Below are 144179 nucleotides of genomic sequence, written 5' to 3' on the forward strand. Positions count from 1 at the left end.
ACTTAGATTGAACCCAAACCACAATCTTTCAATGCCATAAATAAAACTGCTCTTCTTTCATAATTCATAATTGAGGAAACAAACCTCGGTGTCATGTGTGACAGTTGTGGGCTTTGTTCACCCACCATGCAGCTCAACCACCCGGTGACTCTGTTGCTGTTAACTTCATTCATTATAAACTGTACCTCTGACTGTAATCCATTCAGGCAATGTCACTGCCATCACAACATAACTGGCAAAACAGTTTGGAAGAGTATTAAGGAGTATTTGAACGTGCTATAAAGAGATAGAGATTCAAGTGTGTTTTCTTGCTGCCCCTTAAGTAACAAAGACTTATTCAAACTACTAAATTAAATAGATTTAATGCAGACATTTTTTAGACATCTTACATCGCATTATATGTAAGAAAATAGGCATGTAGGCAGAATGCAGGAACACAGAGCTCAGTGTTTCGACAGGATAAGTCCTTGCTCTGCTTGGCACTTGACAGACCCCTCTGTGGGGTTTTGCAGACGAAGCCACTGCGGTGTGCGAGCATGTCAAGTGGTATTAATGTCTGACTGGGGGAGGGGGAGAAGGAAGACCACAGCTGCAGGCTGTGGAAGAGGTGCGAGCGATGAAGAGGTTATTACACCAAACATCAGGGGAGAGAGCAGCCTGCCCTGCTCGCCACGAGAATCTGTCAGCCCTGACCCAGCCGAGAGGATCCACTCCCCTGCTCGAGTCAATATTCAGCTCAGTGTAACGAAGGATTCTGGGAGCAACTGGCTCCTCCTCTCTAATTTAATGCAGTCTGTTTTCACATAATTGGAACCAAAGTGTTGATTAGGTTTGCTTCAGAGGTTATGTGTGGTCACTACCTACTGTTTGGTTGCATTGACCTTGAACTTGCTGTGCACATTCATACTCCGCTGTTTGACTTTAGTGACCTCACGACCTCGTCCTTTGTTCGAACTAAAAGGAGACATTCACTTCATGTAATTGATATTATGAGTATTTTTATTTTAGGGCAACTTAACAGCATCTGAAAACCTTGGTTTCATTTATTACCATGCTGCAGTGATGACAGGGTGCACTTCACAGTTTGTCAGTTTACTATGACATCACAGTTATGTTTATTTCTATCTATGCCAATATGTGCACCCCTGTCTGTCTGTTTGCTTGTTGTTTTATGCTTGATTTTTTTGTCTTTAAGCAACATTGTGCAAAAACAGGACAGATTACTTTAAAATGTATTGGAATGATGAAGTGTGTCAGGGAAGAACCCATTGAAATTTAGTGCAAATGCAAATCAGGGGGCTTTCTTTAACATTGCAAGATTTTTCAGAATTCATGGATCTTGATAAAAAAAAAGTGGTATGTTGGGAGGACTGATATTCACCACATAAAAATCTGCATCTATCAATTTAAATTTGTTTGATGAGGAGACTGTTGGGTCTTCGCTCTACTGAGTGCCATTCTAGTTTATTCTCTAGTTTTTGTAACAGGGATCCTGTACATATACTCATTTAAACAGAAAAGTGGTGCCCTTGATTTAGCTGTAGTCCGTTTGGTGTTGTTATGGAGCGCACTTCTGAAACACACTCAAAACTACTTTTGAATCTTGTGTTAAGTTGTAATTAACAGAATAGTTCTACATTTGGGGGAATATGGTAAATAGCTTGTTTTCCAGGGCTGAGAAGAGAGAATTAATTTCAATATCATTACTTTGACAGGATTTAAACCGGCAAGCGATGCAACGTGTACCAAACACGAGAGTAGAGTGCAATAACAAACCCAGATATCAAACCAATGTGCAAAAGGGCAATAGTGCAGGGGAATACAGAGTCCAGGAGAACGGGCAAAGAGTCCAGTGGGGGGAAATGAAGGAGGGTAGGTCAGGGTGATTGTACAGTGGAATCCAGGAGACTCAGCTGGCTCAGAGTGACTGAACCAGGTGATCTTGAGGCAGGGTGAGACAAGGCAGCGTTAGGGCACGAGCAGGCAGGTACAACAATAATATGTAGGCAAAACAACATCACTACAAGGTACAGAGAGGTTCTGGTGAAGAAAAGGTGGTCACACCCAGATCTAGGTGATGGTCTAGATGATTTGTGGACTAGTTTACAGGGAGAAGCAGGAACCGGAGGTCACGGTCAGCCAACAGACTGTCAGAGGAGGAGGCAAAGCTGGGAACGGGAAACACACACAAACCACCGTTACAGCAGAATGAGAACCAGAAAATGAGCCAGAAATTCCATAATCCCAAAAGACTTGTGTGTAAAGAACAGAGCTGGTGTCATGGACATGGTTAGCATAGCTTATCGTTTTTAAAGGTTTCGTTAAATGCAAACTGTCTTCTCTCTTCTGGACGGGCAATTATAATGTACATCTGGTCTCCAAAGATAAGAGTTAACGCTGGCACCTATCTAGTGTATTTCTCGTTTCTTTTTTCTTTGCATATTCAAATGTCACCCAGAGATTCAGCTGCATGTCTGTGAAGTGTTAATGAACTATAAATAATACAGAGCGTGTTCCTCATTCTTTCATATTGAAAGGATGAACATGAGAGACTCACCAGAGGGACGAGATGAGAGGGTCAGAGGCTGAGATGGTTGGATAATTATGCCCTCCTCACATTTGCTGTGTGAAGACTTTCACACCTTTATCAATGGTGAAGGTTTAGCCCTGGTGTAGCACATACAGCACATGTGTGAGCCTTCACTCCAGATGGGTTTCATAGTTCCATCCCATTAGATGCCACCATTCCATAAGCCGCATCTTTGGTGTATATTCAATTCAATTTGTATAGCACCAAATCACAATATACATTATCTCAAGGCACTTTACATAGAAGGTCAAGACCTTAAAATCGTATTTAATATAGATAAACCCGACAGTTCCCACAATGAGCAGCACTTTGGAGACTGTGGAGAGGATAGACTCCCTCTCTTGGGTGGCCAAGAGCTGCAGGGAGTTAGTGACATTGGTTTTCCACTTGGACTGACTTGACATCAGGTCAACATGAACAGCATGTGAGTATAAAACGTTTCCGTCCTGTTGTGTCAGTGAGCTCACAACGATGGCTTTTATAACTTCTGTATTTATGTCACCCTTAATTTATCTGACTTTGTTTGAGTTATTACTTCCACTAAAACATGTTGTTCAGGCCAGAAGATTACATCAGTGTTTTGACCCACATGAAATGAAATGTAAGAAATGTTTGATGAAAACATGGAGGACAATGAGTGTATAGGGATTAAGTCACACATAAAATATCTGCTAGAGCAACATCTTTAGAGAGATCACGGTTTTCATTTCTTTGTTGATTTAGGGACCGTAGACCTGAGAATAAAACCAAGGGTCATCATAATCCAAGCAAAGCAAGAAGAAATGAAACCTGACATTAAAAACATGATCTATGAAGCCGTTAAACCTCGCTCCCGTGAGGTTCTAATGTCATGTGACAAGGTGATGTTCTGCAGCACCGCTTAACCCTTTAACCACCGGCGCAACCATTCATGTTTTGAGTCACTATCCCTTATTGAAAGAAGTCTTGAAATGAACTCAACCTGATTGAGCCATCTTTACTTCTCAGCTAAACTACGCTGTGCTGCCCCTCCAACCAGGGGAGTCAGAAAAAAGAAAATGACTGCAGACGCTGTTTGGTGAAATTTTATATCATATCATACTGTCAGAGCCTTCACTCGAGGAATTATGTAACCTAATGCAACAAAATATGTCTAATAAAGGTTTTTTTTTATAAAATTGGTCAACCAATTTGTTGATTTGTCCCTTCATGGTAAAGGTATAGCGAAATCAAGCTGCAATCAAAAGCATTCAGAGAGATTAATTTACAGTTTTTCACAATTGTTACACATTCTCAGAATTCTAATCACAAAACTCTTTTCTCAAACTACATTCACAAAACTTCAGATTCTTTTTGCAAAACCATACCATCGCCTCAAAATAGTTTCACATGTGCTCAAAACCAAACAATGTTGTCAGATCTTGCACGAATCGGTCAAAATAGAAAATCTGCTGAGCTGTCATTACGTAAACACTACACCAAAAAATTGCAAACACAGTGGTCAAGGCATGTTGCTCATGGAGAAATGTTTATTGGTCACAATAAAGTACTTTACACAGTTGATCATTGAGCTTCATTGAGCGTCATCCAGTCTTTGGGCTGGGTCAGGCCACAGACCTTCATCCACATCACACGCTATATTTGCCCTAGTGTGCCGTATCTAGCCCTGACACATCTCCTCACCAATGTGGAGAAAAACTCCTCTATTGCTTATATTGCTTTTACACGCACTCGTCCTCTGTGTCTCTGATCCACTGTTGTCATGAGCATGCAGGACCAAACTGCTTGCACTCTGAAATATTGGTTGTCATGTTGTCATGACATGATGAGAAACAAGTGTGATAAATTTTGAATCGTTGTGTTCAATGGATGACACACGTGTTTCATTTGTGTTCATATTTTGCCACTTGTTGTTACCATTATGCATCACAGTGACAACTGGGTTTTATTGCATGAGGATGAGTTTAGAGTTTTGCAAAAGGAAGGACTGAGATCTGCAAATAGTGCTTTACTAGGTAAAGATAGTTTATAGTTTTGTCCAAATGATGCTCAATTCAGTGAATGAGTTTAGACAACTGAGCAATTGATTCAAACAAGAATTTGAGCAATTCAGAAAAACTGTAAGCATTCAAGCAGAATTTCTAACCAGCGTGCTGTTTTGAAGTAAGAGCTGTGCATATCTGCCTGCACAAAATAAAAAAACTGGAGGAAACTCAAGATGGAATGAGGAACAGTCATTATCTCTGCAAGAGCATGTGAACATGTGCTCAGCTCATTTCTGAAAGGTCATGAAGTGGCCATACTGTAGTGCTCTTTACCGAGTCAATTTCACACATTACATTTTCATGACAGTGGAGCATTAGGGCCATCTGAAGAAGTACGGGGGGTACCTGAAATGAGAAAAGAGCTGAGTAGGAATAAATAAAACATGAGAGAGAAAAGAAAACATGACCTCAGCTATCTTGGAGGTCATGTGCTTCAAAACATTTGGAACCATCCTCTAGGGAGCCTCAGTATCCCTTTAAATTGAGATGGATATCTGGCAGTGAACAGTGATGATATCGTGCTCTGGACCAAATAATTCAATAGAGAGATGAATGGACCTACTGAACTGATCAATAGATAGATAGATACTGTAGATGGTAATTGGGCTGGTCCCAGCTTAATATAATCCATCTAGCAATAAAGATAAACTCATTAAGAAGTTTCTGCTGCTTTTATTTTCCTTGAACAAAGACATGAACTCCAGGCTCCATCTGTGTTCCACTGTCAAACACTCCACCATTCCTCTGCATATAATGACCACTGAGTATCTCCTGACCCGCGGCATCGCAGGCCGACCTTTCCATGAAAGCATCAGAGATCAATCAAGCTTTACTTGATTTTTATGCTCAAAGCAGCAGCGAGGTGTCACTGTATGGTCCATAATGATTCATGAATGATTCATGAGTGGCTGATGCTCTCGGTGGGGAGAAAAGGAAATCCACTCAAAAGTGGCTCCTGTCAGGTTCCTGTGTGTGTAAGATTATATTTGGCCTGAAATTGTAAATGAAAACATCCAGTTGTGTCATGTGACTTCTGAACAGGAAGCGTTTACGCTTCTCACTAGGTGAATGGTATAAAGAGCTTTGCATTGAGCAGATAACAACCTCCTATGCATTTATCATCCCTTTCCTTCCTCGAACTCCATATACAGCTTATAATTATCGCCACGATACGGGAAGACTCACCACTTAGCAAAGACTAGAATAAATCTTGTTTCCTGTAACTTACACTGTCCCTAAACATGTCAGAGACTTTAAGAGGCTTGGCAGTGTAGTGGATACGGGTGTTGGCCCTCACACTCCAGGATAATGACTCATCTTGTGCTAATGAACCTTCTGGACACGTACTGTCATAATAAATGAGCAGTTCAAGCTGAGCCGAGTCGGATTCTCGTGACAGTGGAGTTGCCAGGGAATTTAAAAGACAAGCAAGTGTCGATATAACCAGCCTGCATTGTCTCTCCTCTCCTCTTTGTAATGAAGTGGCAGCCACAGTGATCATCATCAGGATCTCAGCTGCAATCACAATGAGAACAAGTGCAATAATTATTAGCTGCAAAACGCTTTCACTGTGTGTGTGTGTGTGTGTGCGTGTGTGTGTGATGTCTGTAGAAAGATAATGTCACAGTAGTGTCTCAACCAAGGTACAAGGTAAACTCAAGACCTACCTTCGTATTTTGGCTTAAAATATGATTAAATTAACTTTTTGTCCATGTTCATATTTATATTTTAGTTTTACTATTCGGAATATTCTTTTAAAACTTAATTTTATTATTTTCCATATTACACATTATATTTTATTCTTGATTCTACTCCCTTTTAATCTATTATATTTCATTGCATTATCCAATTTTTATGTCTCTTTCTATTTATCTGTATTCTTTTATATTTCATTTCTTATTTTTCTATTTTGAATTTTAGTCTTTTCATTTTTTTTTAATTCGGATTCCAGTTTTTCCACATCGCAAATTGATGTGTGTTGTGGGTTTCATAATGCGCCACACATTCTCTGTTGTGGCCAAGTCAGGACAGCAAACTTTCTTTGTACTTTTTAGCATTAATGGTGCCATCACAGAAGTGTAAGTTACCTTTGCTAAACGCACTGAGACAACCCCAAATGCATCTTTTTTTACCAAATCATGGTTATAATTTCCTGTTGACAGCACCTGATTCAAATCTCATCCTTATTTAACCATTCTACCTCATTAGAAGTTGAACGGACAAAACATAAAACATAATACCCCCAAAACCAAAATGAAATGTCATGACTGGTAGGCAGGTGGATTGGAGGGAGCGAACTGGATACTAATGTGCAGACTCCAAATCACAACACCAGCACAAGATGGCAGCGCCTGTCCATCTTTACATACACTCACTGGTTGTTTACAGGTTCTTCACCTGAAATCAGAAATGTTCTACACAGTCATGAGATTGGTAAATAGGTTTTCCTCAACGATCTCATGATCTCAACAGAGTGATCGACAGTATTGACTGGTTAGATGGTAGCATTAGCATTCGGACAGACGTCTGACACCAGAGGTATGACAGCAGAAAAAATGTACAAAATAAGAGCAGGAAAGAGGAAGTGATTAATGTGTTGATTTGATATCAGAACTAAAGACCAACATGAAAACAGATATGACCATTACTCTAGATGCTTGCTTCACCCTGCTTGGTTTGACGGAGTGTGAAGAATGATTGGTAGGACTGTGCACTGCTGTGATCCGGTTCTCTCTGGGTTGACATGACCTGCTGAAACACAAGGACAATTTCATGAGCACACAATCACAGAACACGTATTTCAACAGTAATATAAAAGCATGGTTTCATATTGGGCTGTAAGAATAAAGGTAAGATGTTGCATTCTGTTACAGTAGATACAGTGTAGCTATACTGATTCTACATGTACCTCAAATATTGATAATATAATAAAACAATTCTCATCAAAGTAATGATGAATGAGTACTTTGGAAATTAATCAGCGCGCACACACACACACACATATACACACGCACATACACATACACACAGACACACACACTATTATCTGTGTGTCAAATCATGAGTTCTCATTCATTTCATCTGCTGTCTACATGGGGAACAACATAGCTGCATCAAGCTACTGTATTAGGCCACAACAGTGCCAGGAAAACAGGTGAGTCGGCCTTCAAATTAAAAGCGGGCTATTGTTGTAGGATGGTTCACAAAGACGGGCAGGTGCAGTGAAGAAGATTCAGTTTAAATGTACTGGCTGAGACTGTGGTATTCTAGGCAGGAACACAAAAGAAAAACCACAGGAAAAATAGAAGAGCACAAAACAAGGCTGGGAAGACAAACAAACGAACAGACAAAGCTCACTGAGACTAAATACAGAAATGGAGGCAGGGATGATTGGATGGAGATGAAACACATTGGGGCGGGACAGACAATCACAAAGAAGGGACATCTGACAAACACAGAAAGTAGAATACATGGGCAAACAAGGATTCATTTTATGAGAAACATTTACTGTAAAATCTTCATTGCAGATAAACCAGGTCGGATGAACACAAAGTTTTCTAACTTCACTCTGCAACATAGATTGTTTATAAAAAAAAACCTCTGCACACAATGTCCAACACACAAACATAAAAAAAAGTCACATTATATTGTAGGATTGTTTAAGGAGGACTCACTAATGACAAGTAATAATTCAGAAGTAGTTCCAGAGCATTAACACTTCAAGCAGCAGTCCATTCTTAACAGGAGGGTGTAGAACAGGCACTGCATCAGTTACATTAAAATATAATATTTTTTAATGGTAATGCTAAGATGTATGTGAATGAAAAACAATAGGCCATATATAAAGATGGACGACCCATCCCCTCATCCTCCTACTATCCAGATACTAGGCTAAAATACCCCAGATGTGAACGCTGCCATCTTAGTATTAGAAGCCAGATCCTGTCGATACATGTTCTTGTCAGTCTCAGCAGTCAATCATGACATTTCACTCTGTTAATTGAAACAAACTCACCAGAAATGATGAGCACTTAAACATACAGCAGTATGATACGAACAAGAAATCCAAGGCAGAGTGCAGGTAATAGGTAGGATCTCTAATGGCAATGTGTGCACGTACGCACACACACACACAACCACACACACCTATAATCAATTGATTTGAAATAACCTTTGCAGTAAACATTCAACAATGAAAAGTATTAGAGTGGCGGTGCTTACCCTGTGTACCCCAATCAGGCAAATGCTAACTTTTAAATGTTGCAATAATGTATTATCATTATTATCATTGTTATTATTGTTATAGAAGTGGTAGAGGGAGAAAGTAGGACACTAGGTAAGGACAGGAGGAGAAATAGAGGGATGATGAATGATCGGTTAATCTAAATAAACTGAACAGTGTGTGTGTCAAATGTTATTGGTTATAAAAGTTAATGCATTACTAAACTATATGACAAAATATAAGGATTCTTCTTTAGCTTCTTCATAACGTCACTGATCATGATCAGTATCAGAGGGTCTTTTTATTACTAGCAGAAATATTTGGAAAAATATGTTTTTTTAGACCATATATTTATCTACCGATTAATTCCAAGATGTATCATAGATCAATGGCCAGTGCACTGGATTGGAACTATTTTCTCTTTGGGGAAAGAAGAAGAGGAGGTGTAGACAGAGCAGGGACAGATGGAGGGATGTTAAGGCAACATGAATTCACTGAATTCACCGTTAATTACACTCAGGAATTTGTATCTTAAATGCCACAGCTTAACCAACCAGTGGAATAATTGATCCTCACACAGGTCGTCATTCAGGGAATAGACAGACCAGCGATTACTAATGGAGGAAAAAGAATCGTGTTCTAGAGGGATGACAGAGCCACAGCTCAGGAGCTTGTTAACTCAACAATGAACTAATGAACTGAATGTAACAAGCGGCTCCTCTTCTCACCGTGTCCTACATTTCCTCTAGTTTCATCACTTACAGTTTGCAGTGTGTCAGTGCTTCTCTCTTCTCTGCGACAGTCTTTCTTCCTCTTAAAAATGCCTGTCTATTATTCAACCCACCCACACAGAGGTAACGGGAGCTGTCGCAGAAGCCCTTTTAAAAAAATTCAAGGATGTTGAAGTTATTTTATTTCAGTGTGAAACTGTCATTTACGGTGTGTTTGTGTTTGCGAGCAAAATAGCTAAACAAGCATGGATAGATTTCAACAAACTTGGGGTATCTCCAGATCATTATGTTTTGGACCAATTTTATGCTAAATCCTGCGTGCCTGTCAAAGACGGTAAAAACCTAATGGATGTTTTAATGACCTGTGCGAGTAGGATTTCTCAAAGTGTTGCTGAAGGTCAGTCTGACTATGGCACACAGTCTGTGCATTTGTGTGGGTGAGAGAAGGAGAGCAAGACAATGAGAGCTGTCCTCCTGCTCTTTTCGAGGCCATTCAACTTTTAAAAACAAACTTTGGATCCAATGATTTGCTTTAACTACTGTTCTACTGCACTGATGTGCATCCCATTCCCCCCTTTGTGTTAGTGTCCTGTCTTTAACTCCGCTCTCATTATTGCGGAAAATACAAATACCAACAGTAAATAAATGGAAAGAAATAAGTAAAAACAGAAATGAAAGGACCAGGAGTTGTAAGTGGGGTTGACGATTACACACCCTACCTGCATGTCCAATTGTGCCATATCTCTGGTGCCCTTCGGGTCCTCACTATAGAGCCAATGTTTGGTTTATCTGTTCTGGTTCCGTTTTTCCCAAGCGAACCTACAAAAAACAGTAACAACAGGAAGCATTGCAATATGTATCTCTACTGTCTTTGAATAGGCTTTTATTTATTCACAGCATGTTGCCAAAAAGGAGGCTTTTATTTGATTGCATTGATTGTGCTACTTTACACTAAATGTCACACAAATCAATCAGATATGTAATGCCTCTGTTATTCCCAGCAATATGAAGTTGTTTTTTTAATTAAAATAATAAAGACAGAGAAAACCTCAGGCCTTTTAGTTAGCATAAGAGCACTGCTGGGTTTCTGGATGCATATTGATATCATGAGAACTGTATTACACACAATGAGATGGGTCCAACACGGCGTCAGCATTTAATATTTTCTCTCAGGCCTCATAAAAGGTTTAATCTGGTTCTGCGTGTGGGCGCGAGCTGAACAATGCACATATGAAGTCCTTACCTTGAACCAGTCAAGTTTTTTTCCTCAATGTGTCCAGTTGGTTTTCAGGGCCTCACCATATCCATCCAGATGGTTTTGACCATTTCAAAGGAAAAAAAGGAGGAGGGGAAACATTAATGTGCATGGCCTGGCCCCTGCACGTATGACAGAACTGCTGAGCCCCTACTCTGGGGGTCTGCCACTCCGATCATCTGATCAAGGCCTTTTGTCTGTGCCCCGTACTCATTTTACATCCAGAGGTGACCGGACGTTTTTAGTTCTAGCTCCCAAACTTTGGAATGCATCAGATCTACTGAACATGTTGTTAGCTTTAAGCAGCTGCTGAAATGAATGATCTCTATTTCCTTTCTTGTATGGTTGTCTGCATGTTTGTTTGTAGTATGTATGCATGCACTTATATAAGGATGGATGGATATAATCATTTGTGTATGAAATAATAATGGTTGGGAACTAGAGAATAGCTCATGCACTGTTCACTGACTCTTATTGATGCTCCAGTGCGGTGGAAGGGTTTGCAGGTACTGGTCAATAAAATGTCCAGAGCGTGACAAACTGGTGACAGGATGTGCCTGATGCATGTGGAAACAGGGAGAGATCGAGATGTAGAGGGTGAGTTAGCATTGGGATGAGTAGACGTAGTTTCATACTATTTTTTACCCCTAGATTTATCCTACGTAGTTAAGGAGGCGCAGTCAGGAAAACATGCACAGAATTTTAACAGAATTAAATGGATGGAATGTGAATTGCAAATTCCTGTTCAAAAAAGGATAATATTTATATAAAATGAAATCTAACACACAGTAAAGTGAAGTGGTCTGAATTCTTCATGAGGCCACAGAATATCCACTTAACCTGTCTGGGGGAAATATGTTAATGTCTTTTTAAAGATGCAGTAATTGATTTTTCACATGGCCTCTTGAGGTGACTCAGAACCGGCTGTGAACACAACATTTGCAGATTGACTTTATAAAGTTGTTGCTGCAAATGTATTAACAAACAGTGGACAGTTATGTTTATCCATCTGACTGACACAGAGCAACATTAGCGTTCGGTCTCATCTCAATGTGCTATTTTCAGTCACTTGGGTCGTGTGGTGGAGTCTCATTAGGAACATATCTGGCTCCTTAGCAGCTAAATGCTCCACTGTGTTCACCAGCACATCGTACACTTTGGTGTCTGATGGTGGGGAGGTGTTGTCAGGGAAAAGGAATTTGAGTCCTTTGAAATGGGTTAGGGTTATTCCGAAATGTCTGGCGGTCGGTCGGGAGCAATAAATCGGTGATCCTCAACACTGCGCAGCGAGAAACTGAAAAGAGTCAGACATCCGGGCTGAAAAACTGGCTTATATTCAATTCAACTTTATTTGTATGCAGGCTACATTCTCTCAAGGCACTTTACATAGAAGTTCATGACCTTCAAATCTGAAATCCTACAATGTCATCCCCAGCTTTACTAACAGGAGCACACCATCATTCCACCTGGGATGTCTGATGTGTAGGATGTAGGACCAAAACCATTTACCTACGTGGGACATTTGCTCCTATGTGTCCATCTTTACAATTACTCATCTGTTGCTGTGGCACCAGCCTCCATTTTACTCTGAAAGCTCGGAAGGGAAATGGTGCTGCCTCGGTTTCCCGGTGACTTGACTCCACGAACCCCTCCCTCCCTCCCTCCCTCCCTCACCATCCACTCCTGTGCGGTGTTTTACACCGGGAGCCAAAGATGCGAGTTCACACTGCGACTTGTGCGTCAGTGAGCGGATCCCGGAGCAGACAGGCTGGGTCCTCTCCTCCATGTGACATGAGCCGTGCGGCTGCAGCTGTTCACTCTGACCGCTGGTGAGCTCACCGTGTGTCGCCTGTTGCTCCTGTGTGTGTGTGTGTGTGTGTGTCTGTGTGTGTCTGTGTGTGTGTGTCTGTTCTCTGCCACTGTCTCTGCCGTCATTCTTGTTGTTTGCATGGAGGAATTCTTGTAGAGATCTGCGCTGTGTGGTTTTCCCACATGAGGGGATTGTGCATGACTTCTGTGAGTCGTTGTGCATTCGATCATTTCTGACCATCGCGCAGCATAAAAGCTTCGGTCTGGTGCTGGCACCTCAGGTAGGCTGGTGCGTGATGTTTTCACAGGCGACGTTCAGCCAGGCGCCATTATTAAATACACCATTTCACGATTCTTTTGGCAATAATCGAAATTGGACAGTATGTCAAATATAAAAAAAATTACATTTTGACTAATCAAACCCCTTACAATAATTCGGCGTACAATCAACCCAGAATTCATTGTTAATTTCTTGCAATTTCCAACTTTATTCCTGCTTCGCCTGCAGTTTCTTCCGATCTTTTCCACATTAAATGCACCGCGGAGGGCGGCAGCAAGCAGTGCGAATCATTTATTAAAGTAAAGATATCATAGTCATATCTAAACCGAGCTTCTGTAATTTGTTGCCGAATTACAACGCCACTCCTCTAGAATACGCATATGTGTCTAAATGTGCAATCGCTCTGACCGTTGTGCGCCAGTAAAGATGAATATATAAAATTATAAAATAATTGAATGAAGTTTTGCATGACGTTGACGTTCTCTCTCCATTCATAACGTGTGACGGGGCCACAGATCAGTAAACGTTAGGTTTATTCGGACTGAAAAAGCTGGTGACGTTACGTCTGTGTGTGGAGATCGTTGTTGTGCTGTGTTTACTGAGCCACGTCTTGAAATGGATCGAATGCATTCAGCAGGAAAATAGTTGTTTTACACGGTGATCCAGCTGTTGCCTGTTGTGAGGCAACAGCTGGATCTTCCAGAGATTCTGGGTACCCCCCCCCCCCCCCCCCCCCTGCAGGTGAGGATGAACCGTGTTGATTCAGATCATCTCATGCAGCCATTCACAATGACAGCGACCAGACTGCCGAGGGGAAGCCCCCAACAGTTATGGAGTCTGGTCTCATATGAATGGAGATGGTGGGGGGATACCACCTCCATTGTAAACAGTTGTGTTGATAGGCAGGGTGTCTACAGACCCTGACTCTCAGTGACTTATAGAAATACCTGCCTTGTTGGAACAGTTGGAATAACAGGGAAACCAATTCTGAAAGCCAAAATCAAATTGCAGAGTCAGTGACTTACTTCAGTTCTTCATATAATATATATAATTAAGATTAAACATCCTTAGATGTTACAAAGCACATTTACCGATTTGTAAAGTACATCACATCTCTGATACAGTTAGTAGTAGTAGAATCACATTTTCACAGTAAAGAACACAACTAACTAATTGTCTCTTTATCATTTTTTCTTTGTTTAACCAATCGTTCGTTTCATTTATACAATGTGAGAAAAGTGAACGATGCCAAAATCAGTTCCCAGAGCAAAGGGACTCATTTGGTTTTTCTAATAAAAGGTTCAAAGGAATGAAAAGCAATTAATCTTCACAGTTAAACTCGAATTTGTGAGTGATGATCACGAAAAGGGATTGATTTCATTCATCCATTATTATTGTTTTATAAGTGACTGCAGGCAAGGAGACTTGCAGCAGCACAAGGATCTATATTAATCTCCCCAGTAATCTTGTTGATTATTACCTCCGCCAAGGAGCTGGTCTTTTCACCCCTATTTGTTTGTTGGTTTCTATCTTTGTTTGTTTACAAGCAAAATAACAGAAATAACTATAATAGATTTCCCTGAAATTTGGAGGGGCCTTGGTGGAGGTATGTACTCTACTGAGTAGCATTGTACATAAATCCATTAATATTGAAGAAGAGGGTAGGTGTCAGACCTCAACACATTTATTTTTGCTGGGCAAAAAGTTTTTGTAGCATTATAATAAGTGTATTTGGTTATTGAGTAGTGTTTGGTCAAATTCTGAGCCTCTCTTGATGTGCTGTTTCTGTGTTGGAATCCTAAGACTATAATTTATTAGGAGAAGCCTCTCATTTAACACTAATGCACTGAGTAATTTGATGTGTTTTTAAATGACAAAAATGGTCCACACATGTTTATATTCCCTCGTAAAGCATTGAATTGGGAATGATACTGGCACCCAACTCAGTAAACCTGCTCCACAGTGCTTGTGACCTGACACGGGGGGGGGCAGTTCACCTTTCAGTGCAATACTGACAGGAAGCGTACAGCCCAGACATGGCTGGGGTGGCTTCAGGAGAAGTTTCTGTCCGTCCTTGAAGGATATATCTTTTTTTTTTTCGACCCAGTCCACGCCCACTTCTCTACGACCGAAGCCCTAACACTAACCAACACAGAAGTCTCGTAGAACATCTGACAGACCTGACGATGAGTTCCGACATTTCCCATTTAGTCTGATGGAGTTTGAGAGGTTCTGCCAGGAGGAAGGAGATAAAGCTTTAGAGACTTACCCAACAAGACTGGAAGCTATGATTGCTTCAAAAAGGGTGTCTCAATCTTTTTGTATTTCAGGTTTTTTTTTATTTTTAAAGAATTATAAAAATATAATAATATTTATTTCAAATGAAATCTACCACACAGTAAAGTGAAGTGGTCTGAATACTTTATGAAGCCTCAGAATATCCACTTAATCTGTCTGGGGGAAATTTTCACATGGCCTCTTGAGGTGACTCAGAACCGGCTGTGAACACAACATTTGCAGTCTGACTTTATAAAGTTGTTGCTGCAAATGCATTAACAAACAGTGGACAGTTATGTTTATCCATCTGACTGACACAGAGCAACATTAGCCTTCGGTCTCATCTCATTGTTCTACTTTCATTCACTTGGGTCGTGTGGTGGAGTCTCATTAGGAACATATCTGGCTCCTTAGCAGCTAAATGCTCCACTGTGTTCACCAGCACATCGCACACTTTGGTGTCTGATGGTGGCGAGGTGTTGTACAGCGAGTGAATCAGTGCTTTTAGTGCCGCAAACAGCCTCCTGCTGTGACTGGAAGTGACAGTGGTGATGAGCAGTGAGACTGAACCAACACATTGCAACAGCTGATCCTAAAACAATAAGCTTAAAGATGCTTAAAACACTGGAGAAATGTTTTCAGTGGATTCGGCACTGTGAGCTACCCCTTTCACATTATACATGATCACTGATGATATATATAATGAACAATAATAATTAGTGTAGCTTTAAAAAAGAAATAAACCTCAAATGAAAATCTTAAGGATTAATCACTAAAACTAATATACTTGCTTTAGCCACACATACACATTAGCTGCGTCGTGACTGTTCTTATACTTACTGTTACTGGAGGATTCCAGCAGAGTGAGTGTACACCACAGAACTCACAGTAAAGATTGAAGAACGCTCTGCTCTATAATCTTTAACTTGAATTGATCTTTTTGCCTTTTTTAGATTCATAAATGACGAGTTAATGTTAATAATAATAATTCCAGAAGTGGCCAACCACCATTTCTGTCGCTGATGACGTGCCCACGGACCCTGTCGAGGACTCGCTACTGCCCCGACCTTTATGTGGGTATTTCATATTGCATATGCGTCGTGTTAATGTCGGAGGATGTGCACAACCTACCCAACCAAAGGACACAGGATCTGGCTTAACTGTAATCTCATCAGTCTTTTCCCCAGTGTCTATATGCATCCCCTGTTCTGCATAGAAGCAGTGTTGTCCATCGATATTTTAGCCTGTTATCTGATGGACAGCATGTAATCCCTCCTTCTTACAGACGAGTTGAGGATCCAACCGGTAACAGCAGTGAAGGAGCTTTGCTGTGAGGTTTCGCAGGTTGCAGTGTATCACAGCTGCTAGTCCGGCCTTGTAATGCATTCTGCTTTGTAAAAAATAAAACTGTGGCGAGCAGGTACAGTGAATGCCTCTCACCGACATGCTAATGATGATAATGATTCTGAAAACACATGCATAGTGATTGCAGGCAATTTAGATGCAGATAGAAACAACCCTATTTCTCTTTACATTTAAAGTGTTGCTAGTTCCTTTTAAGGCTTGTTGTGTAAATGTCATATTGACAATTTGATGCAATAATCCTAATTCTGATGAGCCCTGTTTACTGCTCCAATATGGGCGGCTTTGACTGAAGTGGTAGAGCAGGCGTCCTCCAACCAGAAGGTCAGCAGTTCAATTCCAGTCTTCCTTGTCTGCATGCCGAAGTGTCCTTGGGCAAGAGGCTGAACCCCAAATTTCCCCTCATAGAAAAAAAATAGATGCACTGTATGTATGAATGTCAAACTGTACTGTAAAGCACTTGAGTGCTCATCGGGTTTATAAAAAGAGCTATATAAATACAAACCATTTAATATAATGTAGTTTATATTATGATTACAACACATTACAATAATGTGGAGCTTTATTTCTTGAGGCTACATTAATAGATTTTTTTTTCTCTACAGCAGCAGAACAAGCTGTAAACACTTAATATTATCGCCCTATGAATTTTTTTGGGCTAATGCATTTTATGTGGAGGACCACAAGAGCCACTGAAATAGTAATAAAGCAGTTCATTAATTGTTAACTCATTCTACATTAAAACACTCACTAATAAATGTGATTACAATTCATTTATTGATATTTTAATGGATGATAAAACATTGAATTAAAAAATAAAAAGTAAAATATGAAATGCGTCGTCAATAAGTACATTAATATATTAATTAAAAAATAATGGAATATATGCATTTGTAAATACAGAGAAAATTATAAAATTAAAGATTTTAATCAGGCATTTAAAAGCACAGTTAATAACTACATGTCCAGGTGTAGTTAAGACCTGCTTCATACTGAAGCATAAGATATGTGTCAACTCAGGGGCCACATCCTTTCCATTCCTGAGAAGCGAAGGCTCCAATGGGTAGATCCCTCCTGGCCCAACCTATCCCAGGATCAACTCAGCCTAACGCCTAAAGGCAACAGGACATACATTAAAAAAAAAAACGGGGGGCATTTAAACTTTCTCGGTGTGTCCAACTTCAGCTCTGTTGCTAGGCAACTGCAATAAGTGCAGGACGAGCTTGTGACGCAGATCACAGAAATCCTCTGTAGACCACACTGTCTCATTTTGGTTCAGCCATCGTGGTCTACATGGCCCTCAAAGGAGGCCGTCCCTGAATTGAGACACAGCTAATGTCATGCCAAGGCCTCGGCGTGGTAACGATCCCTCCACCTTACACAGTGGTCGGCATTTCTAATTTTAAATTAAGTTGGATTTTTTGTACTTTTGTATACTTATCGCCCAAATATGACCAAACCAGGGCTGATTATGATCATATGTTTTCCCTTGCTATGCTGCCAAAAAGTCATAGATTCAAATAATTTCCCAGAATGCATGTATCAGAGTCCTGGTTAATGTTTCAAACCTCAAACAATCTGTAGCATCTTTAAGTCAGGTCTATCTGGTATTGATAGGATCAAGTAAAACTATTGTTTTTTTCCAGTTTTAAATTGAGTGAATCTAATTCTGACGTCCCTTGGCAAGTGTCCTAGTCTCTTTCCCCTTTATTGACTGGTACATAATCAATAAGTGGGAGGTGTTGATGGATTGCCTCTGACTTGACACATGAGTTCTCTCAGTTGCAAACAGTGATAGAAAACATCTGGAGAAATACTTTCCTACCTTCTAAAAGTCTGAGTTGGTGGAGTATTATACAAAGCCCCATGTGTGAGGAATCCACTGGTAACCCTCCTGTGTTCAGTTTGGGGCTTAACAATGCTACACAGAGGATTTCAGATACTGAACTCTGGATTAGTTTCAAATACAGCTGAGGTTTAAGCCTGTAGATCAGATAGAGTGGGGTCTGTATAGTTCAGAAGAATATTTGCAAAGATGCCTCATGGGAAGAAAAACAAGAGAATACACCATTCTGTGTGTGAAATCAACGAGTGCCTCACTTAACCGGCACAGCACAGTGCAGCTTTTTAAAGCCTAACATCAACTGCACAGTGTTGGAACAGAGGTAACAGGTTGTAGAGGTCACACCCTTGAAGTTTTGCCCAGCTGTGTTCGTCCTGTTCCACAGCAAGTTGACAGGAGATTTTTTTTATGTACATACATGAATTCTACAGGAAAACTTTTATAATATAAGTAATATGAATATGTCAGAAAATGATAAAGCTTACAGGATAGAAAAATAACTCATGGTGATCTGGTAGGAATGATGTTTCCGTATGTCATAGTCTAGTGACGCAGAAACTTTTGTTACCAATAAAATGCACGATCTACAGCTTATTTAGATCAACCCATCATCTGTCATCATATGCCTTACAGGATGTGATGACTTTTACGATAACATTGACTTGTTGGGGCATAAACAGGGTTTGTCTCAACCCCTCAACTATAGATTTCATTATTTGCCGAGGTCAGTAAATTAAAGGTCCAGTGTGTACGATTTAGATGAAGGGATCTATTGGCACAAATTGGATATAAAATAATCCTCATGATGTTTTCACTGGTGTATTTCAACAAAATATTATGAATTGTTGTTTTCTTTATCCTCGAACAGGACCTTTATATTTAAATACTCAGTGGCGTCATCCATGATTTTTACATTAGTCCAGACTGGACAAACTAAACACCTTTTGAGTTTTTATGCCAGCTGAAGTTACCACAGGTTTATTTCATGTTTGGAAGGAGAGGGTGAGGTGAGGGGTGTTCAGCTGCAACATGCAACTTCACCACTAGATATCATTAAATTCTACACACTGAACCTTTAACCTGAATGCGCTTTTAAAAATCATTTTATTAGTCATTCATTCATTCTGAAAAAATTGACACTCTCAAATTCTCCTCTAATTTATTTCAGATCTGAGGTTAACAGAATTATAAAGTCGGCACTATTTATTGTCATCTCATTTTGTTTTCTTTTATTTATATCCATTACATATAGTGCATATAGCCAGTGGACGTTAATAATGCACCAGCACACCATCTATAACATGACTGAACTGACCTCAATAAAAATCCTTTATTTGTGATGTTAACTATTCAAGTATTTTTTTCAACAATTTGTGATTGGGCATCTCCCAGGTTACATATTGACCTTTTGGAGTCCACCTACCTGCTACAGTGTGTGCATTTTGAATATATAACACCTCCCAAGTTCCCATTAATACATTCTGCACATTAGACTATAAATTACATCTTTATTATTAGCCCAGAGACCAATCAGCGCTCCTATGCTTGAATACTGCCTGTCTGGCCTAGACGTTTTTCTTTTCAGTTAGTTTTACTTTGTTATAAAATGCTGACAACACAACTATGGCAATTACATGCACCATGTTAGAACTATGCAAAAGGTTATTAAAGCCTCAGAGTCCATCTACAAGAAAGGTCAAGATCACTACATACACAGAGACTAGTAGATACTAGATATAGTTTCTGTTATTTACAATAACATCCCATGAAAATAAAAAATATAAGAGGAGTTTGTCTTTTTATAACTAACCTCTTTCCATCCCTGTGGCTCGCAGCTTCTAACTCTTTGATTCTGACAGACGCCATAAATCTTTAAACAGTGGCTCACAAATATGTAATTAGAGTTTCAGAAAAAGACTCCACATGTGGGGCTCCAGAGATGTGTAACTGAGTCAAAAACCGAGAGCATCTGGTCATATTGAACAACCTCAGTACTATGGTGTGGTGTATTTTAGTGGTTTTTGGACAATTGCAACTGAGGACTAACTAAAGATTAGACTCTGGAAACACAATACATTTTAGTAGTATACATAAGTTGTTGGATCTATATGCATCAGGGGAGCCCGATGTATTTTATGTGAATTTAAGGCTTAAGGTCTTAAAACTTAAATATAGATCTACATGCCTCGAGAGTTTGGGGCCTTATTCTAAGACATGGCCTTTGGTGAAAGCGATGTAAAGACTTCAAACAGTAGCATATTCATATAATCTTAAAGGCCCTTCAAGCTAAAGGCTCCGAAATCCATTTGACAGCACTTTTATTTTGTTAGTCACGGTGGCTGTGAGGCTCCAAGGGATGTGCATCACTTTGGTTCAGACTGAAATGATTCAAACCACAGGACGGAAAGCCAACAGCCAGTGTAATAACATAAGAAGTCTGTCCGAACACATATACACTTGTTTAATGTCAAATGTAGTTTGAATGTTCTTTCATACACATATCACCCAAACCAGGGCTTACACATGACAGGTCTTTATTATGACCGTACGTTTTCTTTCTATGGTCATGGATTTGCTGCCAAACCTTATAGATTCAAGTAATTTCCTAGACTGCATGTATCGGAGTCCCTGTTGAAGTGTTTCGCATCTTTAACTGAGGTCTATCTAGTATTGATAGAATCGAGTAAAAAAACATGTTATTTCTTTCCAGTTTTAAATTGAGTCTTGTTCAAATGTCCCTTGGCAGCTTTCCTGATTACTCTCCTCCACTTGAATTGACTGGTACATAATCAATACATAAGTGGCAGGCGTTGCTGGAGTACCTCTGACTTGAGGCAGTTTGTGTCAGTGCAACAGTTCTGTCTGAAATGTTTCAAACTACTGGATGGAATGCCAAGTGCTCTAACAAAAAAGGTTGCTGTGCCAAGAACATAGTTAGCCTCTAAATTGATTATGGGTGTGTTTTGGGGCGTAATGTAAAATTAACCATCAGAATCCCATCTTAATTGTGTGTCCTATTTTTATATTTATGCTTGCACAAACACACCACAGCAAATTCCTTGTATTTGTAAACCTGCTTAGCAATAAACCCTGTTTCTGTTTCTGGTGGGTTGTTATTATAATAGTGGATTTGCAAGGTAGTAAGAGAAGCAGTTTGACCTTCTGCTCAGGCAGACCATCTGTGTGTAACATGCAGTGTGCATATAAACTATCTTGACAATCAGCCTGAGACTTAAAGTTAAATACTGCACCACTGACCTCAGACCAGTATTTTTCTTTTTTTTTTTATCAAAGCCCAATCGCTTTTCAATGCCTCCAGATAGCAATGTACTGACAATGCATCTGACCACGACTCATAAGATAACCATGATGCTGATGGGCATGTGCTATTTAAACAATGTGGGCATTTTGGGTGTGAAAATAGCAAAGAACCTTGCATTGTGCTTGGCACTGCTTTGTACCAGGCGTAAGATAGGACCCATAATGGTCCCTGTTGGATCATTTTTAACCTGCCTTCACTTTTCATCTACTGCTGTGTTTTGGTTGCTATATTAATACAGACATTTATTTACCATTTAATGTTTTTTGCTTATACAAATGTGAGTTTAAATGAAGATGGTATGTACTCTAAATATTATCCATAACACTGTTGTCGGGGTATTTTAGCAAGCTGGAATTTATATTTAGCTCATTATTATTCTCATTCTTATGATGTCATGTTTGATTTGGCTGTAAGTCAATCAAGGCTGCGCAGAGAGACCATGTTTTTTCATACATAGTCATGGAGTCGGAAGAGAGGAAGAGGAGGCTACTCCCCACATCCACCCATTCAGTCCTCCTAAGCTCAATCTGTCCCCAAAACATGTCAAATCAAGCATTTTAAATAAACAGGACTTTGATAGGAAAAACATATTCTAAAGCACAACCTTGATTATACAGTGCAGCTCGCTTTTTCTTGCATTCAAATCCATTTGAAAGACGGTGGAGTTGCCATCTTTTTTTAATGATTCCCTCCACTGCAAGAGTGCACCTTATAGAAATGTTGCTTCTTTTTAATATGTGGCTCTTCAGTTGGATTTGATGCACCTTTTACAAAAAAGAAATGAAATTGTTTGATTGAACTTGACTACACCCGACAACGAAGATGATTTTATCTTTGTCTTTTAATCTTAGAATTGCCCTCCGGGCACAAATAAAGTTGTTTTGAATTTAAGCACGAGGTGAAAATGATATATGTATATACAGATAACTGTAAAATCAAATCATGAGGAAAAACTCAAACAGCACAGTAATAAGACTGTGCAGGTGTTAAAGGATGTCATAAAATGTGTCCGGATAATTTAAGTTTATCTTTCAGGCATATTGCATAATTTTAAGGTTTATGCAATGCTGTAGTGTACTTATACTTTATATAATATATGTTTTAACACTGTAACCATTTCTCCATGTTGCAATTCTACTGCTACTTCAGTCTACTCTTTCACAATTGTTTTTGTGTGTGTTTAATTTTCTAAAGATGAGAAAGGGCATGTATTGCATGTTCTATTGATAGTTAATTATGTCAAGTTTGTGAATCCTATGAATTACAGATGATAAAGAACACAATGACACAGGATGATCAATAGATATATCCATTACGCAAGTTATGCAAAAAAAATTCTGGAGCTGGAGTCACTGTGATCAGATTAGTTTAAAAACTGAAACAGCAAGCTTTGCTTCATTCAAAAATTCAAAATACAACCACCACCATCTTTACCTATCATCAGTTAACAGTTACCACACTTACTGTGCCCTGATTTGGATCTTCATGTTAAGTAAGGCTAACAATGGATGTACAGAAACATTGCTGCTTGCTCCCAGCTCTGCTTACATGTTACTGATAATCCACTGAAAATACTAATAAGCAGAAGAAGAATTCACAGAAGATGGCAGTGCTGCGAACCACCACACTGTACTCGAAGTGTACATGGACTGTGTTGTAACAACAACAATTTACCATGTACCGCATGCTGACACTGGAATTATCTGACACTGCTAATTAACACCAACAAGACTGCAATGAGTGGGGCTCGGGGGGGGTAAAGCAGGTCGTCCTCTAACCAGAAGGTTGCCCCTGTAAGCTGTGCTGTTCTCATAGAAAAAGTGCTGCCCATATAGATGCACTGTTTGAGTGTGTGTGAATGGGTGACTGGCAATAACTTGCACTGGTTGGCACTGTCACCTTCTGGGTTCTAACCCGACGGCAGACCAGGGCCTTTCTGTGCTGAGGCATGTTACCTCTGGCTTCCTTCATGCAGACTAGACTAGATTCTAGGAGTGGATGTGAGTGGTTGAGTGATGAATGTTGGAATGGTTGTTTATCTCTGTATGTTTGCTTCCCGCTTCTCGCCTAATGTCCACTGGTATTGGCTCCTGCCCCATTGATCCTTAAAAGATCTATAGATAAGCATGGAAGACTGCAAAGAAGGAGGCAGCGCTCAGCGTCAGATAACAAGTAGAGTAGATAGTCATCTGTTGCAGTCTCTCGGGGCAAAGCCTAGGAGTAAACCATTTACCTGGAATATGGCAGCACAAATAACAGGAAGTACCCAAGACCATTAGATTTGTTATGCAACAGACTGACGTGCCTTTTCATCCTCTTCAACTCCTGTGCAGAGCAGGACACAGCTATGGGCAGCTGTGAAAAACCAAACCTCCCAAAAGTGAGCATCTAGAGAACAATATTTGCACTACTACTGCAGGACCCTGGATCCCCATCTGAGGACCTGTATAACCTCTCATTCTCTGACTAAATCACCTATAGCGCATGTACCCCCTATTCAGTGTCCCTTCTTCACAATTCAACAGTTTTTCCCCTTTCTGCATCACCCACATCTTCCCTCTGTCAAGGACAAGAGGAATCAAAACAGGAAGATATAACACAACACAACAGAAACACTTAAGGTCAACCATCTCAGCCCCCCCCCCCCTAGGAAATCCCTTTTAAATTCACTGCTTTTATTATCAAACCCAACCTTGATTTTACAGTGCAGCTCTGCTTATCGAGTCAGCGCCTCCCAACTCCATCTTATGGAAATGTTACTTCTCTTGAATATGTAGCTCTTCATTTGAATAACTCTATTTAAGGTTGTCTTAAATATCTGCAGGCTTCATAAATACTGAACATTTTCTAATGTCCTTACTGAAGCATCGTCTCCTTACTGAAGTTCTTGTTGGTAATTTTAACATCCATGTTAAGCTGAGGATTTTTCTTAATCCTTTTCTTGTGTCTCAACCAATGAGCTAGTAGCTCATTCTAGTTTTAACATTACAGATGTTATTGATGCCATTGCCCCAACAAAGGTGATGTTGAGCTTTGGTAAGAAAATATTCACACTAAGAAAAGCCACAGGCAATTGGTCTTTTTCTCTGACATTATTCTGGAAAACAATGCCTCTCAGCTCACATTGTCAAAATCATAGCAGAGTAACATTCAGTTGTAATGCTCCACATACATTCCACAAGATTTTGATATGTTTGTTGTTGAATGTGTTCGACAAATACGTTTGTAGTTTCCATTGTTTACAACCTGATAGCTTTTATGTCTTCGGACAACTTCAGATGGTTGGTCATGTACGTCGAAACAATACTGTGAATTGACAATACTTGTGCAGTAGTATTGTGAATTGGGTCATTTTCAAAATAATGTTTAATACCTCCATTCTATGATACTTTAGAATAAATTAGAACAAGAATAAGAGCAGGTTACGAGCATTCCATAACCTCAATGGCTCAACTTGTCTTTCTGTTTGATTTTGTTTCAGGCCTGAAACCAGTATGATCACATCAGTTCACACTCCAGTATCTCCAGTGGGCAGACAGTGAGGACCAGTCGCCACCATGCAATGTGTGTAAGGGACCAGTGGTGGTGTTGTGGGCCCAGGCGGGATGCTGCTGACGGCCAGTCAGTATGACTTTGCTGGACTTGTGGCTGTCGCGCTCCATCCCCATGTGCCTGCTCCTTCAGAGCCTTGTCCTCATGGCCCTGTGCTTCCCCTCGGCCAGCATGTGCCCAAAGGGCTGCATCTGCCAACGCGACCCCCACCTCCATGGCCTCAACGTTACCTGCAGTCAGTCCCGCCTCAAAGAGATCCCCCCCAGCCTCCCGGTTGATACAGTCCTGCTAAGGCTGGACCACAACCAAATAGGAGCTGTGCCTGATCAAACCTTCCATGGACTTAGGCTTTTGAGGGAGCTCAATCTGTCATACAACGCAGTGGAGACTTTAGGCGAAGCAGCCTTCAGTGGCATAGAGGCGACCTTACAGGTGCTGGACCTCTCCCACAACCGTATAACTAGCGTACACAAGGATGCCTTTGCCCGGCTCAAGGCCCGCGTCATTGTGGACGATAACCCCTGGCATTGTGACTGCGCCCTCCAGCAGGCCATCAGTGGAATGGCCCACAACCACGAGGCTGCAGCTAGGGTTCTCTGCAGGAGCTCAGAGCTTCTTGACCATGAGGGAAGACCTTTCATGGCAGTGGATACTGACCTCTGTAACCTGGCCAAAAGGACCACAGACTATGCTATGCTGGTGACCATGTTTGGTTGGTTTGCCATGGTCATTTCATATGTGGTGTATTATGTTCGACAGAACCAGGAGGACGCCCGGCGCCACCTGGAGTACCTCAAGTCTCTTCCTAGCAAACCCAAGAAACCTGACGAGGCTGACGACATTAGCACTGTTGTTTGATAGCTGTCACAGTGACTGTGTCCATCACAAACCTAATGAACACCAAAATGTTTATGTAACAGGACCCACTTTTAAAGTGTTTACTATTTGTAATACTAGTGATGTGAGCATCAAATTGCTGATAAATCTTTGTATTTTGGAAATTTTGTTGTATGTCCTTATCCAGGGTTTGCTCATGATTGAAATGAGATAAGATGAGAAGGGAGGCCACAGACTAACAGTCCAATACCAACATTATCTTTTCTACAGAAATTAATTATGGAGTTTTGAATATTTGAATCTCAGGTTTAAATATTAATATGAAAATGGCTCTTTTTAAATGAAATTTGGAATATATGATAAAAAGAATATATTTTTAAGATAAAACATTGTCTATTTCCCAGAGCCCTCATTTTGACCACAGTAAGATGTATACTGCGTTTTTTAAACACACGCTAAATCAAGTGCATCTTCAATTCCCAGAGAAATCAAACGTAAATTACAATATTTACAAATCGAAGATATTACAAAAATGCAGAGATTTCTGCACTTGAACCTCTATATTTGAAAGGAGACTAATGGTCTTTACATTGTGTTTATTTTAGACTCTCAAAGCGGGGTGTGGGGTGTGTAAATATTGGGTATAAAGTATTCCAGCCGTCATGTAATGACCTCCTTTTGATGTAGAGAAATCACACTTCATCACAATAGAGTCAGACAAGGTGGATTTCACTGAAACATTCAGTGAATGACTTCACTAAGTGGCTACAGAAAATACTGGATTCAGTGGAAGCCAATTTTTGCCAAGAAAGAAACAAATGTAGCCTAAAGAAAGATTAAAATTCTCACTTCAAATCCTGATACAAACTTTTAGTCTTTGGATGAAACATATGGAATTTTAAATTGAGTTTCACAGCCATCCCAAATATAAAATAATCAAGAATTGAATTTTGAAATGGTATTTGGTTGGCCTGGAGTGAACAAACCAAGAAACACAAGAAACATGAAATAGGTCAAAATCCATAGTGTATAATTCAAGATGTTTATTGATATATTTAGAGAGTATCATTTATACATTATGTATAGTACGTGATCACAAAGGAAAAACATTATGATATCATGAAATTAGCAAGTCATAACATGAAAGGGTTTGCATTCAAATGTGAATTTCCGTCATAATGACAAACAGACCTTTTTTCTCATGGTGACATCAATAAATTACCATACCAAAAGACAACATGTCAGACAGTGAGTCCTTGTAATTATTATCACCCACAAGAAGTCATTTGCTACAGTAAAATAAGACTATAAATGCCTTTAAACTTTAGAAAGTTGATCCTGGCAAACAGCATGTAGCAAATGTGACATTTACAAGTCAGAAATATTTTAGTCGAAATAATTATGTACATTACACCCAAGAAAAGTTTAGATGTATATTAAAATTTGTTCTGAATGACAGAACCTCTTGTATTTGCTGGGCAATTGGACTTTAGCTGATGGAGACTCTCAATGTTAAGAGATGTGAGTAAGCATCAATAGCATTTTAAGGTGTCCCAAAAATCTGTTCCTGGAGGAAACGGTAAGAAAGCTCCAACAAAATAGTGTAAGTAAAATAAGAATAACTCAAGGCCCAATCACAAACGTGTTGTCAAGTTTTCTTCACATGACCGAATGTAAGTTTGAAAGGATGACAAAATTGGTCATATAACATTATTAAGCACATTTTTGTGTACACTTTAAATGGGTCAAAGTCATCAACCAATTATCAGTAGATAGCTGGAGAAGTATCAAGGATGCCTCCCACATTAGAGAACATATTTGAACCATCCCAGTGCCCTAGAAATCACATTCAAATTGGCTGATTCTGCACCTCACACTTTGGCTAATGCCAGCGTTCAGGGCCGGTACAGGAAGTTGAAAAGTAAAGGTGTGGAGGTTGGTGTGATTGATTGGTGTGTGGCATGTTTTTCCTGGGAATTTGAGTCTTTCAATAATTATTAGCCTTGGCTTTAAAAAAAACAAAACAACAACCATGACCTAACCCTAACCTTGACCAATAATTTTAGTCGCCTCATTCGAATTCCGTTTTAACCACAAGCTTTCTGTAACCTTAACCAACCCAACTTGTCTCATACAGATAGTAGAGAGACTCTTGGGATAGAAAGTAAAAAAAAAAAATCACTGTTAGATATTGTAGATTTGTCCTATATTGGATTTTCTTCTGGCAATATGGTTGTGTCTATGTACAGGGACTTTTTATAATGAGACTGAATCTCATGTCATGATGACATTCCATGACAATAGAGCAAACAATCTGCAAATTAAGACTGAGATGAAACTGAATGCTCTGAAATAGGAGCACACAAATGTTGAAGGGTCCAATAGTCTGAAAGGTTCCGTTCTGACCATGAGTTTTCTGTGATAATACATCAGTTTCCAATAATGTTCGATTTCACAATAGCCAAGATCAAGTGCTTCTTGAGATATAAGGGTTCTATGAAAAGGGAAATGGGGATTCAAAAACAAAACATCCTGTGTTCTAAGAGGGCGAAGTTGGGATTCTGCAGCTTATGTGCACACGACTCGTGTGTTTTCGTCAGCTATTGCGATCAATGTCTTCTTTCAAAAATCTCTCAAGCTATTGTAATCTTGTCTGAGATCAGTTGTTTTTGTTTGTGGAGCCTTGCAGCTACACGAACACAGTCAGGGACAGAAACACTTTGTGGTTTGAGCACAGCAACTGTGAGATTTTCAAAGTCTTGTAGTGTGCACTTGTCCAAAGCAGGCCTTGAGTTGAGATTATTATGTCAAAAAACAAAGTGTGTCTTATATAATGTTCTAGAAAGTAAGGGTTTTGGTAATGGTAAAAGAATACCTTTAGAGAGGCTGTTGCTGTGTTGTACTGAACATTTCCTCCTACAGTTTGTGAAGTCTATGTTTGTTCCTGTTGTCAGTGTCTATCTTACATGTATGTCTGCGATGATCAGTAGAAAGCACAAGACTAAATGTCAGATTCCCTCTACTCTTCTTGTTGGTGGTTTGTATTTGAGTCGGTCCTTGAGAGTCACGGCACTTTGCTTTCCCATGACACAATGTTTTTCTTACCAGACGCTTTTCAAGGGGAGGACAGATTTGTCAAATATGGAGATTGCAGACTACAATATGCAATCATCTCAGTCATCACATCCCTGTTTCAAGTCAAGCTGCCAATTCATGCATCATTTCCCTTTAATAACACTGTGGATAGTGATGTTCTGGGCGGCGCAGGAAGAGGAAACCCATTTCTGTCACTGAAGCCCACTAACACATATACTTTAGGATCAGGGAAAGACAATGAAAGTCAGATGAAAGATATGACTTACATGTAAAAGTACAAGAGATAAGATTTTCACCAAAAAACGACTTTTAAATAGTATAGTATTTCTAACTATTACCCACTCTAAATACTAACCTAAAGAAATCCTGCACGACATGTTGGATAATGGCTGTTGGTGGTATCTTGTGAAATTTCTTTTCAGTTAATGTTTTAATTGTTTGTCACAGATTTGTAAAGTAATGGTTGTTAAAATGTCGTCTTAGGGGGTATGCAATGAGAATACGTAGTTAGAGAACGCTCGGATCACATGTAAATAGGAACGTTCATGTTGTGTAAAATACTTGAAATCCCTTTAATTAGTTGTTCTTGAATGTGCTACACCCCTTACCGAGGTCTTGTAGAGGCAACTTCATACTCAAGACAAGATTCGAATAGTCTATAAAATGCATGTACAATGTAATGAAGCACAGTGTAGCCAAGGACCCGAAAGTATTTCTAAGTGCCTGAATACTTATCTGACCATTTTATTTTTTTATTTTGATATTTTATTATTTTTCCACCTCTGGTTTTTGTTGTGAACACTATTAGTCAAGGATTCTCACTGTTACATGTATCTTTTAATTTTGGTTTATTTTGCAAGTTAGAAAAAAGAAACTATCAACTATGTTGATGCAACATGTTTAACTGAATTATAATGTACCATACTGCAGTTTTCTGTGCACAGACAGAGCGGTGCGTGTGATAGCCTGAATCACAGTTGAGAATGAAAACGTTAGCCCTGACTATAATGGATCTGTTGTAACGACACGGCATACAGAAAATGAAATAAAGGCATTGGTTCGTGGTATGTTTTGTTCGTCTTTTGCTGTAAAAACACACAGCTGGAATTACCAGATGTGTCGGTGTCTACACAGGTACACTAGCGACCTGTCCAGGGTGTAGCATTCCTCTCACCCCAATGTTGACTGGGATAGGCTTCCCGGCCCCCACGACCCTTGAAGGATGAGTGGTATTCAACGATGAATGGATTATTTCCACTCACTGGACATGTGCAGAGAACAGGTGGATGGTAATGCACCTATGTAGAGGTTTGTTTATAGCTGGTATTCATTTTGCAGAGTAACTGATGTATTTATTAAATGTTGACAGGGATGCTCTAAAGGTCCATGCGTGTAAGATTTAGGTGAAAGGAAACTGGCAGAAATTGATTGTAGAATAATCCTCATGATGTTTTCACTTGTTCATTTCATCTAAATTGTATGAATTGTAGTTTTCTTTACCCCAGAAAAGGCCCTTTATATTTAAATACTTTATATTTACATTGAGGGGACCCTCTCTATGGAGGCGGCCATGTTTTTTACATTAGTCCAGACTGAACAAACTAAACACCTTTTGAGTTTTTATGACAACTGAACCTGCCACAGGTTCTTTTTCATGTTTGGAAGGAGAGGGTGAGGTGAGGGGTGTTCAGCTGCAACATGCAACTTCAACACTAGATATCACACATTTAACTAGAGCTGCTATCATTTATCATTTAAATGGCCAATAAAAAAATTAATTAAAGATATTTGGCTCATGAACTTTAATTGTGTTTGCAATTTTCCAGCATATTGGAACAAATCCTCCATCTACCACTAAACCATAATATAGATGATTTATACATGACTGAAAGCTCCAATCTTCCCCTCTCACAGGAAGCATTTACAGGGTAAAGCAATAGTGTACCTATTAACCTCAACGATAGCTCTCTTTTAAACTTTGAGCACCACTTCTTGAATTCTAATATTTAATTGTTTACCCTCCAGTGAAGCAAATATCAATGAGAAGTAATTATTTTCTGCAACTGGAAACATAATAGGCATAATGTGAGCTGAAATTACTTCTTATTTATCTCTGAAAGCACGTCTGTTGACCACAGTAAAATTGTGCATAATGAACATTACATTCCATGGAAATATTTGAGCTGTATACGTCGTACAGTTTATATAACAACCTGCCTTATAATTAAAATGTCCATCACGAGGGAGAAAGCCGAGCATTTTCATACAATGTCTAATTTCTCATCAGGAAACAGTGTTTCCCTGTCGTCTTTTACAGAGACACTGCATCAGAATGAAATTAAATGGAAGGGAATGTGCTCTCAAATTCTCTCCATCATAAATATATATTCAAAGTGAACAAAGGGTATCCAGTCTGCAGGCGCTGTGATTGTGAGAAGGTAGAACTCGTGACCTTTAGAGCCATGAAAATGTTGGAACTTTGAATAGAGTAAAGAGGTTTACAATTAGGTAAATACTCTATTCACTGTTCCCAGACTGTAGTCCATAGTTCACCTCTAATTTCCTCTTAAATGAAGCACAGACAAGCCAACAAGATAAGGGCCTGCTTTCACCTCTCGGGAGAAATGTCACTCCTAGTGTTTTAATTTTCTTTTGCCTCATCACAGGAAACACGATTGGCTCTGCTATCATCTCGTAATTGCACTTATAAATATAAGTTCATATGAATCCTGGGCAGTAACGTCCACTGGGACCTGTTTACCTTTGTGTCAACCCTAACCTGGACTTTAAAGGTTTGAAAGTCTAGATGGAAAGTGGGAAATGTGCACACACACACACACACACACACACACACACACACACACACACACACACACACACACACACACACACACACACACACACACACAAACATACACACACACACACACATACATATCCACTGACAACAAGCAGCATTTATGACTCCATTTACACCTGCATGTAATATGTTTCGTATCTACGTTGTATCCCCTGCCTGAAAATAGATTACATCAAATTTATCGAAGGGCTATTTAAACTGCAAGCGAACCACAATGAGTCCAACAATGACCACTATTTAATTTTGTAAACAAATATATATGAAATTAAATAGAAGATGGAAGGTATGAGAGGAGGAAATCAGTTGTGTGAGAACATGTATGTAAATGCTGAAGGTTAAAGCTTACAAGAAGATGAGGTTTGGTGCAGGGAGTGGAGACAGGGACAGTAAACCTGTGTTATATAATCCAGACTATACTGACCACGTGTTCCTAGTTACACCTGAATCATTCTTCAAATGTGCAGAACAGACAGAGACACACAGCATCGAAGCAGGAGGCACGGGGCCGTCATGGAGGTCAGCAGTCATCTGAACTCAATGTTGGTGCCAGTCATGACCAGCATAAAATATAAAACACATGGTACAGCAGAGGGACTCAAATCACTTTCTATAAGTCTTCGAGAAATTGACTCTACTTCTCACTTTATCTACAACGTCAGTAAACATTCTCATAAGGAGTGTATGGTCTCTCTAGTTTCAGGTGTTAATAATATAATAATAATAACCTCATTTACATCGCACTTATCTAAACAAGGTCACAAAATGTGTCACACAAAAAGATCCATTGCAATATGATGAATAAAAGGTATTTAATTCAGTTTAATTTTAAAAGCTAGGTCATAACATAAAAGGTTAAGACCTTACATTTATAGAGAGACCCAGCCGTGTTCTTCACTATAGCAAGATATTCATTTTGTACATTATTGTCCCATTTAGAGTCAAATAGATGATAAATCACAGTTTGCATTCAGGCATGGACATCGAGTGAGCAATGGGTGCAGGTGGTAGGTGGGTGTGTAGTGTCCTCGAGTTCTCAGTCAGGCTCCACCCTTCACTCAAATACGGTTACTTCTGGTGTTAAGATAAGAGAAAATAATCTATAAGCAGTCACAAATAGACATCAGTAATGTCATAACAAGTAGCATGCAATACTACTTGTACTTGACATATAAAAAATATATAAATGGAATAAAACCAATATATACAATTGTAAACAGAATGTGTACTGTGTAAACATTGTTGATGCAAACAGCCCTACGGGGCTGAGGGGGGCGATGTCACATTTATTCCCACTGGTAAATAAGGAACAGTAATGGAAAGGTGAGTGTTTCGACTCTGCAGAGTTTCTGAGAAATGCGCTGTTGTGGGTTTGTCATCACAAGCAACAGCTTTCACACTACATGCTCATTTGATCCTTGGTTGCTACAAAAACTTAAATTAGTGCTACACTCAACGCACCATAGGTCACTTTCACGTGGTTGTATGCTTTTATCTTGTGAATGGACCCAAGGTTCGTTATTTGAATAACAATGATCACATGTAGAATCCTGAAATCGAGCATAACAGGCTTTTCTCACACATCTCTCACAGTGGGGGGTCTGATTAGTGTTGGCATCATGTAAAACCAGAATTTGTCATGCTGGAAGAATCCCACCAGACTCCTGAGTGATTCAGTGCACTGAAAGTGCTTTTTATTCCCTGCACAAAGTACGGTACACGTTTCAAGCTGTTCTTTTACAGTTGGTGTCAACATTAGACTGCGGGTGTTGTTCGCCCCTTGGAAACATCTGTGTTGAGTCCAAGACGCCGAGGCCACGGCGACTCCCACGATGCTCCTGTTTTTACCTCTGCTGCTACTGTAGTTGTTTTTAACACTACTAACAGCTCCCTCCCGCGTATGAGGTCACAGCTCCTGTTCTTGCATGCTGTACAGTATGTGGGTTGACCTGGAGGAGCCTGCGCGCAGCACGCTCGTGAAACACAATCTGTTTTTAGTCACTTTTCACACCTCATGACTGTCGACGCTTACTTTTTTCTCTCACTCCTTTAACAGTTATTTCCTCAAACCCCCACGGGGCTCCGGCGGAACTGGGAGGTGCGAAACCTCATTAAGTAAATAAAAAAATGAACAAGTGAATAAATAAACAGGAAAACACAGACTGGCTGTTCTATTAACTCGCTGTTCTTTGAATAAATGCACAATGACATGTGGCAGAGGGCGCCAAGTTGTTTCCACTGTTTTTCTAACTGACTGTATTATTGTATTAATGATGATGTGCAGTCATGGAGGTCACCAATCTGGGAATGATTAACATCCTGAATCTTGAGGAATCAAACTTGTGAGTGTGCTTTTGTGTGTGCAGTCTGAAGAGATGAGTCAGAAGAATAAACACACGCTCGCTCCTTTAATGTTTCCACAAAAGCAATCCAGCACTGAAATATGATCACACTTGTCCCACTTACATTTCTGAAAAACTCAGCTCATGGAGGCATGAAAAGAATGGACATTTTAAAGTAACAACATTTCAAAATCTGGATGAAGACCTGTAAGATGAGTAAATATCCCCCTGATTCATGGATGGAATGACTAAATCTTATTTCCACTGGAAGCCACTTTGTTTAGCTTGTATTTTTCCTCATAATAATATGAAATTCACACTTTTTGCTACAATCTCTATAAAGAAAAAAAGAAACTACCATGCAGCCTCCTCTTGTGTAGGACTGAGGAGGTGGTTTCAAAGACATCTCACTCCTCAGTCCTGAGCTCAGGTTGTTATTCTATAGTTTCGAGAGTTCAGGGAGTCATGGGAAAAATGCCAATGTTTCAGAAAATCGGATAAAATGCATAAAAACACGCAGGGATCAGTGAGAGACCGGGTTTTGACAGTTGCTCTGATTGTTGCTGAGTAGAAGTTGTACTGTGTTAGTCATCCGCTGCACCAGATACCTCAGACTGTAGACGTGAACAGAGGAACACAGAGAGTTACTTCTGCTGCAACAGGGCATCATTCATTCTTTGTCTGATTTGAATGTTCACTCACCGACCTGGCCACTGCCTCCTGTCCTGCACCAACCCCAGCCCTAACCGCCTTTCCAGGCATCCAATTCCCCCAACACTCATTTATAGGCCTGTCCCTCATTAACTCCATTCTATATATACCGGTACATTTCCACTTGCATGCTGCCAAATGGTCTATTATGCAACCCCAGCTGTAGTGTTGAAACTAGCCTTTGCCACTGTCTTTCACCGTTTTGCTTTGTTGCTGCCTTCAAATGGAACTTGTGCGCTCATTACGATGTGGTACACGATGTGCAAAGCGTTCAAGACGCGAGAACACACCAACATGGACACAAATATTAATATTACTGTCGCGTCTAGAGGACACAGAAGATAACAAGATAGAAGTCAGGTAATGTCAATGCAGAAAATACAAAAGCATAAAAGATGATGCTATGGGGAATGTAAACAGTATTGAGAAAACAATATTATAATATGTTAACTTATCAAAATGTATTCATCCAAAAATGCACCTCCTTCGCCTTTATTTCTTAAAACATCATCAAACATATCACAACTTGTGAAATCTGAGCTATCAGAATATTCAGAGGTTGTGGATATGAACTCCTCTTGTGAGTACAACCTCATTTGAAGGCAGCATTTGTTCTTGACCTGCCCTTGTTTGTACAACCATTAAATCAGGGGTGGGGAATCTTTTTCAATGTCACTTCCATTTGTTTTCAATCATCCCTTAAGGGTCACCTGAAAGTACTGAATACACACGTCACACTAACCTCTCGATAGGATGACTGCTTCTCTTTGTTGAGGCAGCTGATGTCAGATGGCAGTGGCGATGATGATTCGGCTGGTTTTCCACGTTTTGGTCAGTTAGTCTTGATGCTGCTCACACCAGCAAGTTGTCCTAAACCATTTTTGTGCATTTCATCTCACAATCGGAAAAAATTCTCAGGACAAACATCGGCTTACAGAGCTTCGGCAGAGGGAGGAAGCTTTTCTAAGCTTTGAGCTTGTCATCGCTTTGCAGTTCAATGATTTCGTGCAGTTGGTTGTCAGGCCCATCAGCTGGTTCCACATTAAAAGGCTTAGGGAATATCTTCGGCTTCTTTTGTTTACTTTCCATCCCCTGAAACCTCTCATCAAGTGCCTGAAACTATTTTGGAAAACTCAACATCTTATTCAGATGTAATTGTAAGCTTCTTACCACAGCCAAGCACAACCAGAGCCAGGGTACAACCTTACACATTTAGACAAACATCCATGCTCACATTCACACCTGTGGGCAGAGTATCCTCTTGACCTACTGTAATCTTTGGACTGGGGACGTAGCTGGAGCACTCACTGTTTTGAATATTTGGTCTTTTTTTTGGGCCGAAGAGAAGAAGAAGAAGAAACATTTTTAACTTGAGCCTCTCTCTCCTAGATTTGGGTCCACCTGCTCACCACCCAGTGACATTTGACACTAAAAGGGCTTATAAAAATGTGTATGTCAATATATTTACACAAAACCAATATAGACTCATATGTCCAGCATCAAGAATTATTCCTGCTCCAGACGTGTAATGATATAATGATATGATATAATACAAACTCTTAGATTAAAAAACAGTACATGTGTTGATATGGTGTGTTCTAATGTAATAATGATGACTTGTCTGATATATGTGGATATGTACTGTGTGGGCTCCATGTGCATGGCTGAATTCTGCTCACATTACTGTAGGGAACACACCATGTGGCAACAGATGGGGTAATTCTGAGCTCTGCATATATGAAGAAATAGGAGAAAAGATGTATGCACACACACACACACACACACACGCACACTGACGCAAATACAGACCACATACCTACCATCTGTTCTACTCTTTGTTCATATGCGTCTCTTCAGCTCTTTGTAGAAGCTGATAAATGAAGACGTCGCTCTTTTGCTCTTGTCTTGATAGTAATGTTTGGAGAGAGAACTCTAATTCCAACCTCGGGGCCGAACATTTTCACTTTTCAGTAATTGGCCTGCCCACACTGACGCACATCAGCCTGGAGATAAAGGTAAAGAGGAAGAAAAGACTCTAAATCTCCCTAAAGAATGGAGGAACTTCAGGGAAGACCATTTGTGTGTGTGTGTGTGTGTGTGTCTGTGTGTCTGTGTGTTTTTCATATATGCTTTGCTCTGCAGAGGTTTTGATGTCAACTCAATCTCCAGTTGATGAGAGAAGGTTGTATCTGCAATGGCAGCACAGCCTATGGATTTGTACTCCCGCGAAGGGAAGATGATACAGAAACCCACTTTGAGACGGAAATAAATGATGTCAATGTCTTGAATGTCAAAGTCACTGGAACATCAGACAGTGTCATGCTAATGGAATGTTCCACCCAGGAGGACCAAGCTGTGCTAACAAATGCATCCACACATACTGAAAGAAATATATATGTGTTGAGGAATTTTTGACCATCCTGTATACATTACTGTATATGCCACTGTGTATTATATAGATAGCGAACATTATATCTGTTCAGGAGAAGAGTGCCTGACTAATTCCACAGATACTCCCTTCTCTCTCTAAGCAGTACCCAAGGTCAGGTTATAGATAAAGGACCAACCAACATTCCCTTGTTGTGTCCACGCTTAGAGACTTTCATATCTAACTCAGATGCTCCAGACAGAGAGGCACCAACTTCAACTCTCACCAACTTCAACTCTTTTGCATATTTCACCAGTGACAAGACGTGAGGACACTACGTGATTTTAGGAATGCATATTTAGACTTAACTACACCTCATGTAACATAGAGAGTGACAGCAATTCTAGCCATTCATTGATGTGCTGTAAGAATGTGTGACACAAGTAGAGGAAGATATATGAGGACGCTGTGGAAGACATCTTTAGTCTTGGGGGTGACAATGGCTCATGTTACTCTGTTAGCGTTTGCATATTGTTCCACCTTCTGGTCTCTTTGATGCATCAAGTCTACATTCAAATCTTCTGCATAAGACATCAGCTTTGTGTGTACAACCCTGCCTGGTACCCTCAGTAAAGGGAACTAGAGGTACTCGAGATTGGAGCCTGGACGATTACACTGCAGATTGGTCATGTGTGCATTTCTCAAATTTGGCATGAAGACGTCATCTTCATCGTTGGGCTTAACTCAGGTGGCTTTTTCGATAACATGAAGCTGGTTCAGCTGGATTTCCATGGTAACAGATATTGCTTTGGAGCAGGTTAACTTCAGAGGATCAGATTAAAACAGCCGACAGCTTCATTACTGACCAAGCACATCACTCAAAAAATCATTTGTGATTCCTACAGGACAATGAGTTTACAATAAAGTAATAAAGAGAGTATAGTGTATACTAAATTGTTTATTAAGGAGCACCAAAACCAATGTTCTCCCAAACAATACATGAAAGACCTCCTGGAGTCCCCATGTTGGCATCATTTATCACTGGTGTTGATTGGTGGGGAAACACTGTATTGCTTTAATATACTGCACTGCAGTATTGGTCTCTATAATGCAGTAGTAATGCTCCTGACAAAACACATGAGACACAAATCACAAAACCATTAGCTTTCTATGCTGCATATTTTCATTTTCTAAATATATTATAGTGATTTCCCCTTGATCAGTGCTTTCCATTATTTAACGTCCTTGACTTTTGTGTTCATCAAAATAAACAAAAGGAATCAAATTAATTCCATCAAAGACTCACAATAAAGGCTCCTATTCAATAGTTTTTCTCTGGCATGATAAAAGAAAAGCTACCCTTAGTCTGTGTGGCCCCTAAACAAAAGAAAAACAGAAATGAATGGAATATGAATGTCCTATTGGCTTTCTCTTGAGGTTGCGTGTATTAAATGTTGTGCTCCAACAGGCATCATCTTCCCTTGGTCTGCTCTGGGAGGAGGAGCCCGCTCTTTTCTCCTTCTCAATGAGCTGCTGCAGGAGACAGCTCCTCCACAAAGCTCCAATCATTATTGTCACATACGCCCCGACTACACTGCGGGCCCATGTAGCTCATGCATGAGCGCAAATGTGCACCTGATCCCCTGGCACACTGCAGCAAAGGTACGGTAAATAGATACAGTGCATGAAATGAGCACAGAGCAAACACACTCTGAATTGACAAAGGGACAATTGCTTGCTGCCGAGCAGAGACAACACAGTGTTGATAAAAAACAGAAGCTGCTATTTGCAATGAGAAGCAACATTTATTCACTGCAGAATATTAGACCAAGAGACATTTGCATATGTTGGGTCATCTGCCAATATATTAGCATATGAGGAAGGTGCTGTGTATGATGCCTTTCCATCTCACATAACGAGATCCCTAACATCTGAGAAGGGAAATTACTTGCCTGATGATCAAACTATAATTGTGTGATAATTTCACCTCCTCAGTTATACAATCCATTCAGGAAAACATTCTTTGGATCCCAGATGGCTTCTTTATGTGCCATCATTTCATCTCAGTGCAGCTATTAAATCTCATGCTGCTTCATCAGGGCTGTTGCTGCGTGCCCTGAACATCTCCATCCATCGTTACGGTCAGAATTACAGAGTATGAAGTCAGTGTTTTCATAAGCAACTACGTCATTATTCACAAAGTAAATCAGGCCTGTGGGCTTGGTGTATTATATTACCCACACTGACACCTTGTGTGTGCTGTGTGCTATAACCTAGGCACAGACTGAGCAGCAGGGATCCGTTTATGTGTAGAACCATGGTGTTTCACCAGCCCACAAACAACATGGTATGTTATTATAACTGTTTACATCTTATATGATGGATGAATTCTGAATACATTCACAGGCAGACAGGGAAACAGTATATCTATAAATACTAACATCCATCCATCCATTGGATGTGATGAGGACTGCAGGGGGTTATAGAGACAGGCAACCATTCAAATTCACATTCTCACCTTTTGGGAAATTTCAGGTTACAAGTTATCTCAGACTACATGACTTTCATAAAAGGAAAGTTAAGCACATGGAGGAAATCCATGCAGACACTGGGAGAACATCCAGATAACAATCCACATGCATGCACTGCTAACTCTTACTACATGAATTTAGAAACTGAAGAAAAAAGAAATAATTCTTGAATGTGTTGAGTTGGTATTTGAGGTCAGCTTGGATTCTGTCTGTACTTGATTTTGGAGATTTTCTTTCTTGCCGATTGCTTCACTCTCCAAGATATTTTCAGGCTGCACACACAGCGTGTGTAAGATCTTCCCACAGTTTTCTAGGGAGGATCAATTCAAAGAGCTGTGAGCGTGTGCTTCAAGCAGTTCAGTGTGGATTCTGAGTTCTGTTTTGGATCGTTGCGCAGTTATAGAAGTCAGCCTATTTCAGTTTCACTCTCTTGACTGGCTGCAGGACATTCACATCCAGAATCTTTCAGTGCAATGTTCTTCCTGTGTAGAGTTGAGATATTTTACAGTCAAACAGTTGTTCTGATCTGCTTTTCTAACATCATACTCCATAGCAGAGATGTCAAACTCAAGGCCTACGGGCCACTTCCGGCCAGTGGTACAATTATATCCGGCCCTCGATAAAATATTTATTTATCTCTCTATCTCTCTGTCTATCTATCTAACAGGAAGACATCTAACAACACCATCATTGAGGTTAACCTCAATAAAGTTCTACTTTGTTACCAACAACTGAGATACCGCTGCTCATAACAGACCAATATCAAGGGTCAGGAGCCGCTGGGTGGTAAAGTTTGTGGTGTTCATGGGACTCTTCGTTCATGGCGAGAGCCACATATAGGACACCTCAGGAGGACCATCACATGCAACTAAGTGTAAATGTTGATAATTATCTGTAGGTAACACTGTCACTAAGAACTTTCAACACTGTTGTTTGCAACAACTTGTATAAATTGTAAATTTTGAATTGTGTGTTATATTATATGTTTCAAGATCTAAGATTGTTTCACGTGTTTTTTGTCTATACTTAATACAACTGTGATCATTCCTCTACTGCGGTCACGTTTTTACTGCTATACGATCAAGGTCTGACACCTGCTGCTGATATATGAGTTGAATTTGGGGTCAAACCAACTATATTGTTGTTTAAAATCAAGTCTAAGTTGGTAGTGGCAGTGATAATACCAACCGTGGTAATTTGATGAAACAAATATATCAGTTTATGCAGCTGTAGAGCATTGGTCCCCCTTCCAGCCCATGTAAAATGCTTGTGTGGGCACCCACCTTCAGAGAGACCAGCCCACACAGACTGTTCTCATTTCCAGAACTTCCCCATAATTAGCTTTCAAACTGTCTGCCATCACTTATCCTAAAGCCACATGTAGTAAAAACCCAGGTTTGACTCCCCAAATCCCTTTTAATACATTTAGCCTGGTTAGTCTCTCTGAAGGCAGGGATTTTTTCCCCTAAGGAGATCTGTCCTAAAGAAGAAGTAAATGAAAAGAAAGAGAAAAAAATGTAAAATATCAAAATCACATAAAACAAGAAGCAATATAAAATTTTGTTTATGAAACAAGTATTAACCAAAAGGTATACAAAGTTGAACTCACTCATGAAAAAGCACAAAGCCAGAGTGGAGACTCAAGCCTTCAGTGAAACTTGGAAATGTATTCTTAGTTGTATCCAAATGCAAATGACCTCTAGATGGCAATATTGACTTTCTCATTTCAAATTTGTTGGGCTGTCCGAGCACAACCCTTACATTCCTGTTTTTCATGCATTTCTCAGACTGATTCTGAGAGGAGATAGAGAGACTGTGGACACTGTGCTGACGGATGACCTCAGGATGACCTGATGTTTCCCAGCCACAACATGTGAACATAGCTGTTGGTTCCAGTTCCACTTATATAATATATCAGTGGTGAAAGATGTCCATACTAAGGTCCAGTATACCTACAATTTGTGTAATTAAGAACACTTAATAGAATTAAAATTATTATCTTATTTTAAAATGTGATCAGGACTGTAAAGTGTTTTAAAATGTTTGTATTTGTCATAGAACAGTAGAATAGAGCCTGATTGATTACTAAAAGCCATTGTGCTATTGGACTACTGGCCTATACCGATTGTGTTCAGAAAGGCTACTCGTGATTCTGCTTTCAAATGATGTCTTAATGTTCTTTTAAAAGAAAGAAGCAGAAAAAGGCATTCATCTCTGGGGGAATTTCTGTTTATTTTTATGTATTGTTAACTTCACTGTTGTTTTATTATTGTTTTATTGCTGTATCATCTTTATGTAAGGCCCTTTGGCAAGAAATGGGCTATACAAATAAAGGATATTATTATGATATTACTACTACATCTGTTACTGCCTTTAAACTGCTTCTTAAAATGTTCAATTTTCTTCAATTTAATTTCATTGTCGAAAATAAACATGGAATAGAACATAATGTAGTCAGTGGAATTCTTATCTGGAACAAGTTAAAAGCTTGTGTATCATTATTATTAATGTTGTTATTATTAATAATAATTAGTATTATTAATAACCCCCCCTCAGAAACTCAGCTTACACATCATTTCATTTGTAGTTGTCACTCTACCATCTCTCTCCAAAAAGAATCGCATGTCTCTGAGCCCTGTGTGTGTGTGGGGGGGATTGTGGGTTAAACTGCATGTATAAAATGAAAAATGAGTGTAAAAAGAATTTCCCCTTGTGGGATCAACAAAAGGAAGTTTAAGTTTAAGTCTGTAGTGCATCCATGCCTTGTTGTAAGTCCCTCACGAGTTATTAGATAACTGTTTAAAGCAGTTTAGTTCGCTGGGTATCATCCTAATGAATTAAATAAGTGAAATCAGCATTAAGTGCTTGTAGGTTGTTATTGAAAGTGGCAGTTGGTTCAAAAACAAATCTCGCGATACGTCGCGGCCCGGTATTCTCTAAGGGGAACGTACGCACTTTGGCGCTGCGTTGAATAATGTGCGTATCCCTGTGCTCCCGCTCCACAGAGTGAGAGCTGAGTGCAAGAGGATGTCAGGCGGAGGTGAGACAGACTGGAACGGAGGCATAATGGGTGAGTTTATCCACTGGTTCGTGACAACATGTCTTCCTCTGCTCAGGGCGGAACCTTCACCCGAGGGTCGCGTCGACTCCCGGCTCGGCTGGTCGTTGTTCGACGGAGCAGTTTCCGCCGTAGAGAAACTAAATCAAGTGGGATCCCCCGCTCGGTGCTGGACGTTAGCTTAGCTCCGGGGTAACAGAAACACCATCGGATCTAATGGCTCGCTGCTGTTTCTGTTAGCGGAGCTACACGCCTCGGTAACTAGCGTGCTCTTCCGGTAAAGTTCGCCGTTTAACCGCGGCAACTTGTTCAGAGCTGATGTGAACCCAGTTCCCCTCGGGCGGCTGCCGCCCACCATGCTGTGTTATGGTGTAAAGTTACTCTGAGGTTGTCGTCAACATCATGGAGATTGAAAAGTTGCGGCTCCTGCTTGTATTTGTCTCTCCGCGTTTTTGACACACGCCGAATTGAAACGTGGCTTTTCGTGAGTGCAGCAGTTACTTTGATTACTCAGTCGAGGTGTGGCAGCCAAGTTAAAAGCTTTAATATAGTGCCGATGTTAGTTTTGTGAATGGGGTTTGGCTGGGAGGTCTCCAAATAACACCGCGTATTCGGTGATTGGTTCGCACGCTCGCCTTGGCATTTCCTGTGTTTGTGTTGAGTGAGTAGCAGTGGAGTCCGCTCGCCACAGGGGAAGCGCGGGGGGCCTTGTGTCGCTGCTCGGAGGGAGGAAGAGTGAGCCACATACCTCCGGCTGTCCTGCTGCCAGGTGGTGGAACAGGTCAGCCGGCAGCCCTGAAAGCTCAGGAGCTGTCAGCCTCCTGCACGCCTCACCCAGGCGCCACCCATCGCCCCACGCAAACCAGCCTCCTGTCGTGTGGCAGGGATGAAGTCCCACTGTACAGCTGCAGGAGTGTGCACCAGAGGAGAGGAACAACTCTATGGGGTTATCTGCAGGGATAGGTACTGGTGTGCCTCCACGTAATGGAGCAATCAACACCAGAGGCTTTCTTTGGAGTAGAATTTGTATAGTGCAGCCGGAGCCAAGTGACATATTGTCTGTGCTGTTTGCATAGTGGCAGTGACACAGCGCAGATGGGCAGGTCAGGCATTCAGCCGGACTGACCCACAGTGTCAGATGGCACGGCAGTCAAAATACCAAAGCTGGGATGACCGCAGCGCGTGTTAGTGTCCTCTCAGTTTGTTCAGGTGTTTCGCTGTAGTAGAGTTAAGGCTGGGACTCCTCATGTTGTCCTTCATTGGAGAGACACATTTTTTGTCCTCTGTCTACATGCAGTAAAAGACTTCAACAGCCGTAGCACAGCCTATTTTAGGCTTGTAAGTCTGCAATCACACCACAAGCCTAAATTAAACTATTGTTATCTTGACAGTGATGTTAAAAAGACACGTACAGAGCAGCAACGTGTTCACATCTATTTTGGGCATTCATTTTAATGCTTTTGGTGTAGCCTTGTGGATTTTGGCATCTTTGTATGAAGAAAGATCAATTCAGTTCAAACTCATTAGACTCAAAAGTGTTGAAATATGCTGTGAATGGATAGGGCCTGTATTTTATAAATAAGATTAATTTACTATGTAATTCAAATAGTGAGAAATATATTTTTTTAACATGCTATCACATTTAGCATGCACCAAGAGTTTGCCATATCAGGCAAATACAACGTTCAGATAGAAACAGAGGCTTAAATTGCACCTGGATGAGCACTTGTGGATCTCTGTGTGGCAGAGGTGTAGTGTGGTTTTAGCAGTTTTGTGCTATGTGTGATTCTGAGTGCTTATGTTACAAGTGCAATGCACATGTGGGGGAAGAATCATTACTTTATGCTGAGTAGGTGGGAAGCAATGTAGTGACCTGTACATGGTTTAATGGGTGCACATGTGGCGAAAACAGCAAAGACAACAAACGGTCATTTATACTTGTTTAACATGATTCGCAGTATAAAATTGAAAATGTTTGATGGTTTTTTCTACCTCGGCCCTTGAAAAGACACAACTCCTCACTGACATTTACTGTGAAGCCTATGACAGCATGACACCTTGACTAATTGTATGTCACAGTTGTTTTGACATTAAAGCGGGCACACTAATAAAGTATGTCACTGTGTTTCCACTGGCAGATACTGTTTCTCACGTCAACCCTCAGCAGCCCTGAGCTATTTTAGGTATTTATCTTGATATGTTTGGTATCTTTTTTTCAGCACATTAACTGTATGACCAAACATTCAATTTTTTTTGTTTGACATGCCATCGTGAATATTGAAAATACAATATTGGATCCAAAATCATACAAGATCATCACATCATATGATTCGATTATGCTGGCTGACTAAAGAGGGTTAAACAAAGAAAGATAACATTGGGCAGTTATGTAGGTGCAGCTGGACCCAGTAGCCTAGCTATCAGAAAAGCAACGTTCATTACATCAGGAACAGCTGCCTACAAGTAGTGGTTATATTCTACTGAATGGCTTAAAGGGAAAATTCACTCTTTATTTACTCACCACTATGCTGATGGAGGGGTGGGTGAAGTGTTTGAGTACACAAAACACGTTTGGAGTTTCAGGGTTAAACAGTGTTGCAGCTCCAATACAATTGTTGTAAATGTTGACCAATTCTTCAGATGTAAAAAACGACAGAAAAAGCCTCCATGCTGCTCCTGTGGCGTCATCCAAGTGAACCCATTTTGAGTCGAATTTGAATGTCTGGGCTCACAGACATTATCCCTTTGAGCCATTCTTTTTACACAGTAACTGCCAGTGGCACCTGTCAAGTAAAATGCTGCTTTCAATGATATACAGCAACAACATACCCTATCGGCAATATGTCAGTAAGACTCATCATATGAAGAGTGGTATCTGCCAAAAAATCTGTGAGCTCCAACTTTGATGGGCAAGCAACTAAGCAAGTAGCAGCATACCACTCTTACACATGTCACCAGTATATGCCAGTGAAAAGTGATATCTCAAAAGTTGCTTGATTTTTTTTGTTTAAAAAAAAAAAGTAAGATTCTGCCAAAAATGCCTGGATGGGCATTGGTGAGTATGCAAATCTATGTTCCAATTAGATACCACGTCTTTAAAATATATTACTTCAAACATAAAACTTTTCCCAGAAATCAGGGAAGAAGAAATGATTTCCGGTTGAATAGCATTAGCCAGAGCGTGTTAAAATGTTAGTAATATGTTTGGCAGAATTTCATGCTGGAAAATCCCACAAGTAAAAAAACAAGTGGTTTTGTTTGTCTTATTTAGACGCTGTTTTTAACGTTATCTCCAAAAACAAATCCTTCTCTGCAGCTGTCCACTTTTCCATCTTTGTCCAAGATGACTTATATCTTGTATTTGAGACAAAAGAATCCAAACACTACCCAACTCTTATAACATTCTGAATAATTTTTCGTCACTGTATTGACAGTTGGTACAGTGTATAAATGGCAAGCCTTAAACTTTCCATGGACATTTTATAGGAATTCTCTGCAATCTCTCCATCTATTTGAAACCATCTGTTCCTATTTGAGGGGGGAAATGTACTTTGGGACATTTTTGGTGCAGTGTGAAAGGAGCCAAGTCCTATCAGCAGAGAAGTCTGGAAGAATAACAGTGTGGGATGATGCATGAAATGTCTGCGCTGTCCTAAGGTCGTGGGAAGGAATTTGTCACACAGCACTGGTATCCTCGCTCTTGTAAAATTTATACTCTGCGCTCAGGGCCGTGCCTCTGGGCTGGTTGGATCTCTGCGTAACCCCAGCTTCCTGGAGGCTCCCCACAGTGTTTCCTGTAGTTCAAGAAGCAGCAAAGAGTGCTTTGCATTCTGCTGCAACTGTTGCTTTGCTTTCCTGCAGTGATTTCATTTGTCAAATAACACTGTCATGGAGCTCGAGCTAAATGCACAAATATGGGCACATGTTCAACCTTTGACAGTGGAATCTTAACTATTTAATGAGTGCTTCTTTAAACGCCTACCTCGTCTTGATGCGTCATGAAGTTGTAAACCATATCCTCTGCTTACGCTTCACACTGACTTGCCACTGTAATTACCACAGTCAACTTGTCTCAGTCATTGTTTCTGCGATGAGAGACAAATGTAGTGACCGAAAGTCTCAAGAGTAAGACTACTCAGCTGCATGTAAGTGAAATTTGATGCACAATTGCACCCAAACTCAGCGATTAGTTTTCTCGAGGCAGTTTATTTGCATGCGTGGTGACAGATGGCTGAGAAGTTGCTGCCTTAAATTGTGTCTGTGTACGTGACACCAGTTTACCCACAAAGCATCAGAATATAGAATCAGATTTCCTGTTGATGCTTTTTATGAAATGTATGTACATCATTTTCAACGCAGCCATGGCCCACCTATTAACTTGAATAACCTGTAATTCTTGTCTTTGTGCATAGTGTATCACTTAGACATGAAGTTGTGTTTTCAGTATCGTCGCCACATAGTCAGTGTTACATGGTTTTCAGGGTCACACAATTACAGAATTTCCCCACTGGCCCCTTCTATTTTTTTAATAGACTTAAAACCCATTTGGTTTTTGTGCAATTGTGTTGGCATAAAATTTTAACAAATTCAAAATGATTAACTACCACTTATCAAAACCTAGTTAGGCACTTCAGTTATAAACTGAGAGTTTGTGCTCCATGCAGAGCACAGTCACATCTCAGAGTAGCTGTCCGATCATGTCATGAAAGGTGGAGGATTTCGTGTCAAAAGTAAACTTTGCCACTTTGGCAACCCGAACATCAGTTCCCCAAGTTTGGGGAAGCAGCCGTCTGTTTCTATGCACCAAAGGTTTGGAACAAGTTCCCACCACACATCAGTCAAGCTACTTCTGTTGACCATCTATGATCTTGCTTTTAAGACATTTGATCCTTTTTTAACACCATTGTCTTTAGTTTTTTGCTTAATCTTTGTTTTCTTGCTAACGTGTTCTTATTGATCTATCTTATATCGTGTCTTTGATTTTATTGTAAGCAATTTTAGCAGCATTTTATGTATGAAAGTGCTGTGTAAATAAAATGTATTATCATATATAATATCAAAAAGGAACCCGATAACATAAATATGACATTCTGCAAACTCTGTCTGATGAAGGTGGTAAGACTTTTAATCTACACATCTTCAACAAGTGCACAAGAGTAACAGAGCACTCATATATATGCATTGGATATTTTGTGCGCTGTGTGTGGTAGAAAAGCTGTGAAAAAGGAAACGTTTCAAACAGCAGAACAGACACCGGTCAATTTAATACAATTTGAACAAATACTCTAATGCAGGTTATAGCCACTAGTCAATCATATCATGATAATGAAAATATACTGTAGATCCTCTGACATCCAATGTCTGAATGAGCCATTACAGCACCAAGCATAATGCACTGCCATCTTCAAGTGTTATAGCAATATGCAAATGATCATTGAGGCAACCTGCAGAAAAATCTAATCACTCTGAGAGTGCATACTTCTGCACAGATCTTGCCATGTTAAAGAAAATGTATCTGAATGTGCTCCAATATGAATGAGTTATCCTTAGGTCATGTCACTCACTCCAATTGAAACCTGTTCAGTTTTTGATTAATCTTGCTGATAAACAGACAGCAATGAAAACCACCTTGGTGGAGGTGAATATCAGAGTAGGCGCTCAAAGGATACAGAGCTTACATCTTTACATCTTTTAAAATGTCTGCTGCTCTATCGCTATAGACGGTGTCACAAGTTAATTAACCAGTGAAAAAACTTCCACACTTCGGCATTGCTGGTTTTCAGCTGTTTGCACATTGATTTAGGTGGAATGTTTAACTGCTCTGCTGTTTGTCAACTGTCTCCAGGACAGGAAGCAGCGAGGACAGCACCCACGGGTGTAAGGCAGAAGACTGATAGGCTGCTGGAAATGTGTGTGCGTAGTTACAATGAGGCCAATGTGGTGAGCGGAGGATGCACCCTTTTAAGCGCTCAGATTAATTAACTGACAACAGCTCTTAGGAACAGACAGGAAATAACTGCTCGTATGGCACTGTATGGTTACTCTACTGTAGGTCTGACTGGGTTGGGGAAAAGTGTTGCAGTAACATTTTGTGTAACAAAGAAAACTGTTAACTGAAGTTTCACACAATTCAGACTCTAGTCAAATTACAGTGTTTTTCAGAAATAATTAGAAGTAGCATGTCTGAGTGAGAGCCTAGACTTTCTCTGCAACTGCATCACCACGAGAAGTCACCATGTGCAAGTGGGTGTGTTGATGATGTAAGAAGCGACAGGCATAAAAATGGGAAAAACAAAAATAATGCAAATGTCTCTGGATGGAAAAACGGTGCCACACGTAGAGAAGATTACCGCAAAGTTGCCGAGAGCTTTTGGTAATAAGGACTGATGTCTGTGTCGATGTCCTCAGTGGAAGTAATGTGTTACATCCTGCCTCCGCTTGTGGCATCGCCCCTCACCTGAACATTCAAGCTCTCTGTGTTGTTTTGAGCTGAGAAACTCCTGCTGGGTTGTGCATGTGTGAAAGGCTCCAGAGAAAGTCAATTCTCCGGACATCCTCCGGAGGTCATGTGTGAAAACGGCTTAGTAGTCAGAATTTAGAAAATAAAGAAGCAAGCAGCATCTGCTTATTTGCATGCGTCAGACGTAGAATCAGGAATTGTCTATTTTATTTATAAAGCTGGAGTTACAAAGGGTCAAGATGTTCTTTAGACCACGGTTCAATAAAACATAAAGGCGATGGTTGAAGGTACTATTCCTAGAATTGTGCCCTTCAAAGTCTCAAAGGTCATTGCATGTGAACATCACTGTTCATGGTTTCATGCACATGGTGGCAGGACATCAGTGGACATGGCTGCTCTAAGATGTCAGGTAGCTACTTAATGTACAGCACTACCTGTTTGCTGATGTACGTTCTGCATCTCCCATGCACATGAACAAAGCCATGAGCCAGATTATGTGTCACTAGTAGTGTCCTCATGATCCTAGAATTTTCACGCTCCGTGTGGCTCTACCCAATACTCAATAACATGAGCTTGCACATTGTTAAAACAACAAATAAGATATTATGGTAGACGATAATTAGACTGTTATCGTAGACGATAGACTGAAACTTTAACAGTTGCAGTACATTTTTGTGGGCTGTGCTGAGTGACAGGTGTTTCAAATGTTCCTCCTTATTCAATATTATTTTGAAAGGACTTTCTCTCACAAGAAAAATACCAAGATATAACAAATTTGGAAAACACTACAATATAATATAAAATATCAATAATAGGGCTGCATGATATATTGAAAATGTATCGTCATCGCGGTATCAACATGCGCGATATACATATTGCAAAAGACAGCAAAAAGTGTGATGAATTGTGTTCCATGCACCAAGCGTTCATGTCAATATATTTGTCCAATCAGATGGAGCCTTACTGCCCTAGATATTAATTCAAGACATTCAGATCATTGAATTGAGTTAAATCTGTCTTCAGAGCTGCTGCACACACACACACACACACACACACACACACCGATAGGAGCAGTAAATGACTTACAAAGCCGCTGAAATAACTTTTCACCGTTCAAACATTTATGAACTGACCCCAAAGTAACACGGTAATTGAGCTTAGTAGAGCTGTGCATGGCTTCATAGCCAGGGACTGTTTATGTTTATTTATTGCAAGTCATATTGTCATCGTGATTTTAAACAAAGTTATTCAATTTTTTTCTAATATCATTCAGCCCTAATGAATAATAAAAAATACAAATTTTTTCTTTGCTTTCTGGTTATTTAGATGAATGAACTTTGCTGTGTGAAAGACTTCTTTTATGGAATGAAATATGTATGAATTTGTCTTGTGCCTTGTGGAGTAGCATTATGTTGCTGTACAATAATTGTGTGTCTGTTAACTGGCAAACAGAGACATGTAATAACTGCTGCACACCAAAGGATAATCTGGGCGATTTTAGACCCGATTCGCCCCTTTCAATGAGTGCGGGGGCGTTCCCGACTGGAGGTCACTCTGTGCCTATTATCTGCTGATAAGTGTGCGGGGTTTACAAAATAATCCTAATGCTAGCAATTGAGTCAGAGCCTTCCAGATATGGAATCGTAAAAATCAAAAATGTTTGCTGTGTAGGATAATCAGCTCCGACCTGCAACAGAGCACTCAACATTAGTCTTCCTCCATTTTATTTCTTTCCATTGAGGTCCTGTTCAATCAGAATACTGTTTCACGCTCCAGTTTAGGAGGTAGCAAAGGTAGAGGGTGGTAGAGGTAGCAGTAATGCAAATCGGTCCTTAAAGTCTAAAACCCGTCCTCCAGATTCATAGTATGTCTGTAATGTCTGCTGTTATGTGAAAAAGGATATTTCACTTTTTTTTTTAGATGTTTCCATTGTGCCGTACAGTAACTCAATAAGCTACATCAATACTCTGTGTCTCAATGTGCAGCATATTGGTTGAGCCAATAGAATTGTGTTTCTTTTGCTAATTTCTTTCTCTGCTTTTTTTCTCCCTGGCTTTGTTCCTGTCTCCTTGACCTGCCTGTTTTGACTGCTGCGTTCCCGTGTCGCCTTTTCATCATCGTGACAACCTGTCTGCTCCAATCCAGCTGTAAGTACTCTTCTGTCTAGTCCCATCAACCTGCAAGGTCTCTGAATATAAAATATAGTATAAGTGATACACTCAAAATGCTCATGAATTGATTATTTTTGTCTATTTTCAATTTGGTTTTGAGTCAATTGAATGTAGACACTCTTACAGCCCAAGAATTAAAAGGAATAGAAATAAAAGTAAGAACAGTATCATTCCAATGCTGTCTCCAGCATTGAGAGAGCAACGCCACTGTTTACTTTTGTTCAAATGAGACTGATTCTGTTTATTCTTAATGATGCTTCATCATTTTAGCTGTGTATGCATTTGCAATGTATTTATTGTGTCTTTGTGACACCTAATCTGTATCAAAAGACAGTTATGAGCTAGTAAATAGTACAATGTGCCACAGTCTTTCATGCTCTATAGTCATTTTTTCTAATGGAGATAATTTATCAGCCATGTTTTTATTATCGTCCACAGCAACCGAAGAACCTGGAGGGCTATGTGGGATTTGCAAATCTTCCCAATCAAGTTTATAGAAAGTCTGTGAAGAGGGGATTTGAGTTCACACTCATGGTTGTAGGTGAGTTAATTCTTTGGCGGAACCTTTTTGGTTGGACTGACCACAGTCCGTTGTTACATCCCTGAATGTCCATAACTAAGTGATTATATTTGTGACGTTTTGGAAACCATACGTACTTTCTGTAGAAGACAGACTTTGCCCTTTCCCAACTCCTCTCCCCTGAAGTACCCTTTTGGTAGTGTCCCCTCCCCCTGAGCCACAGGGAGATTCCCCAAGGAATAAGGACACTACATCATAAGCAGCCAACCAACTTTATTACAGTGACAAAAAATATCAACCAAAGGCTAAAACACTGTAAATGGCCTCGTTTCCAGTCGAATTTGCATGTCTGGGCTTGTGGATACTTCAAGAATTCAAATAAAACACAATGTCATGATGGTAATTGCAGTTTCAACTATGTCCTCAGATTCACACAGTAACCATACAGGGTCCAGCCATACTGTATATCAGGTTTGACCTAGGCATTTTATATCATATTTCTCCTCAGTGGTAAGGGATTCATCTGAGGATAACAAACTGGTGGAGTTACAATTTCTCTGTCTGTTTTTTATTCAGATGAGAAGGTCTCAAATGAATGTAAACACATCTACACACATTAATCTGTGTCTATATAAGAACTTGTAGCTCTGCATAGCTTTTGCTGTCAGAAGAAATTCTTTGACACTGAGTGGCTAACAGTGTGAGCGGCTGGCTGTCCAACACTTTAGAGGCCCTATAGTTTAGGAGGCTACGCTGCATATACAAAAAAAAACATTTAAACTAAATGTTTGCAGGCCAGCTGCACAAGCAACTCACTGCTGTGTGTCTGTGTGTGTCTGTCTTCGATTGTGTGGTGGGAGGAGGTTTCCTGTCATTCCATTAATGCAGCCAAAGTCAAAGCATGAGCAGCTGATCTGAAGGGAGGCACACCCAAAGAGCCCTTCCTCTCTCTACTGCATGCTGTCCAGGGATACCTGGGCAGGAAGCCACACTGAATGCTTGCATGATGTCACATCCTGTCCACTGCGTTGGTGGCTTTCAGTGTCTACCTGCCTCCATGGCTAAAGAGCCTGTCCCTCTGGTAGTTGGAGCACGCTCCTCCCTTCTGGCTGTGTTCATAAAGTCACGCCCTGGAGTTTCCCCCCTCTCTGTGTGCTATCAGGAAAGAGGCTGTTATGTGGCAATTTTGTTTGCAGCATGTAATTAGAATAGGAGGGTAATTGACAAAGTCATACTCATGTCATGCTGGAGTAGACAAAGTGTCAGATTGTGTGTGTACGTTTCCTTAAGGAGTCGATGGGAGTAATGTGAGTGGTAATTTGTCCTAAAGTTTCATCACAAACCCCCAAAATGTCTCTAACTTGGTGTTGTGCTCTCTTGCTGCATTGTATGGCTGTGTGCAGTGCTATTTGCTGTACAAATGTGACATTGACCACAAGGTTTTTACTGCTCATGTAGTCCTAGTTTCAGCTGTTGTTCTGCACATACCCACACATGGCATGTCATGCAGTTCTCTCTTTCACAAGAGAGAGCTTTTCTTTCACTCTTTAGTCTGTGTAGCTGTCACTCAGAATGTGTTGTTTGTGAGAGCTACCTTCCTGCACATGCACCCCTGCTACCACCATAGATTTAATGAATTTTGTTGGAAACGCTACAAAAACAGTGGAAAAAAGACCTGAACTCACCCATTGATTCAGATCCACTCCTAAATGTAATGGGTTTGTCCCTGGGCCATGTCTGACATCGCCCTAACCCTGGAAACCAGTTAAGTAGTGTTTGCCTAATCCTTCTAACACATAACATTTGATAGGAACATAACTTGACAAAGTAACAACCTCTTACAACATAGAAACAAATATTGATGCCAACCGGTCGAGGTGGATGAGTCTGGTTCTTCAGGTTTCTTCTTCTTGGGTCTCAACCTTAACATGTAGAGTGCCTTGAGATAATGTACATTATGATTTGACACTATACAAATAGAACTGAATTGAATTTCACTTTCTGTCTCTTGGCTGTAATGTATCCTGTACAGCACCAAGACGTAACTGTCAGGAAGTCAAATAAATACAAAAAAATATTTCCATTCATTAAATTGCATTTGGCAGTTGCGTTGGTTTGTTAAACTTAGCCCTGTCTGTTTTTTCTTGAATGTGGAAATAATAGAACCATTTCTTCATCATCATCATCAGTCAGGCTAAAAAAAATATGTAATTTGAATTTTATACTACAACAATGCTTTCAACTAAGTAATAGTCAAAGGTGTTTTCAATAACTGATTCTGGCTAAGTTATGTTTTAGTGTTGGTTTGGATGCAGTGGGGGATGGATGGCTGCTATTGTTTGTGTACTAGTGAAAGTGGCCCAGAGCTATTTGTTGGTCAAAGTCAATATTTGTCAGTGATTTACACACTGGCAGGAAGTGACCTTGATGTTGGCCAGTGCAGCTGGAGCTCATTCTGTCTGGCCGTGTTTGACAGTTTTAGTTGAATGCTTGCGGTTTGTGTCTCTTTTTTGGAAAGAACTCACTCGCATAAATGCAAGGGGCTTTCAGGAGGAAAATGGATGACTCTGCCAACAGATATGTGTGAAAAAAACGTCTTCATACCAGAGACTTGTTAAACGTTAACTGTCTCCTGCCCCATTTAAGAGGAAAGTCCCATTCATAAATACAGAGAGGTGGAGAGAAGATGATGACTTTTACAAGGTTGTGTTAAACGCACAGAATTTCCCTGTCATTTTCTAAAAGACCACTTTTCATTTCACCTGCATATTATTAGCCTAGCGTTTTGGGAGCCCTGTCAAATGAATGAACCTAACGGGGCTCCCCCTCCCAAGTCAGTCTTTACCTGCTTCCCCTCTACCAGCCTCGTCCATACAGTGGGAAGTGCCTTTGAATAAACCCCTGTGGTTTACACAGCTGCTGAAAATTTCCTTTAAAGGAAGTGAGTTGGCTGCAGACCGAGCTGTGTGGCGAGCCAGCGGGCCTTGGCTTGACGGGCCAGCCCTGGGTGACCTCCTCTGGTGCTGTGACAAGATGCTTGGCTGTAATGACACTGAATGGCTTCTTTATATAGCCTGGTTCAATTATCTCACGTGAATGTTTTGATGAAGAGAATTAAATTTTTGTGGATTACGCTGTAACACGAAATTATGGTTTCCAGACCTAGAAATCCCATGGGAAATAAGACAAATAGCACAATACCTTGAAAAGCATTGTGTCATCCTGGAAAATGATTTGTCATTGCTGTCTTTGCATTTTGCTGACAGCAGACTGTCAACAGCTGGCAGCTGAAATAAGGATCCAGGGTTTGGATGAAGTAGGGCTGCATGTGGTCATATTTTGAAACATTCTGAGTTTTTGACTCAGCATGTTTCATGTCAGATTGGTCAAAATTTTGCATCCAGAACTAAAAAACATCATGTATAAAAGTTGTATAAAATTGCTTGGTTTGGTCAGATGCTTGCTCACACATTTTGCTTGCAGATGGGATTTTGAGTGTGTGGCTGTGTGTTGTTGTTGAGAGTTGGAGCCTGCATATGTGCATGTTTTTCTAATTGTATTTAAGGTGTCATAATATTAGTTGTGGCTTTACCTCTGAACACCTAATGCGTAAATTGAACATTGGCCCTGTTCAGGCCTGGTATTAACATCTGTCCTGATAGATCTGATCACAAGTGGACAGCATTAAGTTCATCCGTTCACACCTGGCATTGAATTTATCCTGAGTTTGTTCCTGTGACCAGGTTTGTGATTGATTCTCACTTCCCGGCTCAATAGGTAAAAAAATCTGGTACATCATCTGTGTTTGTGAAGACCACTCATGTTATTTTTACACAGTCTGTGTTTGCAAATGTGTCCAATGACTGAATTATTGAACAGTGTAGGTGCAGTATTTCTTCGATGTAGATCTATTATTTTTAGAAATGGGGTTATGATACGATGCTGTATTGAAACTTTCAATATGATTCAACAGAAAAAGAAATTGAGGAAGTCTGCAGTTGTTGTCTTATCACAGAGCCATCAATTGTTAAAGCTGAGTGTGATCACTCTCTGTTGCACCAGATGTATGTCACTGAATCTTTAGTGATAAATCTTTAACTTCAATAGTTGACCGTTTTTAACACTTACTCTTTCACTGTTTGTAGAAAACGAGTATTTAACACTGAAATGTTTTACAATTGATCAAAAAAAATTGGTTGAGTTGAATCATCGAGCGAGTGAGCAAGGAGTCCACTGGCTGTAGTAACTCAGTCTGCTGACGAGTGACCGCAGGGACAGTGAGCTCTCACAGACAACAAATCAGACAAAGACGTTGGTAAATGCTGTTACTGTCTCGTTTGGAGTTGCTTTAGTTCTTGCTTTTATCCTTTATTGTCTGAGTGAACTCTGATGAACAGCATTAAAAAATGAAAATTATGTGAAAATGCACCACGCCCAAATGGAGCACTCCCTCCTTTGTCTCCCGACCATATGGTTCAAAATATGGTTCAAGCGTCTTAGCTCTGTTTGTTTCAGTGGCTGCTATTTGCTTTTTTGTGTTTTTTTTTTTTGAGTTTGCAGTTCATTCAGCTGGATATCATCATATCAGTGTTTTGTTGTGGGCAAAGGCTTCATATATTGGGTGAGTGTGATTCACAGAGCAGCAGGAGTGGAGAATATTTTCAGTCAGTCGAAGCCACTTATCATCTGCTCGGATCTCGACAGCTGATTCCTGTTGGATTGTATAATGGTTGGAGTCTTGTGGCAGATTCACAACCCGCCTCACTTCTAAACAAGCAACCGCAGCTCTGACCAGCCATGATCAGCATCTTCACCCAACCCACCAGCATCATCATCATCATAACTCAGTTTGATGAGTTTGATTCTTGTGTAACCAGAGCCTCCTCATTTTCCCTCTGCTCACACCAGGCCCCGACATGGCCCTGGATCAGTATCAGTCCTGCTGTTCTTGTCAGCTTGGCTCCCTTAATTCAAGCTGGCATTTTTGCCATTTTTTTATGCATTTCATCCACAGCCTCACTCTATTAACTACCAGCCTTAAGTTCGCTGTTGCCTTTTCAGCCTTGAAGATATGTTTACCGTTGTCTTGCATGTCTCATCACTGACTTGTTATAATTGCTGAATTGTGTCTGTTGAGATTGCAAGATGAGTATGGCTCTGCCCTCTTAGGAAAATATTTGTGACTCTGAGTATGCATTGATTGCCGCCCTCCTCAAATGAAGCATTGAATTGCTTAGTAGTTGGCAGCGGTGGCCCATTTTGGCCCTGGCCACTTGTAAAGGTCAGGAGCGGCTCTTTGGCTGCAGTGCCAGCCCAGCGTATGACCGCCTCTGCCCACACACTGAAGCTTTTGTTCAGCGGCTCCTTGTTTCCCTCTACTGAGCCCAGTCCTCACAGGCACACTGCGGAAGGTTTTGGATTACCACAGCCAGCCCCTCCTGATTTTTGCAGAGTTTTTGTTGTGATTTAAGCTCCACAAAGAACCAGCAACGTTCTCTAGAAATGACTTAACTGATTTACTATCAAAAATTGTACAAGATAAATTATTATAATTGTCACATTCAAGGTTTAACTGGTTTAAGTGTGGCTGTATTGACTGGCAGCATTGTGCATTATGAAAATATTTTCTATTTATTTTCCCATCACGTAGGACCATAATTATTACAATATTTGATCGCTCACCAACACTTTCGACACCAGCCTTCAGAAACTCCTGCAGGTTAAACTGAACTAATGAAACATTTTAAAGATGACTCTCACTATACGTAGACCTGTTAACCTAGCAACATAATAAAGCTTCAAACAACCCACACATCACTGTGTAGAGGTCGTAATTACACTGGTTCTTGCTCTATTTAGAATACATTTTTTCATGACTGAACTCATAATTGTTTAGCACTGAAGTAATTGTGAACCCCCAACTTTAAAAGTTTCAGAACAAAGCTATTGTCTTTTATGAAAGCCAATAGGGTTTTGTCTTTCTCTCCAGAGTGGTCGTGAACATCAGATGGCATTGTTACATGTTTATGAAATAAATTCAGCTTCAGGGGTACGGTAACGCTACATCACACAGCAAAGGCCATGTATATGAGGAGTGAGCCAGCTGCTAGTTTATTGTCCCAGAGATGCTGGTTTGAAGCCAATACTATTAATATTTGGGATTTTTTAGATAACAATGAAGACAATATGTCATCTGTTAGTCATTTTTAATTGCATTGTACAGTATGTTTTTAGAAGACGATAAGTCTAACTGTATAGCTGGAAATCTACCAGTACAATATATTACAATTTGATTTAATACCAAAACTTACTTTATTCAGTACCTTATTCTGTGAAATACAAATGTGTTTTAAGGTCTGTTTTCCATCTACAAAATAGCCTGTTAACCAGAACACTGTCTGAAACTGTCAAATTAATGATCTGAATCAGGTACTCTCTAATCCAATTATAAGCAAATAACAAGGGGAACCTGTGCAGATGTTTGCTTTTGAATGTAGATGTTGTGTTTTATTGTTAAAAGAACCACTGTACATAAAGATGGACAAAATGAAAACTCCTTAAAGTGAAGCAAAAAAATCAGAATCTCTCCCTGGTGGCTGTTACAGTTTAGTACATAAACAATGCCTCCTCCATGTAAGTAGATGGGACATGGACCAAATGAGTGATGGGATTTGATCATGTATGTATGTATTGATGGGATCATGACACTGTGGCCCCACTGCATCATCACTACTGTGCAGATTTGCTTGAAATGACGTCACAGCACATGATGGCAGCAAACGTATCCAGGATATTTTAATCCTTCTTTGGAAAGAAGTGGAGACACGTCATCTATCTTTATAAACAGTCACTGGTCTCCCTTAATAAAGTTGCTGCATAGTTGTGTAGCTGATGTAAGTGAGAGGGATAAGGAATAAGAAAACCTTAAGGCTGTAAGTGATCCATTAGTAAATGATGTTATAGATCCTTTAATCCCAATGAGCTCTATCTCCATCTGTCAACATTATAATATATTATAATCAAGATTGATTGAACCTGCATAACAAGATCAAGAACGGAGTCTGTGTTGTTTTTTTTTCTTTTTCTGTTTTCCCTCCTTAGTCACAGTGAGATGTCATGATGACTGTGGTGGTTTAAAAATCTTCCTCCCTTCCTCAATTCCCATGATTCTCTGATTAGAGTCTTGAAATGCAGACAGGAAAGAATTTGGGAGGACAGAACTTCCCCCTATCTTTGTCTTCCTTTGCATCATGTTAATGGTTACTTTAAAAAAAAAAAAAAACTGGGTTAAAGGGACCCATTTCCTGCTGTGAAAAAAAAGTTTTGAATCTCAAACATGTAAAGAATGTTAGACGGCAAAAGACTGTTAATAATGTATTTGATAAACATCTGGACATTGTGTTATGCTGGGCCTCAGTCTGGCATGAAAAAGAGGATTAAAAAGCAAGTATAGCATGAAATGCATCTCTTGTGTTCACCCTGGCTCTTGTCTTTTTCTTTCAGGGGAATCTGGGCTGGGGAAGTCAACGCTGATCAACTCGCTCTTTCTGACAGACCTGTACTCCTCTGAATACCCAGGTCCTTCGCATAGGATAAAAAAAACTGTCGAGGTAAGGCTTTTTTTTCATCTTCAGGAAGAGCCAAAAACTTGTTTCTGTTCAGGTGTCAACACGGTTGTCATTTCATTATTTACCCTTTCTGTTGGATTGACTCAACCAATATTTTTTCAATCTCATAAAGAGTCAAAGTTGTTTCTGTTAATTGAAACATGATAGGTCGACTCCAGCCTGACACTGGCCAGTTTAGGTGTCAGAGCCTGAGGCTGCTACAACACAGGTGTGCCCAGACCTTTCTTTTCTGTCTGCATCACAGCTCTCAGCTGAATAGTTGAAGAGTGAGGTGTTGCTTTGTGAGGCTGCTCCTCCTTACTGTCACCACCCAGTGAAACTGGTTCATCTGCTTTAACAAAGATTTGCTTCAAGCAAAATGTGTAAGAATTTAAATGAGGCAATGTTATTGGATTGTTGTCAAGGTTCAACAGGATTATCTGATTTAAAGGACAGATGTAAATTAAAGATTAGAAGAAAGAAGAAACCATTTCACAATTTATTGACCATGTCATGAGTTTATTTGTACACTCTGAAATGGTGTTGGCCAAAAACTTTGTTTATTGTTTACCCTATTATCATTGACAAAACTGTGTCAGTACATGAAGAATGATCATGATGATTGTCCAGAAATGACTCAATTCAAATTAAATCAACTTCAAACATAGGTTTGGACTTTGGACATTTTTAATATGAATACAATTTGAAACCCACTCATCAAAACATATTACACTGGATGAGAAGGCAGGAATTAGAGTGTATAGTGAAAATGTATTACATTAATGAAAGTTAACATTCATTTTGGTTAATCTTCACTGTACATTAATTAACAATTCATTTCCCATTAGTCATGTAGTCTGTGTTTGCAGTTCTCTCAGTAAAACAAAAGATGCCATTGTAGTATTTTTCTCTGTTGCTTCAGAGCTGCTCCCCCTCTGTCAACCACAAACACACTGGATCCAGCTGTCATAGTGTGATTAGCCTCAGGGACCATCAGTGGTCCAGTGGACTGTCAACAACAAGCAGCAAAGTTTATCATCTTCACCAGGCAGACTGAACTCGGTATAAAATCTCTGCTTTTAGCCACATGCCTTCCAGTTCTGTCAGGGAGAAGTCATCTCAACACACAACCTCTCTGCATACTCAGTGTGCATGCAGGGTGTGCTTTGCGTGTATGTATCTGAATAGCATGAGAGCGAGCTGCATGTGTGTTTCAGGGCTAAGCTCACAAATCAATCCCAGTCTTAAACTGTCTAGTGTTGGTGAGTCTATGTCTCTGAAGCCTGAAACCTCAGATTTCTGTTCTTGGCTGACGGGAGTAGAACCTGATGTGAGCTTTGCTGTGAAACACCATCCACCTCAAAGTTGGACATTTTCATTCTGAGATGCCTTTCTTCTCACCACAGTGGAAGAGTCAGCTCCACTAAAGTCTGGCCATTCTCCTGTGACCTCTCATCAACACAATGTTTCCATCCATAAAACAGCTGCTCACTGGATGTGTTTTAATATTATATAGAAGTTTTTGTTATTGCTGTATTAATCTTTAAATTCCACTGAGGTAGGTGTGAGTTTCTGGTGTAAAATTCTAGGCATGTCTGTGCATTGCCAAGACACGATGGAGCTCCGCGCACATGGCAGTTTGCTGGCTAATCACCAGGTCTCTGTCCTTGTATGCTCTCCAGCCTTAAACAAGCCTTATGAACAACAAAGACACGTGCCCTGGCCGATCACCTCCAACACTTAACGCATACTCTGTCAGCCTGCCTGGTCATCTTCCCCCGTTTTTCATAATAAACAGGAGTCTATTGCACACTTTCCCCTGGGTGTCATCACATTCTTTGGTATGACTTGGAAAAAATGGCTGCAATTATTTGAGATGGAATTAGTGTGTGGGTTCTGGAGAGAGAAAAAGAAGAGGAAGAATAAATAAGAAACACATTCACATACAGTGCATACAAGCTCAAGCATAGGTTTCAGCACACATAAATACAATGAAAGCTTTATAATTTTCACTCAGTCTGAGAGCCAACGAACAGTCTAAATCTCATTTAAACTTTTAAGAAGATCTGAGGAGGTGTAATGGGAAGGTTAACAAATTGGAAACAGCAGGAGGGCGAGGGCAGACGGAGTTCTTTAGTGTGTTGCTGGGGATTAGAGGAGATTTAGAGCAAAGTAGTAGATCACAAGGAACAGGTGAAGATGCTCAACTTGCAGCTGATCTACTGTACATTAACCCAAACTGAACACTCATTCCTTGTTGAAGGCAGAGGACCAGAGAGGGGGAGACTCAGAGAAGCCTGTTGGTGCTCCTTAACACCAACAGTATCGCATTTCGCTCTTCAAAAGGCATTTTCAGGAAACCTATGCAGCCATGTGCTCTCTATTTGAGGAAACTGCCAAACTGTTATCCTCTGTACCGTCACTGCAAATGATATCAAAGACTGAGGACTGGGGGCATAAACCTGAGGCCTCACACATTCAGCCTCAGTACCAGAATCAGAATCCTTTATTGTCATTGTTTAACATTGTCACCAACATTCAACATTGAAATTTCTTTTTGCAGCTCTTCTTGTTCACTCTTCAATGCCATTCTTGGCAGAATTAATCTTGCAGCTTCAGTGCCTGTTATGACTTGAGGCTACAGCATAACCATGTTTTGACCAAAAGTACCTGGAACTTTTAACCCAAGGAACGTTTTTCAAGGAGTAAAAACGTTCCTGCATTACAGATTCTGCAGTCAACAGCATGAATCCATGAACCAACCTGCCTTGTGTCAACAGTCCAGGCTGCTGGTACTGGTGCGATGGTGTTTGGGGATGTCTTCTTGACACACTCTGGTCCCCTTAATACTTATCAGTCATGGTTTAAAGAGCAAATAGTTTGATTTTCCACTCCACAGTTAGAGTACATAGCAAGTCAAATAAGCTTGCACATGTGTGATCCAGTCAAACACTGTCAGGGACACTGGCGCTGAAGTTTTCCCATGAGCTCACTGTCTGGGGGCAGCATGCCTGGGTAATAGACGTGTCTGTGACTTGACTCACGCTGTTTTGCGATAGAACAAGAGAAATACTGCAGGATTGCTCACCGTCCACTCAGCAGTAGGGCTGTGACTGACGATTATTTTGATAATCGTTTTATAATAATATCTGTAATTAGAAAGCCCACACACATGAATAACAAAAGTATTTTTAATCTTAATATGTAATTACAGAGTTTTGTGTAGTTAGAACAGTACACAGCAATTATGTTAAGTTTTTGACAAGTTAGAGATGATGTTATATATTTTATTCACAAATTGTCACAGTAAAAAACTAAATGATGTTGATATTGTAAAGTTAATTTGGGATCATCAAACGTTTAAATGACTGAGCTGTCTGTGTGACTGTTGGTGTATCCGTCACTTAGAGCTGCACTGAGTTGAATTCATGTCTGTATTTACTCTTCACTCTTCCAGCAGGTTGTTTTTGTGCCTCAGAACATAACCACTGTGAAACAATCAAACAAATTAGTAACAAATTAGGTTTTGTGGTTTTGCGCTCCCTCTCTTCATTCAGCCTGTAGGCCTCTCATTCACCACTGCTCGGTCCCTCTTCGCTCAGTCGAGGAAGCAACAGTCGTTAAAAGTGTGAAAACATTTTACATTTAAACCTCAAAGAAAACTGATTTTACATAACACAGCAGCACATTTTTCACTGTAGTATGAACCTTAAAGTTGTTTGCGATCCTCCATTAAACCGACACAATGGCTGGAACTGTGTGGACCTCACTCTCTCTGGGAAATCTCTCATATGACAGAGTGGTCTGGTTCAGATCCGTTGATTAAATCAAAGTTCATCTGCCGATCATGAGTTCTGTCTCAGCGCCATGCTGATCTAAGAATGGGCCATTCAGAGCTTTCTAACGTCCGTCCTCTGCCTGTCTGAAGATGGTGTGCCTGTTGGAAGAAAAACACTGTGGTCTGGGCTGGCTGGGCTTCATTGGTTTGCAGAGCTGTTTTACTTCTGGTCTGTCAGTGTATTTTCTTAGTGTGCAATGAGCATGTAGAGGAGCAACCAGCATAGGTCAGTGGTCATGTTTCCTCAGGAAACACTTGGGATAATTCATGCCCTTTCATGTTGGTATCTTGAGTCCCTTCAAAATATATTCAATTTCTTTTTCAATTATTGATTGAGTTAATTGTTCAATCATCAGAAGCTCTGACCGTGCTGCTACGAGGACCAAACATCTCCCATAATAACTTAAATATCTGATATATATATTCTTCACATCTCCAAATATTTTCTTTGCAACTACAAAGCATATTTATTTCATTGGTTTCTAAAAGGTGACATGCAGCCACAGGCTTGAAAACCCTAAATCTTAAGTAATAATTTCCAAATGTCTACACTGATTTTCATCTACTTTCATGGCCCTTGCAGGTGGAACAATCAAAGGTTCTGGTAAAGGAAGGAGGAGTCCACCTTCTGCTCACCATCGTCGACACCCCCGGCTTCGGTGACGCTGTTGACAACAGTAACTGGTGAGCTCACATCATTGGTTAATGTTAGTTACTGCAACGCTGTCCGTGAAACTGATGTGAGCAATGTGCCGTTCTCAGCTGGCAGCCGGTCATCGACCACATTGACAGCAAATTTGAGGATTACCTCAATGCAGAATCCCGAGTCAACAGACGACAGATGCCTGACAACCGAGTGCACTGTTGCCTGTACTTCATTGCCCCCTCTGGACACGGGTACGTACTACTACTATACCTACTTACCATTGATTTGTGTGTGTTTTTACGGTGTATTTTAAATAAGGAATTTCTATGTATGTTTAGGCTTGATTCACATTGACATAGCATTAAACAGTGTTCATAGTTCAGAGCGGAGGCCTTGCAGTGTAGAATATTTTTTGATTGTTGAGTCAATGAATCCCTCAGCCAAAAGGTTTTACAATCAACAGGAGGAACCCAAACACAGCACACAGACTCAGAGATGGAATGAAAAAGAAAGGACAAATTGTCTGCTCTCAGGGGGTGAAGGTGGATGGAGGTTAGGATTAAAGCAGGCGGAGGTTTTGGCGGCTGAGCGAAGCTGGTGGTCAGTGAAGCAGGACTGTGAACGTAGCTGGATGACTGATCGGCAGGCAGGGAGAACAGCAGGAAAACGGGCAGGCATGCAGAGATCCTGAAGCACAGGGTGGCAAGGATTAGTTCAGTGATCCAAACATTATGAGAGTCAAAATTAAGAATGCACAGCTCTGTGTGGCCTGACAACGTGATCCACCAGCACTGGCTGATCAACAATGTGGACATGAGTGGATGAAGGTTGATGGAAGGTTGATGCACTGCTGAGACGATGAGTGGATGGATTGCCGGTGTGCAGGCTAATCAGCCGGGAGCAGGAGAGTGAGAGGAACTATGTCAACAACACAGACACACACACACACACATCCAGAGATTCACACACAGGTGGAAGAGGGGAAACACAAGGAATAAACAGGAGGCTCAACCATGACTGTGACAAACAAGTGAATCTCTTCGTCCAACTGTCTAAATAATTTTAGGATGATATAACCATTAAATTTAACAATATAATCTCCAGAATTCAGTCAATGGCATTAATTAAACTTATCAGTAACCAGACCACAGAGTCAGGTCAGGTTTCTTCTCTTATTAAGGACCTTTCAACTGAATTTGCAGCTTTCCAGGCTGTTAAAGTAACACAGATGTAGATCACACATGCTGGGATGCACACTTATGCTGGGTTTAATGCCAAAGAAGCAAGGTCCACATGCATCTGGATATTTTCACTGCTGCAGGAAATAGTAGAAGAATAACTGAACAATTTGTTTCTCAAGGTTGAAAGCAAAGTCATAAATGAGGGCATGTTTAACATACTTAGCTGAAGTTCATGACAGAGCAAAGGAAATGAAGAGTGAGCCATCTCAATGGCTTCTCATCTCTGTTGAGAGTTGCACTTCATGAGTGATGGCTGTTTGTTTTGCCTCATCCGATCGGCCTTTATAGAAATCGTCAATCAAACTAATTAGAGGGAATATCGACCGATACCGATCGGTGACCGATCAATCAGAGCATCCTTCTACGCAACTGGCTCCCACACAGAGAGCTTAGGCGTGATAATAAGACGTGCTGCAATCACTGTGTCATCTAGGGTGGGTCACATACCAGCCGCACCAAGGATCAGCCAGCGCCCTGTCAAGGATCAACCAGCAATTTTAGTTGGCTGCTATCGCAAGAGGTTTTTCCCCTCACCGCATCATGGACTCACATGAGAAGTTTGCAACAGAGCTGTGGATTTCAGATGTTGTGCGTCAGTGTTATTTCTCGGCTGCCTCATTCTCAGGAGGCAAGTAGACCAAAGCCCTCTCTGTCTGTGGCCTCCTGCAGCCTCCTGCAGCCTCCTGCAGCCTCCTGCAGCCTCCTGCAGCCTCCTGCAGCCTCCTGCAGCCTCCTGCAGCCTCCTGCAGCCTCCTGCAGCCTCCTGCAGCCTCCAGCTGACCAGGCTAGAACAACACTGGCGTAATCTGTCCTGAGTTCAGTGACCTAAAGACCCCTGTGTCTTGGCTCAGGCTACTGCCAAACACACACGCACACGCACACACACGATGTGTTTACACACTATGCCACACTGTGCTGCCTACAACATAAGGTGGTTTTGCAGTCCAGTGCTCTGGAGCCTGTTGGTCCACACTGAGCCATTGTGGGGAAACTGACCGCAGCCTTGTTGGCTGTCTTGGCAAATCAAACACACCATATGGCTCCATTCATTTTCAACATCTGTTCTGGAGCTGTGTGTGTTTGTGTGTGTGTGTGTATGAAACATCAGAATATTGAACTATTGGCATTCTAACAAGAGGAGCACCAGATGGATTAGATTAGTTAAAATGGATCAGTTTATTTGTGACAGGTCGATGAATATATGTTCTGTGGCTCAGGAGGAGCTTCACTAAGTCAGCTTTGTAACAACATCCCTGTGTTACAGAGTGACTGGTTGAGTTTTGATGATGTTAGTATTGACTAGGCAGGGAAATACTTTTAAGTTGCAGGTTGAAGCAAGAAGCAGAACATTGTCCTCTACATAAACAGTTGCATCTGAGAAGAATGCAGTCATGATTGTATATATTTTTTTTACCAGGATGTATGATTGATTCTTGACTGCATAAGTGATGTCAGTCCTTATTGAAACTTCATTTGTTCACATTGGTTGACCAGCCACCTATTTAAGAACGGTTCTCCTTTTGTTCTGTAAATTAACTGTGTTTCATTGTTGGCAGTGTGACAGCTGGTGTTATCAATCAATGTTTGATTCTACAGGAAGCGAGTGCCATTTATTACTTTAGCATATTGTGCTCATTTTGTTTATGAGTTCAATAAATGTAAAGTTTTTCATAATAGCACATTTTCGGACTGGTGCGTGATTTTGTTTTAACCCTGATTAACACTGCCCAGCCAGCCTTATTGCAGTACAAAGTGGCTGCCGAACTGTTTATCCAGTGAGGAGTTGGACAAATGTTGTGGCAGAGCTGCTCAGCTTGTCTCCAGTCCTTGTGTCTGTAGACTTCTACAGACTGTGCATATAAGGACGTGTTCGCTGTCTCCATATAAACCAGACAGTTGCAGATTAAATGTTTACTTCACATTGCAAGCAACAAGCTTCTCACAGTGTCTCTGTTTAGGCACATAAGTAACATATTATAAAAGGAGTTAGATGACTGGCATGAGTGGTCCCAGGAATTTCTGTGGCACTGACATGCGAATGTGACTCAGGCACACACTGGAGACTAAGGTATCGGTAAAACTTACAAGCTTTGTGGAGGAAGAAAAAGAAATTCAAAATCGGATCAAACTTGCAGACGTTGTTATGCGAGAAGGTAACGCAAGAGAACATGTGAACTACATTTACAACAGCAATATTTAGACAACTGACCTTAGGCTGAATTAGACATGATTTTGATTATGATGTTTAAATGAGTTTGTAAAAGAACATTATATTTATAGTCCCATTTGCATGTTACAGAGCATAGTCTGATGAGGGCTCCTATCATTAAGTCCATTATGCCATTACACCCAATTTTATTCCGCCCAATTTAAAACCCCAACCTGAAATGGTTTAATGCACAATGCTATCTTTGTAAAGACCAGTTTGACTATTCAACCTCAATGACATTGCTGCAAAGTGTGGACATTTTGGCTGGGCCCTATTTTCTGACACACCTCACCTCCTTCCTGTAACAAAATGTAACTAATGACAAAGTCATTTTCAAGTGTCATTATCTCAATACTTCACGTGATTGCAGGACAGTTAATAAAAAAAAATGTTTTCCACTCAGTCCCCATTATAAAAAATGCATTATAATGCCCAGTCATCCTATTGCATGTTTGTACATCAGCTGTTTTTCACTATTTCCTGTCAGCTGTGCTACATAATTATTTATATTGTTAAATTGAGAAGAGTAGTGCCAACCAGACCTTACTTTCCTGACACCCTCCAACCAAAGCAGATTAAATCAACCATCACGAATATGGAAATAGCCAGGATCAACCGAGTCGATACATGACCACATGCTTAGGGATTGAATAGACCTCCCAATGTCAGTATTGTATAGTGTATATCCTAGGCCTGGTAATCCAAACAATGCTCATTCCAAGAAGAACCAAACCTAAACGTAAATCATATGAAAAAAATATATTACAGAAAATAGGAATGATGAGGAATCTTCATTCAAAGCAAGTCGCATTAAAGAGCCCGGATGATGCAGGAGCAAAGACATTCTAACAGTGTTTTTGATTTTCTTGGAATTTTAGTGACAGGAATGAATCCAGCTTTTTACAGTATGTGTTTTTCAATATGGTTTATGTTAAGTGAGGTTCTGAGGGTTGTTTGGATTAGCAGTCGTCTTGTCGGCCTCACAGTTGTGCTAATTTATGTAACATAAAGCTGGACAGTTTTTCTTCTGATGTGTATGCTGCCGCTAGACACAACACCACTGCCGGTAATTTGTTTCCATGTGGCATTTGTTTCCTTTGTTAAAGACACATTGCAGCGAACTGTAATCTGGAGACTGGCATCCTCAACAGCGTTTGATTTAGTTATGAATATAGTGGAATGTAGAAATATTTTTCTTCCCACTAGAGTACATGTTGTACATGTTCAGAATTGGCTGTCACCTTGCTGTCGTCACACTGTGTAGTCTCTCAACCTTCCTCATAAGCATAGGTGGCTGCAGGCCTCAAAAGCTAGGTTACATTTACTTCCCAGCTTTTTGAGTCGAGGCATTCACACACCCTCTAACCTTTTAGCTCTGTCTTCTCTTTCTGTTTTTCCCTCAAGACTAAAGCCCCTCGATATTGAATTCATGAAACGGCTACATGAAAAGGTAAACATCATCCCCCTCATCGCCAAAGCCGACACAATGACTCCTGAGGAGTGTCAACAGTTCAAGAAACAGGTGTGTATTATTTCTGACTGGCTTGGTTTTCTGCTTTACGTATTTTTAAGCAGTATGCAATTTTTTTCATACTTACCAAAGTGATATTGTTATTGCACACTGATATGTGTGCATGTGTGCTTGCAAATTACCCAACAATGCATAGATAGATTACCATCAAACTTGGTGTAGTTATCAGCTCTAACTATAGGACACTCACCTTCACACACAAATTCTCTTATCTGTTCATGCAGCCCACTCTCTCATAGGAGATGGGGGGATGGCAGAGAAGTAGTTGCAGAATTGACAGGCCATCAAAGGGGATGAATTATTAATCAATTCGGTTTAAAGAGGATGAAACCCTCGTCCCCTCACCCACTAAAAATGAGTCTTGTGGTTAAATGATTTCACTTCCAGTGCATGTCCACTGATATTGACATCCTGTCAGCTTGACTAAGACTCAAGTTGCAGTTCACTTTTCAATGCTCTGTTTCGGGCTGCAAATGAAAGTTGTATTTCTTAGTCATAAGTTCTGGTGCCAGTAACAGGCCTTAAACATTTATCTGCCTTCTTTTAGTTGTCCTTTTATCCTTTATAATGTTGTGTATGATTATGTAAGTTATATGTGTGTACACCTGGTTGCAGGAAGGTCTATAGTCTAGACCACACAATTATGTTACAAGTGTTTTATTAGATGAACGGCAGTTCAGCTGCTGCTGAAATGTTCAAATGAACCAAATGTCTGTGGGCAAAGTATTTTATCTCTGAGCATTAACACGGTGTAAACACGACTACAGCGACAACCATTGTTCATACCGGTCCCATTCATCAAATCAGTGACGTTCTGCCATTTAACATTACTGAGCCATGACCACAGCTGCAAAATCTGTTTGTGGTGCTCAGTCGATGTCGGCTCCTCGCTATCAGGCTATGGGGTGAAGTTGTGTCTGCTGTTGCCTTCCATCCTTCCCTTTCAGCATGTCCCTGTTGTATTTCCCCCTCTGAATCCATCACACCTGATAACTCTGTGTGTCAAACATTTAATCATAAACTTGCCATATTGAGCTGACTTTGTCCCAGACACTAATTTCTCAAGGGGCTTTGGTCCAAAGTCAGCAGGTAGTGAGGCAGCAGCCTTCGTGTATATATAAATAACCCCTCTTTGCTGACTGCAGTATATGTCATAAACCCTGCCCCCTCCATATTAGCAGATGGGACATGGCCGTTCTGTCATTGTAGGTAGTTCTTATTACACGTGTTAACATCTCATGAGTTTGGTGCCAAAAATGGGGTGAGAGGTCATGACTGACACCTGAGACTGACTTGTGATTTGTTTGGGCACGAGTATTGTTGGGACCATGTTATTGTGGCTCCAGGATCGCTACTGCGCAGGCTCTCCAACTGACCAGTGCAAGATGGCAGCACCCATATACACCTCCTCCCATTGTTTTCAATTTCAATTTTAACCAATTAAAGAAAAAAAGTTGGGAAAATGTGAATCAAAAAAGGTGTGTATTAGAGGCATCAACAAATGACTCGTTACCCAAATATGATCTACAGTCACTGTAGACAACACAACTGTGTATGTCATTTATAATTATTTGTTTGGATGATAGATAGATAATAATTTATTAATTTTCTATGTAGGAAATCTAGCGTGTGTGCATGCGTGCGTGCATCAACTTACCTCCAGTCCAACTATTGATGTTTACAGATCTGTTTGTTCCCCATGCCGCTCACTCCACTACCCAGGATTTTCAGTTTCACTCTGCTTCTTTCTGTCTTCTCTCTGCTGTGTACAGATCATGAAAGAAATCCAGGAGCACAAAATCAAAATCTATGAGTTCCTAGAGACGGATGATGAGGAGGAGATGAAGATGATCAGGAAAATCAAGGTTTCTTCTTCTAACACAACCCTCCATCAAACTTTAAATTAAAACAATATTATTTTTAGTTTCACCATTGACTTTTGGGACTTCACCCAAAACCTCCTAAGATCATGTGCTGTGTTGTTTCTTTAATGCAGCGTCTTTTGATTAATGTCATGTAAGCACCCAGCCACAGCCAACAGTGTATTTTTAGCCTTTATGTGTGAGCTATGCAACAGTTGTGTCCCCTCCCGTCTCTCTGCAGGATCGTTTACCCCTTGCTGTAGTCGGTAGTAACACCATCATCGAGGTCAATGGAAAGCCAGTGCGTGGCAGGCAGTACCCATGGGGTGTGGCTGAAGGTGAGAGACTGAAGGGCAACCGATCCAAGCCGAACTAAGAGGAATCTGTCACATGCACACACATGCATACACACGCATACACACCAGTATCTGCAGTTTTATGGGATTATTGAGTAGGCTATATGTGTGGATGATTTGTAAAGCAGTAACACAATCCATGTGCTCTTGTTTTGCTCTCATCGGAGCGTTGATTGCGCACACATGCTCTTAGACAAGAAAGAGACTACGCCTGCATAATGAGAGTTGGACCAAATCATTGAAAGAATTGCTTTTCTCTATTTCTGTTTATTTTATAAACAGAGTTGATTCAATGCACTTTGTTTTCTTATAGGGACATTTGTCAGTGATTCACATTTTAAGATAATTTAAAGAGCTCCATGAAGCTTTTGCAAACCCCTGCAGCTTCTAGCAACTTTATTTAAGATAAAAATTGAGGTAGGCACAAATTTAGAAGTTTAAAAGTTCTTAAATGTGGCTGAGTTTACGTTGAAGTTTGCCTACAGACACATGCAAATAGCGCTGGAATATAAATATCACCCAGACCCAATTGATTAACATTCCAACAAAAACAGATTTGCAAATGTGTGGTGGGCCTCAATGATATACACAGTATGTACTTAAATTTAAACAACTGTTTGACCACAAGAAGATAATGAGATTACTCCTCAGGGGGCCTTTAATACTTGTGTACCTGCCGGTTTATATCCCATGTGTCTGATAAAAATAAACCAGTTAATGTAGACGAATCAGTTATATGTCGTGGCTCAAACACTGTTGGCTTCTGTAAGCGTTACTGATAGTATGAAGAAAACCACAGCAGTGTGAACCCCGACATTTTTCTCATCAGCTGCACAGGATATGAGAGTTGTATTTGACCTTACGCAGGAAGCTGCTGTCGCATTGTGGCATCGTATGAAACATGACAACAGCTTAGAGTGACGAGGACTCTGCTGCAGTACGAATGTGGCTGGATGTGTATGTGTGTCCTCGAGCTGAGTTGTTAGAACCAGTGGAGGGAACATTCCACATAGATTCTTGTCCTCTTCAGCAGCTGAGCACCGCACAGCCTGGTGGGGGCTGCTATGCGACTGGTTTACCACCAGCGTTTGACATGTTTGGGGGAGTAAGTTTTGGAATGCCAAAAATGTTTTTTGCCTCCCTGTCAGCATAAATATAGAGAGAGGGTGAGGGAAGGTTCCTGAGAAGATATGCAAGTCAGTGCACCCTAGAGAAACCTCAGTGGACTGCAGAGGGGGGAAAAAGGAAGCAGATGATGCCACCTGTCAATGGATTCTGGTACTACAACCACAAAAAGTGACAAATAAAATTATTTCAGTGGATTGAATAATCAAACTCTCGCACATGAGGAAAGTTGGAAATTTGGTAATACTGCATAGGAAGAAAGGGGAATAGATGACCCCTTAAATGTATCTTAGACCAAGAGAGATTTGAAGATAGTGTAAAATAAAGTGTTGATTTAGTTTATTAAATGATTGTAGAAAAGGGTAAAAAGGTTTATGCTGTTCTCAACAACTAATTGAGGGTAAAGAGAAAATAAAACTTCATGATCCATTTTAGTTATTGAACCCTCAATTATATTACAGACTGCATTCATACAGGAATACAGGAAGATAAATATTCCTGTGTGAATATAGCTAAATAAGCAAAGTAAACTTCATTTGTTCACTTGCTGCAACACTTAATTTCACAAGAATAGATGAGAGTGTAATATAAACATATAGCCAATATATAATCCTATATAAATATATAATATATGTGACTTTTTGACCAGAAAATCAGTCACATAAACTTCATGTATGTTGTATCAAGGCTCATGCTCTCTTTGCTGCACTTTTTTTTCCTCACCGAGACACAAACTATTCTCACACTTGGTTTTATTTTTGTTGCTGTAGCTTTTGGTTTTATTGATTATAATGTAATTGTATCAACCAGCTCGGAGTTGATATCATCACTAAAAAGAAGTCCATTAGGGTCAAAGAGAGGAACGTACAGGTCATACTAGTCCCACGTCATTCAGACTCACGTGGAAGAGAATAACAGGCAAATAGAAAATGATTACCTAATCTGTCTTTTGTAAACATCCATCACAGTTTATAGATCAACTTTTACCTGCGTCACGTATTGTCAGCACAGGTTTCCTCTGACGAAGAGATAATTCTAAATAGAACATTGATATGAAGTTTCACCCCCAGATTAAGGGCTTTTGATCATTTGGCTAAAATGTTTGTCAGATCATCTCACTGCATATATATACACTGTACTATTTTTTAGTATATTCAGTATTCTCAGCAGTTACTTTGATGAATGCAGTAAAATTATATCTTATAAAACCCAACACCAGATCCTTGAAACAAACTAACAACAGTAGAGCACATACCTCCACCAAGGCCCAACAGTTCCCTTTTGAAAATAATGACTTCCCTCAGAAATCAACAGAAATGCTGAAGAACTATCTAAAAAAAGAATCCTGATGCATTCTTTCCTGACCCACACCACATTCTTCGATCCTTCCAACATTTTTTTGGTTATAATTCTGCTGCTAACAAATAAACAAACTCTGTTTTTCATTTTAATAAGTATGCCTCCTCACTGGCAGCAGCTGTAGCTGGAGGCATTTTATATTGAGTTTGTCTGTCATAAAGACATTTCTTAAGTGGTACAAATGGTCACTCTAATACCCATTTTATTAAATTCCTTCAACATCTACACTTTATGGTATTTAAGTTGGACAAACATGTATCGTGCAACAATTGTGTAAAGTTGCGAGATGGTAATTCTAGTGCTTCGATATGTTGATTTGAAGTTTTCAGCTGCATTGTGAACCACAACTTGTTTCATTGACTTTTTGTTCTGCTGTATTCATAATCAATTCATGGGTCAATGATAGTTAAATGTTACAATGTTGTCACTCTATGCTTTCATATGTAAACTCTGCTCTGTGTTTCTCCTCCCACAGTGGAAAATGGAGAACACTGTGATTTTACAATCCTCCGGAACATGCTCATCAGGTGAGCAAAGACACAAAAATACATGGTATTGAAGTACATTCAGTGTTTCTATTTTTTTATTTGTTTATATTGTATTTGCGAAGTTTAAATTAATATTGTATGTTATTGTATATTATCAGGTATTTATTGTCATTTATGCATGCATTTGTAAATCTCATCCACAAGGAATGAGGATGAGGTTTAATGGTTGTTTGCAAACAAAAGAAAGTATTTTTGAAAAGTAATGTGCAGTTAGTATGTATGGTGATCTAACAGTCTGAGTGTGATTGGGATGGGACTGTTAATGGGGAAACTGGAAACAAACCTTGACACACACCATTATAGGTTCAGTGTGTAAGATTTAGGTGAAAGGGATCTATTGGGAGAAATTGAACATAAAATAATCCCACTGATGTTTTAACTAGTGTGTTTCATCTAAATGTATATTTAAATACTTTATATTTACATCAGGAGCAGGTCCTCTCTACAGTGGCCGCCACGTTTTTTACAGTATTTCAAATTGGACAAACTAAACACCTTTTCTGACAACTGAAGTCTACCACAGGTTCTCTTACATTTAATAAGGGACGGTAGCAGAAAACGTTTAGTGAATACATTTACAAATAAACTTACGTACATTTACCTTTGCTTGTGCAAGTTTGATGCAAATGTAATTTAAGTTGAGTAGTTTAGAAGTTGAAAAATACCATTAAATGTCTTTGTTGTTGAAAATGTATAATCAAATTATGATACTGAACTTCAACACCTAATCAAGCAGAAAAGCAAACGCTTCATGATTCCTTCAGCAAAGAGCAAATGTGCATATTTACCACCACGCTTATTTGATTTTGTTTTCCAGGACCCACATGCAGGACCTGAAGGATGTGACAAACAACGTTCACTATGAAAACTACCGCAGCAAGAAGCTCGCAGCCGTCACCTACAACGGCGTGGAAAACAACAAGAACAAGGGGCAGCTTACCAAGTGAGTGGCTCAGTGCACTGTGCACAGCACTGTTGCGTTCATGCTGTTTGAAATGCACACTCGTAGTGTGAACTGACGGGATTATGTTGTTGTCAGAGGGATCCTGGTTTTATCAGGAGCACTTCATTCACTGTATCCGTGGAGGAACCTGCAGTTCAGAGGTCAATGGTCGCTGCGAGTGACCCGCAGATTAAAATTGGCAAGCTGTCACTAAATCAGCTCAAATCTCTAAACCCAAACACAGCAGCACTAACACCCCCCCACACCCCCAGTGTCAGTTGTGCCTAATCTGACAGCACTAATTTAGGCACCGTCTGACTCCTAATCCACCGGCTGCAGCCGCCAGTAATCACCAGCTAATGCATGGTTTATGGCTGCATGCTAAGTGTCTGTGCATTTGTTTGTTTTTTTAGACCTGAGACGGCTGACGGCATGTAAGTGTTGTATGACTTCTTCATAACCTCACTCCTCTCTCTGGCCGCTTTCATCTTCCCTGCCTCAGAGTTTCTTTTTTTTTTTCCTTTTTCCCCTGCAACTCTTTCAAATTGATGTATTTGTTTTAGAAAACATATACGGAAATGTAGTTTGCTCAAAAATAGAAATCGGTTATAAGCTTCTGCATGACCCCTGTAATATATCTAATCAATGTAATTCTCAAAAGCAATTGACAATCAGCTTTCTCTGCTTCAGGCTTTGCTGTTTCATGACACATCTTTTATTAGCCACTGAAGAATCTGCTGTGCAGCTGATAGCTAAATACTTCACAAGCTAAGTCACCCTCCAGTTAGGACAAACCTAGAAAGCCTGCAGTCAGACTTATGGCTCTGTCAGATTGTTTTACAATTTCTACCATATTTCCTACTTGGCTAAAGGCTCAAAAGAAATATCAACTAACTGGTTGCAGCAAAACCACCATTACTCCCACAGTCAAGGAGGTTTTTCACTATTTGGTTGGTTTGCCGGCAGGATTATGCAAAAAAGCACACAACCGATTTGCACAAAACTTGGTGTAGGGATCCAGCTTGATCCAGGGAAGTGCACATAAAACACAAAACATTTTGGTGTTCATCCAAGATCTTTTATTATTATTTCAAAAAAAAGAATGTGTGTTACAAAGGATATTTTATCAGATTTTTGTCAATTTGTAAAATAATGTTTGGATTCTAATGTAAAAAATATGTAGTGTTGATTTATGCATTAATGCAGTTTGGTGCATTTTATTTTCCCATTATAAACACTGGACAGACTGTTTGAGTTATATGAGTACCATTCTACTATGAAAGATTAATATAATATAATATATTCACTTCAGCTCATTATAACAGATGTAAGCAGCTAACCTGTCAACAGGCTAATTTAGAGTTAATAACAATGAGAGAGTTGAAGATCTCCAATATGGTTGCACAAAGGTGTGGGGTTATTTTTTTAGCTGGAAAGGTAGCAAGCATGTCAACATGACATTGTAATAAAGAACGGTAGGTATCAGAGATAGGGTTTATTCTCCCATAGTGCCTGTTCTCCTGACAAGCCCTTATCACCTTTCAGCTACAACCCTTGCTGGAAGCCTTCTATTACAAAGGGCTTCCAGGGAAGGGGAGCAAGCTGGAGCTTTCCTCCTCTGGTTCTGCGTCTTCTCCCTGTCATCTCCGCAGTCACAAAGATCTTTATAATCGGGAAGGGGGAGGCTGTTCACCTGGGATGTCACATACAGTTTGTTTGGCCACCCACATACCTGCCCCTTGGTGCTGGTTCTATGAACATGGTTTGTGTCCTCAGGAGTCCTCTAGCCCAGATGGAGGAGGAGCGACGGGATCATGTGGCCAAAATGAAAAAGATGGAGCAAGAAATGGAACAAGTGTTTGAGATGAAGGTCAAAGAGAAGCTCCAGAAGCTCAAAGACTCAGAGGCAGAGGTACTAATGAGGCTACATAGCTGATTTAAAATATATTTGTTTTATTCGTTCCTTTGTACATTCTGTGCTTTTATTCCTCTGCAGCTCCAGAGGCGTCATGAGCAAATGAAAAAGAACCTAGAGGCTCAGCACAGGGAGCTGGAAGAAAAACGTCGCCAACACGAGGAGGAGAAAGCCAGCTGGGAGGCCCAGCAGAGAATTCTGGAGCAGCAGAAGCTAGACGCTTCCAGGTAGATACAACAGCCCACATGTTGAGAAATTCTGATTTCTGATATGAAAGCTCTGATGATAATCATGCTTCTCAGGACTGACAGCAGTCACACATGAAGTGTGTTCAGAACTCAGCACAAGTCTGAGTTGAATACTTTCATTAAAAGGCAGCAACAGCACTAAGATTAAATCAATTAAATATTTTTTCTGTTTCTACCCTCTCATGTCAGTGTGATAAATTCATACCTCAGTCTTCACCTCTCACACAAAGAAATGAAAGCTGTCTTAAAAAACTGCTTGACTTGCTTACCAACACTAACTTAATCCTTCTAGTAATTCTTCTACATTGTTCCCTGTCTGTCTTTGATTAATCATAGATGAAATGGTTTTACAATAATACAAGTAATCGGAACAAATTCTCCAAAAAACAATTTCTGTTCATAATTCAGGGACAGGGATTTTTGCCAGTTCGTATCACACTGATATGTTCAAGTGTTCATGTTATTTGATGCCACAGAAATGGGGTGCAATGTCGTGATTGACTCGCCATTGGTTGAGCATGTGTATTGGTCTCGATACTTGCGGCTCCATCTCCTGATCTCTGCTGTGCAGACTCTGGCTGACATGGTGGCAGCATTCGTATAAGGGGTAGTTTGATTTCATTTCTGGAAAGTGGGAGGAAGAGGGGGGCGGTGTCATCCATCTTTCTGTACATAATAAGCCAGATACAGACTGTTTAGGGTGATGGGGTTGATCCATTCATGACTCGTCTCTCCTGTTGTTTTTGCAGAACCTTGGAAAAGAACAAAAAGAAGAAGATATTTTAATAACGCTGCAGAATCTACCCAATGTTTTTTTTGTTTGTTTTTTTGCCAGAACTTGAATTTGACCAATCGCTCTGTCATACTGTCCTATTTTTGGGTCAAGGCTTAGACTGTAGAAACAAATACTTTCACATTTCACAAAAAACACAGCTGGTGTTGAAAGAGTTAAGTCGTTCTTTCCTCTTCTCCTCCTCTACTTGTGCTGTATCCTTTTTAATGCCAAAAAACCCAAAGAGGTCAGTCTTTCCTTGAGAGGCTACAGCCCACCTCAGGCACTGTTCATATATATATTTCCATACATACATGCATATGTTTGTATAGGTATCCCATTTAATTTCCTCCTGACATGTTATGCTCCTCCACCTCCTCTAATGTAAATCGTATAACCTCGAATCTGCAGTGTTTAACTTCAATCATTTGTAACATTTTCATACTTTGTATTCATTTATTTTTTCTTTTGTATTGGCCCTGGTATAGAAATCCTTTTCATTTTGTTTCCAATGTCATAGCCAGTGTTTTCTGTCCCTGCTCTTGGAAAACAAACTTGTACACCTGACTGCACTCATGCTGAGTGTGACGAACTAAAGAAACTGCTCATGTGCTTCGATGTGAATTCATTTGAGCTTGTTGTGCAGATTCTATATCAACTGATTTCACAAACACATTTTTATGGGGACAGGTTGCGGAGAGTCTCTTAGATGTTGGTGGATGAGAAAGCTGAAGCTGAGACTCCTCACTCAAACAGGAGTCAACTTGGTAACTGTACCACGCCGGCTTTCTTTCTATCACATTTAGCACTGTTTGTGTACTGCATCTATATTTTGTAATGTCTTGTTTCTGTTTTTATTGTACAAAGTCACGTAATAAAACTGTGATGGGGAAAAATAATAGGTGGTCTCGGTGCAGTATGAAGTAGTAAGAATTTTACACAACAGTTTCAACATCTGGTTTCAGAAACCTGGATACAGAAATTTGCCTATAATGAGTCTCAGGAGATTCAGTGAGATCCAGCTCTGGTGATGGGTGTTAGGACCTGCCACAGTCCAAGTTTCAGTCCATCCCAAAGTTAGATGGGGCAGAGTTCAGGGCTCCGCACAGGCCAGTCAAGCTCTTTCAAACCAAACTGAAGAAACGTTTTGAGTTGAAACGGAAGAGACCCTTCTCCAAACTGCTGCCACGAGGTTAGAAGCACAGTGATGTTTCAAATGATTAATTGAAACTAAGAATCCAAACAATAGCTGTGTTTCAATTCCATACAACACATGAAATATAAGCAGCTGGAAAGGTGACAAAATAAAGTAGCCCAAAAGTGACAGTATGCATACAACAAAAAAGCTGTTATTGCAGACGGTCTCCCACAATGCAATGCACAAAGGAATTGCTCACAGGAAAAATAAAATGTCCTGATATATAAAGGCCCAACTCTACTGCAAACATAAAATAGATTTGTTTAATTTGATATCACTCACATAAACTAGTTTGATGTCTCTTGGTATATGTATTGTACAATTTACTGTTGTAAAAATATATTATAAGGCTGCATATATAGTATGAAGTATGGAATTTGGACACCAGTAGAGAAGAAGAAGATTTACTGAATGTTTCCTTGAACTGTTCAGAAAACAGAAAAACATGGAAAACCATAAATATTAATCTTTTGGTGTATCAGATTCTAGTTTAACATATCAGGTGTTCAAAGTGTAGATTTCTTTAGTTTACATTTAGGCCTTGAGATATTTGCTACCAGCAGATGGCAGCACGTGACTGCACTAAGCTGCTGACAGACCCAGGGACTTAAACCAGCCTGGTCAGTGCCTTTATCGGGAACTGACTGTGGTGAGGACTCACCAATGTGTGTTGTCAAAGCATTTCACCCTCTGAAAAAGATCCTCCCTCCTAAACATCTATTACAGGATACGAAAAGCCTTCAAATTTAATGAGAGGATTCCAGGTGCACTTATGATTCCAGGTTATTCTCACACAGATTGATGAGTTGGTTCTGTAAGGGTCTCATTTCTAATTTTGAAATATTGATAGAGCATATTGAACTCTTTTGCGAGTTTGTAAAGTGGATTCTATATATGTAGTAAATGTATAAAAGTGTTACTACATAAAAAAAGTGGTACTACGTTAGGGTGTTCGGCACCATTGAAAAAAATCCTTATACGATGGTTCTAAGGGATCTTGAAGTGGTTGTCCAGGATATTTCAGGGGGGTGTTGAGGATTCTTCTTTGTAAGGATTATTTAGGAGGTTACTGGGGATCACTGAGAGGATTCTAGGTATCCTTTACTGTAGTCTTGGGAGTTTCACATGTAAGATAACAGGGTCCCGAGGGTTCTTGGCAGGGATACTTTGGGTGGTTCTTACCCTGGACTTAGATACAACATTTATTGTATAAAATATTAACCTTCATATTTGCAAATATGCCTGCTGAGCTGAAATAGGTTCTCCCTAATATCCTAAAAGACACGTGACAAAGTGGAATTAAAAGGTTATTTTTGTGTTCATATAGAAATGTTCTAGTCTTATCGACCGCTTTACAGTACAAGTCACACATTCATCAAGCCTTTCTATTCACAACAGTGTTTCTATCACACACCATTCCTACGCTGTCGCTACAGCCGTCAGGGGTGATCTGGGGTTCGGTGCCCGAGGAAACATTAGAATGCAGACCGATCCACGACCCTTTGGTTAGTGGATGATCCTCTCTACCTCCTGAGCAACAGCCACCACTTTAGAAAAAGTATTTTCCCTAGTTGGTTGTTCTTGTTACATTTAGACCATTCTGGGACGCTCCCTGCTAAAATCCTCTTCACAGGAACGGTGTTGCTAAGAAACAAGCTTGGGTCCATGTTTACTTCCTGTCTACAGTCGAACAGGAGATGAATGTTTGACTGTTAAGGATGTTTATTATTCCAAGTGTTACATTTGAATAAGATTAACGTGCAGAGTTCCCAAAGACAGTTCCAGGAGTATCAAGTATTGTATCAAACCACATTTCTCATTTAAAAGAAAAAAAAAGTATTGATGTAACCTTAGAATTCTTTCCCTCAGGCTTATTCAAACAAAAGCTGAACCCTTTGGACTCACAGTTGCTCTGTGGAGTATAAACACACACACGCTGCTGCACCACAGCATCACGCCACAGTCTTCCCATCCAGGCAGCTCGTCAGCTTCGGTCTCGACTCTTGCCGATTGGTCTGCCGTGCCCTCGGGTCACACAGGTGAACACACTCAGCCAATTGCAGAGATGTACATTAAACCTAATTTGTCAACCCACATGACGATGCAATTCTTCTTGGGGCCCCGAAACACAAAGGACTCTGCTCTGACTGCCTCAAAGGGATTTGCCCTCGTATAGAAAATGATCTGTTATAACAAAGTGCCTTTTCTATTCTTGATCACCACTCAAAGCTCTTTATAGTACAGTTTATTGCCATTCACACACACACACATACATTCATACAGTGTATGTCATCTATGGGCAGCACTTTTTCTATGAGGGGCAATATAGGGTTCAGTATCTTGCCCAAGGACACTTCGGCATGCAGATGGGGAAACTGGGATCAAACCACCGACCCTCTGGTTTCCACCGCTCTACCCCCTCAGCCACAGCACACTCTTTTCCATAACCTAACATAAGTCTTCACTCTACTGGGGCAAAAGCTCATACTGTCAAGACCTAAAGGATCAGTATTATTACACAACAGGCAGAAGAAGGTGAAGAACATGAATCTTAAAGGTTCAGTCTGTACGATTTAGGTGAAAGGGATCTATTGGCAGAAATTTAATGTAGAATAATTCTCCTGATGTTTTCACTAGTTCATTTAATCTAAATTGTATGAATTGTAGTTTTCTTTTCCCCAGAAAAGGCCCTTTATATTTAAATACTTTATATTTACATCGATGGGACCCTCTCTATGGAGGCCGCCATGTTTTTAACATTAGTCCAGACTGAACAAACTAAACACCTTTTGAGTTTTTATGACAACTGAAGCTACCACAGGTTCTTTTTCATGTTTGGAAGGAGAGGGTGAGGTGAGGGGTGTTCAGCAGCAACATGCAACTTCAACACTAGATATATATATAATTCTACACACTGAACCTTTAATTACCATCATATTCTTCAAATTCAAATCACTGTAAAATTAAAATCCTCTTAATTTCTTTGGATGTGGATCAAACTCCAGAATCATTCCCGTTTTCCTTTTGTAATTTTAATTAATTCTGTTTTGAGTCTTTTTGTCCGTTGCTGCCTCTGGGCTTGATCTTTATCCATGTTGCATAAGCAGTGAGGTCAGGCAGAGGTGACAATGTCCAGTATTCAACCCATGGGGCATCCAGGCTGCAAATAGAGTTGTGAGGTGAAGAGTGTCTTATCCTCTCACTATCATGTGAGGATCATGTTACACAGCTGACTGACTGCATCAAATAATGTATATCTGTCAGTACCTGGGATCCAGGTCATTAGTTGCTAATTTAGCATTTCTTCCATTTGACAAGGTGAACAGAGTGCACACACACAAGTACATACACAACAGTCCCGAGTAAGACAACATCATTAAAACCACCTTTACTAAATAATGAATCTAGACTCTCCCATCATGCACAAGAATTCTTGGTAGTCAGTTACAGCAACCTCCAAACAACCTTTTTATCTTTATAAGATATTCTATACAACTCATTAAAACCCATCGGAACTTCACATAAGCCTGCAAAACCACATCAAGAACCCTTGTTATAAATCTGTAATCCCCCTGAAGCTACACATCCTAATTTAAGATCATCGGGACCTCAGAGTTTTTTTTCACCCATCTCCTCAGTAACTCAAATTGGGGGTAACAGAAACTACTGGAAACTCCTTAAGAACACTTAGAAACCCTTAGAAACCTGGAGCCATTAAACTCTCCTGCAATCCCATTTCAATTGTAGCCAAAACCACTATTGATTAACTTAAAACCCCACCACCTGGCTACAACTCACACAAGGAACTCATAGAACCAATCAAGAACTGCAGGAGCTCCTTGATCTCAGGAACTACTGTGACCTAGACTCTTAAAAGAACCACTGGATCTCCTAGCTGGAGCTATTTAAGAACATCTTCTTCTGAATACTCTTAAGAACTAACAAAAAAAGTATGCATTCAAAAAGAACTTAAAGGTCCAGTGTGTAAGATTTAGGTGAAAGGGATCTATTGGCAGATATTTAATGTCAAATAATCCTCATGATGTTTTCACTAGTGCGTTTCATCTAAATTGTATAAATTGTAGTTTTCTTTACCCCAGAAAAGACCCTTTATATTTAAATACTTTATATTTACATCAAGAGGACCCTCTCTGTGGAGGCCGCCATGTTTTTTACATTAGTCCAGACTGGACAAACTAAACACCTTTTGAGTTTTTATGAAAACTGAAGCTACCACAGGTTCTTTTTCATGTTTGGAAGGAGAGGGTGAGGTGAGGGGTGTTCAGCTGCAACATGCAACTTCAACACTAGATATGACAAAATTCTACACACTGTACCTTGTCCACATTGTGGTTAGAAATCATCAATGTCCCCCAAGAATATGTGCAACCACATCAAGAAGCCACCAAGTGCCACAAAACCAACAAAAAGAGTCCCTGAAACCCCTTCAGGACCACATAATCCTCTTAAGACCCTGTACATGTGCTTCAGGAAGCCCTGCAATCTTCTTAAGGGATATATTCAAGGCAGTGGGATTTATGCTGTTAATAATGAATCATCCAGACTGTGAATGAGACGTTCTTAACACCATTACAGAAGAGAAAAAGCATTCAGTTAAAGGGTAATCACTGGCTTTGTTGATAACGACTGAAGTCAAAGCATGTGTCTTGTCTGAAATACAAAGTATAATACTGCACTGATTCAATCAGACAGGATCAGAGCGGAAGGAGTCAGAGTGCTAATTACATTTCTGCAACAATTGATGCCACAGTGAAGCAGTGAATGCTTTCACCACTTGCATCACATCTATATTTCATGTCTATGGTGACAAATAACATTTGATTACCATACCCGGAGCAACAGGAGGGCATTGCATACTTTCAAAATAAAAGCCAGATTGACAAGTAACCATTTCATTTTCTTCAGGCAAATAAATAAATAAATCCAAGGTACATATATGAAAGCATACCCGAGTGGAAAATACTCACATTGTCTTCATTCATGATTGTTAGAGTTTTTAATTACTGTAGTGTGAATTGATTAACATTAGAACAATTGTCTCCTATGGAGGCCCAAACGTGACTTGGGAAAAAAAATAAAATAATATATTTATATATATAAATAAACACCTAAATAGATAATAGCTCAATAAATAAATGAATTGAATTTGAATATTACTTTTTTGTGTTGAATTCAATTTCCAGTAGCAGAATTGGCAATACATGTAGAATCTAATGTGATTAGAATCTAGCAATTACAAGTACAGATACAATTACAAAATGTGGAAAGTTGTAAATATGGTAATAACTGAATAATAATAATAAATTAATTACGTATTTCTATTTACTTCTTTTTGGGCAACCTTTAAATGTATTGATTTATTTTCACTTCAGGCACATTTTGAACATACAAGGCACCTTTTTTTGTTTATTTATTTATTTAACTCCCACAGTCTCTCTGAGCATTAAACCTACAGACAAGATAAGCTCGACTTTATTAAAATTTTAAGACGTGAATTATTGTGCCAGCTTGCTCAGAGATTACACTTACAGTGCAATTTACAATCGATTGAATATGACAAATATACGTGAAAATAGAAATATAAAGTGTTTACAGAGTAAATGCTGAACCAAACCAAGTGCAAATAGCAATAGAAACAAAAATAAAAAAAAGTTACTTTAGACACTAAACCACTACTAAAGTGGCAAAAGAAGTAGTAATCGTTGATAAATAGGAGTAGGTAAAATGGAAGTAACATTGCACATGATATAGAACACAATAGGATGCTTAGCATTGTACTATTACACATGAATAATAATGTTACACGTGAAAAAAAAGTAACATTGCACATGAATACCATATTGGAAAGGAAAAAAAAACTAGTAAACAACAAAGCAATATCGCACATGAAAAAAAAAATATATATAGCAGATTAATAGTAATATTGCACATATTATACTGTATTGCACATGAAAAACTGCAATACTGTATTATACATGAATAGAAAAAATTGCACATGAAAAGTTCAAGTAATATTGCACATAGTGTTATTTATAGTGCATTATTTAAATGCTCATGGTATTTGGCACCGTGCGTTCGCTCGTTGACTTTACTCAACGTGACGCGTGGTGTCGCTTTTACTTTGAAAAACAACGTGATGATTTCCGGTGTTTGCCTCTGTGTGACTTGGAGGAGATGGTTGTAAAGTGCGCGTGTCCAGCAACGCAGCGTTGGAGGGCAAAGTCTGCGGGGTCGTGCGTATTCGGATCTTCCTCTGAGGACACAGGCTTCAGCTGCAGGCGGAGCAGCGACCAGCTGATCCGGGGTGTGCGCGTGTGTGTGTGCGTGTGTGTGTGTGTGTGTGTGTGGACACATGCAGCATGTAGCCGGGGGCCGGAGGATCTCTGATGTGTGGTGCGTATAGAGCAGCTGTAACCTATTTGAGAGCGATGCTGTCAGAACCTGTGTGTGAACCTGCGTGACTCTCACTCCTCCTGTCTGCGTCATGGTTGTTTCAGCCCGTCCTCTCTCTGTCTCTGCCGTGGCCCAGCGTCTCCTCCCGACCGCCGCACTCACCGAGCCCCGGTGACCCGCTCCAGCCATGGGTGGGAGTCTGGGCTGCCACCGCTCCATTCCCAAGGACCCCACGGACTTCAGCTGCGGGAAGCGCAAATTCAGCGCGGCGTGCAACTTCGGCCACATCCTGGTGAACCAGGAGCGGCTTAACATCAACACGGCCACCGAGGAGGAACTCATGACCCTGCCGGGAGTCAACCGCACTGTTGCGCAGAACATCGTGGAGTACCGGGACTGTATCGGCGGGTTTAAGAAGGTGGAGGACCTGGCTCTAGTCAGCGGCATTGGAGCCACCAAACTGGAGGTGATCAAACTGGAAATATGCGTCTCGAGCAGGACCAGTTCGTCCCAGCACTCCCCGTCCTCCCTGCGCAAAGACCTGGATCACCAGCCCTGCACGGGGATTAACATCAACACCGCCACCCCGGCGCAGCTCATGAGCATCCGCGGAATCACGGAGAAGATAGCCAAGAACATCGTGGTGTACCGGGCGGAGAACGGCCCGTTCAAAAACATCGAGGACCTGGTGAGGGTCACCCACATCAACAGCTCCCTGCTGGACAGGATCCGCTTCCAGGTGTATGTGGAGCGCTCCAGGGCGCCGTCCACCAACACCAACGGGGGGCTGACCTGCACCAAGTCCCACCCGAGCCCGACTTCATTAAGCTTCAGGAGCGACGACCTGGACCTCCCGCCCGGAGGACCGACCCAAATCATCTCTGTGCGGCCCAACGTGGAGCCCCCGCCGGGGATGCGGGACGGGAAGCCCGTGGTGCGTCTGGGCACCTGGAGCCTGCAGGGCTGCTCCTGTGACAAGGCCAACAACCCGGGGGTCAAAGAGGTGGTGTGCATGACCCTGCTGGAGAATGAGTGAGTAGCTTTATCTTCACTAACTCTTGAACTTCAGGTGAGGTGGATGGTTGTGTCACAGCCTGTAGCCACCAACAGGGAGGCCAAAGTTTTGATATCAAGGTAACGCAGCTTTCAAAACTCTTCGAAAAACATGAATTCACATTTTTTATTTAATGAACTTAAATACTTTATTACTAATGAATACAATAAATATGCTCAAGTATTAATAACTAAAATAAAGCTTTTCAAGTTACTGAAAGAGCCCAGGAAACATTAAAGTGTACAATTCGCTGACCATATCAAATATGAAGGCATATAAAATATTAGTATCAGTTTTCAGTGTCAATATTAGCCACTGAACCAATCAATTATTTAATGGCTCGATAAATATCTTTATGAGAGGAGCTGATTGTAAGTTAATAGATACAGATCTGTGGAGGTTTGCTGATTCGGTTCTGTTTGGATCAGGACATCTCAAAGTATGATTCAAATGTTGCGGGCCAGCAGCAATCAGCCCGTCTTGCTCTTCCCACCTTTAACAGTTCCATCAGAGCCACATGGATTAATGTCTGGCTCAGGTGCCTGTGCCACTGTGTGCCAGCTGTCCTCCAGAGAAACAGTCTGCTGCTGCTGCTGCATTGGGATGTTTTAACATAAACACTCTGGAACATTCTGGACTGATCACGTGGGGACCTAATTGTTCACACAGACTAATGCAAACCATTTATCTCCTGAAGAAAAAAAACAGAGATGAGATGCTGTCTGTTGCAGATGATGCTGAGGTGTATTGTGTATTGTGTTGTATATTTGTATAGTTTGGGGGTCTTTGTGTGCATGTGCCCAAAATATAACAGGTGAACCTGGTCATAGGGACACAGTTTTGAAGAAAAACTTTGAATTGGGCAAATATACCAGATAAAATATAAAACTTCATCTGTCCAGCACATATTCCTTGTTAAAAATGTCCACACATATATACATATATATATTTTACCCAAGGTTTATCGATCCAGATCAGAGAATTGGTAGCTCCAGTGAAACCTGTTAATGAAACCATGATGAACCTGCATCAGTGTTTGAAGCCATATACTTTAGTGGAGGACACACAAAGAGCGAGAGAAGCAGCAGGTTTCTGGGGGTAAACCTGTTTTATTGTAACCAGGACGAGCTGAGAGTGTGACGCAGCATCTGACTCTTTCGTTTCGATACTGTTGTTTGACAAGTTTTAACTTGAACAGGAAAATGAGAGAGAAGCGCAGAGAGAGCGCCACCGTCTGTAGTCGGCCAATTAAAAAACGATGGTGTTCTTTTGCCCTGAGTGTGTCTGTGCAGGCTGCAGCTCTGTGCATTCCAGTTCATCAGATAAACCTTGAGAGCAGAGTTTCAGTGTGTGGTTGCACAGTCAATGAATAATGAGATTATACCTGTGGCTCAGGGGTTGGGACGGGCATCCTCAAAAGGTCAGCAGTTTGATCCCACTCTTCCCAAGTCTGCAATTTCCACATGCTGGAGTGTCGTTGGGCAAATTGCACATAGATGCAGTGTATGAATGTGTGAAAGTATAGCTGCACTGTAAAGCACTTTGATTGGTCATGAGGACTGTATCAAATAAAGACCATTTACCATGTTAGGAGATTTGCTTCTCAAGCTTCCCAGCTCACCCTGTCCTCGGGCCTACGATGGCTTTGCATGCAGTGTTACACAAGATATTTACTTTGTGTGTTCTGGTGACTTTTCATTCGTACTCCGTGTCTTCAGTTTATTCTTTGTACATAATGCACACGTCCCTTGCTGGGTGTGCCTGGAGTTTATTAGTGTCTGTTGGCACCAGGTTTGCCTGTTCCTGGACTGGTGCTGTGCTCTATCCTGCTTGTGCGGTGAGATCGTGACCTGCTTGGTAGGGTGGAGGAGGAGGGTGGGGTCATGAAGGGGCACTTGTTGCATTACATGTTGTTACATCTGAAACCCCGCCTGCCAATTAACATTAGAATCTTCTTCTATGCAGCCATCACATGATCCCAAAGCACTTAATCCTGTTTATTCAAATGGTGACACTGCCATACCAGACTGCATTTGGAAATTTAGTTTGAACCAAAAAATAAACACTTCCTTGAACATGATGACATCCCTTTGCTCTATGTGCCTTAGAATTGCCCTCCGGGAACACAAAGCTGTTTTTAATTTGTATTTAAAGTGGTTGAGTCATCTGCCCCTGGTCATGAATGAATTCGTGGAACTAAAAATAATTTAGAAGGTAATTATGATTTCGGTTGCCATACACATTTTCCCCACACTGCTGACCCACTCAACTCTTCAGTCGCAATTCAGACGCTCTTGAAGTAACTGGTTGTGTGCTTATCCTCACAGTTTATAGGTTTCATTGGCCATGTACGACAAGGTGTCAGAGCTGTCTCTGGCCTTTCTGACACTCTAAGCAGAATTTGACTCCTGCAACAAGCATCCCTTGTCTCACTACACAACAAAATAGACTAACTAGACAAACACACGGCAAGTAACACAAACTTCAAGCGTTTCCGGGGGACACAAAAAAGTGATGAACCCAAATCGATGATATTTTCTCATGTTGCATGTGTTTTCTTGAGTTGCAATGTGTTGACCTCTCAGGGCCACTGTACCATGGTAAGCTCACCCCTAGTTAGCCCTTATCAGAGGCCTTTCTGCTGATTCATGTGGAATCTGTCAGGAAAATTTCACCGTCTGCTGTTTTCCAACACCACTCCAAACCAAAGGAGGGCTGCAGCTATGGATTCATTTTTAGATTCCTTCTGGACTAATCCTTTTGTCTGAATAAAAAATGTCATAAAACAGTAAAAGAAGTAAAAGATCCCAGTCTTCAAATGTCTTCTTTTGTCTGACCAAGAGACCCAAAGATTTTTTCTGTGGCATATGACGGAACAGTAGTTGCGCGACTGTGACACAATCAGTCTCCAGCCTCAGGAGGATGTAGCCACTGAATTGAGACACAGCTAATGAGTGTGCCTGCCCGGAACAGCTACAGCACTGCTTCAAGGATAGGACGACAGTTTCTACTACATTGTTGAACACAGACTGAGGCTTTAAGGTGAATCCATCCCTGATCTCCGTTCAAGATCTCTGTCTTTGATTGGGCCTCGACACAATCAATCACATAAGTCATGCAGCCTCTTCTTGAAGGCAACTTTTCCAGATAACTGTAGTGCTACATGTGACAAGTTATTCCACCTTTTCTTAACCTTGTAAAATGGCGCCATGTCTCTTACAGCAGCTGTAATTGCCTTCCATCTTCATGATTCTATTGCTGCAGGTAAATGCCTCTTGAGTTTGGACTTTGTTTAGAGCTCTCAACTGCACTTTCATGGCTCTCAGACTCTCTCTAATACGGTTTGACATAATTAGGTGGTAAAAGGTTAGTGGTGTCAGTTGTGTGGACTGCTCTGTGGTATTAAAATTCAAAGTACAGTGTTCTAGCCAGGAGGTTTTATACCCAAAACACCTCCATGCAACACAAGTAGTGCCTCTTTTGGGTATGAGCTCCTCATTTTGTCTTTAAAATAATAATAATAATTGAATTTGGTGCCTTTCAAGAGACCCAAGGACGCTTTACAGGTGTCAGTGGGGACAAACAGAGAAAAGAAAGTAATTTGCACAAAAACAGGACAGACATAAACAGCACTAATGGCAGGGTGGAGCGTTAATCTTGGAGTCCTTCTCCTGTTCTGTCAGATTCACTCTCCTCCATGTTGTTTGTGTTGCCTCCATGTTGCTTTCCCACCTGCGTCCATAGGAGAACGCAAAGAGCCAGCCAAACAATGAAAAATATTTCCTTTACCAGTTTGGTAGATGGCACTGTGAAATAAATCTAAGTGCCAGAAAACAGGTCAAGTGGACTTGGCTGAGTTTCTTGAAGACGCTTCACCTCTCATCCAAGAGGCTTCTTCAGCTCTAACTGACTACTGGGAGTCCCAGGTATTTAACTTGTAGGGTCGTTAGGAGTCGTTGAGGTTACCTGAGAGGCTGGACCCACCCTGCTGCTGGTTTCGTCGGTAGTCGTATGGAGGTGGTCGAGAGTCATTGTTCCCCCCGCCCCCTGTGAGCCATGTTTCCTAAGGTGTGAATTGTAGTGAAACTTCCTGGGGAAGGAAGTCAAGACTGTTGTATGTTGCTGATAGGTGGTGTCTTAAACCTCCTCCTCTGTTAAGACATGGTTTCTCTAGTGTGACATAGATGACTTCCTTCACTCCTCTTTCAAACCATCTGTCTTTAGATGTAGGTGGACTGCTGAGTTTTTGTGAAGGGAAAAAAGCAGCAATATGAAATGACAGATTTGGGCACAATCTGAATATTTTCACACTTTCAAGTCAAATTGTTGGAAATGAACAGAAACAGCTCTGGCTAGTCTTTCATTGATGAGTTATTGTGAGTTCAAGCACATTTAGATGAAGCACTTTGTTGGCCTGTGTTACTCTGACTAGTGATTAGTTCGAGGCAACAAAACATTTAAAATTTACGGAAAGGAGGTACTGTCATGAATTTTCATTAAGCCACCAATTTCCACTTGAACAAGAAGTGACTTCAAGGTGTGTTTTGATAAGAAATGTCAGATTACATTTGGCACCAGGTCAGATTTTCTCCCGTCCCCTTCCCTCCCAAGCAATTTGTACCAACGTCAACGCCCATGATAGGGTTGGGACTGTTATGGAGAAGGATGCTGTGGAGGAGATACAGTGTGTTTGCACAGCTTGGCCTCGGCTGTGTGAGCGATCACAAGGCGGCTGAGTTTACACACTTCCTGGCTTTCCTCCAGGCACAAGCAGAGAGCTTTGAGAGTTCAATGAACTTCTGCTTACCGAAGGTTACACCGCAATCTGCGATCAGCCTCCACAGACTCCCGAGCCTGCTGATGTTAGCGGGCCTGTCGTCAGCCTCACACACCATGCAGGAGGGAAGTGAAAGAGCTGCCACTAGGCTCTGCAGACGGGGTTAACAAGGATCAAGGAGGGAATGTGAGCTGACAGCACCTCACTAGCCTCAGAGAAAATGTAGCTGCAGTGGTGAACAGCTATGTTACTGTCAAATCTGCTCCTGGAATTTCTGAATGACAGTTTGTAGGACTTTTCTGTTTCGTGCTTCTTTTCTTGTCTCACACAGAGGAATTCAGCTGTCTTGTTTTTAACATCTCAGGCTTGCTTTGAAGTGCTGGATTATAGCATGAACTCTTAATTCACGAAGACAACTTTGCACCACATATCCACATGATTCCCCTAGGCACTGTGAGCTGTCCCATTTACATTTTGCTTGGTAAACGAATGAGGCATAACATGTTAAACACTGAGCTTTACTCAGGTGATGTCAGGTGATTTTTAAAGACTCTGACATCAGTGCAAACAGTGGATAGAGGAGAGGCTGGAGGTAAATAACAGAAAGAACTGAAGAGTTGTGGGTGAGCTGATCATGATCCAGTGGAGGGTGGCAGGGCATAAAATAATCGCTCATTAATTGTAATCAGGGTGTGAGACAGAGAGAGGGGACATGAGGTGAATTGGGGGGCTGGGTTATGCTAGAAAAGCAGCAGCTTATACACTTAAAAATGAGGATGAAGATATTCAGACTGTCTCCACTGGATAGCATTTATTTTGTTGAATCTAGTCGTTAACATGAAAATGGAGGAAATATTTATGTTAAGAATGAATATGGAGAAATAGATAAGTTCACGGCTCCTGGCAAGCTGTCTCTATTCTGACAAACCAGATCAGAAAATATTGACCTTTCCTTTGAGGCAATTCAGTTTCAATAACATCTCTCACACCTTTGTTGATCAAGTGATCTTCTCTGTTTCTCCTAATCACTGTGTCATATACTGTGAGCATAGATCACTTCCCTAACTGAAGAATCAAGAAGAATTCATGTGGATTTTTTAGATGGAATATCAGTGTCAGTTTCATGTGTGAACAAGCTAAACCCTGAAGCTTAAAGGTTACTCGAGGTTGCTTTCATTTCCCCTTTATTGCCACCATATCAAGTCGTGAGGGTCTGTTTTCAGTGGTGTTGTGTCTGTAGACCTCTGACCTTACTGACAGGGCTGCTGATAGCAGGCGACGGTCGGCTGATTTTGCAGGCAGTGTGGAGAGTTCCTACGAAAAGCCAAAGCATATTTTATTGAAAGGAGACACCATACAAATAGATCTATATCCTCATCCAAGCAGTCATTCATCCTATACACGTCTTTTTGGGAGTTTTATTTTCTTAGTAGGAGGTCCAGGTGAAACGAGGAGGAGAAAACCTATAACACTCATTCACTGTTCAGCCTGTCTCATTTCATATCCCCACCGCTCCTTCATGTCCCATTTGGCTAACAGATGATGGCCCAGCCTGCTCTGTTTACTCTGTAAAGCCTCTTATATGATAATGATATTCCTGGTCTTTGAGGGACAGACATCTTGCTCATCATAGTCTGTCTAATCAGATCTGCGTCTGCTCTTTGTTTAGCTTATCATTGCTCTGCAGAGACTTCAAGCTTATAAAACCATGAGACCAAGGCTCTGAATGGCTGCATTCACACAGAGCATTTGATTCTATTAATTTTCAGAATCATTTCTTGCATAATTCTCCCTTGCGGTTTCTGTCTGTTCTCAGAATCTGTATTTTCTGCTTTTTCACAGTTTGCAGCTGAAGTTTAGATGAAATATCTGTGAATTAATCAGCTTGAGAGCCGCCGGCTTTCATCTACAAAGATGAAGAACCTCCGAACAAACAGCCAATCAGTTTCATCCTAAACATATTTGCATACAACACTTAATGCCACCACTGCATCATATACACATGTTCACACTGATTAACAGCCAGACATAACACCAAGATTAGCTTCTCTGATAAAGTCTCCTTCTTATCCACTGTCTAGAAACAGATCTTGGGGGTGAAAAGTAATTGGTAAATTTACCATTTACTTCAGCGCTTTTCTTGTCTCGTCGACCACTCAAAGGTCTTTACAGTATAAGCAGCAGTCACCTTTCCACACAGCACTACTGTACTGTGCTGCGCCTTCTTCTATCACGCACCTTTCATAGCACAGCCATCTGGGGCAATTTGGGATCGAACCACCGACTTTCTACTATCTCTTAAGTCACAGCTGCTCAGTGCACCCAGTTTTCCTGCTATAAAGGTATACCTGGCTAGTCAGTATAGCACTCTACCTGCACGACCTCTCAGTTCAGATGCTAAATCATGTGCTCAATCATTTCTTCCACTGCTAAGACGATGCGATCTGTCCTCGGCTTGTAAGTTATGGTTCAAAACAAACACGGAGACAAAGAAAAGATTAATTTCAAAAAACACTTGAAGTTTTTGGATTCTTTATCAATAACCACAGTGAGTGACTGTGATGTGGCTGGACTAGCAGTGACCTGAATTGGCTTCATGGAGATTCAGAATCATGAAGCAGTAATGGCATGTCCAGTTGAACAGTCAGCATTAGGTCAGGTTGTGTGTGACTGCAGAAAGGAAACACAACATGCCAAGGACATAATATACACAGTACACACACACACTGTTGTCTTGTTTCGTGTCATTTATACTGTTAACATCTATACTCTGCACAAATGCACATTTCGTTGTTTGCAACTTCCTTGTTCTGCTCTCTAATCGGTTTCTTCGCTTGAATAATCAATTATGTCTCAACAGCATTTCTATGAATTGTTGGCCATTTCTCTTAAACAAACAAGCTTCAGAGTGAAGCAGGCTGTTTTCTCCCGTTTCTTGTCTTTATGCTGAGCTAGGCTAACCACGTCCTGATTCTACATTTAACACATTATTTGGTATCGATCTTCTTACGTCACTCTTGGTTTATCTCCTTGAATTGAACAATAACAAGCTCTGATGAAGTTGCTGGCACAGCGTCAGTACCTGCTATTCATTAACCCTGATCTCATTTGTTTACAGTAATCACACTGAGGGAGCAGCTCATTTTAAGATAGCACAGTGCAAACAGCTCTGCACAGAGCACCTTTCAGTCTTTGATAACATGATGCAAAAAGAGCAGTGGCCCTCCACGGCTTTGTAAGTGAAATTGTAAGACTGTCAACATCCATGCCTGCAAATCTGCATGTTGACTGTAGCCCAGTCCAGCTGTAGAGAGGATGTACCCAACATCTGTGGGTCTGCACAGCAGGCCTGGATTATTAGACACATAATCCAGGCACAGAGTATGGCAGAAGCGTCACACTCTCCTTTAATCCTTCTACACTCTGACATAACAACAATATGAGAAACACACGCAGATGCCTGCTGAATATTTATACTTTCATTCTGATGTGAGCGAACTGGACCTGTCGGACACAGTACGGGGACCGGGAGAGGTTAAGCACAGCGGGGGTGCTGAGGTCGCGAGGACGGGAGGTCTGTGCTGAGCTGACGCAGGGTGTTGGGTGCTCATGTGGAAATTTCCACTGACACAGCACATTACAGTGGGTAAGTTAGGGTGCTGCACAGCGACTCGGCCACTGGAGCCAATACAGTGTTCCCAGTTTCTTCAGTTAGACAAAGCTGATTGTGCTTGTTTGTCTCCTGCTACAGCACTTTAACAGCGAGCAGCAAATCAAAGTGACTTACTGACTCACCACGTTCAATAGTGCAACTCCCGTTTGGTCAAAGACATTGAAACTAAAGATACATTACTTAAGAAGCATCGAATGAGGAGAATTACAGATTGATATGTTTATATTAAAATACAGAGATAGCCAAATGGAGGACTTCTTTTGAGGAGTACATCTTAAAGACACGTTTTGAGTATAAAACAAGGCTCTAAATACATCTGGATTTTCACAGACTTAAGTCTGTCTCTGTGGTTGTATCCAAATGTCCATAATATCTTAGACCACCTCTGCAGTGTGAAGCACCTATGCTACTTTTCTGTATACTCCAAACATACAGTGATTTCTTATCAAAACACTGTTAGTGTAGCTAAAACATGGCTAAATAAACAGATTATGTTTGGCGTTAGCAGGAATTATGCATACAATTTAAATGTCAACTCTGTGGAGATAAATTACTGACAGCATAATCTGGACCTCTGCCTTTATGATTGTTGTTTGACTTGCAAACAATTCTGCTGAAAATATGAGGAGTGTGATTCTACTTGCCCTCATTGTGTTTTTATATATAATATCAGTCTTCAAAGTATAAGATCACTTTGTTGCTGCAATACCTAATATCAGCTGAATTACAAATCTTTTATTTTGAAAAATTGTGCACTTTGGGGATTGCGACACAGAATGTACTGTATAAAAAAACAGCAGGTCAGCAAATCATTCAAACTTATTTATGAACCACACTCTTGATAAAGCAAATTCTGTTTCATTTAATGAAAAAGATGTAAAATCTTTCTTGTAGATAAACCAGGTAGGATGATAACAGAGTTTTCTAACTTCACTCTGCAACGTAGACAGTTTTACAAAAATCTCTGCACACACAATACAAATGACTACATTTTAGTAAAGAAATTATTTTACATCGTCTCATATTATTTAAATACTGTTTACATGTTGACAACATCCTCGTATAAACCCTGCTAGTTATTATCAAATATATTTTATTACGTGGCCTCACAAAACGTACAGTGCAGTTCAACTCATTTTGATGGTAATGCATGTCTGCTTATGTATAAAACCTTTATGAACATTTTGAATAATAACCTGTTGGTGATCGGGGGAACTGGGAAGTAGAGCCCAACAGAAGAACAGATTTCTCTTTTAGCTGAAGTTCAAATTTGAAAAACTCAAAAGCGGCTGTACAGTGATTTGAAGTGAAAACCCCTCAAAACAGAAACTCATTTATCATCACTGTCAGCGCCCCGCCACACAGTGTACCGTTTAAATGTGTGATGCAGTGGTAACTGCCGCCTCGGGCCCTTTCCTCATTCAGTGGCAGAAAATCCTCAAATCTGTTCTTCATGTTCAAGGTCACCTCTCTGCTTCTGCTGCTTGTTACGCAACTTGGTGTGCTGCTGATTTCCCTCAGCCCGACAAACGTTGAATCAGACACTCGTGGTTTAGCCTCATCACACCACGTTTCTGTTTGCATAGCGGCAGTCTGTGTTGTCACGGTGACACTAACAGATTAGGCTGGATGTCAGGAAGTCTCTCTTTAATCTTTGTTGGTATTTCTGCACTTGTGTGTGTCTGTTTTATTTTTATTTCCTCTAAAAATAATTTGGGGTCTGGATTATCTCCTGCAGACACCACTCTGACCTCCTGAAGGGATGAAAGTTACAATCAAAGCGGGATGGGGACTGGGGATTTTAACAGTTACTTTCACCGTGCAGAGCGATCACACCTACAGAAGAGACCTGTGAGTGTAGGCCTGTGTGTTCCGACAACAGGAGTGAGTTTCTGATCACAAAGGCGACAGTGTTAAGTACAGAATGTCAGGCTCTTCGGCTGAATGGGGTAGAAAAAAATGGATTTGCAGAAAACTGCAGTAAGGATTAACGATTGAGTTGCTCCATTTCTGTCTAAGAGTCTCTGTTGTATTGTTATGTAAAGAGTTTCTGAACCATTTTCAGGCTTCTTGTTTTAGCCTGGATTAGTCTTTGCTGTGTCTGTAGTTAATACTGTGAATAATCTCTAAACATACACTGCTGGGTCGAAACATTATGACCTCCCCCTCTATAATAAGCTGTCGGTGTTTCACCTGCCACCAGAACAGCTCCAAACCACAGAGGCATGGACTCTACGAGACATCTGAAGGTGCCTTGTGCAATCAAGTACAAGATGTTATCAGCCGATCCTATTAAATCCTGGAAGTCGCAAGGTGAAACTGCCGCAGGCGAGACTTGTTCCGGCACGTCCGGTCTCTGATATGTGGATTCTCCCTCGTCTGACCGTGATCCGGAAAACCCCTCTGCTAACAGGAGCGTCACACGAGCTCTGACCCTAGCTGACAGCAGGAATGTGTATGAACCATCACTCACATGCCCACATGTGTGCATGTTTCCACATGTGAGCAAGCAACCAGAGACCTATATGTCAGAACATTGCTCTGTAGTGCTTCAGTGGCCAGATACGTCACCAGGTACCTTTAATCATCTAATTTCCCTGAAACAAGACGGATACACTGTTCATTAAAGTTGTTGTTTGTTTCTCTGCCATTGTTGGTCATTGGATCAATTGTGTCCTTAAAGTAGATGCCAAAAATCTATGTAATATCTAAATATCCTCACTAATAGTGAGTTCTATCAAACACTGAACAGTACATGGCTTCAGATTTACAAGCTTTAGTCTTGTCCAATGAATTGTCGTGTGTTTGGAACATATAGACAGAAAAGTAGTTAACAAAGCACATCTGTTCTGAATAAGAACACCTCTAACAAATGCAAACTCATTGGAATTCATGACTACTTCAAAGTAGTTGCTTTTAAAAATACATTTCACATGACATTAAGCATTAGGAGCATATCTCCACAGATCAGGATCTACTCTCAGGTCTTCATCTATCACCTGCTGTGGTGTGTTGAATATGCATCAGCAGCTGCTGCAATTGTAATTCCAGTCACAGTGAGCGGGGGACTGTTTTGTTTCAAGCATTCAGATTTACCCACCTGGCACGAGTCAACAATGTGGCTGTAGAAAGCTCACGTCTTAACTTCTTTCTTAATCACTCCGAGCCATCCTTACTAGTTGTTGTGAACATACATTAATAATACATCAGCTGAAGAAGAGGGTATCAGTGCACGTCACTGTTTGTATCAGTGTGGCTGAATATCAAGTTTGACCCTCTCCTCCTTGAGGGAGACTGTGGATCAGGCGATAGAGGGTCATTCACTCACCAGAAGGTCAGTGGTTCGATCCCCTGCTCCTCCAGTCTGTACTCTGAGGTGTCCTTGGGCAACATATTGAGAGATACTGAACCCCAAAGAAGCACTGCGTACAGAAGCACCATATGAATGGGTGTTTGTGAATGGGTGAATGTGATTGTAAAGAGCTTTGAGCGATCATTGCGAGATATTTAAATATATATATAAATTCCGTCCATTTGCAATTAACTTTAACTTCATTAAATATATTATATTTAACGTCATTCAAACAGATGTGTTTTAGCTGGAAAACTGTGAATCAAGCTCTGATGTGAACAACCAGGCCGGGCTACAGAAATCTAACACACCCTGCTAGTGAACAGTTTCATACACATCAAAACTCTGACACCTACAGTCTTCTGTTGCATCGAATTACACAATCGCTGTAGCTACGAGTTGATCCGCGTTGATACGTCTAATATCCTGTTTACAGGTTTCATGATTTATAGGATGTGGCTTTGTCTAGTTGCAGCGTATTTTAGGCTGTTGGGACGACATTAGTCTTTAACACCACAACCACGAGTCAAAACAATCAGCCTGAGTTGGGCCTTGCCTTCTCACACCATCTGTATTTGCGTCCTGTCCTGAGTCGTCACACGTGATGTGACACCATGTTGTGTATTGCATACGTTGCAAGTTGTGGTCACTTGTCGTAAAAAACTGAAATATGAATGTGAATTATATTCAAATATCTATCTAGACAAGCGTCTTATATGTGTATCGGAATACTGCTAGAAAAATCATATCACGTGACCGTTGACATACGCTTGACCTGCATATTCCTAAGGATATTGCTAGCAAAGACCAGCAACGCTTGTAATTCTCTTCCCATGTCTCATTCACCATTCAGGTAATCAAGGCCGGTGCTAGTTTCTCACAGAAAAGGTTGACCTGACAGGAGTGTGAGGGTACATCAGGACTGATAACGTCTGATAACATCTGCTGTCTGCATCAGCGTCTCCGTTTCTGTTTATCCAGAGCAAAATTCAACCTAAACTAACAGATTTCAAACAGACACAGGGTCAGCAGCGTTTCCAAAAGTCTTTGTTTTAGGGGCTTGAAAAAGCCAGTGTTGTGTGGACATCAAGCATAAGCTCAGATCTGAGTTTTCAAGGCCCACATTAACAGGGTGACCAAATTTTCCACCGTGGAAACATTGTTGAAACAAGGTTCGGCCATTTATAAATCAGACAGATGCTGAAAGCTGATCCATGCCTTCATTTCTTTTTACAGACCTCCCACAGAAAACAATAGAGAGACTCCAGCTGGTTCAGAACTCTGCTGCTCGGCTGTTAACCAGAACCAAGAGGAGAGAACACATTAGTCCAGTTCTAGCTGCTCTGCACTGGTTACATGTAAAACTCAGGATTTACTTTAAGGTTCCCCTCCTTATAAGGCTCTGAATGGACAGAGTTACATAGCTGACTCTCTAGTTAACTATGTTCCCTCTAAAACACTGAGATCATCTGCAGCAAGTTTATTGGAGGTTCCCAACAAGAGCCGAAAGAAAATCAGAGATGCAGCTTTTGAATATTACGCTTTTGGAACAGACTGCTGCTAGATATCAGAGAAGCTAGTTCAGTCTTTGAAAGAAACCTTATTCTCTTTGCTTCAGAGTTAACTAGATCTTGCACTTGCCTCAACGTCTGCTCTCTTTTATGTTTTTTTTATCATTTCAAGTTTAAATTTGATTTCATTTTTTTCTTCTTTGATTTCCCTTCCCTTTAAATGTCATTGAGAATGTCTGGTTCTTATGTTCCCTAAAATCGGTTCTCTGCTTATTTTGAATTACATTTTCACATGTTTTATTTTTATCTACATTGTATGTAAAGCACTTTGAGCTGCGTTTCCTGTATGAAAGGTACTAAAGTTTATTATTATTATTACTATTATAATTACTAAGATATTATAAATATAGCAAAATGTGTTTTAAAACTAAAACATATTAGTGTGTGTGTACCTTTCCTGTATGACCTGAATCCTACATTCAGCCACAAGTGCAGAAAAAAAGGCTCCTCATGATTGAATTTGTCCTCTGCAGCTTCGCAGCCTTCACAGTGTGACGTGTGCAGCCATGTAGAGGATTTGTGTTGTAACTCGCCCGCATTCTCCTTCACAAGTGCTGACTGATTACATTGCACATGAAGCTGGTGCTGTCACTGAGCTGCAGTGGAGCTCCTGCACTCAGCTCGGTGAATGCCAGTCCAGTAATACCCAGCAGCAGCGGCGGCAGCAGCACTCCACAGACAGAAAAGACTGTTATGCAATGTGATTTTCTGTGTGGCTGATTTCAGATTAGTAGGTTAGAGGTGAATGAGGCCGAAGCGTTGCCAGCAACTTGATTTCACTGTGTTGCACTACAGTGAATCAGTTTATCATATGGTTCTGCGGCCTGAACCGAGGGGATGTGTGCCTTGTGTTGTTGTGTTGTGTGTTTCTGCGTAACAGCTCAGATTGTGCTCCGGATGATTGTGAGCGTCAACAAGCATGGCATTTTTATTTTTGTTTTTTCAATATTTGATTCTTCTTCGGCCATTTGTAAAAGACAAAATAAATACTACTAGTAATTCTTTCCTCACTTCTGTCACAAATCACACTGCGAACCCTTTCCTCTTCAGAGCCAACTGGCAGCAGGAAAGGCAGTGGTGCCTGGGAGAAATCCATTGCTTTTTATTGTGCTGACTGTTGGTCTGGAAAATCATTTGAAAACTAAACAGATAAATGTTTATTGGGCTGTAAATCCGCCTCCTTCGTGGTGCAGTTTAGGACAACAGTCCAAACTCCCTCGGTCAGAGTGAGTCAGATTTTCTCTGCTCTCTGCCAGTTTTAAAAACACTGAATTTGCCCCGGCAGTGCTGTTGTGACTTTGAGGATCTAGTTTGGGCCGTACCGCTCAATATCTGGTGTATCACCAATGTCCACAAAACATGACGATAAAATAAATCCCATTTAACATTATTTCAAACATTATTTCCAGCATTTCCAGCCTGTTTACTGTCAGTAGGCCAAATGTGTCCTATATAAAAACCTTCAGGTTACTAATACAAAGGAGCTGCCAGTGACCTTCCCCATTTGCCTAAAGGGACATTTGACAGAAATTACAACTCACTGTGTTCTCTGTAAAGTCCGTACAGGCTGTTCCTGGGAAGACAAGTTCCTGTTAAATGTGTAAGTGTAAACTTCTATGGCTGTGACCACAACTGAGTAAATTCCATTCACCATAATTGTACTGGCAGAACTGTCACAGCTATCTCCACATCAAATAATACCAATGTAGCCAGATCTGCATGGCTGAGTACCAGGAGAAGCAGGAAATGACCGCCAGTGTTTCTCGCCTCCATCTTTGGTGCTAGCTGTTATCTCTGCACTTCCTGAAAACCACATGTGAACCAGACAGCATGGGTTCTACTGAGACATTTGTTCCTTCACTTCTATGAGTTTATTTTGGTGACATGATTTTTTTTCTGTTAAACATTTGAATGAATTTAGCATTATTAATGGATTTTGAACCAAAACGATAGGATTTTAAAGTAGGACCATCCATTTCAAAGAGGAAACATCTCAGCCATCATCTTTAAAAGTTGAATTTACAAGTAACAAAACAACCATGTGTCAGGTTAAGCCTGAACATATGCAGCCCCTCACCAGGAGAAGAGAATGAGGGCAAAAAACGGGAGTGGATCAAAATCTCCCAATGTTAAAGATCATGCTCTTAGTCAGGTGGCCTACTTGTTATGTCTTTGAAGTAAATGACCCAAAAGAATTAAGCAAATTCTTCCCTCAAATGGCACAATGAAGCATTTTTACTTTATCAATAAAATCGTTTTCTCAATAGTTGTGATATTTATGCACAGCTTACCGTTTAGTTTCTAAGAAGATATTTGGGTGATCAGCGATGCACACAATTATTCCACAACATTTTTGCACAAAAAATAAATGTATAATATGACATACAGTCATTAAATAAAACACTGACTGAGAATGTAAAAGCCGTCTTCTCTCTCTCTCTGCTTCCAGCATCAAGTTACTGGCCGTGCAGGACCTTCTGGAGCGGGAGGCTCTCGATAAGGTAAAGCAGAACTGTGCACCACACTGTTCCCTGACTGGGTCACACTGGTGGATTGAGGGGGTTGTTACTGCGGATGCTGGTGCCAGCTTTCTTTTGCAGCATTGTAAACAAGATGACTCACCACTCTGGGAAACGTACGGACAATTGCTCGCTCAGTGTTTCCCATTTGTTTAATGTGTCGCTGTTATGCAAATGTTCCCTCTCTCCTTCCACCCGCTCTGTGTGTCTCCGTCTCCCGAGCGTTAACTATTTCTGGACCCATATTTGGGTTTGACCTGAGTTGGTGCTCTCCTGTGCTTTCATTACTATAAATATGACGCTGGTTGCTATGGGTTGGAGGGTATCAGTTTCAGCAGTGTTAAGTAGCAGAACACTGGATTATTCTTTGATTCTAAATGTTTTTTCTAGATACAGGGGAGTAAACAAAGGTAAACAGATGCCGACACATTTTGGCTTACAGCTGGGAGCTTTAACAGCCAGATTTGCAGGATGACAAACAGTTAATCTTAAGAGGACAATTAGTGCTCGACCCTTTATATTACCCTTATATCTTATATTTACATCGAGGGGACCCTCTCTACGAAGGCCGCCATGTTTTTTACATTAGTCCAGACTGATCAAACTAAACACCTTTTGTGTTTTTATGACAACTGAAGCTGCCACAGGTTCTTTTTCATGTTTGGAAGGAGAGGGTGAGGTGAGGGGTGTTCAGCTGCAACATGTAATTTCAACACTAGATTATACAAAATTCTACACACTGTACCTTTAACTGGTTCTCAAAAAAAAAAAGATAAAGATGTGGTTTCACCTTCAGCACAGCTTCTTGTTGATAGACTCTATGGGGATTACATTCTGGTCTTGTCATCGCAGTCCCACTGTGATGACAAGACCAGAATGTAATCCCCCTTTGAACCACAAATTGTTATTCTTAAAGCTATGCTAACAGTTTGTATGGGTTTAACAAAAAACACATTAGCTGCTGTCAGACAGGCGCAGAACTTGAGATCCTCAGGAGAAACTGCTGAGGATCTCAAGTGTGAAAAAAAAAGTCAGACTGAGAGCCTCCAGAGTTCATGAGGACTCTCTTGGGGATGAAAAAGCTCTGCCACACGTACGACACGGACGGAGAGAGTTTGTTGTGATAAAAGCCGACACCTAAGGTCGATGTGCTACCTGATATCCTGCCTCTGTCTGCTGCAGCTATCGTTAAGTTGTAGGGGTTACGGTGTAACTGTGTGTATTTTGGCGTCGTGCACAGCCAGGTGAGCTGTTTCTCTCCATTTTGAGATAATGTTTTTAAGAGAGAAAATAAGAGAAATCCTTTTCATGCAGCAAACACCCACTACTGATCAAAAAGTCTTTCTCAAAAGGAAATCACAAAGTCAGTTTTTTAGTGAGTTGAACATATTATGACCCAGGATCTTGGAGTTGAAGTTAATAATAACTAGCATGTGCATTTTGGGTAGATAATGCATGCAATTAGTGCCTGGGGATTTAATGTGCTGAACCTTTTAAGAAGAGAAAACATTTAATAGCTGTTTTATATGTTGAATTAGAAAAGTGTGGAAAAGTAACACAACTCTAGTCTTGCAGATGATAACAAAGGTTTTACAAGCTGCTAATCAGTGCTACTGTTGTGAACATATGTCACTATGTTGAGCATGTGCTATGACACCATATATTCTAAAACATGTATACAAGCAATCATTCCCTAAATGAGGTGTACATATGAGAGTTGGACCCATGTTTAGCTTTAAGTATCTGGGAGAAGAAATGCTAAATGTACAAAGTAAAAGCTTAATGATTGGTGGTTAGGTGGTATAAGAGGTTGGGTTTTCTTTTGGCTCGTTTTTTGGGGATTTTTCAAACCCAAACCTCATCAGTGTGACTTTTTGTCTCAGCTAGTTGGAATCCATCCCCTCTTCTGTGTCACGTTCTCTCTCCTCCGTGTTAGTTTGTGTTCCCTTCATGCAAATTCCATGTCTGCACCTGTGTTGTGAGGGGAAAAAACCGGAGCATAGAATGAATTATGTGTCACACAGTATGTGTGCTGCACTGTCAGACCTCGCTCTGTCTTACTGGGCATTAATGCACGGAGGTTGGTGCATAAAATGTCAGAGTGCAACAGGCCGCTCTGAGCAGCAGGATGTGGAGCTGCTCAGCCCACACACACGTTTTCACATGCGTAATGTCACTTTTGGTTTTCGGATACCAGGGGGATCCTTGGCAGGGAAACCAGAACTCCATAGAAAGAGAAGTAGGTCAGCAGCAGAGGATTTTGGACAGAGAGAGGGAGGAGGTAGGAGGATGAGTTACCTCTGGACTTGGAAGTGGTAGCACACATTGCAGTGTATTCACTGAGCCAGCGTCCCACACTGATTTACTGGCAGTTTTCTCATGTCCTCTAGTCCTAACTCTCTTTTCATCTACACTCCTACTGCAGTGTTTTCCTACAGAGGGATTGTTTGTTTTCTCTCTGAGTTCTTTCACTCTTTCCAAAATATATATTTTGTTTCCCCATATTCAAAACTCAGAATATTCATTATTATCCCAGGGGACTTTAAAGCTCAAATAAGCTTTTTTTGTGCTGTGGTGTTGGTGTGATAGCTTCCTCCTTCATGTCTTCATTTTACAGAAGTAAAGTATCACAGGCGCTCTTGCACCTTCCCAAAGCATGCTGGGTAACCCATAGCTATAAACAGTATCTGTAAATCTGGGTATCAGACTTTATTGACACATAATGATCTAAATTGTATTTCATGTGATTTTACACTGTGTAAGAAATATTTTTAGAAAAAGAGCCTTTGCTGGTATCCACAGCTTAGTATGATGTCACGTTCAGCATGAATGTATACCCAGGCGATAAGGATATGTGCGGTGAAAAGGTGGTCAGCTAGGGTGGTCCGAGGGCTTGTCCCCCAGAGAAAACATTGCCTCTGTTACATTCTTAAGCCTCTAGTCTGTTCCTTCATATTCACACTCATCTTAATCATGTATGTCTTCTGGGTGGGGACTCTCACCTTTATTGACAGGGCAGTGCAGTAGGGAAAGGAGGTAAGGCAGGTCGGAACTAGAGGATTCAAGCCTTAATTGGCCATGCGACGCTCTGGGGAATCACTGTATATCCATCTGTTACTGTACTCCCGTCGTATTTCAGGTCTCAGTTCCCATTGACATTACGCTGAAAAGAGGATGTGTTAAATTAGTATCTTAAGCAACAGTTCAGCGTTTCTCTGTAAATGTGGTTGACGTTTCTGCTATGGACATGTGTCATGATGAGTCACACAAAGAGTGTGTGCCGGGGTAGACTGTTGTGTTGTCCTCTGTGTTTTGTCACTTAGGAACCCTCTGTCTGTGGTTATCATCATCAGTCATACTGTCAGAGGTCTAACAGGAAACTGTCAATACGACTTGTTGAAAATCAAAAAATAACACACATGCATGAAGGCACACACATGCAGCCACAGTTTTCAGGCTCTCCTCGGTTCAGTGAGGCCAGCTCCGATTCCCGCTAAATGTAATGATTCGTCCATGATGTTCTGAAAAGCATCTTTTTAGTTTTGTTGTTTTGCTAATGTTTCAGACAAAGAGACCTGTGTAAGAGTGTGAAAGAGGCCTCACTGACAACACAGGATTTATTTGTCTTTTTCCAATCAGCCATTTGAGATTCACATTTGATTTAACAAGACATATGAGGAAAACAGCATCCAACAAACACAGGCTCACTGAACTTTAAAACCTGAGGTATTGACAGGTATCCTGCGAGAGGTTGCAGCGTCAATTGCAGAATACTGTTCAGAGCAGACTTAGATTTTTTCTACTTTTTCTAAATAAAACAACTACAATTTAACTTAAACTGGTAAAAAAAAATTTACATGAAGAATTGATCAAAATAAAAAATTTGTCTTGAAGTGACAAACAGTGAATCGTGATGCAACTTTTTAGTTTCATTCAGCTCGTTGTTGTCCAGCCCACAACTTCTTCCTGTGTCGCCCAGTGAAACGAGCTCAAGCTGGCTGACAAAATTTGCAACTGGCTTGTGAATTTAGTGGAGCATTTAGCAGTCGAATAGCCAGATGTTTATTTTCGCAGGAGGTAGTGGAGACCACACCCGAGCTAAAAGAGGGTGATGGTTTGTCTTTATTTCAACAGGTGGATATATGCACAAAATGAATGCTAGTGATGCTGTGTGCCTACTAGATGTGTAAAATTACAGACCTGTTGTAGGGTCCTCAGATGGATGATAGTCTGCTGTAACAATTTGTAAACCAAGGCTATAGAAATAGATTTAATTTGACTTAATGTAATGTTACACAGTTAAATTCAAGAGCACCTCATTTTGTTGAATTTGTTTGAAGCAATTTTATTGAGAAACTAAAAAAAAAAAAAAAGTAATATGTTAAAACTAGAGTTTGACTCAGGGCCCCTCTGTAAGACAGGATTCTCAAGATCACACTGGAAATTCTACTTGTGAAAAACTGGCCAATTTGCCCTATAGGAGAAAAAGATCTTTTTATTAAATAATAACTTGAGCTTTTAAAACCCTGAAGCACACACCTATAACACTTAAATAAGAGCAACACAGATCTTGATAACACTTATTATCAGTGAAGTGCTACAATATAAAAATGTCATCTGAGATTTTAGTGAGATATATGGCATTAATATCAGGGTGACCTGCATTCTGCTTTCACTGTCTATCCGCTGAGTAAGTAATAATATTCATGATGAAGCAATTTCACACTGCCAGAAGCTTAGAAACTCAAACACGAGATATGCTTTCAGTCACAGTCCCCAGGGGCTGTAGGCTCATACACATAAAAGGATGAATTATCATTCAACCTAAACCAAAAGGGACTCAGAATTCAGCCTGTAACGACCAAAGTGCAGGTACATCATGTAGTTATGGTCCTGGCAGTGAGGCCAGACCTGGAGGAGTCACCTGGTCGAGTCCCGCTGTGACACCGGGGGCCAGACCAGGGACAGGAAAAGCCACAACAATACAGTTTCAAGTCACTGCCAAGTATTTAATTAGCTGATTACAAGACTGAATGGTAATCAGCAGTCAGAGGATGGAAAACCTCCTCACCATTGTTCTGCTATGTGGAAGACAGTAAACATTTAAAGGGAGTCGGTGTGGAGTTTGACAGACAAAGACTTTTACTAGACAGGGTCTGACCCTATATGTCAGTGAGCTGCATGATTGCTCACAGTTTTTGCAACTTGATTCAACAAAAGACTGAAAGTCAGGATATGTCAAACTTTGTCACTAGATTTTAGAGTTTTCAAAGTGACAAACCTTTGCTACTTTCCACAGAAGAGGTCAGCCAGTATTGCCCTGTGAGCCAAAAGGTCGGGCAGGACTTAGCTTCTGTTTTAAAAAATGTCCTCAACTTCACACATGGACCCCACGTGGTTCAGCCAAACGGCCAAATGGGAGAAAGTAATTGTAAAATAATACAACCATAACATTGTTTTATCAACAAGCCAAAGAATGTTCGCACACCTAACTGCTAATTATGAAGTAACTGAAGTAAAATAATACTAAAATAAAACTATTTCCCACTCCTGTCTAACTAACTGAAGTGGCCACAACGACCCAGCTTCAGTTCCAGCTTCAGTTAACTTTTAACGTGGATACAGTGTGATGCTAACAGTGTTGGGCCATGGACAGTGTGATGTGATTGAGCTGCTTGGATTCATATGAAAATTTAGATGTGTTCTTCTGTTTCACCTGTTTGCCTGATGAATAACTTGTGTAGTTTTACATCCCTTTGTCAGCAGCATGTTCTTATTCACAAATTAGTGAGTTAAGACCACAAATAAAATAATTTGAGGGTTATTTATTTATTTAGTGATTTAGCTATTTATATGAAAACATTCCTAAATTCCTAATTTGGGTGGGGTTTTTTCTTTTTTTCTCACATTGACACTTTTTTTGAGTGTCTGGAAAAATAATAAAGTTACTATTTATAGTTTGCTCTGTACACCATTGATGGGAACTGAGCATTGACTTGGTATTTTTGTGCTGGGGGGCCCTCCTGCCATGCACAACATACATTCATATAGCACAAGGTGGAAGCTTTCCGCTGAGATTCTGCTCCATGTTGACATGACTGCATCACAACTGCTAATCCCCTGTTCTAACACATCCCAAAGGTTCTTCTACTGAATTGACTGAGGAGGTCACTGGAACTAAGTCCTGACTCTCACACAGTCTCCTCCATGATAACCTGATCTCATCAGAACTAAACATGTAAGGGCTTAATGTTCTGGGACATCACAAGAATCTCTCTGGTTCGTTTTCAGATCATTCTGGGATAACATGGGTCAACAGGTTTTGCAAAAAGAACGAGAATGACACTCAGTAGAGCACATACCTCCACCAAGGCCCAACTGTCCCCTGAATTTCAATCAAGCTACACCTCATTACACACACTCATCGAGACTAACCCCCCTAATGTGCATTGTTTTCATTATTTCTTTAGAAATTGACAATAATGTTGAAAAACATCATATATCACAATGTTGTAAAAAAGAAAGTGAAAGAAAATCCACTAGGTGTTTTAGTAATACGTATAGTCTAACAAACAAACACAGATGAAAACAAATTGACGAAAAAAGTCTGTCCCATCATGTGGATGTCAACCTAATGAGACTTGTGCTGTATCAAAGAAGGTATTGTTAAAATCTTGCATATTTTCACTTTCATAATTTGCGTCCTTTAGACTGGTGTGTGTGTGAGTGAGTGCGTGTGTGTGCTCATAGGTGGAGTTCCTCTCCCTCTCCCGGTTCCCACAGGGAGCCTCCCAGTTAAATTTAGAGCCAGTTGCTGCACGAACAGGCACTAAAGCCTTCATGAGAATCTTCTTCTGTGGAAAAAACTTTGAGTCATATTTACCTGCTGATTTTACAATATCATACCTCTGTTGGTTTAGTTAGCTCTCTGTGATGTTGACATAAGAGGCTTCCTCTTGCTCCTTGTATTTCCTCTTAGACATGAGTTGGTGCTATTTGAGTTCATTGAACTCTGAATTGTTTCTTAGAAGCAGTTCGACTGTTGAGCAAAACATGTTTTTGCTGCAGTTAAAATCCAAAACACTACTCCCCTTTTACTTCACTGTGTCATGTATTTCACACTGATTATGAACAGAGGCAGAGATAAAGCATTGTTGACATTTAATCATCAGATGAATTCGATTTTGCCGTGTCCCCACTATGCATTCAGGCTTCTCTTTCTTTCTTCTTTAGCTTTTTATCATGCGTTGATTCTCATATAACCTCACAATTTTCTTGGCACTGACAGGACCATATTGCGTCACATCAGTTAGCTCTTAAATTGTGACATGTACAATAGACAGGATAATCCTGAGAATGAAGCCGTAGAAAATAAAATCATAATTTTGCAGAAATATGTTACAAGGAAAGGTTTGTCGCAATATAATAAGAAAAAAGTCACAATTTTATAAAAACAGAGTTGTAATGTAAAAGCAGCAATATTACAAAAACGTTGTAGTACGAATATATGAAATATATTATGAAATATTATCAAAATTAAGTTGTAATTGAGAAGATATGTTTAATATTACGAGGATAAAGTTGTAATTTTACAAGAAATCTACTATTTTCCTATAATAGTTTATACTTAAGGAAAACACTGTGGTTCCACTAAGAGGGTTTTGCAGTAATAGAATGAGAGTCATTATTATTTTTGAAATGATGAAGTGTAGTCCTGACAGTGTTTTCTCTCTTTTGGTTCTCATGCAGTTCTGTGTGGAATTAAACCAAGGGACACTGGCCAGCATACGGAAGTGGAAGTGGCCACGAGGACTGTGGAAAAGTGTCGTGTCTGAAAAACCCACCGGACACTCCAGTAAGGTACGGCAGCCATCTTTACCAGATACCTCTGTTTTTGCTCTAAATGTGATGGGACACAAAACTGCTGTTGCACCGACGTGTTTGGTCAAGGGTGAACCTGTTTATTTCTTTTCAATAAAATTTGAAATGTTGTTTTTTAAAGCCGCCCAGCTGACCCCAACTTCTACTTCACACTGACAGCATGATATGATCAGGACATGGTACAATAAGTTTATAAAAAAGTTATTATTATTATATTTTATTATTATTAATATCATCATTATGATTATTATTATTGTCCTTCCTTCTGCAGTTTCATTTGTTTTGTTGTTGTAGCTTTGAGTTGAAGTGAGTGGCTTTGCATCCATGCAGCCATACATGCACAAACATTCCTGTGATCACATGAGTGCAGCTAAATCTGTGGAGAGATTTGTGATTCAGATTGTGATTCTACCCTAACACACTGTGATATGTTATTCTGGACAGATGGCCAAGGCATAGTTAAGGACATCTATCTGTGGTAGCTGCTAATCAGTGATGAAAAGGGCAAATTGAAATGAGGTGAAAGTCTCACTTCCATTTAGTTTTTTACAAAAATGTAAAAAATATTAAAAGTAACTGACTGATTTATCAAATGCACATCTGGTTGCTTCCTAAGCTTTTGTATGGTCACTAGAACTGGCCAAACAAAAACATATTCATTAATGTATCTACTTTATTGAGATTAATTTTTTTGGCAAAATCTCCTTATTGACTTATTGTCCTCATTATTTCCAAAGCCTGGCTGCACCCCAGTGTAAAATATGAAACACATGAGGCGGTTACAAGGAAATTCAAGAAGTCATATGAGGCATTTACTGTTAAGGAGTAACATCACATCGTTACACACTGTGGGATTTTACCGTTTATTTTCCTGATGTTCTTCCTGTAGTTTTACGTCTTATATACTGCAATTCCTCGTGTCATTCTATCAGTCCTGATGTATTTCTACCCAGTATTCATAGAAGGTTCCTGTGAATTCATACTGGAACATTTTTATTGACATTATAATATCTTTTTTGTCCTAGCATTATACATGCTACAACATTCTCCAGTTACCAAACTGTCTTTTGAACAAGCAGGTCATTTTGCACTTTGATTACTGTGACTGAGCCTAATGAGCTGACCTTTGGTCTATAATGCATCTCTGTGTATCAGGCTCTATGACACAGGATGAGGATTACCTGGAGGCTCATACAGTCAGAAAAAAACAACTCAAGCCACAGTCAGGAAATTAAAGTAACATTTGAATTTCTGTGAACTTGCTTTATTCAGTCATAATTCAGCTGTAATTTAGTGGTTCATATGCAGCAATTCACATTTTCCATGGCTGTCGCCTCCTTATGAGTTTATGAGTTAGAACATAACAAACAAATTGTTACAGTTCAATAAGCTGAGAGATGACCCGTATAGATGATACTATGAACTATGTAGACAAATTGGTCATAAGCTCCTTGTTAGTAATGGTATAGAGACTGGTGTTACATAGGCAAGATCATCTAAACATATATAACTGACTCCAGTTCCCATGATCCTCTGTTTCCAGGGAGTGAGCTACTCTGGTTTTCTGTGGGACAGCTCGTCCGGTATTGACCTGAAGGACGCTTCTGTCCTGGACGCTCCTGTTGTCAGTGGCAATGGGCATCACACCTACCCGCTCCTCTACCTGGCTCACTTTATTGTAAGTTATGAATTCATGGCTTACAAACACACTGTGATGTTGAAATGAAAAAGAAAAAGAAGAACACTTTTTTTCTTTTACAGTGTTTCACAAAAAGATGGGTTGCACATACACACTGAATGCAATGTTAAACAATATGCAAGAGAGGTGGGGGTGGAGGCCGAGGGCTCATACTAAGACCTCAACATACAGCATGAGGAACATTAAAATATAATACATAATATATAAATAATAATTATTCAGTTAATTAGAATAATGACAAACAGAAACAAAAGGGAAAAAAGGAATACAAATATCCTAGTAATAATTAACCAAAAATGAATAGATCATCTTTTTAAAGTGAGGAGATGAATAATGGTTTGATTATAGAACTGTTCCACGTTACATTTCATATCTAAATGAGAATTTGAGCCCATTTTTGGAATATAAGAAAAGAAGACGTTCAGACTGTCTGGTGGGTGAATAGCGGAATTAGCTCCAAGGGGACATTCTGGAAAGCTGCACATGAAACATCTTGACTCTGTCACTAAATAGCTTTCCCCTGAAGTTGTAACCACATTTCACAGTCTTCAACTCCAGATTTTTTATTATTATTATTACTTTTTCTTTGCCAATGCACTTTTCTTAAACATGTGTGCAGTTTTCCAGCTGATCACATCAACAGCTGATCGTCTGTCGTCGTCACTGGATCATTATTTCTGCTCCAAGTGTTTTCGGGAGATGTGTTTCATTCTCCAAGAGGGAATTAAAGTGTGGATACCAGACCCAAGCCTGTCCGGACCCGTTGGGATGTTGGGTTCAGACAGCATTTTTGAAATGATATTGAGGTTCGGTTTTGGTTAGATTCGGTCTTGTTGGCTGCACTATTTTTTTTTACTGCACTTGCCTGTAATCGGAGAAGACATCGGGCTTGGGTCTGGTTCAGGCACAAAGAACAGAATCCTTGTCAGGTTCCAGTCGGGCTTGACTAAGAGAGAGAGTTTGACTTTTCTAGCTATTGTAAACTGGTCATCAAAACTAAAAAGTTGTAGAACAAGACATAGCGTTACCAAATCCCTCTCTGATGAACGTACATAATAACACAACACAACATAATAACACAACACAACACATGTTGGCACAGTTCTAACAGTAAGCTGCAATGTTTTAATTATGTGCATATCCCTCTGTTTGTTTAATCATACTGTTTTATTTAATTGCCATAATAAAATCTAACCAGAATCGAATGACGTTTGTTGTCCATCAGGTTGGTTCATACGAACTGTCAGTGGTGAACATGCACATGCAGGCCGCAGCCTCACCAGGAGAGTCCAACGGCAAGAACCACAACACAGAAGAAGTCAAGTGTCAGCGCCTCTCGCCGAGTATCCAGGAGACACTCAAAGGTCAGTCTGTCGCATCACAGCCAAGATCATTGTTTCGAGACTTTACAGCTCACGTGTCACACAATGTGGGGGGGGGGGGGGGGGGGGGGGGGGGGGGGGGGTTCACTCACCTAACATGTGGTTTTTGTGTTCCCATCACAAGTGGACAGCTCTAAGTCCAGGTGCGAACGCACTCAGATGGGATAGCGACCAGGGTTCAGAGTTAGGCTTAGAGCAATACAGACAGTAACATCAACATCACTGTTTATGTGCAGTTGCTTGACTTCTCTCAGCTTCAATCTGCTTTAAGAGAATCATCTCACTTTTCAGATACAAACCATTGTGTAATCCTGTTAAATGAACACTGTCTATTAACGTTACAGACGGGCAGCACTGATAACGTTTGCTGCCAGTCTCCAACATTAATGTTAGTCTCTTTATTATCAACCATAGCCGCTAAACTCTAGCTTAATGATAACTTAACAAATGGTTAATGTGGCTCAAGTTTTAATGGGCTGGAAGAGGAGAAGACGCACTGTTGGTATCGCTACTGTTGCAAATGAGCATCTAATCTGATATTCATTTTTAGTAAGAATTTTCAGTTTTCCATGTGTCTCTCCATCCATGTCTCTTCACGTCTCTCTCTTCGTGTCTCTTCACGTGTCTACCTTAATGCCAAGAATAATTGATTCACCCCCGAAGGCTATTGATGTAGTTCTGTTCGCCTTATGAATGTAAACAAAGGCAATGACCAATGAGAATTGAGGAGAAGAGAGAATATTGACTATTGAGTGAGACTCCAGCTCTATTCCCAGCTCTGCATGAATGTAAATGACGAGAACTGAATTCATTACTCTCCACATCTTTCTGTGCAGCTGAAAAGGAGTTGGTGGTGCTGGGAGATTTTGGCTACCCCCCTCAGAGCGCCGAGCTGGACATACTGAGAAAAGAGAAACTCTGTGCCCTGGTACCCTCCACCCAGTTCACCAACATCAGCACCCGCTCACCACAGGGCACCCAATGCCTGGACAACATCTGGGTCAGCCGCTCCCTCAAGAAGCTCTGTTCTGGTAGGTGTACACGATGGGCGTTTTTTAAATGGTGGTTAAACTTAAGATTTGAAATGATAAGCACTCATATCAGGTCCAAGTCAAGTCTCAAATCAAAGTCTACTTCAATTTCCAACTCAGTTTAGACAAGCCCAAATCATTTTGGCGGTTTTGTGTTTTGTTTTGGTTCAGTATTTTGCCCAAGGACACTTTGGCATGCAGACAGGTGGATCTTAGGATGAGCCGCTCCCTCCTGAGCCAACCAAGTCAATCTGAGTCATTGTAGACAAGTTCAAGTCAAGTCCCAGCTTTTTTGAGTCATTTGAGAAAATCTCGAGTCGAAGTCAACGGAGACAAGTTTAAGATAATTCAGTTCATCAAAGAGAGTTCCAGTGCAGTCCTAAGTTAGTCTAACCCTAATGACAAATCCTAAGTACAAATGAAGTCTTCTGCCATTTAAGACAAGTCCAGTTCATTTGAGAAAGATCTTGAAGTCTTGAGTTTTTCCAAGTACAAGAAAACTAAATTGGCATTTTAATATTTAATATTGATTTTATTTTGGATCAATTCCAAAAAGAGTCTAGTCTTGAGTCTTTTTAGGAATCTGAACACTGATCATTAAAATGACTTAAATGGGTTTTTACTATAAGTTCAGGTTAAAATCAACTACTTTTCAGTGCAGGATTCCTAATTTAATAATTTAAATTTAAAACACAACAGTTTTTGTCAGATCAGGCCTCACTTTAGTTAATTGTGTCAGTATGATACTAGCACTGTCATGAAGTCTCACGTGCATGCTGTGTCTCCCTCTGACAGGACACTGTATGGTCGTGCGGGAGGGCTTGACCAACCCCTGGATCCCAGATAACTGGTCATGGGGCGGCGTGGCGTCGGATCACTGCCCTGTGGTGGCTGAGTTTTACGCAGATGTGTCTCCTAAGGAGCTGAGCAGGCCGGGTATGGTGGCGGTGGACAGAAGAGACATTATGCCCAAACATGAGCGGTGACAACATCCACAGAGACAGTAGAGACTATGGTGGAGGACATTAGAATGACTTTGTCCTGTCTGGATCCTGCTTTGTCTTGTTTTGACATGGAATTAAAGTGTCCTGATGAATGTGAAGAAGCGCCAAGACTGCCTTTTGGGTTTCAGTTTATCAGTGTATATTAGTGACTGGTAAGTCATAGAAGGACACACATGTTCAGTCAAAAACAACTAAAACGAGAAATGTGCCAACCATTTTCTATATGTAAATGAAATAAAGACAAATTGATAGATGCTCCTGCTGTGTCTGAATAATAATCATTTATGCAAATAAGTGCAGCATCCATACGTGAAGGGCCCGGCTCATCAGAGGCGCGTGAGTGGCGAGGAAGATTACGTCTCAGCTGCAGAGCTCATTGAAAGCTGTGCTCTTAAATTCTGTACGCCGGGCCGCTTTGTGTGTGAGCTGCCGTCTTCCTCTGTGATGGAGATGAGGTGTGGCTGCAGAGGACCCTGCTGTTTTCTCAACTGCTCACCAACCACAGAGATGCTTTATCATTTATCCATGTTTTTAATATATACGTATGAGATCATACAGTGTCCTTGTTCATCTGCGGAAAATACAGATGAACTGATACTGTGTAAATAACAACACGTTTTTTTATCTTAATTATTTTAACTTTATCTCTGGTTAAGAGCCAGTCAGTGAGATCGGCTGATTACATGCCTGTAATAAACTCAGCCCTGGTCTGATATCTTTAAATACTTACAGTCAATTAGCACAAGACAATTCGTTGGTTCTTTCTCTGCATGAAATACTCTCAGATGTGTTTGTGTAGTTTGAAAGGATCTGATGACCCAGTGCTCATCAAATCCAAACAATAAATCAAATAGCATATCTGGGTAACTATGAAGCATTTTCTTTAACATCATCTGCCCGAGTTCTCCCATGGCGCTGAAAATTGAATTGATTGCAAATAAATATTTCTCTCTTGTTTCCCAAGCATTAAAGCTGCTTTTTGATAGAGTTTGTTTTTTCTTTCCTTTTTTTTTAATTTGAAAGTTGCCGCTAGAAAAATGTTTCTAAAGCTTGTGTGTTTAGGAAATAGTTCCAACGATTTTAAATCAAGTGCTTTTAAAATTCATTGTGATAGGATGGATTTGCAACAGCTTGCTATTTGTGCCCATCAATATACATTCCATAAGCAATAACAACAAAAGTAAAGTATATTAAAAAGAAAAAAAACTTTTAGATTAATATACTAATATCTAACCAACATTTGCAGGCATCCACTCGCTCACTCTGCTGTGAGGGAACAGCGCATGTTGGAGTGATTCAGCTCTAAGTGGCAGTAAGTAGATTAAACTCTGTTGAGCAGTTTGACGAATGAATCTTTTCAACAAACTCTTTTTTTAATAAACCGACTCTCCACTGATGTGGGACAATGACAAGAACTGCATCGCTCATCACTTTGAGTCCTGGTGTTTTCTTATCTGATTGAGGTCACTGTGCTCCAGGGAACACGCAGAGCTTTAGAAATGGTTTAATAGCCCTGCTCTGATCTATGCCACACAGTTACATCACAGAGGTCTACAGAGAATTCCTCGGACTTCATGACCTGGTTTTTGCCCTGAAATGCAGCGTGACATATTTGGACCAAGTGTTTACCCTTTGCACCACTTCTTTTTCACTCAGTCTGCCACAGATGGACTCCACCGCAAACGGTCTGGATATTTTCCTCTTTTAAGCACATTTGTAGAAATGCATTGAGAAGGGTTGGGATGGATCGGAGAAATGTAGCATTAAATCTTTAGACCTGACTTTAAATGCTTTAAATAGGATTTTAATGTTTTCTTTTTTTCTTGCCGCTTAGCTGAGATACCCAGAGCTGTAGTAATCTGTGTATCAAAGGGACACATGTTCATTCCCTGGGTAAATCTCTACTTGTACTGTTACGTCAAAGGACTTCCCCACTCTCCCATACTGATGAATCCTCCATGCAGATCAGGTCACCTCAATTTACAGCAAGACCAAGAGAGACAAGACAGACCAGCCCCTCTGACAGAGGGTCAGTAGTATGATGGCGCCCCCTGCAGGCTTGACCTCTGCTCCTCACGTAACAACTCTGAGTATTGCAGAACAGCTTGAGCGTTAAAGACAGACAGATAGATAAATAGACATGTACGCTAACTTTCAATATATGTATATTACTGACATAATAAACATTGCAGCCATGATCTACTAAGAAGTGACATTGGGACATGTGTTGAACATCAATGATTTAACTCAGCCTTCTCTTTGCATATATTAATTACTCACTTTCTCAAGCAGCGTTTGGATGTTCAGAATCCAGAGTGACGTGAAACTCCTCTGCAGTCAGTAGATCCTTTTTCAGTTTGCAGGATCAGAAGTGTCTCAGCATTTGCTTCAGTCAAATTGGAAGTGGCAGCACAGAGTGAAATACGAGCTGTGTTTATATGAAGCCTGAATGGATCCAATAAAGAGTGATTTTACTTTCACACAGACCCACTATGTGCAGTATGGCACAAGACGGTGTTCCTTGTTTAAAATGTTTTCATTAATCAGATTTCTCACAGTCTGAAATGTAGACTGTGACAAAAAATGTAAAAATATCAAAATGTCACAGCTCGATTGCAAAGAAAGCAGGGAATTCTGGGTACTTGGGTAATTTATAACAGTAAATAAAAAACAAACTAATTACGTTTTGTGAAAAACACAAAATTGTTTCATGTTTCAAAATGTGTCACAATCTTACCTGGAGCTCCACCACAGGAGGAGTCAGTTACTAGAGGCCAACAGAACCGTTTTGGCTTGGTGGGTTCATTCAGCCGTGTTTTCACTCATCCTCTCTGCAGGATGACACATTTACCTGGAAACTCAGGTATTTCCCTCATGAGAGTGGATGATTCATTTATTAGTCAGAGTTCCTGTCAGTGGGTTTAGTGTTGACTTTACTTTGTCTATGCATGACCTGCTGCGGGTGAATTAAATTCACACAGAGTAAGTTGTTGAAAGTATTCTCCACAATCTGTTACTGAATCTCCAAAACATTTCATGTTTGGAATTTGTCTTTGTAGAAAATAGTCACACATGTGTATCGCTAGATTTGAAGACAGAGAAAAATACTTTAGGAGTTGCAAAATGTCATTTATTCTTGACTCTAACAATGCTAACAGCTGCGCAAATGATTTCAGATTCCCAAACTCCTCTCACACTTTTTGCTACAGTTGCTGCAGCAAAAGAAAAACACATTCACACACCTGCAACAAAGAGTGTGAAGTCACGGAATGAAATGTTTCTGTATTGTAAAGTCTCGACATGTAAAGAGCCTTGGGATAATGTGTGTTGTGATTTGGCACTTTACGAATAAAATTGAATAAAAATAAACGGAACATCCGCAAATCAGCACGGAATAATGTTCTTCATCTTTGAGTTTTATCTGTTTGTAAACCAGATTATAGTTAATCGCGTCTGGTACAGAACATACTGTACTTAATGGGATGGTGTATATTATATCATTTAAAACCTGCATTGTTAACTCCACCAAGGAGGTGATGTCTCATCTGTGTCTATTTGTTTGACGGCAGGGTTACACAAAAACTACTGGATGGATCTCCATGAAACCTTGTGGAAGGGGATGTGGTTTAGGTCATAGAGGATCCCTTTAAATGTTGGTGTGAGATCAGGGAAACTGATATCTCACCTTAAAGATTACACTGGAAAAAAGGACTTGATTGATTTTGGGGCATACGTCTAGCTGCCATATATAAAAAGGATATTCGACATATAGGCTATAAATATCAGAAACAATGTTACTGCCTATAATCATGTCTAAATGTCATCCCTAAAGATGTTCTAAACTGCTTTTGGGAATTTGGCCTGATGGTGGTATCCAGTTTTCCCTTTTCAGCTTTTAACCTGGACCAATAACCTGAGGACTGATCAGCAGTGGCAGCATCTGGAGGGACTTTAAAAATCCTCAGAGTCAAAGTCAGGACGGAACATTTGTTAAGAACATTTGAGGAAATTAAAAGTTTTCTGTGATGTCAGGCTGCAAGTGTTTTTTCTCCAGAACAGCCAAGTGTTTAACTCATGTTCCCTGACCTCTTCCAGCATGCAGTCATCTTGGACTGACAGGTCACAGTACAAATATAAAAACCCTCATATCTATGAGTCATTCCACACTCGCTGACTGACGGAGACAGAAAGCTATGGAAGTTTCATCTTTAGGTTATGAGCAGACTAGTGTTATGTGTGCAGCACAACAGCAGAGGGCAGTATCAGAGCATCCGATGGTATGAAGAAGAGGGGGAGTTCAAATTCATGAAGCCAATCTGTTATGTCCAACAAAACTAATGTTAAACTGAACTTTCATCGAATATATGTGTGGGTTATGTCATAGGGAATACTTGTATAATTACTGTAACGATTATTAATACAGCACAGTGTCACAAAATGACTTTACAACCTCTATTCCCCTGTTTTTTAATGTCTTGATGATTACCTCCTTTTCAACCTTGTCTGTTTGTTTGTTGGTTGGCTGGTGTGTTTGTTTGTTTGTCAGCAAAATTACACAAAATGTTCAGATTTCGATGAAACTTGGTATGTGATATGTGTCAGGGAAGAATCCATTCAATTTTGGTGCAGATCGGATCGGAGGGCAGATCCAGTAAAAATGTTTTGTCTTTAACACTATTGTTTTTTCCACATTTTCAGCGTTATGTTTTCCCAGCAGGTAAATCATGGATTCTGATTTTTTTTTAAATCTGGAAACTGATATTTATGACTGTGTGGTGCAACTTGAGTGAATTTAAGGGGACAGTTATGGAACCTTGATGGAAGTATGCACTCTCCTGGGTGCCATTCTACTTTAGTGGATTTCATAATATTCAAAATGTGTCACAGTGTTATCACAATTTGCAGACTATTATCTCCTGTGTTGAAAGTTTGCATGATTATTTTGTCAGGGTTAGACAAATACTTGATTAGTTGGCTGTATGTCTTTATTTGACCTTCCAGTCCATTAGAGTTGAGCTGTCATTTGTAAAAAAAAATGGAATAACAATAAGAACAACAAGATTCACAACAAATGTGCTGAGAAGTGCTGCACCAAAAATGAGAAATCATAGCAACAATGAATGAGAAAGGTCTTAGAGCGAAGAGTGAAAACCCATAGAAGTCAGACTGCAGCCAGAGGCAAAGGAAACTCAAAGATGTCGAAATCGCTTGTCTGATATGTTACAAATTGTGGGTCATGTCGTGTTCTCATGGGAAAGTGAGTTCTGGACATTTTGTGTTGGCTCCAATATTTGGAACAAGTTTACGGGTCGAAAGCTCAGAGACCCTGAAAAAACAGTGTACGCACTATGAATTACGAAACTATGAAAATTGCAATGTTTTTTAAAAACACTTTAACGAGTTCAAATTAAAATTGTTGCATGTTTTTGTTGCAAAGCTTTTGAGAGGTTTGAAATGTGTTTTTTTTTCAAATGCCTCAAGATAAAGTTACATTTTCAAAAGAAATGTTTTCACAAATTCTAAACTATGATATTTTGAGGACAGACACAATGAGTGCATTGACCCACTATTATATACATTTTATTGTCATTGACTGCATGACAACTGCAATTTAACATGACTTTTTGTTTAAATAATAAGCCAGGATATTATGTGAAGAAAGTAATGGCATTATGGGAAAATGTTTGTTATACTTTGCATATTTTTATGCTATGATAATATTTCACAGTGTTTTGTTTCACTGAATTTCTTTCATTATTCATTTTCATATTGATAAATGAACATCAGATATACATGGTAATAAAGCAGCGGCTGCTGGAGGTGGAACAGGACAACAATGTTTGAAAGTATTAAATGCTCATATCAATAATTTCATTCTGATTTATTTTTTCTAACAAAGCAACAGACTGCATTTTAAATGAAGTGAGGAATATTGCAAATGTGACATTTCAGAAGTGATTTAAGAAGCTCACAGCCACGAAAGTATTCTGATTAAGAAAACATGTATTAAACAAAAGCAATGTGATAAGATCCATATCCCACACACAGGCTGCTGAAAACTTATTCACTTATTGCTTATTCACCAACAGAAGGCAAAGTCATAAGCAAAAGAATTCACTCTATTTCCATTTTCATTTACTAGTGCTCACTACCACTGTGTAAACCAAATTAACCTTTTACATGTTCGAAATTAAAAGTGTACGACCACTTCCCCCAACACCCACCACAAGCACCAGTCTCGTTTTACTCACCATTGCTTCCCATGTGTTCAATAATACCTCATATATAATATCTTCTATAAATGCAGTGGAGATGTAAATATGTTTTCTATATATCTGCAGTAGCCTCATCCTGCTTATTTAAGATTACCTCATCTTATGGTATTTCATCACATCTTGTTAATTAAATCTTAAAGTTAAATCTTTTACTGTGAACTGTCAATTCTAGTCATGGAACATTTTGAGTGGCTCACTGTTGTCACCTCTCAATGATCTGAGGGCGTTTCTTTGTTTGTTGTGGTCCGAATCAATCGATGGTTCATAAAACTTTATGTTTTCCCTCTGGTTCTGTTTCTTTCCACACAGAGAAAAATTCCGCCAGAATGCACGACTGCAAACCAAGCGGAGATGCTCACTCCATTTATTGATCATGTGTCTCATTCACAAGGACAGTACTTTGCCTCTTGTTGTACGTGCGTGTAAAAGCTTGATTCATTCTCTGGTTGCTAATATCAACTACGCAGGCTGATGAAGTTCACATGCTTTGCCATCTCCCACAGCACATATAATGTTGCATGAGTCATTTAGCTTTTTAGTTTTGGTTGATTACTGTGTTCACAAGTACACAATTGCACCCAGCGTGATAACAAACCAGCATCCAAATTTACGCAACCAAAAACTACCCATGTGAAAACACCCTCAGTAAATATTTTCTGAACGCAGAGACATATGAGCCCCTGAGTCAGGACGTGACTAGACTGACAGTTTGCTAATGAACATATTGTCTCTTTTGTGTTTTCTCTGGAAATTCAGTTTGAACTGAAACTTCAACTAACACAGCCAGGTTATGTGCATACCAATGTTATATGATAATAAAATAAGTCCGAACACACACAGTCTAGTGTTTCAGCACACACACACACACACTAATGAGAGTAGCTTGAAGGGAACTCACCTGAGGAAAACGTCCCCTCCTGTGGGAGCTGTCAAATTAGAGGTGAGAAAGTCTCGGAGCCTTGGGGTGCTGACATGTGAGGAACAAGGAGAAACACTTCCACCTCTGAACGCTGCTCAGCTGCAATAAAATGAAACCATATGAGCGTCAATACGCACAGTGGGCATAGGCCTGCGGATTACTTTGCACAGCTACTAATTATCCTAATTTGTTCGGTAAACACAGTGTTTTGCTGCGGGACCTAAAACAGGGCCACTGGATGTGGTACATGTGTCGTGCAGGACAGAGTGAGCCCCAAACCGTGCTGCAGCTTCATGTCGGGTTGTTAGAGCAGTTCTCATTAAACATATTTCTCTCCTTTCTTGTGTGGGGTTTGTCTGCTGCTGGTTTAAACCAGAACTCACAGATGTGGATACCTCCTCCAAAGACAAACAGATGTTTATTTGTGGGGACGCTGCTGCAGAGAGAGTCAAACAGTCAACTCAAACTCACTGATGGACCTTGTTTTTCACCCGTATTCAGTATATTTCCATCGTGAGCAAGAGGTTGCCTTTGAATGGTACCGCTCGGGTTGCCAAAGCACTTCTGTCTTCAGGCTTAATAGTTTCATTTCAAACATGAGCCGGTGAATCACCTAAAATAACAAAAAATTTTGCATGCTATTGCTGTTTTCTTTGAGCTCCTCACAATACTTGGAACTTCCCTGTCATGTCTGTGATGTCTTAATATTTGGGAGTCAAACAGCTTTATTTTGAACTTTGATGCTGCGTTAGAATCTCTTTATGCACAGAAGTAATAGGTGTTTTTTAAATTATTTTGAATGCATAAAATGGACTCACTAAATGAGTTGTATTGGTTGTGAGGTGTTGACGCAGCATGTTTGAAACATTATCACATCTCAAGCTCCTTTAAAGCATTAAACCTTAATATTATATCATGCAGAGTCTTTACAATCCTCCACCTGTAGTGTGATGGACATTACAATACACTGAAAGTGTACGTAAAAGTAAAGACTGTGTTGAGAGACTTTGCTTTATTGACAGAAAATAAAGAAACACACCTGTATTCAGTCAAAACCTGAAAAAGAAGAATATTATAAATCAGCTTGAATATGAACTTTGAGCAAGAACGTTATTCAGTTTGAGTTCTTAGTAAAGTCCCAGTCAAGCATATCTGTATAAACAATGTGCAAGTCAATTGTATACAGTTTTATACAAAGTCTCAAACTCTGACCATGGAACATGAACATTATCTTCTCATTGTCTTCTCTGTGTAGACTATGCAAGGCTTAGTGTTTATTTTATATCATTCTGACATTTTTAAAGGGGAAATTTTCAGCCTCAAAGGTTTTTAAACTCCGATTTCAGACGAGGCTTTGATCAAGCCTGTAAGGAGAGATGTCTCAAACTGAGTCAGTAAATCTTCATTGTGACACGTCTCAAGACAAGTCTTCAGCAACAGATCTGTCAAGAGATGTGGACTCTGGATGAAGAGCCTCTCACATTAAAAGTTTTGAGTGGAGTTAGAAAGTTCAGTGATTTGTTTCTGATGCACTCATGTCCTGATAGCCATCACTTGTCAGAAAAGACGAAAAGACCCTCGCAGCACTGTAACAGACACGACCAATCATTTCATTCGTCTGAACGTGACCCGAGTCTTCAGCCAGAGAGACGTACACATCTGAAGTAGAGACAATAGCCAGAAGTTAGCAAGCAAGTCACGGAAACATCTTCTATCAGTTGTCAGGCAGTACGCGTTCATGTCTTTTAGGGCCATAGCTTTGATTAGAGGGTTGATGGGATGGGGTGGGATGTATCAGTTGCATTGCTTCAAAGTTTTTCCAGGATAATGAACCCTTGCTTTAAGTAGACAAGTCAAGTCTATCGTGAGTCAAGTCTCACAACAGTCAAGTGAATTTTAAGATCCAAAGTTTTGTTTTAAACGAGTTAAGTCTCATTGGCACGTAAGTCAGTTGGACTTGACAAAGTTATATCAGCTTTCTAAAGTATTTCTTCTCTGTCACTGTACTTGCAATAATTTGACCAAATGCAACAAGTAAATATTGAGTCGCTTTTAACTTACATCCAACAATCAAAAAAATAACAGGCTGTGAAAACACAGTTCTCCAGCTCTGCATCCAGCAGCTGATGCAGCACAGTTACTCCAGACGTTTCAGCGGGGCCAAAGGATTCAGCTCCAGAATAAATTGCCCACTTTTCCTGAGGCAGCGCTATAGGAATGATTCAGATTTATTGAGCATTGCTTTCTGGAGGATGATCACATGCATATGGTCAGTAGCAGTGAGCCAGTGACCCAACCTACATCTCATGTTACATCCTATATATAACACCCCCGTCTTCCTCCTCCCTGTGACTCCCTCTCCAGCACAACTTCCCTGGAAGCACCCACTCCTTCCACACTGGTCCTAGCGTTCTCCGCTGTCATCCGAGATCCTCCTCAGCCTCTCAGTGTTTACCCACCATCTGCCTGGCAACCGTCTGTGTGCTCGGGATTACCAGAGGCCTTTTCTTTCAACACCACCATCTCCGCCTTCCTTCAGCTGGGTTTCTCTTGGAATTAGGGGGGTCTGGAGGTCTGAACTAAGAGGGGCTGCAGAGGAGAGCTGGGTCTTAGGCTGCCCACATCCCTGATTCTTTCGTTCACTTTTTTTCCTGCTTGTTATTTGAAGAGTTTTTGGTGGAAACTCACTGGCAGGAGTGGGGGTTTGGAGGACACCCCAAACCATGGATCACTCTCTGTTTGGCTGTCTACGTAGCCCTCACGCCGCGGCCCAGGGTCTTCACTCTGCCATCACCCAATCGCCTCTGACCCTGCATGGCCGGAGTGACCATGTGTCCTACCTGGATCTACCCAGCTCCTCACCTCCGTGTGGCTATGCTGGAGGAGAGGACAGTGGGGCGTTTGGCAGTGCAGCCCACCAAGGTCACCTACCCCATCCTCAACACCCACCCAGCTGGCCCGTTCCCCCACAGATGCTCTCATCAAACTTTCGGAACAACATATGCCTGCCACTGCTGGAGGCCACAGTCCCAGAAGTGTGCTCAGAAGGCCTAAACCTGTGTGGCACCAACCCAGGTTTGGGCAGTGGTCACCCGACGGGGGCATCATCTGTTTCTGGGGAGTACAGCCGGCAGAGTCTGTCTCCAGAGGACCCGGTTAGAAGGAACAGTAAAGGCAAGCATCACAGCTCTGGTAAGATGACTAAGTTCTTGACACATTTACTTTTGTGCAGCTTCTCAACAACCTGTTAATGTCAGTCTTTTTTTAATTGACCTCTGAAACTTTAAATTTCCCTGCCTTGCAAAAATATTTATCTTTAACCTGTTCCCTCAGGTGTAAGGTGTTTCTTTATACATCTTTGGTGCACACTACAGCTCCATACAAATTAAAATATAAATGTTATTATCTTAAGGGTTAATTTAGCTGTTTAATTAGCTGAGTTCAAAACCCATCTATTTCAGAAGAGAACAAAAGTGCCAATGTATTGTAGAATATCATGTTTACAATACAAAATTACCAATGTCAAGAATTGATACAAGTGTAACTGTAACATTCTTGATCCGTGCGATCCATCAGGTCATTTATTGTCATGGGATACATTTCTTTCAAGAGCCCTCGAAAGAACTACAGATCAAACCTATAGATTATACTTCAAAAAGAAAAACAGATCAGTTATAAGTCAGACATGACTCATGCAATAACGTAAGGTAACTGACAAAAGATGACAAGCAAATAATTCTCTATATGGACATTGCAAAAACTCAAAAAGAAAAAAAGCAATAAAATTGGGGAAAAATACTTAAAATAACTCAAATGATGTGCCAAATGAAAAGGGGGGAATTTCACTCCCACATAAAAACTGTCTGGTAAAAGAAGAAGTATATTGTCAGACAAAAACAAATATATTCCCCTGATTTAAGAGGTCTAATATTACTTGGATATAATTTTTTGCAGTGGGGATAAATCATGTTTCTCTCGAATTCATATTCCAATAATGGTGGATTCAGATGATAAAGATCTGCAGGTGAATGCTTCTAAATTCAACAAAACCTATAGGCAATTTAAATCTTCATTTGTACATCCGCCCTCCTCTGACAACTTGACAACTTTCTATGGCTGGAGATTTACATAAGGACATACTAGGAAGTTTATCAGACAGAAAAGATTAAACAACTGATAAACTGATTTTTTTATTGCATTTTTATTAAAATATGTTTTTATAACAGAACTGAAATATGCTGTAATAAAATGAATTGAATTATGGAGCTTTTAAGCCAGCTATCACAAGAAGCCATTAAAGTGCCATAGAAAACTGGAATTTAAAGATAATGAATTGAAAGGCTATGAAATGAATGCTGCAGTGAGACAGTTTGCTCAGAATACTGTAAAGAGTTTATTAATCCTCGACCAGCACCAAGTGTTTTCAACGTAAATATTCCCCCAACCAGGTCGTTAAACTCTCCAAACTCCCCAACAAACCCCAGAGGTCGTGACCCCAGTGTCTTCAGTGCTAGCTATGACCCTGAACACATTCAGGGTCATAGCTAGTCGGTGGGACTCAAAGTTGAAATAGCGAAGGTGATGGTGAAAGTGCAAGTCATATATCAGAGGCATAAAACTTTACTTCCAGGCATAAATTTTATCTGCACACATATGCTCCACATGGACGGCAGAAAGGACACAAAAGAGCGCATCAGCTCCAGGATAGATCCACAAGATTTAAAAGCAGGCTCCATATCTGTATCAGCTCACCCCGCTCACGAGCAGCTCGGAGCGAGGTGCCAAGTGAAGAACTTTCCGATCACCCCCGACTCGATGTCCCAGCCAGGATAGAGGGAGCCCTGTCAGACAGATTGAAAAGTTTGAAAGGATACAGTGAAGCTGCCAGTGACTTAACCCAAATCCAATTTCCTAACTCTAACTTCATTGGCACTTGGAGAAACCGCAGCTCTTTTATTCTTTCTTTCTGAACTCTGTGATCTGAAAAAAGAGCGGACTGAGAGAGAGTCTGTATGACATCATGGTTTATCATTGAATACAAATAGGCCTTAGAAATAAATATATAATAAATTACAAAAGAATATAATAATAATAAGAAGAAGAAGAAGAAGAAGAAGAAAGGCCATTGTCTAATTAATGTTGGGTGTTGGGAGAAACAGCGTCTCTTCTCTGTTCCTGGAAACTGTGTCTTGTCAGCACATCCAGCACTTACACCAGTAATAAATTGTCAGCAGGACTGATGCACTGCAGACTTCAGAAATTATTTTCAACGTTTTCTTTCTGTTGTAAAGGAATGCTGTGTTCATTTTCACCATTCACTGACAAATACATCAAACTGAAGCTTGAGATACTTGTGACAGTGATTGGGGGAAAATATGATTCAACACTTAAAGCAATGCTCAGTATTGTTAGAATCTTTGATATATGATATATATAAACATGATTTAAAAGACACCACTGTTTTAAAGAATAATTTAAAGGAGACCACATTCCTCAAGTTTATTGTTAAGATTTCACAACTCTGCTGCCAGATAAAGACATTTGGCAAAACGTGAATGACAGCCAGTTCCCCTGGACTATGAAGTGAATAAGGGTGAACATAGACTCTGGTTATTGCAAATAAATATTAAGGTTAAATTACTGAAACACTAGTTAGGGTTGGACACAGCAAAGCACGTGCACACTTCTGCTTTGTCTTGGTGGCGCCTCATTAGTTATATTCTGTAGTTCTATATTGTTTGAAAACTCTTAAGTCCTGATTATATGTGAACAGATTTCATAAGAGCCACATATCACTGCAACAGCTATTGACAATTGGTATAGACTTGAGACATTGACATTTTGCACACAAAAGTTCCTAAGGCAAGGATGGCTTTGGCTCAGGAAGGGAGTAGGTTGTCCACCAATCAGAAGGTCAGTGGTTCAATACCTGGTTCCATCAGTCAGCAAGGTGAAGTGTCTTTGGGCGAGAGACTGATCCCCAAATTCCCCCTGTGCCAACAGTGTGTGAATGGTTTATAGAAAAGAGTGCAGCATGTGTGAATGCATCTGTGAATGAGTACACAATGGCGACTTATTAGTTCAAAGACAGTTGATAGCAGTCGATTAGAAGACTAGAGATACACTATTTTTATATATATTTATACATCATTTTGCACTGAATGTTTGCATTAATCCCAAACCCTAATCCTGATTTCTATATATTTATGCATAGTGTTGTGGCTCTTGGACATTGAGGCTGTCTGGGACAAAGCTCCCTGCTTGGGTTAAATACCACATATGAAATAATGATGTCTTTGCAATAAAAGGTCATTACTGTTCCTAAGCCTTCTTTTATTTATTTTACTTTTTGGGTCCCTGCAGTTTATCAATCCCACCACCCATTATTTTTTTCAACCCCCCTCTTTTTGTTCTTTCTCCACCTCCCAATTTTTTTTCACCCCCTCTCCCTCTTTTTTTGTTCTTTCTCCCCCTCTGTTTTGGAGACTCAACTGTGGCTGGAAAATGTTCTGTTTTTCATTTCAGAGTCCCAAGACAGAAGTTATAAGTCAGACATGAACGGCAAGCCCAGGAAGGAGCGCACAGCCTTCACCAAAGAACAGATCCGGGAACTGGAGTCCGAGTTTGCACACCACAACTATTTGACCAGACTGAGACGCTACGAAATAGCTGTCAACCTCGACCTCACGGAACGACAAGTACGGTACCTGCTGAATGACTGTAACTCAGTGTGAGGACAGAGGAGGAGGAAACGGGCTACAAAACAAACAGCCATCAAAATCCTACTTTTATCCTAAATGTGCTTCATGGCATGAAATACAATTATAGGACCATTAAATGAGCCATGACTTTTATTAAGAACCTTTGGCACCCACCAGATATTGCAAGAAAGTCAACAGGCTTTACTGACAAATACTCGAGTCATAGTTTGACACTGGAAGATGATAAAATTGATTTTTAAGTTTATTGCCAAAGGATCTAAGGATGTAATAAATCACCACTGTAATACTGCTGTCAGTGTTTGGCTTGGCAATAAGAATTATACACTTCTACTCTTCTCAGATAAAATGGGCTATGGTGCTGTTCAGTTGTGGAAAAGAGAGAAGGACTCTGACAATCTTATTGTCAGGCAAAAAAGTTTGTGAAGTTTGTGCCTTATACAAGTTACCAGTTTGTCCATTTAACCTTGAATACGTACAATAATACAAATGCAGTTGTAGTTAGCTTCAAATCACTGTTAATTAATAAGGACCATACAAATGGAGAGATTTAGGATATTTCTTTGCACAACACAGATGAGGTGTGGTGAGATTGCATTGTGGGAAGGGACTGAGGTTCTGGCAGAAGAGCTGAGGGATGATGGGATGGAAGGATGGGGAGAGCTGACATTGATGGGATGAAGGGGTGAAGAGTAAAGGAAGGAAGCAGGGTCCTGGACAGATGGATGGTGGGTAAGTTGATGGATGGGTTTTGGGGTGATAGTAGGGAATCTGGGAAGTTCAAATTCTACAAGCCCGTACTTTTCACATATTCAGTTTATAGAGCCTCCAAAGTGATTTAGACAAAAGAGAGCGAAGGAAGTTAGTAAGAATATGCTTTAGCACAAAATCCAGCAGCAGTGGGGAACTGTTGGTCATTGAAAGTCATTCATAATTACGCTCCAAAGATCTCTGCTTTTTACATGTTGTATTTTGTTTGGAGAAATATAAATAGTCCTCTGGTAAGCAGCTCTCAGTGTTCCTGACAGATGCAGTTAAAATTAACTTTCACTACCAATCAGCAACTTTTATATGTCTGTGGCTCACATATGTAGAGAAATATTCAGCTTAGCTCCCTCACACTTGACGTGTGTATTGTTAAGGGCCCAAGGAAGCACATTGTCAAATTTGGTGTGATTCGGACACTTGATACATTCAATATTAATAAACTTTGAATATACAGGCAACCAGTGCTCTGTATCAACAGCAGCTTGGACTCTATCTATCTCATCTATTCAAGGGGGGTTTTCGATCATGTCAGCAGTGTATTAAAGATCACAGCAACAACAACTGATTCTCTATTTCAGGGTTCTGTGGACTGAGTCCATCAGCTGGACTTTACATGACGGGGCTCGATTACTGCCGGCCTCTTTTACAGTCTCAGAAGGAAAAGCTTTAACCAGCATCAGGATATGACAAGCAAACAGCCCGTTCCAAACAAGCAGGTTTACAACGACACTGCAGTAGTTTAAAGAATATTCCTACTAGTATATCTAAAGCTCACTAAAACAGGTTATATCCCATTGGCTCAATGCACTTGTAAATATATAAAAATTTAGATTTGTGATTTTGGTTTTTGGTGAGTTATGCACTCATAGTATAACAACAAAAGATAAAAAGTTTGTCCAGGACTGTCCCAGCTCTAAACTGGGTGTCCTTGGTCCCACCAAATATCTGTAATACACTTAAATGTCCAGGTTTTCAATTTTCACTTCCAAATTGTCCTCTGCAGCGGCTGCAAGCCCCACTCTCTCTCTCTATCTCTCTCTCTCTCTCCCCTTTTACTATTAAAAATTCTACAATAGCCAAAAATATCTCATAAAAACTACTTGAATCACTACCTCTCCAAAGACCCATGTGCCTTATGAATTGTTAACTGAATGTAGAGTTTTTATTGTATGATATTAACAGTAGGTGTCCAACAGAATTCACATCATGTGTGTTGTGGCCTTTTAGTCTCTGTTTTGAAAGCCTATGGTGTCATGGTAGAGTCAAGTGTACATGAGTTGACCTCCCTGATTGTTTCACTTAACTTCTCAAGGCTGGTGAGCTCTGACTATCACCTCTGCATCTCAAATCTTACTTCTCTGTTGCATATTGTTATATTGCTGGAGGAAGGGTTCTAACATTCTGAAGATGTAATTATGTGCTGGGATAAATTCTTGATGAACAACAGCCAAGTGCAGTGACAGTGTGTGCTATCAACGACTCATCATCAGTGCAGTGGAGAGGTTTGGTGCCGTAAAGAGACCGTGCATGTCTGTATCAGGTAACCCCTGTTGGAAAGACAGAAAACACTTCGATTTTTTTACACATGAACTTCAGAGAATGTCCAAAGAAGGGAGTCAGGAACGCAGCAGGAGATTCTCTGGTCACAAAAAACTGTCCAGAGCATTCAGGTGGGAGGTGGCACAGCTTGCAGGAAGCAGGACTTAGAGTGTCTTGTTGTCTTGCCAATATGACATTATTGTGTGTAGCTGGACAACTTTGTCTGTATCTTCTAAATATTATATATTTTTTCATCCTGAGATATTTGTATTGTTTTATTTCAGCATTGCGTCTGTCACCATCAACATGCCGACTGACTTGCTGTGAAACCCCCTGAATAATCTCCTGCTGTGTTCTCACATGGGCTCAGTGGACCATAATAATTATACAACCAGTAAAGTCAAAGATTTATTAGGTGAAGAATATCTATAATTGTCTACATTTCCTCCTCAAGCACAATAGTCATCACACTGTGGATGAAGAGAGTAGATATGAGGCTTAGATACCCTCAGTGTTCTGACGTAGCAAGGAGATTGACATTCAGATGCTCTGAGGCTAACCGATTCCTTACCACAGATTCTTTGAAATGTTAGTGTGCTGCTGTAAGTAGTGTGTGAAGTGTAGCTGCTGTGTGTCACAGGCCTCATGGTTTTTCATAATGCTCACAAAGACACGCTTGTTGGACATTAGCGGTGCCGCGGATGTGTTTGACAGCACACACTGCTCATTTAAGGGGTTAATAGTGTTTGGGAACAGTTGTGTGAGAATGTATACCTGAAAAAGTGGAAGGAACATCTGTCATTAACACGTCATTTCTGTTTGTACAGTTGGTACACTGAGGTAATATTGCACAGATGAGATGTTGGTCTTGGGCTCAGACTTGCAGGCCAGCGTGTGCAGGTTCTCCTCATGCCTGTGTGGATTTTCTCTGGCACAGTCCAATGACATGCAGATTAATTGAAGACTCTAAATTGCCCGTAATTGTGAATGTGAGCATGAATAGTTGTCTCTGTATGTCAGCCCTGTGATATACTGGTGACATGTCCCTACCTTTCACCCAATGTCAGCTGGGATTAACTGCAGCCCCCCATGTGACCCTCGAGAGGATAAGTGTTAGAGTCAAAGTGGCAGAGGATGGATGGAGAAGTAAAACATGTATTGGTGAAGGTTATTTTCTATACTCGTTACTTTTATTTTCTACATAATGTCATGGACATATAGACATCTGCAAACATGACACTTATTCACATACAGACACACATAAACATATACATAAATATATATATATATATATATATACATGCACAGACACATGCATACAAACCCATACATATACACAAAAAGGATAACCAAACGAGACAAGCAGAAAAGAATAAGATAAAACAACAACAACAGAAATAATAATGATAATAATAATAAAGTAAATACATAAATTGATTTACAAAAAAGACATTTCCCACTGTTGGCATCTCATAGCACATAGGACACATCAACATAAATTTAAAAGTGTATAAAGGGAGTCCATATGAAATCAAACATTTCACTCTTTCGTTTGAGAACATTTGTGATCTTCTCCCATATCCCTCAGCCATTGGCCCACCTGTGGCTTGTGTCGACTCCTTCATGATAAGGCAATAAGTACACACATATCTATAAATCTTTGTTTATTCATTGAAATGGCTATGGAAATGGTGGGAGGGTATGACCCTAAAATAAACATTTTAGGATGAAGAGGTAGCTTTACATTCAGCACTTTGTGGATTATTTGCGAGATCTTTCACCAGAAAGTTACCATCTCTCTGCACTCCCACCTGCAGTGAAATAGTGTACTTTTGACTGTTCAAATTTATTAGGTATCTGGACTGTTATTATTGAATCAGTGTAGTCTAGCTGATGTGGCCAATTGTATTGTAACAGTCCTAATTTGGTATTTGCTGTTCATCTGTGTGTCTCCGCACATATTCCTCTCCAGTCATCCAAGGAAATATCCTCCTGTCTATCCTCCTTCCAAACTTTTAACCCTTTAGTACGACAGTTATCAGAGATCAGTCGCTCCATTGCAGACAGAGGTGGAGTCAATAATTGATACAGGATGTAGTTGTAAAACTTTGGTGAAGGTTATGAATTGAACCCTGAGGACTTGACCTGCTGTAAAGTGTATGCTGAGCAGTTATGACGCCTTAATGAAAAGGGTTTGCATTGAAACACTATATCTGAGGAACTATTGATCCTCTGACTCGTGCATCAGTTCACTGTATTAAGACAACAGAATGGAACAGGCTGTACTAATGTTGTAGCATTGTGCAAAGGGTTACTTGCTAATAGTGACATGACGTTCACAGTCCAAATTTTTACAACGGCTCTTTGGTCTTAATTAAGGGAACTGAGTTTAGGCTACTTTTTATAATGAGGCCCAACTTTCGTTGCCATAAAGCTTCACTACTCCCTTTCACGTGAAAAGTGAGAACACATTAACCCAGTAACCCTCACCCCCCTAAAAAAAAATCACTAGTTGCTAACTATGAACACAATATAATTCGGACCATTTCCCAAAGTGTAAGCCATTCATTTGTATATGGTGTGAAAGCATGCAATGCTATAGAGTTAGCATTAACTTAATAATAACATGAATCAGTGGCTCACTGGCCACAATTGTTACAGTAGAGATCATAGGCCACAAATGCAGCAATTTTAAAATTGTGGCATTTTGACTTGTCAGAGCAGAACTACAACAGGTGTAATTAATGATATGAAGGATGGCTTCATTCATTCTATTTTTCATGGCCCTGCATTGCAAATGGTAAATGGTCTGTATTTATTTAGTGCTTTACTAGTCTTGATGACCACTCAAAGCACTTTACAGTACAGTTTATTGCCATTCACCCATTCACGCACACATTCATACAGTGCATCTATGAGCAGCACCAAGGACACTTCGATATGCAGAGGGGGAAGACTGGGATCGAGCCGACCTTCCAGTTAGAGGCCGACCACTCTACCACCTTAGCGGCAGCCAATATTGTGTATTCTGGCTCACTGGCTTTGCTTACTGGTACTCTTAAAGGGATAGTTTACCACAAAATGAGAGTTCACTCTTTATTTACTCACCACTATGCCGATGGAGGAGTGGGTGAAGTCTTTTGAGCCCACAAAACACTTCTGGAGTTTCAGGGGTAAACAGCGTTGCAGCCAAATCCAATACAATTGAAGTAACTGGTGACCGAATTTTTCAAACAAAAAAAAACATAAAATCCCTCCATACTGCTCCTGTGAGCCCTGACATTCATATTCGAGTCGAAACCTAAATGTCCTCTGATATCCTCCCTGGAGCTTCATTCATGTTCACACGCACACACAGGAAACAAGCTTTCACCCCAGGGCAAGCGCGGGTGCACGTTAGCATCATTTTGAGTCGAATTTGACTTATTATTGATTCCTCCATACTGAGGAGCAGCATGGAGACATGTAATGTTTTTCTTTCTGTTGTTTTTTTTTACATTTGAAGATAAGGCTCCAGTGTCTTGCAAGGCTGCCCTTGTCAGTATGTATACATCTTTAGGAATCTACTTTACATTGCCCTTGTTCAGCACTTCTGTCCAACAACAACCCCACACTTTAACCCCCCCCCCCCATAAGAGTGCATTCAGAGGTCTGTTAGCCAGGACTAATTTGTGTATTGGCTCAGGCAACAGCCAGGACAACTCACCCAGGAGTTAGATCTTCCTGTCTGGAGCCCAGTCCCTCAACACTCCCCCTCACATTGGCTGTTTGTCTAAAGTGGTCGTCCAATAAATCTGTGAGAGCATTGATTCTGGATTCTGAGATTCTTAACATCCCTTAACTCACTTACAACTCATTATTAAAATGGCAGGAGTACGGTAGCATAAAAAACCTCAAACTACATCTCCATATAACTGTATTGAAGGAAATTGAATGTTATATTCAAAATTATGTTTTAAATGATTTTATAATCTCCAGAAACTAAGATTATTGTGTTTTCATGACCTCAAAATGAGTCTTTTATATCTAAATTGGGAATGGGTCCTCTGCCATGGAATCTGCCATATTGGACTGCCATGTATCCACAGTAGCTCAGAGCAGAGGTTCTAAAGATTTTTACATTACCACAAACACATTTATATTACCAGTATATCACTTGAATGTGTGTGATGTGAAACAGGTGATGACTCCTCACACGATACTCGGCAACTCTGCACCTCCCCTCAGCTCAACCTGACTCTGAAAGGGTTGTTTTCATTTCATGACCCTAAACTTAACTACTTTTTGTTTCAGTCTCTATATTCTCACCATTGTTAATTACAGCAGCAGAGGACAAGAAAAGCTCTGATCAATACACCGCACACTGGTGGGTTTAAAGGCAAAATATCTTGCACTGGCTGGTGAACATAGTGAGGCAAGTTCTTAAGGCATTATGGTAACTCATAAGTCCAGTTTCATTCCAAATGTGGCACAGAGCAAGATTTCTATAAAATTGTCTAAATAATATGCTAATTAATGTGTTTCCATTCATTGTGGCATCTGAGTTGGTTATCATAGATGAACCAGTGGTAGAGCTGATTGATTAGTTTGAGGGTCATTGACCCACTGGAGACGAAGAAAACACAGCAAGTGAAATTTGTATAATAAAACAGCACCAGGTAGACTAAAAAAGAAATGAGAACAATACAGTAAACATGAACAAGTTTGATGTATAAATTTAATGTATGAAAGTGAACAGATTTAACATCAGCTTTGAAATGTTATCTGGCACACTCGCACCCAGCCACACAACCATCTCAGGCAACTGTAAACTGAATCGTTACTCGGTTTCTTCAACTGTAAGGGGTTGATCCTCCAAATTCATGCTTGGGGATAATATAAGTACTTTAGGCTAAGAAGATAAAGTTATTCGAGTACACTAATGATACATTCAGAAATAATCATATTCAGTAACTTTCCATCCGCCTAACATGTGGAGATGTTTGAATGATGTATTTAAAATGATGATGAATATGATGATAATGATTTGTGCTATTTGTTAAATGTTAATATTTGTAACATTCCACCATGTCCAGACTGTTCTCCTCTAGAAGAATGACCCTAGAGGTTGTCAGTGGTAGCAGCTCTTTACACCCCATAGTTGTTTTATTGTTAGGCCACCTCCTGCAGCCTCAGCAATTCTGATGGAGGACGGTGGAACTCAGGTGATGTAAAAGTGACATCTACATTGGGAGGAAGGTGATGGATGGGTCCACAAAGCAGACCCTTTGTTTTCTTTATAAATGACCATTCCTTAACCCTTTTATACGGCCACATACGTTCCATGTTCAGCTGACATGACTAGAAGGCATCAGCAGTCTGAGGTAGACAAATCAAGGGTTTTATATTCTAGTAAAAAGATTTTACACAAAAAATTAAATTTGTTTGTGTTTCTTGGGACAGCGTTTCCTTGCTAAATGGTAGGAAGATGATTCTGGTATGCGTGTTATTTGCTGGGAAAGAGCAGCCAACGCACAACTGCCAGGAGGGAGATTCAGCTTACTGACTGCTGATGTCCACAACTGTTTCAGTCAACTCAGGCTGTGAAGCCGTAATTTCATGTAATAAAGAGGAGAAATTATTAAGGCAGCTAAAAAGTCACTTTATATTACACTTTATATGGAGCACTGTAATAAAACAGGCTTAGGCAAACTATTGTGGAGACATTTTGTCCTTCTCCCATTGCTTTGCACTGTAGAATCTGAAGAAACCACAGCAGTCACATGTTAATGATTTGTGTTTCCTCACAGGTAAAGGTGTGGTTTCAGAACAGAAGGATGAAGTGGAAGCGTGTGAAGGGAGGTCAGCAGGGGGCAGCAGCACGGGAGAAGGAACTGGTGAATGTAAAGAAGGGGCGGTTACTGCCATCAGAGTTGTCGGGAGTAGTGGGACTTCAGTGCTTGGCCAGTTCCCCGAGGCTAGCAACTGAGGAGGACAGTCACGACAGCGACCAGAGCTCAGAGCACCCCCCACTATGACCTTCCCTGGTCTTTCTTCTCCAACAGAAATTGTTATTGGGCAGAGGAAGCTGAAACAAAGGACACATTGGTGACATACAAACAACTTGCTGTGAGCAAACCCTCCCAACAGACCATAAAATGAGACTCCAAGAACATTCCAGAGATGATTTGCTTTGATGAGAGGGCTTTGATTTTTGATTTCAGTCAATTTCTACTGTACATTTTTGAACAATCAGTAGGAAAATTTTATGTTCTGTTTAACTGAACTGAAAATTAAATTTAGAATTTCAATAATTTATCAAAAACAAAAAGGTCTGGAGACTGTAACCACTTTAAACCCAAACTCTGCAATGTAATACTGTAAATATGTGTTTATCTTATTTTTTAGCATTTTGCTCTGTCTGAAAGTTTACATGCCTTTTACTTGCAAAAACCTGGATTTAAAATAAATGAGACAAACCCAAATGATTTGTGCTGCTTTCTTAGCATGTGTACATCCAATTGGACAAACGAGTGTTTTGTCTTCAGGACAACCTCATACGTCATCAGTGCAGCATTCACATTTTACTGTAAGTCACCCTCTTGTGGCTGCAGTAATTATGACAGAAGCAAAGGGGGAAATTCAGTGGCTAAAGCTGCTTTCAGACATGCACTGAACTGTGAATAACCTCTGGCCATTCTCAGGAGGGGCTGCATTTAAGTCCAGACCCAACTCTGTTGACATTCTACAGGTTACATGTCTGAAAACGGCTTTAGAGTGACAAAGCCTGCATTAGGAGGACGTTAAGATGGATGAATAGGTCAACAAAACCATCAGTTTCCCATTTCTTCTTTGTTTCCTGCACAACATTGATAGTCAATAGTATTATTCCTGCAGCACTGAGCTTGCAACTGTTGTGAGCTCAGCACCAAACTTCATTTCCTTTCTCGTCAAGAGCTGTTTCCAGAGGTGCAACCTGTTTTGCTCCTATTCCTATCACTTCTTTTCTTCTACTACTGTTAGCATTCTAACCCCGCCCTTGAATTGTCTCATCATTTTCTAATAGTAACTCCCTCAAGCATCTAGTCTGCCCTGAAGAAGCAGCACTGCTCAGAAGACATCTTATAACCTCTAAAGCAGCTGAAGCTCTTGGTGGACAACCATCTCCACTATCTGCTACCGGCAGGAAACCAGGTTCAGCAGCAGAGAAAACTTACAATAAGCCCCATGAATGTTAAGCATATCATTATAATTTATACTAGTTACATTTGGAATATATAATATATATAATTGTGCAAATGAAGTTGAAACTAGATATAGTGGAAAATAAATAGAAATGTAAAGAACATAAACTGGTTCAGTGCCAGAGAAGCAGAGGAAAAGCAGAGAAGATGAATATTTACCCAAGCACTACCCTTAATTATGGTCACGATTTTCCTGTGCTTTACTTGAATATTTCCATCATATGAAACTTTGCTCCACACCAGAGCTGGGGATTCAGGAACTTGGTCATTTACACCTTCAAAAATATATTGTAGATAAAACCAGCCAGTATTTTATAAAGTTGTTAACTTGAGTACCACCCTGAGAAGGCTATAAATAAATGTGAGTACATTGTGCTCATAAACGTTCTAATTGAGTAAAGATTTGAATGCAGGATTTTGTGTTTGCAGTGTTTGTGTTTGATTAAATCATTTTCATGTATGTACAATACCAACATTTAGAGAAAGGGTACAAATAAGGTTCAGAGAAGGCCCCATTGAGTTTGTCTAAGAATCCCAAATACATTAAATCCGGCCTTGAATACAGTGCCATGTGAAGATGTTCTTATTTTTGTGTCATCTACAGCATGTGAGTATGCATTCTGATTCATGGAGCCGTGTCTTGGCCACGAGAGCTGCAGCCTCAAACTTGTAAAAACAGCTGGTGAATCATTTACTTGATTCGACTCAGGCCTTTAGCTGCTTTGTGGCTTTCCAGTTCCCTTAGATGCATCTCAAAGCTGACTTGTGGTTGAACATTGTACCCAGTGTTTTCTTTCTGTGCATGTGTTTCATAAGTTCTTAGGAATATCCCCTAAGTTGGTTCAGTTATTTATAGCCGCTGTGGGCATCCGATCAAGGATAAAACACTTCAGAAGTCCTTTCAGATCTTTGTCCTAAAGTCGAATGAAGGGTATTCTGTGACCACATGCCTTCCATGACAGTTCACTAATTTGAAAATGGGGGTATCCATCGACTTCAATCATCTTCTTTTGGTAGTATCAAACATTTCCTTACATTAGAACTAAATTTCCTTTTGAGCTAATATGAACAAGACAAAATCTATTTTCAACAGCCACCTCCAAATGCCAAAAACCAAAAAACTGTCTAAGGATAGAAGGATAGCAGGCTTTAGTTCCATCACTCTTGAGCTACCACTTCACTGAAACTGGACAGGTAGTCCTTCACTAAGGGATTAAGGAACTATGACCAACTGGCTGTGCCTCTGTAGCAGCGGGTCAACAGGTCAGACTGAGGATAAATGACCTAAGACAAAGCAGCATCTGGCCACCTCATCATGAGCCAATTTGGGTTTACTGGGTCCAAGTCTGCAATAACTGATGCCACATAACAGTTAAGAGTTTAGTATTTCCTCTGTTTCAATCAGCACTTTTCTCAAGAATTCTTCTGCAGCAATCTGTTCCCAAATGGTCTAAAACGCACGGCGCACATGCATTTAGGTTGTGGCAATATCCGTTTACACTAGTTTAGCTAAAAATAAGAAAAAGAAGCCATAATGTCCCAGATAAAGACATTGCCATCTTGTGTTGGTGAGGTCATTTGGAACCAAAGTAATACCGATCACCATAAACAAACTGAGTTTATGGCCCATAGTGCAACCAACCACCAGAGGGCAATCAGATTGTTTCGGCTTTACTTTTGGGGAGGTGTCATGTAGTCCATCTTTATATAGCGTTGATGGTGCTGCATGTAATGTATATTCCTGAGGGAAATCCTGAGAGTAAACCTTTACTTAAACTCTTAACATAGAGGTAATATAAGGAGACAGGCTTGTTTTTTTAGCACCGTAAATATACACAGCCCATCCAGTTTACTGCACAAATATTGGTGATATATGTTTAACTTTCATGTCATATATTTTACTGTGCCCTGTATATCAACTGTTACTTTCTCAATTCTATACATTGCTATGGGACACCTCTGCTGTAAACTAATCCACGTATATTTTCATAGCATCTCATACTTATATGGAGAAATATGAGAATGAGAAACTTTTAACTGAAATAAATATTAAGTGCTGCCAACTTTCATTCACAATAAAAAGGAAATAATGGGAAATAATTTAAACACACATTTTTGTGTCTTTACTGACACTTTCCATTGTGGTTAAGAGACAATGGGCCCCTGGGCACAGACATGTGAGAGGCCCCCACCCTTCCTACATATAAGCAAGACCACGAATTGAAAAAGAATAATTCTTTCATCTCTTTTTAGCTATGTGTTTCATTCTCCTCTACTTGTTTCTTTGCAATTGTTATACATCTCTTTGTAATATATATATATATATGTGGTCTTTATAGAATGCATCTGGCCAGTGTCACTCCTGATCGTGAATGAAACTCGTACCTTGACCCATGAGGGAGATGCAGGAAGGGTCACGTTGTCATCACATCCTGCCTTGCCAAGATCAACACAGCCAGCTGAAGACTTTCCACATTCAACCAGCTTGCCTGCTTTACTCTCCCAAATAAATGATTCAGTAAGATTTACAGCAGTGCCCTGGTGTTGAAAGGTGGTGCACGCTAAGTTAGGATTCTTTAACTCTGGTGAATATTTCAACACATCAGTCAATGCTGCGAGGGTGAGAAATTTTGATGTTTCATGAGAGCAGAAAATGGAACCAGATATTGAAATCTGTGCCTTCTAATGGAATCTCGGCTGTTCCTCAGTCACTTGAGAGAAAACTTCTGACCTCGTATGTGCCTTTACTCTGGATTTCTCACAGAATTTTTACAAGCACTTTTGGCTGCTTCCATGACCTGCTCATCTGGGAAATATTAAAAATGACACTGCATGAAAAATCAACAACAGTAACACATTTTGAATTCTTTTAAGGCAGGTTGTGGAACTCTTTGTTTTTCTGTGGGAGAGAAGAATTAATCAGAAACCCAATTTGCCATATAAACCAAAAGGGAGCACAGTCAAACGTTATTCAGATGTTTATTTTTGAATGCATGTCATAATCCAATGGTGACCTTTAGTAATTCAAATATCATGGTGTGACAGTGGAAAGTGGAATCCAGGGCCAAGGAATTTTCTTGTGCTCAGGAAGTTGTTCAGATTCTGCAGATTATGGCCGAATGCAACTGAATGACGAAACACAGGAAACCACAAGCCCTCCAATAAACTGGCAGGGGACCCTGACTGACAGCTGTTTTACCCATTTAGAGCTTCGGTTGCTGGACCAAGATCTACTCTGTGGCAACAGGGAGACAGGCTGCTTGGATGGAGAAAGGTACACAAATAACGTGACTTCACACCTGGAACACTCAGATATGAAGACATATTTATGTTGAAGCTCATTTTCCGTTATAAAAAACTGTGATGGTATTTGGTATCAAAATTTATTTTCCTTCATAAGACATGATAGTAATGAGATGAAAAGATCTCCAGATAAACAATGGTATGTTATTAATTCTCAGGGTAACACTGCAAAGACGGTGAAAACTTATTCCTGGATGCGCCCATATTTTCTCAGATTGGCTCCATTTAATGGGTTTTTCCTTGGGTCATGTTGTACCCTTCCACAAGATATTATGGAAATCATTTCCGCGTGAACCTGCTAACTAATAAACAAACCAATGCCATCTAACCAGGCGTGAGACATCAGGAGGAGAACAGTAACCCAGAAACCCAGATTAGTCCCCAACACCAGCATAGCATATTTAAACCATGGCACAGCTGAGTTGTCCACTTACCAGAACGTCACCGGTTCAATTCTGCGTGCTGAAATGTCCTCAGCACTTGGGAAAGATACTGAACCTCCTTACGGAAGTGTGTGAGTGATGCACAGATGTATTGTATGAAGAAATGTGTGAAAGGGTAAATGTAAAGAGCTTTGAGTGGTCATCAAGACTAGCAAAGCACTTTATACATACAGACCATTTATGATATCTCGACTGTTCAACGAGAACTGTATTGTTTGATAACTTGTTTCTGACAGTATAAGGTCATCACACACCTGTCCTGTCTTTGTCCCCCATGTCTATTTTTCTCTATGGACAGTACTCAGGACATTTATTCAGTCTCAAATGTGTAGTGGGATGTGTTCAAAGCATACTTGCATGTATTACTCAAAAGGAAAAAAATGCTGCTTAATGATCTGCAGGCAAAAATCTGGCCCAGATGAATATAAAATTAGTCTCATTTTGATGAACTGTGACACAATAATAGACAACTATGTCATGACATTTTCCTTTAAATGTGTCTGTTGTTTTTTCTCCCTCCTCCCGGCTTCTCTCTTTCAGAGACCTAGATTCTCCGCCATCCTTCATTCAGCTCTGTGTGTTCTCCCTGGTCACAGTTAAATTTTCCAGGGTTTTGTTTTCCAGTCTTCAGGATGTTTTACCACTGCTGATCCAGTCTCCTCGGCTGCAAAGTGCCACATGCTGTCATTGCCCTGCTGGCTTTTTCCAACCGCTGGCACTGGTCACCACACCAGTCCTTCATTAAGGCTCCTGCTCCAGAGCTTCAGTCAACGTTCTGCATAACCACAAATAACCAGACAGCGTGGAAGAGGCCATTTCCTCCTTTTTCCCCTTTCTTCTTATGGTTAAGGTGCATTGCACCTAATTCATAGGAGTCATTGCAACTCTTAGGAAATGTTCTGCAATAGCAGAACAAAATAAAAAAGAACAGCATTTACAGACACAAGGGGCTGACAGAAAGACAAAAGAAGAGAGGAGACTTGCAGTCAAATACTGGCTGGTCCTTGGGGACTAAAT

At 40.3% G+C, this 144179-nt stretch overlaps 4 protein-coding genes across 7 annotated transcripts; all 4 read left to right on the forward strand.

Moving 5' to 3' along the window:
- Positions 1 to 12493: 12493 nt before the first annotated feature.
- On the forward strand, positions 12494 to 30267 carry lrrc3b (leucine rich repeat containing 3B). Of its 2 annotated transcripts, none has more exons than XM_020090526.2 (2): positions 12494 to 12651; positions 25197 to 30267. In XM_020090526.2, exon 2 carries the CDS (start codon positions 25343 to 25345, stop codon positions 26123 to 26125), a length of 783 nt encoding a protein of 260 aa, XP_019946085.1. In that variant the 5' UTR covers positions 12494 to 12651; positions 25197 to 25342; the 3' UTR covers positions 26126 to 30267. The 2 variants fall into 2 exon arrangements, with proteins under 2 accessions (XP_019946085.1, XP_069372781.1); XM_069516680.1 differs by lacking the exon at positions 12494 to 12651 and adding an exon at positions 12749 to 12912.
- Positions 30268 to 51672: 21405 nt separating this feature from the next.
- On the forward strand, positions 51673 to 79317 carry LOC109631795 (septin-7-like). Of its 2 annotated transcripts, XM_020090770.2 has the most exons (13): positions 51673 to 52239; positions 59722 to 59828; positions 64247 to 64347; positions 64426 to 64560; positions 69164 to 69281; positions 71063 to 71155; positions 71394 to 71490; positions 74468 to 74519; positions 75358 to 75483; positions 75897 to 75917; positions 77260 to 77395; positions 77480 to 77625; positions 78396 to 79317. In XM_020090770.2, the coding sequence occupies exons 1-13, from the start codon at positions 52095 to 52097 to the stop codon at positions 78430 to 78432; spliced, it is 1314 nt and encodes a 437-aa protein (XP_019946329.2). In that variant the 5' UTR covers positions 51673 to 52094; the 3' UTR covers positions 78433 to 79317. The 2 variants fall into 2 exon arrangements, with proteins under 2 accessions (XP_019946329.2, XP_019946331.2); XM_020090772.2 differs by lacking the exon at positions 75897 to 75917 and having other exon boundaries at positions 52080 to 52239.
- A 6451-nt stretch (positions 79318 to 85768) lies between these two features.
- eepd1 (endonuclease/exonuclease/phosphatase family domain containing 1) lies at positions 85769 to 116231 on the forward strand. Of its 2 annotated transcripts, XM_069516644.1 has the most exons (8): positions 85769 to 86030; positions 86135 to 87062; positions 102907 to 102958; positions 110726 to 110836; positions 112401 to 112535; positions 113782 to 113920; positions 114775 to 114969; positions 115765 to 116231. In XM_069516644.1, exons 2-8 carry the CDS (start codon positions 86218 to 86220, stop codon positions 115953 to 115955), a joined length of 1668 nt encoding a protein of 555 aa, XP_069372745.1. In that variant the 5' UTR covers positions 85769 to 86030; positions 86135 to 86217; the 3' UTR covers positions 115956 to 116231. The 2 variants fall into 2 exon arrangements, with proteins under 2 accessions (XP_069372745.1, XP_069372746.1); XM_069516645.1 differs by lacking the exon at positions 85769 to 86030 and having other exon boundaries at positions 86065 to 87062.
- A 9302-nt stretch (positions 116232 to 125533) lies between these two features.
- meox2b (mesenchyme homeobox 2b) lies at positions 125534 to 138675 on the forward strand. Its single transcript, XM_020090553.2, has 3 exons — positions 125534 to 126359; positions 129693 to 129865; positions 137983 to 138675. The coding sequence occupies exons 1-3, from the start codon at positions 125891 to 125893 to the stop codon at positions 138208 to 138210; spliced, it is 870 nt and encodes a 289-aa protein (XP_019946112.1). The 5' UTR covers positions 125534 to 125890; the 3' UTR covers positions 138211 to 138675.
- Positions 138676 to 144179: the final 5504 nt, after the last annotated feature.

The sequence above is a fragment of the Paralichthys olivaceus genome, chromosome 20 (genome assembly GCF_024713975.1).
Source record: "Paralichthys olivaceus isolate ysfri-2021 chromosome 20, ASM2471397v2, whole genome shotgun sequence".
Classification (NCBI taxonomy): Eukaryota; Metazoa; Chordata; class Actinopteri; order Pleuronectiformes; family Paralichthyidae; genus Paralichthys; species Paralichthys olivaceus.

Coding starts and splice junctions, on each gene's coding strand:
- lrrc3b (XM_020090526.2), top strand. CDS start 25,343: ATGACTTTGCTGGACTTGTGGCTGTCGCGCTCCATCCCCATGTGCCTG.
- LOC109631795 (XM_020090770.2), top strand. CDS start 52,095: ATGGAGATAATTTATCAGCCATGTTTTTATTATCGTCCACAGCAACCG. Junction 59,829..64,246: donor GGATAAAAAAAACTGTCGAG/GTAAGGCTTTTT, acceptor TGGCCCTTGCAG/GTGGAACAATCAAAGGTTCT. Junction 69,282..71,062: donor GTCAACAGTTCAAGAAACAG/GTGTGTATTATT, acceptor TGCTGTGTACAG/ATCATGAAAGAAATCCAGGA.
- eepd1 (XM_069516644.1), top strand. CDS start 86,218: ATGGGTGGGAGTCTGGGCTGCCACCGCTCCATTCCCAAGGACCCCACG. Junction 102,959..110,725: donor AGCGGGAGGCTCTCGATAAG/GTAAAGCAGAAC, acceptor GTTCTCATGCAG/TTCTGTGTGGAATTAAACCA. Junction 110,837..112,400: donor CCACCGGACACTCCAGTAAG/GTACGGCAGCCA, acceptor CTCTGTTTCCAG/GGAGTGAGCTACTCTGGTTT.
- meox2b (XM_020090553.2), top strand. CDS start 125,891: ATGGATCACTCTCTGTTTGGCTGTCTACGTAGCCCTCACGCCGCGGCC. Junction 126,360..129,692: donor AGGCAAGCATCACAGCTCTG/GTAAGATGACTA, acceptor TTTTCATTTCAG/AGTCCCAAGACAGAAGTTAT. Junction 129,866..137,982: donor TCGACCTCACGGAACGACAA/GTACGGTACCTG, acceptor GTTTCCTCACAG/GTAAAGGTGTGGTTTCAGAA.